The 144,179-nt window shown below is 39.9% G+C and overlaps 1 protein-coding gene and 1 pseudogene across 2 annotated transcripts; one reads left to right on the forward strand and one right to left on the reverse strand.

The window, feature by feature from the left end:
* LOC785078 (tafazzin pseudogene) lies at nucleotides 25,924–26,604 on the reverse strand (annotated as a pseudogene).
* LRIG3 (leucine rich repeats and immunoglobulin like domains 3) lies at nucleotides 52,451–104,460 on the forward strand. Of its 2 annotated transcripts, NM_001205591.1 has the most exons (19): nucleotides 52,489–53,007; nucleotides 58,887–58,958; nucleotides 59,255–59,329; nucleotides 83,801–83,932; nucleotides 84,415–84,558; nucleotides 85,583–85,726; nucleotides 86,027–86,170; nucleotides 86,604–86,747; nucleotides 87,978–88,058; nucleotides 89,085–89,156; nucleotides 91,340–91,411; nucleotides 91,917–92,080; nucleotides 94,605–94,925; nucleotides 96,727–97,008; nucleotides 98,179–98,631; nucleotides 99,605–99,763; nucleotides 101,462–101,605; nucleotides 101,697–101,972; nucleotides 103,181–104,460. In NM_001205591.1, the coding sequence occupies exons 1-19, from the start codon at nucleotides 52,772–52,774 to the stop codon at nucleotides 103,423–103,425; spliced, it is 3,360 nt and encodes a 1,119-aa protein (NP_001192520.1). In that variant the 5' UTR covers nucleotides 52,489–52,771; the 3' UTR covers nucleotides 103,426–104,460. The 2 variants fall into 2 exon arrangements, with proteins under 2 accessions (XP_059742191.1, NP_001192520.1); XM_059886208.1 differs by lacking the exons at nucleotides 101,697–101,972; nucleotides 103,181–104,460 and having other exon boundaries at nucleotides 52,451–53,007; nucleotides 101,402–101,549.
* The last annotated feature ends 39,719 nt before the right edge of the window (nucleotides 104,461–144,179 follow it).

A 144,179-nucleotide genomic window follows, 5' to 3' on the forward strand; every position in this document is an offset into this window, starting at 1 on the left:
GCAATCACCATCTGCAGTGATTTCAGAACCCCCAAAAATAAAGTCTCTCACTGTTTCAATTGTTTCCCCATTTATTTGCCATGAAGTGATAGGACCAGGTGCCATGATTTTCGTTTTCTGAATGTTGAGCTTTAACCCAACTTTTTCACTCTCCTCTTTCACTTACAGCAAGAGGCTCTTTAGTTCTTCTTTGCTTTCTGCCATAAGGGTGGTGTCATCTGCATATCTGAGGTGATTGATATTTCTCCCAGCAATCTTGATTCTAGCTTGTGCTTCATCTAGCCCAGCATTTCTCATGAAGGACTCTGCATATAAGTTAAATAAGCAGGGTGACAATACACAGCCTTGATGTACTCCTTTCCCGATTTGGAACCAGTCTGTTGTTCCATGTCCAGTTATAACTGTTGCTTCCTGACCTACATACAGATTTCTCAAGAGGCAGGTCAGGTGGTCTGGTATTTCGATCTCTTTAAGAATTTTCCACAGTTTGTTGTGCTCCACACAGTCAAAGGCTTTGGCATAGTCAATAAAGCAGAAGTAAATGTCTTCCTGGAACTCTTGCTTTTTCGATGATCCAGTGGATGTTGGCAATTTGATCTGGTTCCTCTGCCTTTTCTAAATCCAGCTTGAACATCTGGAAGTTCACGGTTCAGGTACTGTAGAAGCCTGGCTTGGAGAATTTAGAGCATTCCTTTGCTAGCATGTGAGATGAATGCCACTGTGCGGTAGTCTGAGCATCCTTTGGCATTGTCTTCTTTTGGGGATTGGAATGAAAACTGATCTTTTCCAGTTCTGTGGCCACTGCTGAGTTTTCCAATTTTATGGCATACTGAGTACAACACTTTAACAGCATTATCATTTTAGGGTTTGAAATACCACTAATTCATTTGTCTAACTCCACACTGTTTTAATTACAATTTACTCTTTTTATATGTTTTCATATGGATAAGGCAAGTACCTCTCTTGTTTTCTCCTTTAAAAAATGCCTATTCTGAGATATATTGTCTTTTATATAAGATTTAGTTTGTTAATCTGCATGAAAAATAATTTTGAAATTATAATATCAATACTATTTAGATACTAATTTGGGGAGAATTCACAATTTTTTTTATGATTTAGTCTTCTTATCCATGATCATTGTCTCTTTGTTTATTTAGCTCTACTTTGCTAAGCCTTTTAAAATTCACTTTAATTAACTGATTTAACTGTATTCATTTAATTTCCATTTTAATACATGATAATCTGATTGATACCTAGTAGGCTATTTACTACCACTACCCCATTACTGGAGACTTCCTAGGTGACATTAGTGTTAAAGAACCAATGAAGGAATTGGAAGAGACCCGGGTTCAATCCCTAGGTCAGGAAGATCCCCTGGAGGAGGGCATGGCAACCCACTCCAGTATTCTTGCCTGGAGAATCCCACAGACAGAGGAGCCTTGAGGGCTATAATTCATAAGCTGCAAAGAGACAGATATGACTGAAGAGACTTAGCACACACACACCCCATTACCACTCCTTTTCAAAAATTTTCTACCTCCTTTTTTTTTTTTTGCCTTTGTACTAAATAATACTCAGCATACTCTTATCTAGTTCTAGTAGAAATCACACTTTATCTTCCTAATTATGAAAAGGTACATATATTTCAAGCAGATGTGAAAAAAAAATAGGGACACTGAGCATAGTACATTCTAGCAAAAAGAAAAATCTGCAGAAACAGAAAAACAGGAAGCCACATCCTCATAGTTGATGATCAAACTATACTCTTAGGAGAAAATGTTGAGGAATGGCAGGTAATGACAGGAGGTCAATCTAGAAATACAAGAGTGAGTTAGCTCATGGAAACCTCCCATATTCCAGGATTACAATATAGGCTTTGACTCTACTGTATTTACTTGACTGTGTGATGCACAGATGTGAATCTAGAGTTCCCTCAATAGCATCAAATTACCATATTACATGTATACTTTTTTGTTGAAGTGTAGCTGATTTACAATGTTGTACTGCTCTGTGCTATAAAGCAAAGTGACTCAGTTTTATACTTAACATGCATTATTTTCTATATTCTTTTCCACTACTGTTTACCCCAGGAGATTGGATTATAGTTCGCAGTGCTGCACAGGAGGACCTCATTGTTTATCCATTCTAAATGTAATTCTGTGCATCCACCAACCCCCAATTCCCTGTCCATCGCTTTTCCTCCCCCCTCCCCTTTGGCAACCACAAATCTGCTCTCTGCGTCTGTGGGTCTGTTTCTGTTTTGAAGACAGGTTAATTTGTGCCATATTTTAGATTCCACTTGTAAGTGATAGCATACGGTATTTGTCTTTCTCTTTCTGACTCACTGCACTCAGTATGATAATCTCTAACTGCATCCATGTTGCTGCAAATGTCATTATTTTTTCCTTTTGTATGGTTGAGTAGTATTTCATTGTATATATATGTACTAAATCTTCTTTATCCATTCATCTGTTGATGGACATTTAGGTTGTTTCCATGTTTTGACTACTGTGAAGTGTTGCTATGAACATGGTGGTGCACTTACCTTCTTGAATTATAGTTTTGTCTGGGTGTATGCCCAGGAGTGGCATTGCTGGATCATACGGCAATTCTATTTTTAGTTTTCTGTGGAACTGTCATACTTTTTTCCACAGTGGCTACACCAAGTTCCGTTCCCACCAACAGCGTAGGAAGGTTCCCTTTTCTCCACATCCTCTCTAGCATTTGTTACTTGTAGATGTTCTAATGATGGTCTTTCCGACCGGTCTAATGTGGTAACTCATGGCAGTTTTGTCAAATCACAAAGAATTGATGCTTTTGAACTGGGGTGTTGGAGAAGACTCTTGAGAGTCCTTTGGACTGCAAGGAGATCCAACCAGTCCATCCTAAAGGAAATCAGTCCTAAATATTCGTTGGAAGGACCGATGTTGAAGCTGAAACTCCAATACTTTGGCCACTTGATGCGAAGAACTGACTCATTGGAAAAGACCCTGATGCTGGGAAAGATTGAAGGCGGGAGAAGAAGGGAACAACAGAGGATGAGATGGTCAGATGGCATCACTAACTCAATGGACATGAGTCTGAGTAAGCTCTGGGAGTTGGTGATGGACAGGGAAGCCTGGTGTGCTGCAGTCCATGCGGTCGTAGAGAATCGAACATGGATGAATGACTGAACTGAACTGAACATGTGTTTAGGTGTGATTTCAAATACAAAGATTGCTAGCAGAGCTGTAGGATGTGTGCTCACTGCCATGCTAATCATATTCTTGGTGAAGAAATCTATCTTAGGAAGGATGTGTAAAGTCAGTCAATGAGCATCATCAAAGAACATAGTCAGGTGGATAGGTTTTTCACTTCTTTGAGGAAATTAAAGAAATAACTGCTCTCAGTTCAGTTCAGTCGCTCAGCCATGTCCGACTCTTTGCAATCCCACGGACCACAGCACACCAGGCCTCCCTGTCCATTAGCAAGGCCCAGAGTTTACCCAAACTCATATCCATTGAGTTGGTGATGCCATCCAACCATCTCATCTTCTGTTGTCCCCTTTTCCTCCTGCCCTCAATCTTTCCCAGCATCAGGGTCTTTTCAAATGAGTCAGTTCTTCACATCAGGTGGCCAAAGTATTAAGAGTTTCAGCTTCAACATTAGTCCTTCCAGTGAACATCCAGGACTGATCTCCTTTAGGATGGACTGGTTGGACCTCCTTGCAGTCCAAGGGACTCTCAAGAGTCTTCTCCAACACCACCGTTCAAAAGCATCAATTTTTTGGTGCTCAGCTTTCTTTATAGTCCAACTCTAACATCCATACATGACTACTGGAAAAACCATAGCCTTGACTGCACAGACCTTTTTTGGCAAAGTAATGTCTCTGCTTTTTAAATATGCTGTCTAGGTTGGTCATAATTTTCCTTCCAAAGAGTAAGTGCCTTTTAATTTCATGGCTGCAGTCACCATCTGCAGTGATTTTGGTGTCCCCAAAAATAAAGTCTGCCACTGTTTCCATTGTTTCCCCATCTATTTGCCATGAAGTGATGGGACCAGATGCCATGATCTTAGTTTTCTGAATGTTGAGCTTTAAGCCAACTTTTTCACTCTCCTCTTTCACTTATACCAAGAGGCTCTTTAGTTCTTTTCACTTTCTGCCATAAAAGTGGTGTCATCTGCATATCTGAGGTTATTGATATTTCTCCTAGCAATCTTGATTCCAACTTGTGCTTCCTCCAGCCCAGCGTTTCTCATGATGTACTCTGCATGTAAGTTAAACAAGCAGGGTGACAGTATTGCCTTGACGCACTCCTTTCCCAATTTGGAAACAGTCTGTTGTTCCATGTCCAGTTCTAACTGTTGCTTCCTGACCTGCATACAGATTTATCAGGAGGCAGGTCAGGTGGTCTGGTATTCCCATCTCTTTCAGAATTTTCCACAGTTTGTTGTGATTCACACAGTTCAAGGCTTTGGCATAGTCAATAAAGCAGAAATAGATATTTTTCTGGAACTCTTTTGCTTTTCCAATAATCCAGCAGATGTTGGCAATTTGATCTCTGGTTCCTCTGCCTTTTCTAAAACCAGATTGAACATCTAGGAGTTCATAGTTCACATATTGCTGAAGCCTGGCTGGAAGAATTTTGAGCATTACTTTACTAGCATGTGAGATGAGTGCAATTGTGCAGTAGTTTGAGCATTCCTTGGCACTGCCTTTCTTTGGGATTGAAATGAAAACTGACCGTTTCCAGTCCTGTGGCCACTGCTGAGTTTTCCAAAATTGCTGACATACTGAGTGCAGCACTTTCACAGCATCATCTTTTAGGATTCAAAATAGCTCAACTGGAATTCCATCACCTCCACTAGCTGTGTTTGTTGTGATGCTTCCTAAGGCCCACTTGACTTTATATTCCAGGATGTCTGGCTCTTGGTGAGTGACCACACCATCGTGATTATCTGGGTCATGAAGATCTTTTTTTGTATAGTTCTTCTGTGTTCTTGCCACCTCTTCTTAATATCTTCTGCTTCTGTTAGGAAATTCTTTGTGGAAATTAAAGAAATAACTGCTCTATTGATCAGCCAATTTAAACAGTGCAGAAAAAGCCAATCGGTTTTTTTAAAGGGGAAGGATGAATAATAGGAAGATTAGCTCACAGAGGAGGGGTTTCTGAGAATCAAGGGTCAGTCAGAAATGCCTCTTGCTTTTCCTCCTTCCTTTACCCAATGAGTCCGTGCTCAGTCATTCAGTTGTGTCTGACTCTATGTGACCCTATGGACGGTAGCCCCCCAGGCTCCTCTGTCCATAGGATTCTCCAGGCAAGAATATTGGAGTGGGTTACCATTTCCTCCTGCAGAGGATCTTTCCAACCCAGGATCAAACTCGTGTCTCCTGTGGCTCCTGTGTTGCAGGGGGAGTCTTTACCCTGGAGCCACCTGGAAAGCCCCTCCTTCACCTCTCCTTTAGTAGTTTCTTCCTCCTGCGTCTAGCCTTCCTCTTCTCTCCTACCATTGCTATCTGCCCTAAGCCATTCAAGCAAAGACTCTTTACTTCCCTCCTCTAGAGAACAAATTCCTGGCCCATGGCTACAAGGGCTGTATTCTCTGCCACAAGATAAGAAGCGGGCATTTGGTCATCAGAGGGACAGATCCTATTGAACTATTCTGTTCTCTGCTGCTCTGGAGCCCTGTAGGAGCTCATCTTGGACCAAATGCCCCCTTTCAAGAACTCCAACAGATGATTTTGGCCAGGGAGGCTTTTAGCATTTCTGGAATCAAAATAAGAAACTCAGCAAAAATGGCCTGGTAGAAATTCTTGAGCAGAAACATTGTCAAGAGGGAAAAAAAAAAAAGCTGAAACCTAAGACACTGTCTTCCCTAATGCAGGACATCTGGTTACCTTATCCTAACGTAGTCAGTACATGAGAAAAATATAAAATGCAACACATGGATGGCCAAGTTCACTCTGCCATACGAAGCTTAAGCCTGGAATTTCCTGTATTTGTATTTCAATTGTAATTCATTTTCTGGATTGATTCCCTCATTCCGAAAAGAGGTTAAGGAGAGGGTTATGGGGGGAGGAGAGAGGGAGGATAGAAAGGAGAGAGAAAGAAAAAGTGGGCAGGAGACAGGAGAAAAAGAGAAAGTATTCAAAAGATTTGTGAAGCTGACATTTAAATGATCATTCTCACCCATGGGTGGGGGCGGGGGGTGGGGGGTGGCGGGAAGTCCTTAGCTTGAGGAAGGGGTATTTTAAGCAGACATTTAAGAAATCGCAGCATTCAAAGGAGGTGAGAGGCTTATATGTGTTTTAATTATAGGAAACATCATAAAACACTTAAGTGAATATACTCATAAATAAGACTATTAAGTCACCATCCATCAAGCTTATCTTTAGAGTCTTTTTCCCGTCAAATGCTAGAAGAAAAGTTTCAGTGGTTCTTTACTTACGCATATAGAAATAAGATGTAATTAGGATCCAAGATTAAGAAAAAGGATTTGTATTTTTTTTTGCAGGGCAAGAATAGAGACACAGACAAAGAGAACAGATGTGTACACAGGGCAGCGTGGGGAGAAAGGGAGGGTGGGATGGAGTTAGAGAGTAGCCTTGACATGTATATACCAACACGTGTAAACTAGACGGCTACTGGGAAGCTGCTGTATAGCACAGCCTGGTGCTCTGTGATGACCTAGAAGGATGGGATGCAAGGGGGCAGTAGGAGGGAGGTACAAGAGGGAGGGAATATATATATATATATATATATATATATATATGTATATAGCTGATTCACATTGTTGAATAGCAGAAACTAAGACAACATTGTAAAGCAATTATACTCAAATAAAAAAGAATAAGAATTAATCCAAGAAAAAAGGATTTGACTAAAATTACCACAAAAGGTACCCAGGTCACACTGCACAGACCATAGGAGCAAAGTTCTAGCTCTCAAATTCCTTCTGTTCAAAGTTATAAGAAACTGAATAGGTTAAGATCTGCGTAACTGTCTTCAGGCATGGGAAACAGGACACTCACTCTTCCCGTGTGGTTTCTCCTGTGCGGCCTTACCAAACTGTCCAAGTGTGCATGCCCGCTGTTGCTCAGTCACGTCCAACTCTTTGCAGCCCTATGGACTGGAGCCTGCCAGGCTTCTCTAGCCATGGGATTTTCCAGGCAAGAGTACTGAAGGGGGTTGCTGTGTCCACCCCAGGATATCTTCCCAAGCCAGGTAAAAACCCACGTCTCTTACACCTCCTTCACTGGCAGGGGGGTTCTTTACCACTAGTGCCATCTGGGAAGCCCCAGCTGTCCAAAACCACTCTCCAATTCCAGGCAGAGAGAGCCCTTCCATATGGCAACTGAATCAAAATTTTGGAACAAAATTTCACAATCCGTAGGGGTCCAATTTTAAAAACAGTAGTAAAAAGTCTTAGCAAAAAGGAATAACATCTCAATCCTAATCACTTTTGTACAGAATGTTATTTTTAATGTTCTGAAGTAGACGGGTATGTCTGTGAAACTGCTGGGTTTGCCTGACTGCACTTGGGAGCAGGCATTTTCCTGCATGTTCATGGCCTGAGTTTGCCACCCGGTCTTCCTCTTCATTCATGTCCTGGGTACAATCAGGGCTGCGCTACAGCTTGCTCATCTCAGCTCCCGAGGGCTGACTGTGCACCTCTCTCCCCAGCTCTACACACAGGAGCCTTGGGGAGCTTGCAATTGGCCATGGTGGGAATACTGACGCCATGGACATGGGCAAACTATAAAAAAAATCACAGCCTCCTCCAGAGGGCCAACTGTTAAACATTTACCACACAGCTGAGTATAAAATATAGTATCCATATCGTCAGTGTGCAGACACACTTTAGAGACATCGTTAAAAAGTGTTTGATTTTGCTATTTTCTATGTTGATTATAAATATTCTGACTTTGGAAGTATTTACCAAAGCAATCCACAAGTTTATTTGAACATGGTTCATTATAAACCATCAAAACCATTCTGGAAAATCATTAATAAAGAGCTTGATTCCCTGTTATTTTGAAAAACAATGAACTTTCAACTTGGGATTGGTCCCAGGCCAGAATCTAATTGAAGTGACATGTGTGCTTATTCAAGACACATCTGACCCATCAAAAAGCCCATTTGCCTCTCAGCATAATCCACTGAAGGTGTCATGGAAGACCCCCAAAAGTTATCTTACCTTGGACCTTAAAGGGTTAGTTAGAATTGGCAAAAATTCCGGAAGAAAGGAGCTAGTTTGGAGTTTGGGTTATTTGCTCCTCCCTCTTCGGTCAGCAAGGATAACAGAATGAGCCAGACCACACTGGTGGGAACCACCTCTGTGTCAAGCTCAGTGACACTCCTTTTCAGATGAGGGCAAATCTGTCAAGAGGGCCTCCCAGAAGGAATTGTGTACTTGCAAAACCACAACCCCTGGACTTGAGTCTGTTTCTATTAGAGAATTCTTTCCCAGACATTATGTCACTCTATTTTTCTTTTAACGTTGTTTATGAACAGGTCTGCAACTAGAGTACAGGAAATGTGTTGATTACACTTATCACAATGAAACTGTTTTTCCAAACACTTTACAATTTTTGTGCCAGTAAAATAACTTGGAACATCTTGGGCAAATAGACACTTTATTCATTAGATTGTATATGTATTCATTTATGATGAGGTAATTTTCTATTTCAAATATTCAGATCTCATAACGAAACTATCTCTCCTTTGGGATTGAAGCAGTGATTTTATCTAGTTATGAAATACAGAAACAAAAATGTATCAATTTTTCAAAGAAATGATTAAATACTGTGAGACATTTACAAGTTTTCTTTGTTTTTTGCCAAGCTGGAAAAATGTAGAACCAAGCATTTCCTGAACTTTCAAATGAATAGCAGCACAATATATTTACAAACGGTATATTAGCATACAGAATCAATGGTTGTATAAGACATGAAGGATGACTCTCCCCTCAAAATCAAAGAACTACAGAAATTAGAAACTAGTTTTAAAAATTGTGTCTTATTATCTAACAGAACAGAAGCCAAATGGTAAGGTTAAATGATTTGTTGGGGGTCATACATGTGGTAGGTAGCTGCAGCCTTGGCACTAAACCAGGCATTCTCATTTCCAAGGCCATTTCCAGGCACCCTAGTCTTCCCAAGTTATGCATTCAGAGTTCCAAGAAAGCATTTGCAACATTACAGTTGTCCCTCCACTTTTCTAGTTTTCTAGGTGTCTTCTTTTTTAAAATTATATACTGTAATGAAGCACCTTTATAAGACATATGTGAAATACAGAATTAACTCTTCTAGGTTAATCATGTTTCATCCCAAGGTTGAAAGGTTAGGTATTATATTCCTGGAGATATGTTCTAAGTTCAATATAAGTCAATCTATGTCAGTAATAATTATAACTCACAGTTAGAGAAATTAAGGCAAAAAAAGGTTATTTAAAATATCCAAACCACAGAGTTATAGTTAAGAGTCAGGTCACTGCTTTCTTTCAAATTAGATTGCTTTCTAATTAACTACACATCAATTTAATTTTCAGTAACACAGAGGAAAACCACAAGAGCAACCCAGTGGCTTCAATTACCCAGAGCAAACACTCACAGATGCCTCTTTGGGGCTGCAGTGTTGGGAAAAGTCCCCAGTATAATGAAGATGTCACATTCTGAATTCAGCCACCATGTAGGAAAACAGGATGGAGGTCAGTATTTGGAAAGCTGATACTTTCTGTTCTTTGAGCTCTAGCCAGATCTCATATTTGTCTTGTATATGTGACTTTTCTTTTGTTCACTTACTAGTTTTTGACTTTTAGAGTTGAAAGGGGTTTTAAAGATCTTGTCTAATACAGGGATTTTTTTAGCATTGCCAACAATCATCTAGCTTTTGCTTAAATGCTTCCACTTGGAGGGAACACACGGAGTCCACTATTAAAAATCTTATAAAAGCCCTATTGCAAGGCAATGAGAAGGGTTGTATCACTTCTGTGGTGTGGTGGTGGTGGTATACTTGAGCCAAATTCATACATTGGTCTAATCATTGAAAAAAAAATCGAATAAACCCAAAATGAAGGACATTCTAAAAATACCTGGTCACTGGTTTTTAAAAGTGTCAAAGTCATGAAAGACAAGGAAAGCCAAGAATCTATTACATTGGCGGAGAAATGATGACTAAATGCAGTGTAGTACAGTGGACTGAACACTGGAACAAAATAATTTATTAGTGGAAAAACTGGGGAAACCAAAATGTTAATTTCTTAGTTTTGAAAAATATACCATGGTTCTATAAAATGTTTATGCTAGATATTACATTACATAAGATGTTGACATTATAGGAAGCTGGGTGAAGGGTGTATAGAAAGCCTCTGTGCTAGCTTCACAAAACTTCTCTAAGAGTAAAACCATTTTAGAACAAATTTAAGTAAAAAATATCCTACAAAGATATCATTTCCATTTTGTGATGAAGAAACTGATTAAGATATAAGAATGAAAGAGTAAATTCTTAACTTGAGCCTGTTCCTTATTATTTTGTGTGCCTTAATCAACCTTTGTTGAAAGGTTCCATAAGAATAAGCACTCAGAGGCTTGTTTTGAACTCAGTCTCTGCCACTCACAAACCTAGACAAACTTCCTCAGCTATAAAAGGTCATCAGGATTGGCACAGCTTTCATGCTCAATAACTGCTAACCACCTACTGAATACCTTCTAAAGGCACAAAAGTCAACTTAGCTAATATTCAAGCAATTTCTTTAACAGGAGCCCTCAAACCTTGCTGAGCAACAAAATTACTTGGAGAACTTTTGGAAAACATAAATTCCCAGGCCCAATTGCATTTTTATAAATCTCCCCAGGTGATTCAAACATGCAGCCAACTGGGAGCCACTGCTCTTTAGCATTAGAGGCTAATGCTAGAGCATTAGAGGGGGGAGTTCTTTATACAGTGTTCCTTAAAAGTCGAGAATTTAAACCTAAGCTTCTGAATAAAGAACCAATAGATTCTTTATAAAAGGTAACATTATACATAGTTCTACCTTCCCTGAGGGAGCATTGGAAAAGGAGCATTTGTGTGTTATTTAAGGCTAGATATTACTAAAAGAACATAATCTCCTAGCTAGCCCTAAATGCAATTACATATTTATGTGTTCTCACTGTAATCACTGGTTTTTCCAGTAGTCATGTATGGATGTGAGAGTTGGGCCATAATGAAGGCTGAGCACCAAATTGATGCTTTCAAACTGTGGTGTTGGAGAAGACTCTTGAGAGTCCCTTGGACTGCAAGGAGATCAAACTAGTTAATCCTAAAGGAAATCAATCCTGAATATTCATTGGAAGGACTGATGCTAAAGCTGAAACTCCAATACTTTGGCCACCTGATGCAAAGAACTAACTCACTGGAAATGACCCTGATGCTGGGAAAGAATGAAGGCGGGAGGAGAAGGGGATGACAGAGGATGAGAGGATTGGATGGCATTACAGACTCCATGGACATGAGTCTGAGAAAGCTCCTGGAGATGGTGAAGAACAGGGAAGCCTGATGTGCTGGAGTCCATGGGGTCGCAAAGAGTCGAACATGACTGAGCAACTGAACAAAATTGTAATCACTTTATATTTAATCCTCTTGCTTTCATCTGTCCCTTTGCCAGAGCCAGGAACATGCCCTTTTTGTTTAGCTTGAGTCTGCTCATTCAATTACTCAGCTGTCATTTTTCAGAAAATAGTCATGACAAATTTGGGCCAGTGGACCTGCCTGGGACACAGGACAGTCAGAAAACACTGAGAAAAGACAAAGAATAAAGAGAGGACTTGAATAATAATTTACATTTTCACCTAGGGTCAAGCCTATTGGTTAATGAAGACAAAATATAGTTAAAATATACCCAAATATGTGTACATGTTCATGTGTGTGTGTATATATACACACACAAGTATACATAGCTCCATTGTGTCCGACTCTGTGTGACCCTTTGGACTATAGCCCACCAGGTTCCTCTGTCCATGGGATTTTTCAGGCAAGGATATTGGAGTGAGTTGCCATTTCCTTCTCTAGGGGATCTTCCCAACCCAGAGAACCTGCATCTCCTGCATTGGAAGGCAGATTCTTTACCACTGAGCCACCTGGGAAGCCCCATGCAAATGTCTATATAAAACATAGATAAAGTCAAGCACATGGTTTTCTCTTGGAGTCCAGGGAAAGATAGATAAATAGCAAGATTGAAAAAAAAATTAAGATAATCTACTAGGGGCAAGACAAGAGCAGCATGGTGAATAAATAAGATTTAGGTTTGGAGATAAAATTGACTAGGGCAGGATTAAAGATAGAAGTGAAGCACTGAACAAGAAAATAGCAGAGAGCAGGTGGGTGACCAAAAGAAGCTACGGTATTTCAGCTACTGAGTCACAGGACCACCACTAAAGATCTACTCAGTTCTATGGTACTGCCTTCTGCTTTGAGAATAAAGACGTTTGCAGAGAACTCACCCTGCTTTATTTCACAATGTATCTTGAAATTCCCATATTCATGCTGAATGCTATTTTAGAACAGAATTTGACTTGATTTTTTATTTGTCATACAAAGAATGATGATTAAAAACAACATTAAGCCTCTGTACATGCTTTGCAATCTTTGGCCTAATTTCTCTTCTTGCTGTGGCCCCCTATTTAGCTGATCTAAAAACACAGCTTATTCAGAATCAATGGGCAATCCGCAAGTGGATTAGCTCCAGGGGTTGCATACAAGGATAACGCCATGGCTTATTAATGAGCAAAGGCCAGGCTTGAGTTAGAGAATGGTTTCCCCACTGCTTAGCCCCCTGCCTTCTCTCATCACATCATAAAAGCTTCTAAAACTTAGACACTCCCATTAATTAACTTTTAAAGAAGATTTGGAGTTTATTTGTAGATGTGGGTTTTTCTTTAATTGACTTGTACTCATTATAATTTAGAAAAGTGTGACCTTAAAAGATCTTCCTAGCAACAATTCTACTTCTAGAAATCTATCCAAGAAATGGATCAGAAATGCTAAGACCTATGGAAAAATAACATCATCATAGCATTATTTATAATATCAAAAATCTGCAAACAATCTAAATGGCTCAATAAAGAAATAATTACATACATAAGATATAGGCATAAAATGATGTCTTGTGACTAAATTATAATTAACATGGAATTAACACGGAGAATCCTTATGGTAATAAGGCTGTGGGAAAAGGAAAACGTTACATTGTTTCTAAAGAATGATCTAAATCAAATATAAATTAGCATGTATATGAAGCAGCAGAGAGTGATAGTTAAATATTCAGACTCTGGTCTTAAACTGTTTGAATTTGTATTCAAACACGGCACCACTTTACCCTATGTAGACTATGGCTTTATATACATTCTATGTGTTTTAATTTTTTTTCATTTGATCCTCACAAAGATATTATGGGGTGGGAAGATTAGTCTTCAGATTACAGGGGACTGAAATACAGAGAGGTTAAGTAGCTTGCCTAAGAGCATGCAGAGTGGAAGATCCCCTGGAGAAAGAAATGGCACTCAACTCCAGTATTCTTGCCTGAAAATCCCATGGACAGAGGAGCCTGATGGGCTACAGTCCATAGGATCACAGAGCCGGACATGACTGAGCATCTGAGCACATGCACACACACACACACACACACACACACACACACACACACAGGTCCTTTATATAAATTTCCTCATTTAATAGACTCAATACATAAACTATAAATTTACTGGTGCCCAATCCTCAATAAATGTTCAGTTCAGTTCAGTTCAGTCGCTCAGTTGTGTTTGACTCTTTGCGACCCCATGAACTGCAGCACGCCAGGCCTCAGTGTCCAACACCAACTCCCGGAGTTCACTCAAACTCACATCCAACGAGTCGGTGATGCCATCCAGCCATCTCATCCTCTGTCGTCCCCTTCTCCTCCTGCCCCCAATCCCTCCTAGCATCAGAGTCTTTTCCAATGAGTTAACTCTTCACATGAGGTGGCCAAAGTACTGGAGTTTCAGCTTTAGCATCATTCCTTCCAAAGAAATCCCAGGGCTGATCTCCTTTAGAATGGACTGATTGGATCTCCTTGCAGTCCAAGGGACTCTCAAGAGTCTTCTCCCACACCACAGTTCAAAAGCATCAATTCTTCAGTGCTAAGCTTTCTTCACAGTCCAACTCTCACATCCATACATGACTACTGGGAAAACCATAGCCTTGACTAGATGGACCTTTGTTGGAAAAGTAATGTCTCTGCTTTTCAATATGCTATCTAGGTTGGTCATAACCTTTCTTCCAAGGAGTATGTGTCTTTTAATTTCATGGCTTCAATCACCATCTGCAGTGATTTTGGAGTCCAAAAAAATAAAGTCTGACACTGTTTCCACTGTTTCCCCATCTATTTCCCATGAAGTGATGGGACCAGATGCCATGATCTTCGTTTTCTGAATGTTGAGCTTTAAGCCAACTTTTTCACTCTCCTCTTTCACTTTCATCAAGAGGCTCTTTAGTTCCTCTTCCTTATTGTTATAATTATTTTTATTTTTAATATTATCATTATTTATTATTAATAATAATTTTTTTTAATCTGGGAGAAAGGAAAACCCAAATTTTTATAGTTGTTATCTCTATTTACACTGTAGGTTTAATAAGAGGCTGTTTCTATTTATATTTTTCTGTTTTTCATAAATTGGGGAAGAGACGTATGCAGGGCTTTTAAAATTTAAAAATAAATGAAATCACCTGACGTTAGATATGAAAAAAATATCGCTATGACAATTTTCAAACCTTGAAATGCCAAAGTGTATGTGTTATAGTGATTCCCACTGCAAATAAGGAACACATGTCACACTCTGAATTTCTAGCACACTAGTGTTATTTTCAAGTTACTGACTGCAGTTTCTTAGAATAAGAAGGGTTTCCCCAACTGCCAAGCTATAATTTAAGCCTCTTTCTGCCCACATAATTGTTAAAGTGAGACCAACCCACTCCTAATTGATGCACTTTATTTATGTCTTGTCTTTGAAGGAATACCCTTAAATATAACATAGTCACCAATGGGGATTGGTTTGTTTTGTTTAGTGGTACTCTGGCTCTACTGTCAAAAAATATCATTCTAATTAAAGAAAAAAATCCATGGAAGAGAAAAGAACTTCCAGTTCTGAAATCAAATGGCATTAACCCAAACTAAATAAGTAGGACCACTGCCACAGAAAAGAGTTGAAAAACTACCATGGAATTTAGCTACCAATAATGACACATCTTAATTTGTTTTACATGCTGCCCCCCTCAAGAGTGTAAATAAGATTTGATAAGACCTATAAGCTTTCTAAATCTCTGATTTATTTGTCCCTTCAGTCCAACCACCCAAAACTTTCTGAAGAGCTCAGATTTCCACTCTGGGAATCCCATGTCATGTTTAATTCAATTGACACACGCAGAACTGCCTTTTCTCAGAAAAGCTCAAAGGCTCAATTTCAAAAGAAATTTTTCATATGTTTTATATTTAAATCTATAAAACTAGAACCAACCAAATGCAGGGGCAAATAACATATCAATTCTACGACAGGTTTGTTTCCATTTTTATTTTTTTATTACTCATGTACTACTCAAGACATGGCACATTGTAACATGCAAATGTGAAAGCTGAAGAAGTCCCTCAAACCAATTCTCTTGACAAAGGGGATAATTACAAAATAAACCAATTATAGCTGGTTTATAAGACCACAGTGGAGACCAAAGAAAACAATATTTTATTTATTTGGCAACCTGATTCTGTCACATTTACAGGTAGCAAAGCTTTCAAACAGATCCAGATTGCTCAACTGCAGGAATAAGAGGATAAGCCTACTGCTTGAGGGCAAATGCAATAAAGTACAGATATACTGTTAAAGAAAAAGAAGTGAAAGAAGGAAAAGGCAACCCCATGTTTAATAACATGAGCATGCGTGCTAAGTCACTTCAGTCGTGTCCGACTCTTTGTGACCCTATAGGCCATAGCCCCCAGGTTCCTCTGTCCAGGGGATTTTCCAGGCAAGGAAACTGCAATAGGTTGCCTCCTCCAGGTGATCTTCCCACCCAGGGATTGAACCCGAGTCTCCTGTATTGCAGGCAGATTCTTTACCTGATGAACCATCAGGGAAGCCCATGTGTTTTGTAACAAAAAGTTCGAAATGTATGCTGCAGGATGTAGCACGAGAATTCAAGGCAGGAAGCCTCAGTTATAGCTCATGCTCGGTCACCACACGTTATTGAACAAGTTACTTCATTCATTCAGATCTTAGTTTTTCCCTTCATTCTGGAAATGATGGTTTGATGCAAAATATGCAAAATATATAATGCATGCTTAATTGTTTTCTCATTTGCTGCCTCATGAACCGAAACAAAAAACAGTTAGGTGAATTTTTACTGAATTTAGTGGACATCATGGGGTTATCTGACTTAACATATAAGGTCAGTTGATAATGAATCTGCATGCAATGCAGGAGACCCAGGTTCAATCCTTGGGTCTAGAAGATCCCCTGGAGAAGGGATAAGCTACCCACTCCAGTATTCTTGCCTGGAAAATCCCATGGACAAAGGAGCTTAGCAGGCTACAGTCCATGGGGCCCCAAAAGAGTTGGACACGACTGAGCAACTAAACCACCACCACCATAAGTTCCATGGAATGTTCATGTTGAAATCTAATGGCATTTCAAAGAGTCTCCATTGCCAAAGGATGGAGAGGAAATAAATGGTGATTTCAAAGTCAAAAGGGCAGAGGATCCACATTTCAGGAGCTGATTAGTAATGGAACTGCTCTTCCTTGGGTAACTCTAATAGCTAGCACAAGGTTGAGGAGTGGTCAGGATTTACTAATCTGAAGATTGCCAGTCCAGTTGTAATGTGGATTTAGGTTGGCACGGACTGAGAGAGGGCGAAAATTACTGCTTTAAGGTGTGTTTGCAAAGCACTTCACAGGGGGTTCTCAAAGCAGTAGGTATTCCCATCCATTCCATGGCAACTTCACTCCCACTTGATCCCCTGAGAATTTCTCTAGGACCTACTTTATCCATTGTCTCCATATCGAAGTGTTTTCAACCATTCTTTCCTCTCTGGCTCATTTTCAATATTTTTTTTTAATGTGGACCTTTTTTTTAAGTCTTTATTAAGTTTGTTACAAAATTACTTCTGTCTTCTACAGTTGTTTTTCTTTGGGTCTAGAGGCATGTGGAATCTTATTTCTCTAACCGGGGACTGAATCCACATTCCCCGCACTGGAAGGTGAAATCTTAACCACTGGACCATCAGGGAAGTCCCTCTGGCTCATTTTCTACATTCTAAAAACATGCTGTGCATCTTTCCCCCAGTATAAAGACTCGGTACCTTGTACTACCAACATTTTAAGAGAATGGTCTGGCTTTGCTGTTTTAACTCTGTCCTGCGTATTCATTACTCAAAACACAGCAACAGCACTCTTGATCCTATACCCTGACCAAAGTACCAATGACGCTCCCACAGCCAAATCAGTGGCCCCCATCTCACTCCTTGTCCTGATCCCCTCTGCAACGTTAGATGTTGTCTAACCTATTCTTTCTGGGATATTGTACCCATAGCCAGGGTTTTCACCACCATCTCCACACTAGTCTTTATCGCTGGCCCCAAACTCATCCATGAACTCCAATCAGATCTACCTGCTGACTGGCTGTTTCTCCTCAGATGTACCATAGACATTTGGGACTCAAAACCTACATCCATGAATTTTTGCTAAATCTACTAATCCTCTTCATTCAAGTAATCAGCTGGTGACACCACCATTCATTCAGTCACTCAGACCAAGAGTTACCTAGAAGTTATCCTCATTTCCTCTCTTCATCACTTTTATAAGTCAGATTTATAGTTAAATACTTTTCACTTTCAGCATCTGAGTCCATTCCCAATGCCTTCAATAATTCACAGAAGATATGTACAACAGTACTAGCCTCTAAAACAGACTCCATGTCCCCAGTTGCAGCTGCTCCATTCCTCTCATCTTAGTCTCTCAAGGTTCTGTCCTTGGCTCTGTTTCTCTCTGGGATCATTTTCTGGACTATTTTAGACACTTTCAGAATTGTAGTCATTATGCATTCATTGGTGGGCCCCCTATCATAATCTCTAGCTACTTCTAATCTCTGTTCAGGGCTTCCTGGTAGCTCAGTTGGTAAAGAATCCACCTGCAATGCAGGAGACTCTAGTTCAATTCCTGGGTCGGGAAGATCCTCTGGAGAAGGGATAGGCTACCCAGTCCAGTATTTTTAGGCTAACCTTGTGGCTCAGCTGGTAAAGAATCTGCCTGCAAGGTGGAAGACCTGGGTTCGATCCCTGGGTTGGGAAGATGCCCTGGAGAAGAGAAAGGGTACCCACTCCAGTATTCTGGCCTAGAGAATTCCATGGACTATATAGTCCATGGGGTCGCAAAGAGTTGGACATGACTGAGAAACTTCCACTTTCACTTCACTTTTTCCATCTCTGTTCAAACACCATTATATAGTTACTATTTGTCTGGTGGATAGTCAGCATATAATAAATGTACAAAAACTCAGCAAATTTTCCTTCTCCAAAATCTCCTCCTCCTCCTGCATCAGTACTCATGGTAACTGCAACACTACAATGTCTAAACTGAACTCAGTTATCTTCCTCTCAGCCTGCTCCTTTTCTTTACATTGAGGAAAGCATTTCACTCTTCAGAAAAACTAGAAATCATGATCTTCAGTTCCTCCTTCTTCATCTTCAGCCACTGGTCAAGAAACCCCATGGATGACAAGACTTGAATGTCTCTTTCAAATATGCTCTTATTTTTCTGTTCTGGTTTTCTATTTATTCATTATTTTCTATTATGACAACAATTTACATTATCTACAACTCATAATTAGAGAAAAATCCCACCAACTTGATGGACTCATCTGTTAGCATTTAGTGTATTTCTGGGTAGTTTATAATACAGCCATAATTATAAGGTACATACAATGTACACTCTATATTAGGCCAATTAGTATTTTCATTTTTCTTTGGGTTGCTATATAGACTTTAAATTATCATCTTAAATGGCTGCAATAATTAATCTAGTGCACTTTCCCACATTTATTTCACAAATTCCCCAAAACAAACTCTGTGGAGACATCTTTATAGTGATGCCCTTGCTGAACCTCGATAGCCACTTGAAAACTTGACAGATACTCATAAGGAAATGTCTAAAAAAGCAGGTGGAGCTTTCAAAAAATGATTTCTTCAGCTTATCTAAATTACAACAGGCAGAATTTATTTATTTATTTTTTGCATTTGTTTCAATGATGTATTGCTTTTTATTGGAAGTATAACTGATTTACAGTGTTGTGTTAGTTTCAGGTGTACAGCCAAGTGATTCAGTTGCCTGAATCACATTATTCAGATTACTTTTCATTATAGATTATTACAAGATACTGAATATAGCTCTCTGTATTATACATAAGGGGGCTTTCCAGGTGGTTCAGTGGTAAAGAATCCTCCTGCCAATGAAGGAGATGCAGGAGATATGGGTTCAATCACTGGAATAGGAAGATTCCCTGGAGAAGGAAATGGCCACTCACTCCAGTATTCTTGCCTGAAAAAATCCCTTGGACAGAGGAGCCTGGCAGGTTACAGTCCATGGGGCCACATACAGTCAGACACGACTGAACACACATGTACTTATTATATGATAAATCTTTGTTGCTTATGTATTTTATGTGTAGTTTGTATCTGTTAATCCCATACTCCTAATTTATTCCTCCCTCCCTTTCCCCTTTGGTAACCATAATTTAGTTTTTTATGTCTATGAGTCTGCTATGCACATAGATTCATCTGTATTATTTTTGGATTCCACATGTAAGTGGTATCATATAATATTCGTCTTATTTTGACTTACTTAACTTGGTGTGATAATCTCTAGGTCCATCCATGTTGCTTCAAATGGCAATGGTTCATTCTTCTTATGGCTGAGTAATATTCCACTGGGGCTTCCCAGGAGGTGATAGTGGTAAAGAACCTGTCTGCCAATGAAGGAGACATAAGAGAGGCAGGTTCAATCCCTGGGTTGGAAAGATCCCCTGGAGGAGGGCATGGCAACCCACTTTAGTATTCTTGCCTGGAGAATGCCATGGATAGAGGAGACTGGCGGGCTGTAGTCCATAGGATCACAAAGGGTCAGACATGATTGAAGTGACTTAGCACACACAATATTCCACTGTGTGTATATGTGTGTGTGTGCATAGGGATGTACGCTTGCACACTCATGTATATCACATATTCTTAATGGGCACTTGGGTTGTTTCCATGTCTTGACTATTGTAAATAGTGCTGCAATGAACATTGGGATGCATATGCTTTTTTAATTAGAGCTTTCTTCTTTTCTAGATATATGCCCAGAAATAAGATTGCTAGATCATATGATATTGGGTTGACCAGAAACTTCATCTGGGTTTTTCTGTTACATATTATGGAAAAACTAGAATGAACTTATTGGCCAACACAAATAGTTCTATTTTTAGTTATTTTAAGGAACCCCATACTGTTTTCCATAGTGACTGCATCAATATACATTCTCACCAGCAGTGTACAAGGGCTCCTTTTTCTCCATACCCGCTCTAGCATTTATTATTTGTAGACATTTTTATGACAGATAACAGGCAGTATTTCTTATCAGACCTTTCATATTTACCACTAGTCACCCAAAGGGCATAGTATTGTTAGTAGATCCTCAAATCAAACTGATCAAGAATGTTAGTACTGAGTGAACACTTAGTCCTGGTCTCACACCAGGAGTCATTTAGTCTCCCCTTACCCCAAACCACAGGGTTTCCTTATGGCTCAGCTGGTAAGGAATCCACCTGCAATGTGGAAGACCTGGGTTCGACCCCTGGGTTGGGAAGATCCCCTGGAGAAGCGAAAGGCTACCCACTCCAGTATTCTTATCTGGAGAATTCCATGGACTATACAGTCCATAGGGTCACAAATAGCTGGACACGACTGAGTGACTTTCACTTTCACTACCCCAAACCACAATAATGGGTTTAAAACACGGGCTCTGAAATCAGAGACCTAAGTTCAAAACCTAATTCGTTTATTTACTTAGCGTGTGACTTCAATCCAATTCATTTTGCTTTCCTTGGCCTCAGCTTCCTCTTCATAACATGGTGATAACAACAATAATTACTACACAGTGTTGTCAAGAGGATCAAGAATCAACAGATGGCATAAGATGTGTGAAGTTCTTAGTCAAGTGTCTTGTGTACCACAAGTACTGAAAAGTACTGGCCATTATAATCATTTCCCAATCTTGTAGAGGAAAGTTTACACTCTACCATATGTGTTCTTGTTGCTGTGGAATTAATAGGCCTGAGCCTAGCCCTCATTTTTCACTTTATTTAATAACATACACTTAAGTTTTCCTGCCGGTCATATTCCTTCATCCTTCATCACTGAGACATCCAACAGCCTGAGCAAACAGAGATTCCAATTCCATCATGGCTTATCATACCTCGCAACACCCATCAGAGAGAGCTGTGGGCACTGTAACCACTTGATTCACTGTGATGATGAAGCATATCCTACAAAACTAACATTGAGATTGGCTCCTCTCTACACAACTTTCAAAAAGCAAAACATCCATTCAGATCATTTATTATTTTAAGACGTTACAAGAAGTTACTTTGGATTTTACCAGACTGAAAAGTGTTATTGATTGGTATGATTGAAGGCATCCATGCTTTTAACCTATGTAAACAGTGCTTTATTTCTACTAGTTGTAAAGAAAGTTGTGAAATACTATTATTACATTTTTCTAATGAATGAGTTTCTGGTCAAGAACACCTCTGATGTTCCCTGTGTATTTATCTGATCTTTTCCTTTTTCATCGTTTACTTAAATTGGTATGTGAAAACCTACTAAAAAAGAGCAAGTGAATAAAAACAAATTATAGTTAGAAGTGACCAACCTACCTCCCCAGCCCAGCTCTCCAAATCACAAAGACTAGCTACATCTGGAAAATCTAACTTTTATGTAAAATATACCAAAACCATTTGAAATTAGGCACTATATACATATTACTTTGCTGATTAGTAACTTCTTATTGAAACATTACAAACATAACAATTAACAGACCACCCACTCGATCAGTTTAAGAAAATTTACTAGAAAAAGTATTCAGGGTTTCATTTATAAAAAGACAAGTTTTCATTTTCTTTCTCTTTATTTTCTTTCAAACTGTTTCTGAAGTTAATTTCTTACAGTAGCTGTATATAGCCCCAAGCATTAAACAATCAAATTCAAAAGCCAAGTAAAATTGAAATAGTATCTCTATAAAATATAGTTAATAATTTAAAGGCAATATTTCACATTTCACCTTGAAGGTTGTGTATTCTTCTCCCAAGGCAACGCATATATTTAAAATCCTCAAGTAATCCCCATTCATGTAGTTAAGATATGACTTTATTGTTCTTAGTATTGTATGAGGGAAAAAACGTTTTGAGTCATTTATTAAAGGTTAAATGTACCCCAATAAAAAAATAAACCAGGAAATTTCAACTATTATCAGTGCAATTTCAGTTGTAGAGGCAGTTGATGTAAATCATTCACTCCAGAGACGGTCACCCTTCTTGGGCAAGGGCTCTCACTTTCCTTTCTTTCACCCACTCTACTTATTATAACTGAACTTCCCACAGGAAAGAGAAGTTCAGAATTTCAGTGCATGTAAGCCAAGCTATTAAAAAAAAAGGATTTGTCTTCAATTATTTAAAAATATTCATTCATTTATCAATATTTGGCTATGCTGGGTCTTCGCTGAAGCATATGAGATCTTCAGCTGCAGGATATGAACTCTTATATGCAACTTGTGGGGACTATTAATAGTTCCCTGAGCAGGCATAGAACCCAGGCCCCCTGCTTTGGGAGCACAGAGTCTTAGCCACTAGACCACCAAAGAAGTTCCCCATGTAAGCCCAGGTTTTACCCATTTATCTCTTGCAGATGGCTAGGAGTGAGCTGCGTATGTTCAACATTTTTTCTTAAAGGATTCACTCCAAAGCACAGGAGTATGAGATATATTTTGTGAAATCATAACTACTCTTATCAATGGATTTGCCCTTTCCAAAGGAACTGAAAGAAAAGTAAAGGTATCAAAGTATTTAATATGAGCTAAAACAAATCCACTGTATCATGCAGCAGTTTTTCAGTGTTGGAGGAAAAGCATAACAAGAGGAAAGCAACAAATGGTTCCACTTGTAAAAACATTACTATAAACAGGTCAGCATAATATTAGGAAAATTATCTTACCAGCTATTTCTTTAAAAGACACAAATTTTCCTAATTATGTTTTATATCATTGTACTTTTGTTGTTTGTCATTTACCAAGCTTTTATCATGTTCAGTTCAGTTCAGTTCAACCGCTCAGTCATGTCTGATGCTTTGCGACCCCATGGACTGCTGCACGCCAGGCCTCCCTGTCCATCACCAACTTCTGGAGTTTACTCAAACTCCTGTCCACTGAGTCGGTGATGCCATCCAACCATCTCATCCTCTGTTGTCCTCTTCTCCTCCTGCCTTCAATCTTTCCCAGCATCAGGGTCTTTTCAAATAAGTCAGTTCTTCACACCAGGTGGCCAAAGTATTGGAACTTCAGCATCAGTTCTTCCAATGAATATTCAGGACTGATTTCCTTGAGGTTGGACTAGATGGATCTCCTTGCAATCCAAGGGACTCTCAAGAGTCTTCTCCAACACCACAGTTCAAAAGCATCAATTGTTTAGCGCTCAGCTTTCATTATAGTCCAACTCTCATATCCATACATGACTACTGGAAAAACCATAGCTTTGACTAGACAGACCTTTTTTGGCAAAGTAATGTCTCTGCTTTTTAATACTCTGCCTAGGTTGGTCATACCATTTCTTCCAAGGAGCAACGTCTATTAATTTCATGTTTGCAGTCACCATCTGCAGTGATTTGGGAGCCCCCAAAAATAAAAGTCTGTCACTGTTTCCACTGTTTCCCCAATCTATTTGCCATGAAGTGATGGGGCCAGATGCCATGATTTTAGTTTTCTGAATGTTGAGTTTTAAGTCAACTTTTTCATTCTCCTCTTTCACTTTCATCAAGAGGTTCTTTAGTTCTTCACTTTCTGCCACAAGGGTGGTATCATCTGCATATCTGAGGTTATTGATATTTCTCCCCACAATCTTGATTCCAGCTTGTGCTTCTTCCAGCCCAGCATTTCTCATGATGTACTCTGCATATAAGTTAAATAAGCTGGGTGACAATATACAGCCTTGCTGTACTCCTTTCCTGATTTGGAACCAGTCTGTTGTTCCATGTCCATTTCTAACTGGTGCTTCCTGAACTGCATACAGATTTATCAAGAGGTAGGTCAGGTGGTCTGGTATTCCCATCTCTCTAAGAATTTTCCACAGTTTATTGTAATCCACACAGTCAAAGGCTTTGGCATAGTCAATAAACCAGAAGTAGATGTTTTTTCTGAAATTCTCTTGCTTTCTCTATGATCTAACAAATGTTGGCAATTTGATCTCTGGTTCCTCTGGCTTTTCTAAATCCAGATTGAACATCTGGAAGTTCACAGCTTGGCTTGGAGAATTTTGAGCATTACTTTGCTAGCGTGTGAGATGAGTACAATTGTGCGGTAGTTTGATCATTCTTTGGCATTGCTTTTCTTTGGGTTTGGAATGAAAACTGACCTTCTCTAGTCCTGTGGCCACTGCTGAGTTTTCCAAATTTGCTGGCATATTGAGGGCAGCACTTTCACAGCATCATCTTTTAGGATTTGAAATAGCTCAACTGGAATTTTATTACCTCCACTAGCTTTTATCATAGTAATGCTTCCTAGCTGCTGCTGCTGCTAAGTCACTTCAGTCGTGTCCGATTCTGTGCGACCCCATAGATGGCAGCCCACCAGGCTCCCCTGTCCCTGGGATTCTCCAGGCAAGAACACTGGAGTGGGTTGCCATTTCCTTCTCCAATGCATGAAAGTGAGAAGTGAAAGTGAAGTCGCTCAGTTGTGTCCGACTCTTAGCGACCCCATGGACTGCAGCCTACCCATTTGATTTTGCATTCCAGGATGTCTGGTTCTAGGTGAATGATCACACCATTTTGATTATCTGGGTCGTGAAGATCTTTTTCATATAGTTCTTCTGTGTATTCTTACCACCTCTTCTTAATATCGTCTGCTTCTGTTAGGTCCATACCATTTCTGTCCTTTATTGTGCCCGTCTTTGCATGAAATGTTCCCTTATATCTCTAATTTTCCTGAAGAGATCTCTAGTCTTTCCCATTCTATTGTTTTCCTCTATTTCTTTGCATTGATCACCGAGGCTTTCTTATCTCTCTTTGCTTTTCTTTGGAACTCTTATCATGTGCCATGTGATAAAGTGAAAAATGAAAAGAAAGTGTTAGTTGCTCAGTCATGTCTGACTCTTTGTGACCCTGTGGACTGTAGTAGCCCACCAGGCTCCTCTGTCCATGGAATTCTTCAGGCAATAATACTGGAGTGGGTAGCCATTCCATTTTCTGAGGGATATTCCCAATCCAGGGATTGAACCTGGGTCTCCTGCATTGCAGGCAGATTGTTTAACATCTGAGCCACCAGTAAGCACATTAAAAAGCAGTAAGCACATTAAGTCCCACAAAAACTATATGAAATAGTATCATTACACTCATTTTACATACTTTTAAAAACATGAAATACACTGCCAGAGATCATTCAGGGTTTGAACACACACAATTAACCACCATGGTGAGTTGATCTCATTTTTCCCTACCTTTTCATGTTAAAAGTAGCTACTATATATATGGTGCTAAGTGTTTGGTTATTATTCATCAAATAATATTATGACCTATTCTTTCATCATTTTGTGTCAAAATAAATGCTGTCCAACTTCCCTTTGGAATTTTTTTTTTTTTTTTTATGAGCTTCTCCAAAATGAAATCCATTCCCTTCTGGTAGACACCATCTCCTCGGCACACGGGCACACACTTGCCCAAGCTGAAGAAGTGTGGGTGCAGCTCCTTGGTGAAGCAGATGTCTGCAGCTGTGGGGGTCCAACGCATCAACTTCAGGTTCCAGATATGACGGAGTTTCAGGATCCCCCAGAGATGAGGGTCATCCATGCACGACTGGTGATTGGAGACCATGATGAGGGGTGTGGCTGGGCCTCGGTTCTCAATGAGATCGTACAGCACCTCCTTGTTGTGGACGGTGAGGTGGTTCATGCACTTGGTCCAGAAGCAGCTGTAGGTGCCCACCAGGCCCATGACGACGCTGCTGGCCAGGGTCCAGGTGAGCGGCGGCACCGCGGGGAACGGCCATTTCACGTGGAGGGGCATCTCCCCCGCGACCCAGCTTCCACCACAGCCCCAGCGGCCCGGCGCTCCCCTTGCCCTGTGGCAAGCCTATAGGGGCCGCTCTAGGTCTACGTCCTCAACCGCTCGGGAGCCGAGTCACTAAACAGGCCCACGGACGGGCGCCACAGCCCGGCGCGACAGGGCACTCGACCAAGATCACCTCGAAGGTCGGGCCTGAACCGGGCCCGGCCCCGGCCTCGCTCTCGTGCCACCCACCAGCCGTCCCAGAACCAAGAAACCCTGGAATTTTTTAAATTAAGCTTTGCTTTTCCTGTTTTGTGTTTGTTCCAGTAAACATTTCGTTTAGGCTCTTCTGGGGGCAAAATTACTTGTTAGATCACTCAAAAGTTCTTTGATAGGTTTTTTCCTCATTTCTTAAGCATCTTCAACAAGCATTCAGAAAATATACTATAAAAGATGCAAACAACATCATCAACAACAAAAGTTTGCTAGGCTTATCCATACTTTCCAAGCTTCCCACCTCTATATCTGTATCTCAAAAACCTTTTTTTAAATTATGTATTTATTTTTGGCTGTGCTGAATCTTCATTGCTGCATGTAGGCTTTCTCTAGTTGTGGCAAGTGGAGGCTACTCTCCAGTTGCAATGTGCAGGCTTCTCATTACAGCTTCTCTTGTTGCAGAGCACAAGCTTTAGGCACATGGGATTCAGTAGTTGTGGCACACAGGCTTAGCTGCCCCAGGGCATGTGGAATCGTCCCAGATCAAGGACCGAACCAGCACCCCTTGCACTTCAAAGTGAATTCTTAACTAGACTGAACTTACTTTTCTCTCTTGAATTATATGCCAAGCCTCCTTATACATGGAGTACTCTAATAATCTCTTAATTAGTCTGCCTAATATGTCTTGAGGACAGTGAAAAAGTTGGCTTAAAACTCAACATTCAGAAAACAAAGATCATGGCATCTGGTCCCATCAGTTCATGGCAAATAGATGGGGAAACAGTGGAAACCGTGACAGATTTTATTTTTGGGGGCTCCAAAATCACTGCAGATGGTGAGTGCAGCTATGAAATTAAAAGACACTTGCTCCTTGGAAGAAAAGGTATGGCCAACCTAGACAGAATATTAAAAAGCAGAGACATTACTTTGCCAAAAAAGGTCCATCTAGTCAAAGCTATGGTTTTTCCAGTAGTCATGTATGGATATGAAAGTTGGAGTATAAACAAAGCTGAGTGCTGAAGAATTGATGCTTTTGAACTGCCGTGTTGGAGAAGACTCTTGAGAGTCCCTTGGACTGCAAGAAGATCCAACCAGTCCATCCTAAAGGAAATCAGTCCTGAATATTCTTTGGAAGGACTGAAGCTGAAGCTGAAACTCCAATACTTTGGCCACCTGATGCGAAGAGCTTACTCATCAGAAAAGACTCTGATGCTGGGAAAGATTGAAGGCAGGAGGAGAAGGGGACCACAGAAGATGAGATGGTTGGATGGCATCATCAACTCAATGGACATGAGTTTGAATAAGCTCTGAGAATTGGTGATGGCCAGGGAGGCCTGGTGTGCTGCAGTCCGAGGGGTTGCAAAGAGTCAGACATGACTTAGTGACTGAACTGAATTAAACTAAACTGAGTATGTCTTTATGCACCTCTGGTTAGTCCTGAATATCTCTATCAGGGTAATTGTTCTAAAAAATTAGTTAAGTTCATACGACTCAACAGAAAAACAAAGTCTGATTTTTAAATAGTGAGAGGAGCTTAAGAGACATTTTTCCAAAGAAGACATGAGTAGATTGCCAATAGGCACATGAAAAGATGTCAGCATCACTAATTATTAGGGAAATGCAAACCAAAACCACAGTGAGATATCACCTACACCTGTTAGAATGGCTTTATCAAAAATGAAAGAAACAATAAGTGTTAACTAGGATGTGGAGAAAAGGGAACCCTCATACACTCTTGGTGGGAATATAAATTAGTGTAGCTACTATAGAAAATAGTACAGAGATTCCTCAAAAAATTAAGAACAGAACTATCATATTATCCAGAAATCCCACTTCTGGGTATTTATCCAAAGAATACAAAAATGCTAATACAAAAAGATATATGCATCCCCATGTTCATTTAGGCATTATACATAACAGCAAGATATGTAAACAACCTCAGTGTCTATCAATGGATGAATGAATAAAGAAGAGGTGGAAGATATACACAGTGGACTACTACCTAGCCATGACAAAATGAAATCCTGCCACTTCTGACGACATGGATGGAACTTGAGGTTATTAGGCTAAATGAAATAAGTCAGATGGAGAAAGGCAAATACTTTATGCTTTCACTCATATGTGGAATATAAAAAAAAAATTGTCAGTGAACAAACCAAACAAAAACAAACATGTAGGTACAAAGAACAGAGTAGTGCTAACCAGAGAGGAAGGTACAGAGGGGAGAGTGAAATGGATAAAAAGGATGAACTGTATGGTGAGGGGTGGAAACTAAATTTGGGGGAGGTGAGCATACTGTAGGGTATATAGAAGTAGAAATACAGTGTTGTACACGTGAAACTTACATTATAAACCAATGTTGTGCTGTGCTGTGCTTAGTCACTCAGTCGTGTCCAACTCTTTGTGACCCCATGGACTATAGCCTGCCAGGCTCCTCTGTCCATGGGGATTCTCCAGGCAAAAATACTGGAGTGGGTTACCATGTCCCACTCCAGGGATAAACCAATGTTACCTCAACATAAAATAATTTTTTTAAAACATCAACTTGATCACACTCTGCAGCTGAATTGATATTTCATTCAGTTCAGCTCAGTCACTCAGTCTTGTCCAACTCTTTGCGACCCCATGGACTGTAGCATGCCAGGCTTCCCTCCCTGTCCATCACCAACTCCCGGAGTTCACTCAAACTCATGTCCATCGAGTCAGTGATGTCATCCAACCATCTCATCCTCTGTCATCCCCTTCTCCTCTTGTCTTCAATCTTTCCCAGCATCAGGGTCTTTTCCAACGAGTCAGTTCTTCATATCATGTGGCCAAAGTATTAGAGTTTCAGCTTCACCATCAGTCCTTCCAAAGAATATTCAGGACTGATTTCCTTTAGGATGGACTGGTTGGATCTCCTTGCAGTCCAAGGGACTCTCAAGAGTCTTCTCCAACACCACAGTTTAAAAGTATCAATTCTTTGGTGCTCAGCTTTCTTTATAGTCCAACATAATAAAATAATAATATTTTATTAGAAAACATATTTAGTGTTTAAATAATAAAATGAGAGATATCCTAAAGAATCTACCAGCTGGATTGAAGAAGAGAAAAGCACCAGTAACTTAAAAGCCTTTGTACGACCTTCCTAGATTATTACATTCTGTCCCTCCCTCAAGAAGGGAACATAGTCCTGCATTTTGTATTGAGCATTCTATGGCTATTCAATTTACTTTTGCCACCTAGAATGACATTCTAAAAGAAAAAAAAAAATGTGTGTGTGTGTGTGTGTGTGTTGCCTCTTTCATTCCTCAGTGACCTGCTCCTTTTTCTCAGCACGATGTTTTGAGATGCATCTGTTTCTGCCTTTTCTGCCTTCTGTTCATCTGTATTCTCTGTTATATTTCTTTGAATCAATTTAAAAATGTGTCTCCATGTTATTGGTGATACACATCTGAGAGGACTCTAACATTTTCTTATCATGAATATCCTATTATGAACATTTTTGCAGAGGCCTCTGGTGTACACATGCTGGAGTACCTCTACAGTAACATATGTGGGAGTGGACGGGGCATGGATTTCTCTGATAGATAATTCCAAAAGATTTACAAAAATGTACACCCCCATGTGTTTTATCTTTTCTGTGCATCAAGAATGTGAAATCTATGGCTCCATGGGACAAATCAAGTCTGCTACTTTTTCTTTCTTTTTTTTTTTTTTGGTAAATAAAGCTTGACTGGAACACAGCCACCAACTGGTTACATACTGTGTGCAACTGCTTTTGTGAAACAATGGCAGAGTCGAGTCCTTACAAGAGACCTCCTGGCCTGTGCAGTTTGAAATATTTACTATCCACCCTGTACAGAAAAAGTTTGCCAACCACTATTCTATATCCCTGTAAATATTTGGTATTTTCTGACTTTTAAAATCTTTGCCAATTTGATGCATATGAAATATCTCGCTGTAGTTTAACACGTACATATATCAAATTGAACGAAATTACTAATGATGTTTATCATCTTTTCATATGCTTATGAGTATTTCTTATTTCCTCTTCTGTGAAATGTTATTCATGCCTTTTGCCAACTTTCTAATAACTTTTGTTGAGTTTTCCCTCTGCCTTTTTTGAGCCATAAGAGTTCTTTATACACACTTGCTGCTGTTGTTTAGTTGCTAAGTCGTGTCGACTCTTTTGCAACACCATGGACTATAGATCTCTAGGCTCCTCTGTCCATGGGACTTCCCAGGCCAAAATACTGGAGTGGGTTGCCATTGCCTTCTCCAGGGGGTCTTCCCAACCCAGGCATTGAACCTGAGTCTTATGCATTAGCAGGTGGATTCTTTACCACTGAGACACCAGCAAAGCCCTTATACATACTAGTTAGTAATAATATTTAGTGACATAATGTTGGAAACATTTTGTCCCAGTCTTCAACTTATCTTTTACCCTTTTTATTTAAGATTATCTTTTGCTAGACAGAAGTACTTAATTTCAATTGATATTAAATATCTTAAGAGATGCTTCCATATTCAAACATCAGAATATAAAGATACTCTGTTACAATGTCTTCTCAAAGTAGTTGTTTAAATACTGCATTTCATTTAATCCACCTGGAATTAATTTTTGTGTATGAGATAGGGCTCCAATTTTATTTTTTCCACAGAGATTATCACTTTTCCCAGCATCATTTATTACATTGTTTTTTTTTTCCATTAATTTACAATGCCTGTTCTTCTAAAACTTGAATTTCAAACAGACAAGGATTTGTCCAGTTTCTTTCCTTGTTCCAACTGGTCTAATTGTCTTTTTCTGTGAAAATACACCGTGTCAACATCTGTTTGAACAAGTAACACCACACTGATCATCTCAGATCTTCCATATATATTTCAGAATTAGTTTATTCAAGTCCATAAAAATGGAAGTTAGAATTACCTTGAATTTTTAGATAAAATCTGAGACAATTCACTTTTTTACAATATGGGACCTGTTGCTAGGCACTTAGTTACTCAGTCATGACCGACTCTGTGACTTGCCAGGCTACTCTGTCCATAGAATTCTCCAGGCAAGAATACTGGAGTGGTTGCCATTCCCTGCACCAGGGGATATTTCTGACTGATATCCTCTGTGTCTTCTGCATTGGCAGGTGGATTCTTTACCACTGAACCACCTGGGAAGCCCAATATAGGACCTGAGAACATAGTATGTATGTTTCTGCTTGCATACGTGCTGAGTTGCTTCAGCTGCGTCTGACTCTCTGCTACCCTATGGACCGTAGCTCTCCAGACTCCTCTGTCCAAGGGATTTTCTAGGCAAGAATACGGGTGTGGGTTGCCATGCCCTCCTCCAGGGGATCTTCCCGACTCACAATATAACTTGTGTCTTTTAATGTCTCCTGAATTGGCAGGCGGTTCTTTACCACTAGCACCACCTAGAAAGCCTTTGATAAGTTGCTTTCTTCGTGTCTGACTCTGCAACCCTACGGACTGTAGCCTGCAAGGCTCCTCTCTGTCCAAGGGATTCTCCATTGAGAATGGAGTGGAGTGGATTGCCATTTCCTTCTCTTTAGGTCTTATTTAATATCTTACAACAAAATCTTATAATTTTGTCCATAAAAGGTATGCATATTTTGACAGGTTTTTTGATGGTAGAGATTAGTTATTATTGCTGATTTGGGAGATACTAGAAAAAATGTATTTTTCTATTTTATTTTAATTACATTTCATGATTGTTACAGGTAAATGGATATAGATTTGTGTTTTTATTCTGATATTAAACAAACTTGCAAGATTCACTGATTTAATACTGGTTATAGGCAATGATCGGAGAAGGCAATGGCACCCACTCCAGTACTCTTGCCTGGAAAATCCCATGGATGGAGGAGCCTGGTGGGCTGCAGTTCATGGGGTCGCTGAGAGTCGGACATGACTGAGCGACTTCACTTTCACTTTTCACTCTTATGCTTTGGAGAAGGAAATGGCAACCCACTCCAGTGTTCTTGCCTGGAGAATCCCAGGGACAGGGGAGCCTGGTGGGCTGCCGTCTACGGGGTCGCACAGAGTCGGACACAACTGAAGCGACTTAGCAGTAGCAGCAGCAGCATAGGCAATGATATTGGGCATCTTGGGCTTGTTCTGGGTTATTAAAAAAAAAAAAAAAAAACGCTTCTTACATTTCACATTGAGTATGATATTTACTGTACATTTCTACATATGACCTTTTTCAGGTTCAGCTCAGTTCAGTTCAGTCGCTCAGTAGTGTCCGACTCTTTGCGACCCCATGAATTGCCGCATGCCAGTCCTCCCTGTCCATCACCAACTCCCGGATTTCACTCAAACTCATGTCCATCGAGACGGTGATGCCATCCAGCCATTTCATCCTCTGTTGTCCCCTTTTCCTCCTGCCCCCATCAGGGTTTTTTCCAATGACTCAACTCTTCGCATGAGGTGGCCAAAGTATTAGAGTTTCAGCTTTAGCATCAGTCTTTCCAATGAACACCCAGGACTGATCTCCTTTAGAATGGACTGGTAGGACCTCCTTGCAATCCAAGGGATTCTCAAGAGTCTTCTCCAACACCACAGTTCAAAAGCATCAATTCCTCGGCACTCAGCTTTCTTCACAGTCCAACTCTCACATCCATACATGACCACTGGAAAAACCATAGCCTTGACTAGACAGACATTTGTTGGCAAAGAAATGTCTCTGCTTTTTAATATACTATCTAGGTTGGTCATAACTTTCCTTCCAAGGAGTAAGTGCCTTTTAATTTCATGGCTGCAATCACCATCTGCAGTGATTTTGGAGCCCAAAAAAATAAAGTCTAACACTGTTTCCACTGTTTCCCCATCTATTTCCCATGAAGTGATGGGATCAGATGCCATGATCTTAGTTTTCCGAATGTTGAGCTTTAATCCAACTTTTTCACTCTCCTCTTTCACTTTTATCAATAGGCTTTTGAGTTCCTCTTCACTTTCTGCCATAAGAGTGGTGTCATCTGCATAGTTGATATTTCTCCTGGCAATCTTGATTCCAGCTTGTGCTTCCTCCAGCCCAGCGTTTCTCATGATGTACTCTGCATATAATTTAAATAAGCAGGGGGACAATATACAGCCTTGATGTACTCCTTTTCCTATTTGGAACCAGTCTGTTGTTCCATGTCCAGTTCTAACTTGTGCTTCCTGACTTGCATATAGTTTTCTCAAGAGGCAGGTCAGGTGGTGTGGTATTCCCATCTCTTTCAGAATTTTCCACAGTTTATTGCAATTCACACAGTCAAAGGCTTTAGCATAGTCAATAAAGCAGAAATAGATGTTTTTCTGGAACTCTCTTGCTTTTTCAATGACCCAGCAGATGTTGGCAATTTGATCTCTGGTTCTTCTGCCTTTTCTAAAACCAGCTTGAACATCTGGAAGTTCACAGTTCACGTATTGCTGAAGCCTGGCTTGGAGAATTTTGAGCATTACTTTACTAGCATGTAAGATGAGTGCAATTGTGCAGTAGTTTGAGCATTCTTTGGCATTGCCTTTCTTTGGGATTGGAATGAAAACTGACCATTTCCAGTCCTGTGGTCACTGCTGAGTTTTCCAAATTTGCTGGCATATTCAGTGCAGCACTTTCACAGCATCATCTCTCAGGATTTGAAATAGCTCCACTGGAATTCTATCACCTCCACTAGCTTTGTTCATAGTGATGCTTTCTAAGGCCCACTTGACTTCACATTCCAGAATGTCTGGCTCTAGGTCAGTGATCACACCATCGTGATTATCTTCATCATGAACATCTTTTTTGTACAGTTCTTCTGTGTATTCTTGCCACCTCTTCTTAATATCTTCTGCTTCTATTAGGTCCATACCATTTCTGTCCTTTATTGTGCCCATCTTTGCATGAAATGTTCCCTTGGTATCTCTAATTTTCTTGAAGAGATCTCTTTCCCATTCTGTGGTTTTCGTCTATTTGTTTGCATTGATCGCTGAGGAAGGCTTTCTTATCTCTCCTTGCTCTTCTTTGGAACTCTGTATTCAGATGCTTATATCTTTCCTTTTCTCCTTTGCTTTTCACTTCTCTTCTTTTCACAGATATTTTTAAGCCCTCCCCAGACAGCCATTTTGCTTTTTTGCATTTCTTTTCCATGGGGATGGTCTTGATCCCTGTCTCCTGTACAGTGTCATAAACCTCAGTCCATAGTTCATCAGGCACTCTATCAGATCTAGTCCCTTAAATCTATCTCTCACTTCCACTGTATAGTCATAAGGGATTTGATTTAGGTTATACCTGAATGGTCTAGTGGTTTTCCCTACTTTCTTCAATTTAAGTCTGACTTTGGCAATAAGAAGTTCATGATCTGAGCCACAGTCAGCTCCTGGTCTTGTTTTTGCTGACTGTATAGAGCTTCTCCATCTTTGGCTGCAAAGAATATAATCAATCTGATTTCGGTGTTGACCATCTGGTGATGCCCATGTGTAGAGTCTTCTCTTGTGTTGTTGGAAAGTTCAATTTTATTCCAAGCTTGCTAAGACCTTTTATCATGAATGAATGCTAAATTCTGTACTGTTTTCAGTAATGTAATTAAAAACTTTTTCTCCTTTAATGTGTTAATATAGTGAATTACATTAATTTCTACTATTAAACCAACTTTGTATTATTGGATAGACAATCTAGCTCACTAATTTTGAACCTACTTCTGATGAAAGTATTTAAGGAGATAAAACTCATTTCAAAATTTAGTTTCTAACAAAACTTTTGTTAGAAACATTTTTATCACTTATTTCTAAATACTTATAATTTTAATTATGAGATTTTTACATCTATTAGTTCTTTGAAAATGTGTTTTTAAGTATCTTACATGTTTTAAGAGCTTGAAACTTAGATTCAAACTTGTTATCGATTTGTAACATCACTGGATTGTGTTTAAGAAATATAAGCTATATGATATTAATCTTTTGACACGAGAATATCCTTATGCTTTAGAATGTAGTCAGTTTTCATAATGCTCTTGTGTGCTTAAAAAAATTCAGTTATAGAGTAAAATGTTCTCTGATACTGTTATATAGTATAAAAGTTATTAATTGTTCAGTTCAGATCTTCTATATTTCTCCTGATCTATCAATTACTGAGAAATGTATAAGGCTTCCCAGGTGCTGCAGTAGTAAAGAATCTGCCTGCCAATGCAGGAGACTCAGAAACACAGGTGCAACCCCTGGGTCAGAAAGATCCCCTAGAGGAGGAAACGGCAACCCACCCCAGCATTCTGTTATGGAAAATTCCAAGGACAGAGGAGTCTGGCAGGTTACAAAGAGTGGGACACAACTGAGCACTGAGCCCTGAGCACTGAGAAATCTATTATAAGATCTCCTAATATTAATACAATTTCAGACTACATCATTAGGTGCATTTAAAACAAAACTGTTGTATCTTAAGGATGACTTAAAGTCTTCAACCCTAGCAATGCCTCTTGACTTCCAGTTTACTTTTTATGATAATAAAATAACAATATCAACTTTGTTTACCACTGAATTGATAAACACTTTATGTTCTCGGACTTTGTCTTTACACAAACGTTTTATATCCTGAGTAGAAAATAGCTAATCTTTTTTCTGTTTTAAAATTCAATCTGACATTTGTTTTGGGGGAGCTTACTTATATTGATCATGATTACTAATGTATTTGGATTTTTCTTTATTTTTCTTATATACTTTCCACTTTTTCTACTTTTCCTATTTCTTTTTTTAATCAAGGAAATGGGTATTATTAAAACTTTAAAAATATGAAAGGAAATTTTTAAAAATTTGCATAGGCACAATACACTCACTGCAGAAAAAAAGAAAACACAGATAAGGAACAAGAATTTTAAAATGCAACCAAACGTTCCATATTCATTACTTTCAAGTATATCTGTCCACACTTTTATTATTTTTCATGTGTTCACTTAGATTGACTACAATGAAATTTGTACACACACACACACACACACACACAGCGTTGAAGTTTTTTGAGGAGGAAAATTATACTATTAAACAATATTTAAGGAGATTTCCTTAACAGTATAGGATAGATTGGAAGAAAGAGATTAGCATCATAAAATGCAAAATAAAGAGGCTGTTGTAGTTTTCTAAGCATAAGAGAAAAGGATGGTTAAAGTATATTTGAGCACTCAGCACCTACTTATCCTTGATAAACACGTCACTAAAATAAAAGCCAAAAAAGTCACACTTAGTTTGAAAACAAATCTTCATATCCTACCATTATTAATATTAGACATTGTCTTAAGTCATAATTCAAGCATAGTTTAAAGTCACTGAAACTTAGCTCTTTAATGATATCATAAATCTCAGCTGTGTGAAACAGAAATCAGCCTATTTTTGCAACATCTTGACAAGTGATTGGAAGATGAATTAATCAAAGCTCTGTTCATCTGCATGTCATCCAAATAAATTGGAGAGATAGTTTCACTGAATCAACCAGTTGTTTAAATGTTACATAAATATATCCTTAGTTTTACAGTTAAGAACTGGCAGTATTTTTTTTTTTTGAAGGTTGCCAAATCTGGGGCTGTTAAAGACTGTCCCATCCCAAGAACTTTCCACTTGCAGCTGTCAAAGATCTTTTTTTCTTAATTAAGCCAAAATAGCTGGATGTCTGAGCTGCTTACTGATTGCAAATTAAGTGTCTTTGGAAACCATTTTACGTCTTCCAGGCCTGGAGGCCAATCCATGGTGCTCTGAAGATTTATGTACTCTCTGGTAGGGAAAACAGAAGGAGGGGGTGTCACAAGGCAAAAGGGCCCTGTGCAGGGAGGTAGGGATTCCTGGGTGGGACTTACCACAGGAAGAAATGCATCCACTGGGGAATCTGTGGTGTCGTGCATGGTTTCTATAAACTGTCAGGCCATCCTTGTTTACACACTATGAGGACATTCTAGAAAGCATCCAATATACTTACTTTGTAAACTTCACATCTTAGTCCTGATCACCCACACTGATCTTTCCTGTGCTCAACAGCCTCATTCTTCCAGCTCAGAGTTCTGTATAGTTCTCTGAGAATAGTCACATACTACTTTTCAGACTTGATACCCAGCATCATTTTCACCTTCCCACTTAATAAGTTTCTTCATTGTCCTTGTATTCACTTTAATACACATACATACATTCTTTTTGAGAATATAAATGTTCTAGGTGCTAGGCACTTGGTTAGATTCAGTGTGTTAAATCATTCAGAAATGATTTGTGCATTCTCCAAACTCAAGAATACATGCACTCAGAACACAGACGGCAAAACCATTACCCACGCTGACTCTTGAGCCTTCAATCATCCTGGATAACCATCGCTCCCCAGACAACTCCAACCCAGGAGTCTTTATTTCTACAATGACTCAAATAAATAGTCCTTCTGAAAACGTGGCCAAGTAGGACCCAGACAGATAGTTGTCTTGAGCAAAGGCTTGCTTCTGTTCAAAGTCACACCACGTCTGACGTGGGCATACAGGTGAAGGACAACAGATACAAAGAATGACTTCACTTTCTCTGTGCTAAATACAGCTGCTCATATTTAGTTGCTGGGTGTTGCTTTCCTTTTCCCATTTTAAGAAACTCTTTCTTCAATGAAAATTCAATAGTGAATCACTGAGACCCCACAAGGAGAGAACTGTGCTCCGTGGAGGACACCTGTGAAGAGGGCCACCAGGGCAGTTCCCACAGAGTGGGTCTGCTGGGCACACAGCCATCCCCCCCAGGCCGGCTCTGACCCAGGTTACAGTAATGCTAAAGATCTGCTTTAATCCAACCAAAATAAGAGCAGTCAGTCTTAAAGCTTTTAAAGAAAAAAAATTAATAAAAATAAAAAATCTAGTTCTACCTTTGACCCAGGCTATTTTTCTTCAAATATTTAAAGTTCAAAGGCACTGTGTGCTTATACTTTTACTTCAAACCAGAAAGTCACTCTTACTGTATTTGATCACCTTCTTATTTTAATTTGCACACTTGAGTAATAATAAAGCATATGCTGGACTTTAGCCTAATATATCATGTGTATAATAGTATCGGAACCTTTTTTCTTACTTATTAACTAGGAAATACATAAAATACTGACCTTGTGGGTAAATGACTTTCACATTCATTTTTAATCATTATTATGTTGCCAAAGAGTTGCAAGAGTAAGGTTTTAACATGGCTCCTGGGAGAATTATACCAGTCTTTATGGAACACATTGCTCACAGCTGTGGTGAAATATCCATCACTAAAAATCACAGCACTTTTTTCCACGTCAATGACATCACTGGTATAATTTAACCGTACTTCACATGTGGGAAGCAGTTGTCTACCAGTGTGAACTTAACCTCAAACTGATTCTAAGGACATGGGAGAATTATAACATCATTTTAAAATTTAATTTGCATTCACCATTAATGTCACTTTCCAAATATTTTGGATAAGACTCACAAAGGCCATACTCCTCTCCCTGTGATGGCAGATAATAACTTCAAGATAATTCTTAGAGTATTATCAGAAAGACACCTTTCATAAGATCACTGTACCACCCAAGACTCCTCTGCTTTTCAATTACTCTTGTTCTAAAGATTTTTTTGTCCCATAAAGACTTTCTGTTTAGAAATGTGACAGTGAGGCTATTAGACTCTAAAACCTAAACCAGTATCCTCTAAGAATCTTGATGAGAAATCTGAAATCGTGCCAGGAAGAACACCAAGTAGATTTTTATAGGGTATTTGGGTTCTCAGTGACATAGAAGAAGAAGAGAAACAAATGAAAAATGCCCATTATTAAGTCTCTGTTATCTTATCTCTGATATTGACTTGTTTCATGATAAACTAAATGTCATTCTATATCCTTCCATTGGGCAACATTAATTTTCAGATTATTTTACAGGATAAAATAAGTCCCAAATTGCTTTTTAGCTAATAGGAACTACCCTTCTCCTTGATTTCTTTCATCTAAACAGGAGAAAAGAAATGTGTTCCAATGGGAGGATAAGATCAAGGAGGCAGAGGGGAAGAGCACTCAACTGCATGGAACACATTCTTCTCAAGGGAAATATTTGCAACCAGAAACACAAAGTTTCTAATAGTATATATATCTATATCTATATATACGTGTATATATATATAATATGTGTGTATATATATATGTATATATGTATGTACATATATATATATATACTGTGTGTATATATATATACACATATACACTATGTCATTTCAAAGAAGAAAAATAGGTCCAGTAAGGACTAGAGTTACCTGAGGGCAGAGAGGGGAGGGAAGCTATTTTGAAGCTGTGGTAAGAAAAGTTTCTCTGGGAGGGGAAATTGGAGTGGAGACCTTATTGAGGAGAGAACAAGCCAGTGGGTAATCAGGAAAGCATGTTCCAGGTCTAGTGAACAGCAGCTGAAACCATCCTCGGGTGAGAATAACCTTGGTGTGTTCCAGAAATGAAAGGAAGGGAAGGAAGCAAGAATGGTGTTGCCAGAGGGAGAGTGGCACAAGGTCAGCAGAGTGGTGGGAGAGGAGGTTGGAGAAGAAAGCAGATTCTGTGGCACCTCATGGACCACAGTGAAAACTCTGGATTTCATTCCAAGTGTGAGAAAACCCATGAGAGGATTTTGAGCAAGAGAGGAGAGGAATTTTGTTTATGTTTTTAAAATGAAGATTTGAGCTGCTTTGTGGAGAACTCATTATAGGAATGCAAGAGTGGCATCAGAGATGAGTAGGAAGCTCTTCCATGAATCCAGGTGAGAGAGGATGATGGCTGGAATAGGCGAGTGGGAGTGGAGGCACTGAGACTAGGGAGAAGCACACACATCCTGAAAACACAGCTGACGGGACTTCCTGATGCGGGAGGTAGGCTGTAGCTGTCAGAGAAAGTCTAGGAGGAGTCAGCGGCTAGGGGGCAGGTTGTGCTACCAGCTAAGATGGGTGTTCCGGGATCACCATCACTCTGTCTAGGGCCTCAAAGACTCAAGGAGCTCCCATCATGGGGAAGAAGCCAACACACACACACACACAAGTCACATATCCTCTGACAAGTTTTGCGATAGAAACACACTCAGAAATTTCCTGATCTCTGGATTTTCCGTAACTTTCATTTAAGCACTTCTTGATTTGTCATTAGCATGGGCAACTGAATAGTGTGGCCTGTTGGGATATCTGGTATTCCAGTCCTGGCTAATCATACAAATTTGTATAGCAGCGTATTCTTTATTATTCTCTATCATCTAAATATCTATTGCTTGGCACTACAGAATGTATTCTCCTTATCCATGTAACATATGGAAAAGTATACCTCTTTTTCCCAAATTTTCATACTAGTCCAAGGCAAATTTGATCACTCAGAATAGAATCATATTGTCTGTACTCCTTAAGATACTTGGTGGGAATTTGCTGTATGATGCAGAGAGCTCAAACCTGGTGCTCCATGACTACCTGGAGGGGTGGGATATGGTGGGAGGGAGGTTCAAGAAGGAGTTGATGTACGGCAAAACCAATACAATATTGTAAAGTAATTAACCTCCAATTAAAATAAATAAATTTATATTTAAAAAAAAGGAGGGAACATATGTATGTTTATGGCTGATTCATACTGATCTATGGCAGAAACCAACACAATATTGTGAAGAAATTATCCTCCGATTTAAAAAAGAAAAAGATTCGTCTACATTTGACAGAGGAGAGTAGGAAGAGAGAACAGAACCCATCTGTAGAACTTCTGATTAAATACGTTGAAAGTGAAAGTGAAAGCCTCTCAGTCCTGTTTGACTCTCTGTGACCCCATGGACTAGATGTAGCCTACCAGGCTCCTCTGTCCATGGAGTTCTCCAGGCAAGAATACTATAATGGGTAGCTGTTCCCTTCTCCAAGGGATCTTCCCAACCCAGGGATTGAACCCAGGTTTCCTGCACTGCAGTTGGATTCTTTACTGTCTGAGCCACCAGGGAAGCCCAATAAGTTGGGAAAGGTCCAAACAGTCCTTATGTTAATAAGCCTCCCCTCTATCTGATGCTAGAGTTACACTGATCACCCTTGGAAAAAAACACTATTATCTATTAACTGTTTCGTTGAACCCTATGCCTTCTATATGGTAGACAGATGAATCACATTCAATATAAAGTTTTAGAGCTAATGAAAATAAAAGATGATATCTTAAAGATTCTATGACCCAAACCTCCTTTTATTCATTTAAATACCAGAATTTCAAGAAGCTGAATGCCCTTAAGACGTACACATATAAAACACATCTGAGTTCCCAAACATAGATTATATTAGGATATTTCATTCATTTTTAATGGAGTCAAGCATGCTACATTTGAGTGATTTTATAAAAACTGATTTTTTTTAATTATTATTATTTTTTTTTTTGCCTAGGGGAAAACTTTTAGAAGGAGCTTTTGTGACTACAATCAGTATGTTCATATTATGCATAATTGTGTTTCTAACATTTTCATTTTGGATCACAATAAGTCAAGTATAATAACTAACAAGATGGAGAATTCTACCTTCCCCTTGAGACATTTAGCACAGTACTCTCACTAACACTATAGGAAAAGATCCAAAGTAACAAGGAAAAAGATACACTGCATTTTATTGTTCTCTTCACATGCATAGGACTTTCAATGAATAATCACACACTTCAATGAAAATGGTCATCAACTTCTAATGCTACAGAATCCTTTTGAAACAGACCCATTAGTACTTAATCTCATTTTCTATGTTTCCATTAACTTCCTATGTGTACTTTTATTAGATGAAATAAAAGTTTTGTCCAAAATTCCCTTGGTAAGATATATCTTGGCTTTTAAAAATTTTACCACTACACTAAATAATTTAATGTTCTAGGACAAACTACTCAGATAAACTTTAGTTTTAATAACATATTTAAGAAATATTTGAAAAACTCAACATACTTCTAAATAAATTATTTTTGTGTACCATCTCATAAAATTATGCATGAGACCCCTTAAATCATTAAAAAAATTAATTCACAACTTTTAACACTGGGTATCTTGTATCTCTAGTATTTTCTCTTACAGTATTAGAAAATTTAGATTTTTATCAGAACGTCAGTAAGTTCATTTTCATGCTACTATATTATTTATAATAAAATCATTTGTCATGGTGATAGATGGCTTAATAAGTATAAATTAAGATAGTAAAAGTTACTACCTTATAACTTGATTTGGGTCTTTGAGTGTGAGAAAATCACTAACTCAGTCAGCAGTGAAAGGGCTTGGGCAGAGTTCCCTAAAGAAAGGAAGACTGAGTTATCCTGGAGCAATGGATTTTAAAGGATAGCCCTTTTTCAAAAGGCTGTCTGGAAAACTAGAATTCAAAACCAGCCAATTTGAGACACTTAAAAAATTTTTTCCTTATCCTGTACAAGAGTTGTTAGAAGAGCATAATAATTAGCATTAGCTAATAAACCAAAAACTAGAGAGAATTCTGCTACCACATGTAGCAGAACAATTGTATCTCAACAATTAAACCGTAATCTCTAGTACCAACATTTTATTTCTCTGGCTTTCTTGGATCACATGTATTGCATTCATGATTCCCCTAATTTGTACAGCACTAGACAAAATTGTCGGAGAAGGCAATGGCACCCCACTCCAGTACTCTTGCCTGGAAAATCCCATGGATGGAGGAGCCTGGTGGGCTGCAGTCCATGGGGTCGATAAGAGTCAGACACAACTGAGTAGCTTCACTTTCACTTTTCACTTTCATGCATTGGAGAAGGCAATGGCAACCCACTCCAGTGTTCTTGCCTGGAGAATCCCAGGGACGGGGGAGCCTGGTGGGCTGCGGTCTATGAGGTTGCACAGAGTCGGACATGACTGAAGTGACTTAGCAGCAGCAGACAAAATTGTAAAGAAAGCCTGTTTCCCTTTATACATCTTTTTACTAACCACACATAGTCTCCCACAAGCCATATATAGTTTTAGAGAACACCGACCCTAAATGCCAATGCCACTTTATGCAATATACCTGGAAGTAGGGATGTATTGACATTACAGAAGAGAACTTTAGGGAAACAGCCACGCCTGCGTACATACAGTTAATCTCTAACATTGAGATCTCAGGCATCACACTGACAACCACGCAGGGATATCAATCTTTACAAATCAGAACCTTAAGTGACTAATTCACACATCTGTATAAAGACTGATCTATACATCCGAAACTTGGATCAATGAAGAAAGGAAGGAAAAAGGAATGAAAGAAAGGAGAGGGAGTGACTGCAATTGATCAACTTCAAGAATTGCTTGGCAGGTTTCCCTGCTTGTCTTGAGCACTAAGGAAGACCCTTGCTTCTTCTGATGCCAATGAAAAGCAGTGTGTGTGCATGCTCAGTCGTGCCCGACTCTTTGCAACCCCATGGATTGTAGCCTGCCAGGCTCCTCTGTCCATGGAATTCTCCAGGCGAGAATATTGGAGTGGGTTGTCATTTCCTTCTCCAGGGGATCTTCCCAACCCAGGGACTGAACCTACATCTCCTGCACTAGCAGGCAGATTCTTTACCACTGAGCCACCTGGGAAGCCCTGAAAAGCAGTGTGCACGGTGGTTAAGAGGGTGCACTGTGAAGTCGGATTGACTGGGTTCAAATCCCCCTCTACCACAGGCAAATTCCATCTCCATACCTCAATTTCCTTATCTGGTAACATAGAGATGATGCCTTACATGATAGTTGTAGGAAATAACTGAGTTAATACGTATGAAATATTTAGACAATAGTAAGAATGGTGAGAGCTTGACAAATACTGAACATCCCCATCTGTGGAACTGCAAGCACCTCTTACTTCCACTCCACCATACAAGGCAAATAAACAGAAAGAGGACGTTTCTGATCCTCATGAGGGTTCTAGAGGATGAGTAGTACTTGGGAGAAAGAATTAAGAAGAACTGCAACTAGAAGACCTAACTAGACATTTCTCCAAAGAAGACATATAGATGGCCAAGATATATACATGAAAAGATGCTCAACATCACTAATTATTAGAGAAATACAAATCAAAACTACAATGAGGTATCACCTCACACTGGTCAGAATGGCTATCATCAGAAACCCTGGAGAGCATGTGGAGAAAAGTGAACCCTCCTGCACTGTTGGTGGGAATGTAAATTGGTACTGCCACCATGGAGACGAGTATCGAGGGTCCTTTAAAAAAAAAAAATAGAGCTACCATATGATCCAGCAATCCTACCTCTGAGCATATATCCAGAGAAAACTGCAATGCTGATTACAATATCCAAGACATGGAAGCAACCTAAATGTCCATCAACAGATGAATGGATAAAGAAGATGTGGTATGTATATATAATGGAACATTACTCAGCCATTAAAAAGAATGAAATAATGCCATTTGCACAACATGGATGGACCTGGACATTATCATACTAAGTGAAGTAAGACAGAGAAAAACAAACATCATATGATATCACTTACATGCAGAATCCACCCAAAGTGATACAAATGAACTTATTTACAAAACAGAAACAGACTCACAGACTTAGAGAATGAATTTATGGTTAACACGGGAGAAGCAGGGGGCAGGGAAAGATTGGGTGTTTGGGTTGACGTATACACACTGCTGGGAGAAGGCAATGGCACCCCACTCCAGTACTCTTGCCTGAAAACTCCCATGGATGGAGGAGCCTGGTGGGCTGCAGTCCATGGGGTAGCTGCCAGTTGGACACGACTGAGCGACTTCACTTTCACTTTTCACTTTCATGCATTGGAGAAGGAAAGGGCAACCTACTCCAGTGTTCTTGCCTGGAGAATCCCAGGGACGGCAGAGCCTGGTGGGCTGCCATCTATGGGGTCGCACAGAGTCGGACACGAATGAAGTGACTTAGCATACACACTGCTATATTTAAAATAGATAACAAGGACCTACTATATAACACAGGGAACTCTGCTCAATATTCTATAATAACCCAAATGGGAAAATAATTTGAAAAATAATAGATTCAAGTATATGCATAATTGAATCACTTAGCTGTACACCTGAAACTAATACAACATTGTCAATTAACTACATTCCAATATAAAATTGTATAAAAATTAAATTTAAAAAACTGCAATTATTTAACCTGCAGAGAAAAAAAGCTAAAGAATATTTCTGGCCATCATTTCTGTTTTTCCTAGAAGAAGCATAAAAGCTCAAATGGCAGCAAAAGAGCAGGAGGAATTCATTTAACTGGGCTCTAAAGAGGAATGCTCAGACTGAAAAAGTTGTTCAAGTCTGAAATCACTGCTGTGGGAGTGGAGGAGGCTGCCTGCTGAAGACATGGTTGTGCCCCGGGCAAGTAGATAAGCAAGGTGCCCTTGAAAGCTTCTTCACGCTCTATGTCAGTATTTCCCTGGAAATTTTTTTGTATGTGTGTTTAAACATAACAGAAACATGTAAAGCTCTGGGCTAAAAACTTGAGATTTTAGCAGGAAAGTATTCTTCCTGCCTTCAGCATAACAGAAGTACATGTCACGTTGAAACAAACCCCATATAGCCAAAAATCGTTCTCATTCTCTAGCTGAAAATACTTAGACAGAATGATACTGTGAATTTTGTCATTTGATAGTGATCCTCAGATTTAGGAACAGAAGCAAAATTTTCAGTGCAAGGGACCTGATTGTGAGATTATTCACGACAAAGTGACCTTAACAATTTGATAATCAGGTCTGCATAAATATCCAACGTGTAAGAGAATGAAACAATAAATAAAAGCAATAAGAACCTCATTTATGAGCCCTTTCCTGGTTTGGAAATTCAAATTAATTCTTAGAAGAGTATGTAGGCCAACTGTTCATCTAAGTGGGAGAAAAATATTCTGCAGAAAAGTTCCTGGGAGAAGGAAGTATTTTTAGTATATATGCCTAATCATTCTTTTTGACCTCACGGCATAAACCATAACAAATTTAGTTATTAACTTTGAGATGGCATAAAATTCCTGTTAAGAAATCTCAGGATCTGTATAGTATGATGTTTTAATGCACAGATTAAAGGTCTGATATGAAAGCTATAAAATGCTTTTTTTTTTTCCATCTTAGCATTCATTCTTTTCCTGTTACTTTAGGACAAATACTTGAGGTTTATTTAATTTCAACATTCCATCAGTCAATAATCCCAGCAGGAGAACGTTTCTGTGGTTAACTCACTTTATCTCCCTGAATAATGAAAAGAAAACAGCAATTTGAGAGTTAAGTAATAGGAACTAGAATCTACCAGGGACTTTATAGTGTAGCACATGTCATTCTTCACCCTGTTTTACAGGTAAAGAAAATGAAGTATAGAGTTGTTCAGTCAACCAAGATTATAGGGTTTCTGACCTCAGTGTCAGACTGTGGACCACCTTGTGTCCTCAGTAACAAATTCCCAAGCATTTGGATTTCTGCACTTCTGACAGGGTGGGTTATTACCTATGTGTTGAGATTCTCAGGGAATTCTTATTGTTATCAGCTAGAGAAAAACATGGAACATGTTTGGAAGAAGAATAGAAAATATCCTGAGGTCCTTAAATGAGTGGAGAAACTTAAAGAGCAGAAAGGTCTGAGCTGGGGAAGGACACTCACCATTGAAGAAAATCTGAGGGTCACAGCTGCCCTGAGCCTTCACCCATCCCCCACCCCCATTCCAGGGCTCACAGCTCCCAGTAGATCTAACACCCACTGAGGTGATTTCCAGGGAACCCCAGCTTCATCCATCACAGGAGTTTTCCTCAGAGCATATATTATTCCTAGAGGGTGACTTGAGAAATAAGTAAAATAAAAGCCAGCATATGTTTAATTTATAGTTGAGTGAACATGCAGATAACACTGTTTGTTTTCAATTCAAGCAACATCATACAGTTGGCCAACTGAGAGAAACAGATGGGTGGCTATCTTCATTTTTCTAAATATTTTCTAAAGAGTCCAGACATGTTCCTTGGAGGGGTTATGCAAAGTAAGATTTTATTCTCCTGCTCTTTAAGCGCAGCATGGCATTTTTTTGTGAGAAAAGAGGGTTATCTATTTCTTCTAAAATGCCTTAATGAATGGGAAAAGATATGGTTTAGGTTACAGAGTACAGCAACATTTGCTTCTTGGCATCATTATCTGGGGATTTTTGTGCTTTTCTTCCTCCTCTGCCTTATCTCTTTTCCCTTTTCACAGTTCACACTTACACAAACTGTGTCATTCATTGTAATGATAAAGCATGTTTAGCTTTCATTCTTGTCCTTGGATGTTAAAACTGACAGCTTAGCACCTCTATTACTTTTTATCGGTGAGTCATTGCCCTTGCCAGCACTCAAGATAAGAAAGTCTCACACTTGCCAGAGGGAGAGAAAAAAACAACAGAAAAACTGAAAAGAGCACTGGGGCTGAGTTGTGCTAACCACAGAATGGACGGTAGGAGGCTGTTTTGAAAATGGATGGGCCTTGCCATTCTCCAGGACAAAGTTATAAATGAGAAACTGTCTGGTGTGATTTAGGTCATTTCCAATGGAGAGTCAATTTTCAACTGCCCAGTTAACCAGTATAAACCTCTAAGGAGTAGAGAAATTCAACACTTGAGTGTTTTAATCCAAATGTTAAAAGACCTACATTCAAAATGAATCTGATCACCTCAGAGTAAATCCTTATTTATGAAAGATTAGACACAGGAGCTGAGAATTGCCATTTGATACTACAATACTCTGTGTGTGTGTGTGTGTGTGTGTGTGTACAGAATAACAACACCACGAGAGGGTCAGAGAATTCAGTGACACATAAAGGGTGTTTTGGGATCATTGTTATTCACTGATAAATTTTGGGAAATTATACAAAATTTTATGTTTCTTTTTTCCCTCCAATACAGACCATTTTTCTTGGCGCTGTGCCTTCATCCCTATTGTTCAGATATCAATACTAAAGGAAGCTACACAGGGCTGTGAGAGACCTCAAAAACAATCTATGCTCAGGGAGACAAGCCATGGAGGTTCTGCCTTGTACTTTGTGAAGGGTTTGGGAAGCTGGTGAAAACATTACATTGATTTAAAGGAGTGGTGGGTTCAGACATGTTCAATGGGGTATAAAAGATTTTCACAAATGCTGGTCGGGGTCCTTGGCTAAGAGGAGACTCTGCCTTGGGCCCGCTGGTGTAATAAACTGCACTCCACTAAAAAAAAAAAAATAAAGTTCCTACATAGGACTAGTTCCTCTTTCTATTGACTGCATTGCTCAGGATATACTGGGATGGTGTTCCTGCTCAGTTGCTAAGCTGTATCTGACTCTTGTGATCCCATGGACTCTGTTCCGTGGGACTCCTCTGTGGTTCCTCTGTCCATGGGATTTCCCAGGTGAGAATACTGGAGCGGGTTGCCATTTCCTTCTCTAGGGAACCTTCCTGACCCTATGATCAAATCCAGGTCTCCTACATTGCAGGCAGATTCTTTACCCCTGAGCCACCTGGGAAGCCCATTGAGATGCAGAATAACCTTATTTAATGTGAAACACATCCATTCCATATCATCATAGTCCACTTTCTCAAAAACCATGTGAGGTTCTGAATAAGCACAAATCACACCCATAAAACACCCCCTGCTAATTGATTCCCAATTTAAAATTTAAAGTGGAACAAGAACTTAAAGATGCTTGCAAAGCAATCTGTGTGAAGAAATCTAGATTTCCAATTTCTCCCCAATTTTTACAATTGTCTCATGCAAATCTAATCTGATAGCACTGGGTATTAGTTATTATCTGTAAAGAAGCTTTCCCAAGCTTCAAATTCATTATCATAGAAATGAAGTTACTTTCTGGTTGCACTTGTATGTGGTTGATGCAATATTTAATTTAACTGAGTAATTATAGATATGAACAAGTCTGGAATTACAATGAGTAGGAGAAAACATGCAAATAGAGTACTGGGGAGGGGCTGGTAGCCACTGGATTTCCGCTTGTCTTGGGCATTAGTCCATAAATCTTAGAGGAGGGCAGAGAATGACAGCTGATGCAGTAAACTGATGAATGGGAATCAAGTAATAAGAGAGTGTTTATTGTATTCCCAACTTACAGATGAAGAAACCGAGGTACTGAAAATTTAAGTAACTTAATCAACAGCACATACTTGGTAAACCCTTAAAGGATATACAGGAAGCATGGTTATATGGAAATAATTCTAAGCATTAGTTAGGAAGTACTAGAGTAGAAATGGCCAGTTACATTCCAGTGAATACTAGATGTTCTGGGAATGCATTAGAGGGATAGCCAAAACAGGACTCATGGAAACCATCTCCAAAATAAGGATGCTTAAGTTGAAGGGCCAACCAATCAGACAGAACAGGGGCAGAGAGTGATCTGGACAGAGGGACCAGTATGTGAAGGAAGGCCAAAGGCAAAGAGCACAGCACGGAAGAGAACTGCAAGTAGGTCCTAGAGTAAAAGAGAGATGAGCAAATTAAATGAGTTAAAGAGGCAAGCAGAGGCCAAGCACACACGAATACTCCATAAGTCACTCTAGGGAATTTAAACTTTACTTTGAGGACAATGGGAGCCTGAGACAGGAACCAGGAAGTAGAGTTACAGGAGCAGATTTGAGCTTTTGTGATATCACTTGACTGCACTGTGGAGAAAGGACTGGAATGCCAGATGGGAAAAAGTCTGTGGCAGTCAACCATGCAAGAGCTGATGAGGGGCTGAGTTTGCATAATGTCTATGGAGATAGGAGATGTATTTAGCTGCTAGTTTCATTAGGACTTGCTAATTGGTTGATTGCAGGGGTGGTGGTGAGAATGAGGAAATCTAAAGGGCAGTAGTCATCTGAATGGAGGCAGGTATCCTTCCTTGAGATAGTAAATTCAGGAGGAAAAGGAATAAGCTTCAAGGGTGGTGAAATTCAATTCTAGAAATGTTGTTATATTTGAATATCCAATTTGAGACACCTTATGAGTGGTTGACTATATGGGTCTGGAGTTTAGGAGAAAGATCTGGGCTACAAATATGGATGTGGTAAATATCAGCATGTGGATGTAACTGGAATTCCACAAAAGAAGATGAAATAATATAAGGAGTAGAGAACGCAGAAGGAAAACGAGCCAACCCACCCCCAAGAGGTAGCTATCTATCACAGGCATGACATATCAATGAGCAAGCCACCATACTGGTGGCACCATGCCTACACCTAATGGCATGTGTATAATGGCATCTTTCTTCTTTTTAAAATTTCAATTCAATTCACTAAGCCTGATTTCCCATATATAAAATAGACGAGAGCGACTGAGCTGGAAAATCTATACCATAACTGGGATATGCCTTGACCACACCCAAGTAGGCAAAATAATCACTCAAGACTGAAGTGCCTTTATTATAAATATTTTCTAATTGAACTCATCAAAAAAAAAAAAAAGTGGTGGGCTGGATGTCAATGGTAGCTGGAAAGAAGAGAATGGGATGTCACATCTAAACTGGTGGCTTTCAACTTCCGAGATGAATCTTTCCCCACCCTCATGAATCTGAGTGTTCATTCTGGTAATTGGCTACAGTGGAAATCAATGAGTGTGAGTTGCAGTTAAACTCACCTCTCCCAGCGGCTTCCACTCCTCAGTAATGAGCAGTTTAAGCAGCCCCAAGGGATTCTTTGGCAGATGACACTCATGAAACAGTGTGTGGAGGTGAACAGTTTTGGGGTTTTTTTTTTTCATTCTTTAGCTTTTGATTGTATCAAACAGCAGGTGGGATATTATTTCCCTGACAAGGGGATCAGTCTGATGCCCGCCTCCCTGCACTGAAAATGTGGAGTCAACCACTGCATTGCCAGGGAAGTCCACATGGTAAACTCTCTGATGATTTGGTGGTACTTTATTATTTTTTGACCATGGCCACACAGCTTGCAGGATCTTAGTTCCCTGACTTGGGATCAAACCTGTGCCCCCTGCAGTGGAAGCCCACTGTGTCATAACCACTGGACTGCCAGGGAATTCCTTAAAGTTTAAAGTAAGTTTTCAGTTTTTGCTACAAAGAAGTTAGTTACTTTCCATGGCTGTATCTCCTCACCCAGAGGAGGAGGGCATTCCCATTTGGTCTCTGAGGTCTCCATCATTTCCTGCGGCCGCAGTCACCTGCAAGGGTGAGTCAAAGGACAGACTTCAATGGTAAGTCCTGTAGGCCTGAATCGTCCCCCAGCAGAGGGAAAAGGCAAGTACTACTTCTAGCCTGGGAGCATTCTCAATCATAATTTGTCATCACTCAAGGCACAGGTGAACCATGGTGCATATATTAATTTTTCCTCCAAGGTCCCTTGATTTCATTTAGCTTTAAAACATTATGGTGACTACTTTTATTTATTTTTTTACTTATTGCATGCAATCTATGATTGCCACTGCGGTATACGAGGTCATTTCCCACACTTTCCGCCCAGCTCTATCCAATGCACTAAGGCTGGCTATTTGTATGTAACTCAGTATACCGTTTCTAATACCATGACTTTTACATTTTATAATTAGTTTTACTATTGGAGCTGACATATGGGGGAAAACCCAACCAGTGTTTAAGATTAAAAAAAAAAAAAACTGTATTTTTATTTAAACCATTGTTTCCTGTGTGAATGGTAAGATAATTTATACTTCTTTTTAAAATTTGGAATGCAAAGTCTCCTAATAATAGAACTTAACTTTGCTCCCCTGAAGTGCCCCGAAATAACTCCTACTCCGAAAGCTGGCCTAAAATGTGCTCATTTGTTTGCTCACTCCTTTTTTCTCTTCAACTCCATTTGATATATGTTTCCCAGGACGTAGTGGAGACTTGGGGCCCGAGAAGCTGGAAAATATAACTCCGAATTTCCTACAATCTCAGCTCCCCTTTCTCCCGCGCTCCGGCCGGGGGCGGGAACCTTGTTATTGTCACGTGGCCGCGAGGGCTACAGGCCGGGCTGGCCAATGGGAGCGCGCGGGTCTGGGCAGCACCGCCCCTCGGCTCCGGCGCACGGGGACTTGGCGCTCAGCTGCAAGGAGAAGGCGAAAAAGTTTCTTTTGCCGGCAAGAAGGGCCTCGGTGCGCGGACGCTGCTCCCACTGCAACTCTGCCACAGCTGGCCGTTGTTTTCGTTTTCCTTGTGGCTGCCCGGGAGCACGAAAGAGCTCTGCTGCCTGGACTAAGAAAAAAGGGGCTTACCTGCGAGCGCGAGGGGGGGGGCGCGCGCCGGCGGCCCCGAGCGCCGGCATCCACTACCGGCTGGAAGTTGGTGCCGGGCCCAGAGTGTCTGCCGCCTGCGGAGACCCGGGCCGAGCTAGAAGCTGCGGGACCACGATGGGCGCGCCAAGGGTCCGCGCGCTCGCGGCGGCGCTGGGGCTGCTGCTGTGCGAGGTGCTGGGGCACGCGGGCCCGGCCGAGGGCGGCGGCCTCGAGGCGCTGGGGCCGCCTTCTGGGGTCGGCGCTGAGCACCAGTGTCCGACTCCGTGCCGCTGCTTCGGGGACCTCCTGGACTGCAGTCGCCAGCGACTGGCGCACCTTCCCGAGCCGCTTCCGTCCTGGATCGCTCGGCTGTAAGTGTTCTTCCAACGGGCGGAGGGGGAACCGCTTGAGTTTCGGGACTGCAGGCTAGGGGCCAGGATGCTAGGCGCGCAGCAGCTTTTTCCGGGGCACCTCCTCTTGGCCCAGGCCTCGAGCGGCGCCCCTTGGGGATGAAAAAGGAGCTGACCGGGCCTCAGTCTCTCTCCATCCCCTGGCGCTTGGCGGACCGCGCAGGTGGGCCCTGGCCTGCCCCACCCGGCCGCACTTGGGCGACGGGATGGAGCCACTGACAACTCCCGGGGGCAGAATCCGCGTCCTGTGCGGAGCTCGCCTAGGGGGCTCAGATGCGCGCCTTGCCAGTCCGGGGCGGGAGAGCTGACACCCTTCGGCCACCCTGAGTTCTCTGTTTTCACTTTACTAGTATGATCCCGCGGCGCAACTATAGTTTCTAACAGGTTCAAGTCACCTTTTGCGTTCCCAACACTATAGTAATCGAGCGCGCTCTTTCGTTTGGGAAGCCCTTTCAACAATTAGGTCCCTTAACCAAGCAATGGTAGACATCATTTTGTTGTTGTTTACCCTCGCTTAATTTCGCATTAGTAAATTCCATAAATTCCCCTCTTCGACCAAACTGTAGCACATCCCCATTCCGGTGAGAAGTTGGCAAGAGTGAGCAGTAGATATGGAAGGGAAGGAACTAGAGTTTTTTCAGAACCGAAGGCGTGATTTCTGTGGCTTCTCAGCGCGACCAGGCGGTTTAGGAGAGAGCGCTGGGTGCTGTTATGCAAGTTTTTGGATGCTAGGTATGAAGTCTGAAAAACTTGAAATCACTGCCAACTGCGTGAAAGAACAAGGAAGAAAATGTCGTTTAGTTGGAAAGGCTAATTTTTTCCAAATGTCGTCGTCTTGTTCTCTCCGAGCCCTCGTTTTGTTAAAATTGGAGGGCTGGTGCAAAATGTTAACAGTCACAACTTGTATTTCTTTCTTTCCTTTTAAGTAGCTATCCTGTTGAAAAAAAGCAAAAGTGCAGTCCATCGTTAATACTCAGATTTGGGCCTAACAGAGTAGTAGTGGAGATTTGAAACTCTTGAAACTTATAGTCAACTATCCTAACATTCCAAATAGTAGTGGTAGAAAGTTTGGACAGGTTGTTTAAAAAACTGTGTTTTTAAATCTCTATGCTCACCAAAGTCTTTTTTTGTGGAATATAGAATTGTCAACTGTGGGAAAGTGTATGCTTTGTGTTGATGTGCCTTAATTTTTAAAAAAGTTAAAGAGTTTTAGATTGATATGTAATCTCTTATCATGGGATGTCTTGTTTAGTAGTTTTTATTACAATTGAAGAAGGAGATAAGGACTTTAACCTAAAACAGGGAGACTTTCAATTAGTTGTGGCTAATTCTGTTCAATTGCCTCTTGTGGAGGTCATGCTGCCTTATTCATGCGCTGTGAATGGCTCTATTGACAACATGTGGAACTGAACATTTGAATGACTGGAGGTGAACACTTATAAATAATAGAGGGTTGAGAAAGAATGAACATAGTGCTTCCTGGGGTGTGTTTAGAATGGCTCAGATCATTCACGTGCTCTAACTTTCAGTAGTTTCTCCGAGTTAAGTGGCCTGTTGGATCATGCCGGTGTGCAATATATTTTTGTGTGAATGTCTTTTTAAAAAACTGGACGTCTTCAAAAAAAAAAAAAAAACAAAACTGTAGTGCTCTTGATTAGAAGTTGAGTTAAACCAAAAGGGGTTTGATACCTGTTTAAACATTGTCTTAAAAGGAGTTGACCTAATTAGGATTTTGTTTTCCAGATAATTTGGTGGCACACTAAAAACAAATTACAGTTTATTTGGTTAGCACAATCTTTAATTACATTTCCGCCAGCAGTAAATTGTCTCAATACAAGTCCACATTCCTTAAATGTATGTGAAAATAAGTTCCACTTGTGCAAATAAGCGCTAGGTCTGTTGTCAGAAGCCCCACCGTGATCACTCACTGGACAGCTCTGTCGTTCTTGTACATGTGTGACTTTTAACCAACTTTGTAGTTGTCACCAAACCATGTGGTCCAGGTTTCTTTATTGTAAATGTTTCTTTTGTTTGTGCCTAAAGCTCTAGAGGTCTCCTCTCTCCACCTTTGAAATGAGCAGCAAAATGCATAGAATTGAGCTTTAACTTCTCTGTTATTTGGTGTTTGGAACAGGAGGCATAAGATAGCTGCTGCTTAAATTTTAATTAATTAGAAAAGCTTTTCGGTAGACTGGCCCCGAGTTTAGAAATACGTAGCAAAATGCATGTTGTTCTTCCCCATATCTTAACTTCCTTTTCCTCAGGTAATTAAGAAAGTCAAAGTTTGCCTTAGGAATAGTTCATGAGAGCATTCTTCAGAAAAAGTTTGGTGCATACCTTTTGTTTCATTTGTTGAATTGGCAAGTTAAAAATTGATTCTCTTTAATACACATTTGTGTATGTATTTTTTCCACTTTATTCAGTTGTGATTTAGGGCCATAAAAATCCCACGGGTGAAAAGTTGAATTGTTTGAGCTGTAAAATAATAATATCACAGTTGTCTTTAAAAAAAAAAGGAACTTCTAATACTTTAATGAAAGTGGCTCTTAAAACGGTCACTATTTGAAGCGATCCTTACAACTGTCTTTAAAGGCAGACTTGAGTTTACATCTAGACTGTGTGCTTGCAAGGAGTTCTGAACCCAAAGAGGAAGGCTAGTTAGAATATGTTTACTTAGCCAAAGGGGGGGAAAGTTGCCCAGTTGTCAATAAGAGCTTCAAGTAGTTTTAAAACCTCACTGGAATTTCAGAATTATTTGTCTTATCACAATAGAAAGGTTTGGGTTAGCTGAGCTCAGGCCAAAAAAAAAAAAAAGTCTGGAAGGTACTTTCTGCTGGTGTGACTTCTTTAGTGTCTGCCTGTTATAAATCCTCTGGTCCGTACTAGAACTGGGGCTGGGGTTGGGGGGTAATAGTCCTTCTGGTTTTCACAGCTGTTTTTCTGTATTTTCCAGACGAAAACTTGAACATAGCAGGCTGATTTATGAGTCACTTTGGATCAGTGTCTTAAAACAGCTACAGCCTGGCTTTTTGTTTTTCAGCTTTCCAGATTTCTGCTGAATTAGCAGCTCTACAGGCCCCAGTGGGATTGATTAAGAAGCTGTGCCGGGGATTTGCATTTTAAAATTTGACTTGGAAGTCAGATTTCCAAATGCTAAAAGGAAGAAAATGAGAGCTGGGACCAAATGTTGTAAATGAATTATTTTCATATATATTTACCCGCTTGCTAATATGCAAGAAGAGAGACTTCTCTCTCCTGTGTAGAGTTTGGTTTTCAGGTGTTTGGCCAGCTGAGTTTTGGGTAAATAGTTAACACCTCTCTGCCTCACCACCTTTCCCATTTATTAACCTCATTACAAAAAGTTTTTTTAGAAAAGGTTTCTTAGGGAGGATGTTCATTACTGGAACTCTAAAAACAAAGAATCTGCCTGCCTTACTGACTGTAATGGGATTTCAGAAAACATTGACATTGTATAAGTTGAATCTGTTTTTAGTGGTATTTTTAGTGATCTAGCCATAAAAAACAATACAAGGGAAGATTTACAAAATGTGACATCCTTGGATCATTTCTGAAACATAAACTGTATGAAACCTAAATTTAAGTGCATTAAAAGTTTCAAGACTTCAAGTATTTAGCAATAAGAGTCACTTCAGGGGTGTTTCTTTTTCTCTCCCACATATACTGTGGTTTTAATAGTACGCAAAACTCAGGAATGGAAGTGTGTTGCAGTAACTGAACTATTTCAGGCTGCCTACTCCTGCTTATGGATCAGAAATGAAGGGTCCCCAGCATGTGCCCTGTTCTCTGAAGGCAGTTTCTCTTTTTAAAGGTCTTTTGTTGGAGATTTCATTCCACTGCTGGTAGGGAGGAGGAAAAAAGTTGAAGCACTCCGTCTTTTTTAACTTTTATTTTTCTCACAGCGTGGCCCTGAGAAAAATGAAAGAGTGGAATTTTTGGTTTTTTCTCATTAGAAAGGAAATCACCTGTGTGAGCTGGAAATGCCAGATGGGTGCCCTCTTTCCTCTGAACAATAGGGATGCAGCCCAGTAGGCTGAGTGCAACGTTCTTTAGTTAAGTGAGTCCAAATGAGGCTTTCTGTTGATTCAGGCTACCTCCCAGGTGAAGGCCTCTTTTCCTTGGTTGTTTTTTTAAAGCCCGTGGGAAATCTGTGACTGTCTGTGGTGCTAAAAGCACACAGGTTTTTGTCTGAATCTGAACGTGAGTCGTTGGACTCACGGTTTCCTTGATGAACTCCAGATGGACTCGAGCTGGGCCGTGAGGGAAAGTGTCTGGCTCCAGCGTGGGGAGCATGCACGGCAGTGGTTGTAATTGCTGGACTTTTATAGTTTAAAGACTGTGCCAGGTTTTTGTTTTTTTTCCCTTCATGTTATAACTCTACCAGAACAAATCTACTCATGTCTGTTGCTGTCTGGTAGGTCTTTGGGCAAACATGTTTCAAATAAAACCTTTGCAAAAAAAAAAATTTTTACTTTTTTTTTCCTTTTAGGTGAAATAGATCCAGGTTTATTCTCAAAACCAAAAATGCAAAGACTGAAAAAGGATCTCTGATTTCTAATTGTTACTTAATGGATGTACACAGAGTAACACTGGACTTCTCTGAATGTGATTTCTCTGCATTTTTTTTTTTTTTTTTGGCAGGGGGCAGGCAGGGGGAGTGGCATATAGCACATGGTTCCTGTTCTTCTCCAGTCAAGCTTGGTTATCTCTAACTTGGGTTATTTTAAAATCTTCACTTTTAAACACTGAAGAAATTAATCTGGTAGGATTGGGTACACATTTTTCAGTGGGAGAGCTTTCGCCCGTCCTGTCTGTCAGGCTGGTCTTCAGTAGATGTTCAGCCATGTCATTTTCTTTAGACCAGTTTGAAGGCACATAGTCAGTATAACCAAGTATTTTGCCAGATTTTGTTTCACATTTTGACTCTTGAGTGCTGAGCTGATGGCCTGTCCTAGAACACTGAACATGTAGGAGTTTGGTTTTGCTTTCTTTTAAATACTGATGTCCTGTAGAAATGTTACTAAGTTATAAGGAATCTCTGAGTTAGAAGCAGTTTTATTTTAACGATTGAAAAGACACCTGATCACGGGTTCTGAACAGTCTGCTTAACTGTGTTAGGTGGTTGATGTGCTTTAAATTACACACTATATTAAGATATTGAGATTTGGGGAAATCAGGAAAGCAAAGGTTGGGTTGTTTCCTATCCTTGCAGTACACACGCACACACACGCGCACACACAGAAGTTGGGTTGTTTCCTGCCCTCTCAACACACACACACACACCCCCCCCAGTACTTTAAATAATTTGGTGCCTTAATCCAGGGAAACAAATATGTATGAAAAGCAATTTCTACTTTCTTTGACAGTAATAAGGACTTTGATACTTAGTTTTACCATAATAAAAAGGTTTCTTTAGACATTTGAGTTTCAGCAACCTGCCTAATTAGCCACTTTTCATAAGCTATGACTTCATCATATCAAGTTGGAAGTGAGGAGATGGCAGGGGGTGGGGAGGGTGAGGCAAAACAACCAGTTCACAAAGATCTGTTCACCCTGGGCCACAAACCATCTCCTAAAACATTTGCGGGCTTGGAGCATTTGAATCTGCCAGCCTCCTAAACTAATTTTGTCCTCAAGAGTTTGTATTTTGGATTTTGCCCTCTAGTTTATGGACAGGACGGACCAATTATTTCTCATGTTGTAGCTGGTGTTGAGAGAGAGTTCGTAAATCCACTCTGTCTTGCACATCATTAAGCACTGTTAGTGATTTTTGGAAACTACTTACAATTTTATTTTTGTTTTTGTTTTTTGTTTTCCCACAGGGACTTAAGTCACAACAGATTGTCTTTCATCAAGGCAAGTTCCTTGAGCCACCTTCACAGCCTTCGAGAAGTGTGAGTTCAGCTCTTTCCTGTTTGAGATTTGAATCAAATATATTATCCATCACAGTATTTGATTGTAAAGAGCATTTGGGTTACAATAATTGTTGGGTTGACCAAAAAGTTCATTCAGGTTTTTCCATACCATCTTATGGAAAAACTGGAGTGAACTTTTTGGCCAACCTAATATTTAAAACCTTTAACTTGGGAGAGGGATCTTGAAATGAATTTATAACGTTTTCACCTTTACGGAATACAGATTGTAAATTAATCAGCTTTTCTCTCTCTCTCTCTCTCTTTGGCATTTATAGGAAACTGAACAACAATGAATTGGAGACCATTCCAAATTTAGGACCAGTTACAGCAAATATTACACTTCTCTCCTTGTAAGTGGATGTTAGAAGGATTTCACATGTATGTTTGCATGGACCATGGGGAGCAGTTTCATATGGGCTAGACTACAGATCTTACAAGTACAATATGCTTCCTTTAAACTGGTTAACTTGCTTCCTAGCCTCTCTCTTCTTCTCTCCTAAATTTTGAGTATCATTGTAGCAAGGATGCTTTATACATTGCCATCCTTTGCTCCTGTGACCTCCAAGATTCAGAGAAGCCACCTTCACACGACAGAGAAGATTTGATTATGGTAGACTAGGACTTAAATTCTGGTATCACTCAATGGTTGGCATGGGATCTATGGATCCAGTGTTACATAGTTCCATGGAGAATAAGCTATTTGGGGAGGAGAAATGGAGTTGAAAAGAAAGCATTGGGCTATCCTCTTTTAAGTGTGGCACCTGCAGTGGAAATCTAGTTGAGAAACATCAAACTATTCACTTAATATGGTTAAAATTCAATAGATGATTGAAGTTAGAAATATCATTGCATGTCCTTTTACATATCTGAATTTTCAAATAAGATTAAAATTGTGTTACATTTTTCTGTATTATTAGGTCAGATGATATGTTTATATTTACACATTGGAGATGTTTTAGAATAATTTTGACTTTCAGCCTTTAAAGTCATTTTGAAGGAGCATGGTTTGATTTCTAAAATGAAGTAGTTTACCACATCCATCTTGATTAATTTAAAAATACATTTAAGCCCCCGAAGTTAAAAATGTTTTTCTCCTTTAAACAACTTAAGGGAAAAAAACCACCATTGTTAGTTGCATCTGGGAAAGGTGTTGGGAGGGTTGAAATTATACAGTAAATTTCAGGAAAGCTGTTCAATTAATTAAAGTGATCACTACCCAATTGCTTACATCTGGTGATTTATAGAGGTTTGTTTTTACTGAGAGCCCAGGTCAGCTAAGTCACGGGTGCAGCCGCTGTGTCTGCTTTCCTCTGTTTGAATAAGAACTGAGTGACATTTGATACTGATGTGGTTTTTCCAAAGATCAGAAACAGAAAGGAATAAAAGAAAAAGTTGGTATTTGACAAATAAACACCGAATTTAAAGAAAGATTTTTATGCTAGTGTTCATACCTGTTTTGTCTTTCCCAGTTGTTTAAAATGTTGGAGTCTGAATGGAGCACTGCTTTTGGTATCTTTAATATCTCGCTGTTCTCATTTGACCAAGGGAGCCTATTTAAATCCCAGGGAATGACACTTCCTCGCCCCGCTGTCCTTGCCCTGTGTATTGGCAGATCCTGTCAGCATGTTGAAAGGGTCTTGAGGGTCGTTGCATGCTTCATGGTTGAGAGGGTCTGCAGTGGGGTTTTAGAATCTGGGTGGGTTGAGGAGAAAACAGTATTCTTTTGCACATGGTATAGAGTTGAAAGCGAAAGAACTTGTAAGGAAATTAGAAAGTTCTATCAGAAGTAAGTAACCTGGTGGTTTTACATTTTAAAGCTATAATTTTGTAATTAGAAAATTGAAATGACATCTGGAAAATTAGAAACCTTCAATATTTGCGCTCTTCATGTTTTTGTTTGCCTTTCACCTTAGTGAATGCTGAGTAATCTTTCCTGAATTTGAATAATCTCACTTTCTTTTCCCTTAATTTGTTGTAGTGCATCTAACCAGGGATTGCTTTGTTCCTCTAATAAAATGGTAGATCCTGTTTACTACCTAGATTACATAGACTCTGTAAAGAGTAATTTACCTCATGGGCCTGCTAATTCAATGTGCATAGTAAAAATTGTTTTTATACCTATGAAGTGTCTTGAAAAATTTACTTTCTTGGCTGTTCTCTATAAATGTTTTGTTTTCTTCTCTAGGCTTTTTTTTTTGGATTTTGTAATACACGGTCATTGTTTCTAAAGCACTGTTAATTTCTGTCTGGTGTAGGGTAGACTGTTTTAGTTTATATAGATGCACTTGAAAAATAACCAGAGCTGAAAGGCAGTACTTAAATAGGTTTCTGAAATTTCAAAAAAAAAAAAAATTGTTAAACTATATAACGTGGCGCAGATTAGAAATTTGCTATGGCACCACCATTAAATCCCATATTTTTTCGGTAGGTCCCCAGACTGACTTCTATTGAGATTTTTAAAAAACATTTTGTGAGGGAAAACATTTTTCTGGGTAATTTGTGCAAGTTAAATAATTTGAAGATGTGTTAAAAAAAAAAACAAACTCATTTGTAGTCTTGAGCATAAGATTTTTTAAAATTTTCATTTATTTATTTTTTGGCTTCACTCGGTCTCGTTGCTGCACATGGGCTTTGTCTAATTGCAGTGAGCAGGGATGACACTCTAGTTGTGGTGCTCAGGCTTCTCCTAGTTGTGGTGCTCAGGCTTCTCCTTGTGGTGGCTTCGAGCTCTAGAGTGTTCAGACTTCAGTAGTTGTGGCACGTGGCTTTAGTCGCCCTGTGGCACATGGGATCTTCGCTGACCAGGAATTGAACCCATGTCTCCTGCATTGGCAGGCAGATTCTTAACCGCTGTACCACCAGGGGACCCTGAGCCTGAGGTTTAATGTCAGTGCCCATACACTTGCTGCTCTGTGTGATGGGGGCTCCTCCTGGCTGGAGAGGTTGGACTCAGGGAAGACTGTGCCTGGTAAGACCCTCCTCTTCTCTCAGCCGCAAGAGCCAGCAGCTAATATTGGGTCAACTGTCACCTCTTGGCCAGAGATTATTTCAGTTGGGGACCAGTTCTGATAATGTCAAGGAAGCCTGCTAGAATGCCAGCATCTTGGGATGATGGGTGGATGAGCATTGAGCTTCCCCTCTAGCAAAACTCATCTCTGACCATATTAGGGAACTTTCAGGATGTGAGAAGCCTGAATAGGCTTGCTTTCCTCTGAATCCCACAAAGCACTAGTTCAAAAGTCTGACATGCTAGGAGCAAAATGTGGTTTGTGTTTTGTGTTTACTTTTCCTCATTTCCTAGCCACACATGGCAGGATGGTATATTTTAAGGGAAGAAATGGAATAATTTTTGGAATGAGCATATTCTGTACTAAAACTGTTGACCTGGCATAAGCAAGGTGATTTTATCAGATGTAATCGTTCTTCTGGCTTCTTGTCATGTGGCATAAGCTGCCCAAGCACTGGACATTTTTGTTTTTCTATTTTGGAGGGGTGCAGACATGTGAGATCTTACTAGTTCGCCTATCAGAGATCAAACCCATGCCCCTTGCACTGGACGTTGCGGCAGTCTTAACCACTGGGCTGCCAGGGAAGTTGCACATTGGACATTTTTGAAACCTGTGGCCTGAGTTAGGGCAGATTTGAATCTGTAAGTTATGTAGCATTACTGTTGAACCAAAGAGGCCTTATTGGTCATTCAGTAGAGCTAGTTGGGTCTTATCTTGACTGATGGTTTATATGATACTGTCCAAAATGCAGATGCTTTGCCTGGTATCTTAAGACCTGAAAAGATTTAAGTCAAGGAATGTCAAAGATGTACCTAGATTAATGCTTTTTGGTGGGGCCCAAGTAGATCCATTTTAAGACATCTACCTTGCTGAGACTCTGCTATTACATAGATCTTTCTAAATTACTGATAGAGTCAGCTTATCATGACCAAACAAGCCTTTTCTCATTATCATCTCAAAAGTGGATCATTTCTCTGAAGTCCATCCTTTTCTTCATAACCTGTCATTTTTCCAGAGATGACAGTATCATCCTTCTAGGGAGGTTATCATAAATATTGATCACTTTGCCAGTGGGACCTCAACATGTGTGATCTATGGATGATGGACTGCCATTGAAGAGATTTAAAGAAGAGTGAGATGATCAGTTTTGCCATTGGAAAATATCACTCAGACTCTAGTGTGGAGAATGGCAATGGCCAGGAGAGGGGCTTAAAGGAGCCAGATGATGAAGAAGCCACTACAGCTGCCCTGGAGCGATGGTGGCGCCGTTCTCCTGCAGTGCAGCTGCCATCAGTTCAGCAGAACAGTGATTAGAAGCAAAACTCAAGTTGAATGGCTTGCAGTTAATTGCCAGCTCTTCTCTTTGCCAGTTTGCAACCTCGGGCAGGGTACAGTCCGTACTTCCTACTCTGTAAAATGAGGGAAATAATAGTGCCCACCTCGTTGGATTGTTGTGAAGACTGGGGGAGAGAATACAGTGAAACCTGACTGCCATAGACTGAGTGCTCGGTGGAAACGAGCCACCATTAATTCAGCCAGAATTTATGGAAGAAACAAATGGTGCCAGCTTCTGTTTAGTGTGCCTGGGACACAAGTGAACAAAGCAGAAAAACTTCCTCTTATCATGAAGCTTCCATCCAAGTGGAGGGATGAGAGAAAATTAGTAAACAAACTTTAAAAGATAACTTCAGTTCTTCGATAATGGCTGTGAAGAAAAAGAAAGGGCAGAGGGATAGAGAGTCAGCTGCCCTTTAGGGTGGTCGGGAAGGCTGATTTTTGAAGATTTCCAAGACCTGCTCTGTGCTTGGTACTGTTCGAAGATGGAGGTTCAATACTGAACAAATCAGAAGTTGTGCCATCTTGGGGCTGACCTTCTCAGGGAAAAAGGAAGGAAATAAAATAAGTGGAAGATGTGATCAGAAGATGCTAAGTGCCAGGGAGAGAGGATGTAAAGGAGTGTGTGTGGTAGATGAGGAGGAGGATTTACAGTTTTAAATGTGATTGAAGGGAGCAGCTCACTGGGAAGGTAACACTTGATTCAGAGCCTGCAGGTGAGGGAGGGAGCCATGAAAAGTGTCCTGAGTGGTATGTGGGGGAAGGAAGGGGTCCTGTCCTTAAGCCTCCCCTGTCCTGTTCCAGTCCCTTCTTGCCTTGTATATTCACCTGTGATGTAGCCATAAAATGATTTTGTCTTATTTTCCTCCTCTATCATGACACCTCTGGGTTTGACTCATTTTCCCTAGCACTTAATGCAGGTTTTATGGCTCAGAGGTTAAAGCGTCTGCCTCTAATGTGGGAGACCTGGGTTCGATCCCTGGGTTGGGAAGATCCCCTGAAGAAGGAAATAGTAACCCACTCCAGTTTTCTTGCCTGGAGAATCCCATGGACGGAGAAGTCCACGGGGTTGCAAAGAGTCGGACACGACTGAGCAACTTCACTTCATGGCATACATACATACATACATGCACGCATGCGTGCTCAGTCACTTCAGTCGTGTCCTACTCTTTGCGACCCTATGGATTGGAGCCTGCCAGGCTCCTGTCCATGGGAATTCTTCAGGCAAGAACACTGGAGTGGGTTCCCATGCCTTCCTCCAGAGGATCTTCCCAACCTAGGGATGGAATCTGCTTCTCTTATGTTTTCTGCATAGGCAGGCAGGTTCTTTACCACTAGTGCCACCTGGGAATCCCCTATGGCATACAATCAGTGTTTAATTAATATGTGAATTGAATTAAGGAGTATTTGTGGAACAGCTCCTATACTTAGTATTATTCAAACAAATCTGCTATAGACTTAGTCCATAGCAAAGGCTAAAAATTTACAGTGGAGAAAAAGCATACCTGTATCTTACTGGTGTTCAGTTATGCATGCTTGGCAATGAATAAAATACATGATAACAACCACAATAATAATGATTAAAGGAAAGAAAAACACAAGAGAAGTAATTTAAGTAGCCAAAGGATTCAACTCACCAATCTTATGTGGTGATCACATGTCATGGAGTATATGTGAAATGAAAGTGTGCAGTAGATAAAATCTCCCTTTCTGTTTGTCTTTCAAAGTTTGTCTGTCTCAGCCCACGGAGGCTGACTTTGGTCTTCAGAAATAGAGGTGTTTTCTAGCCCAATGGGCCTGAAATGCATGTGAATGAACTATTTCATCAGGTCCTGAACTAAAAATTCAGAATACAAAACCATAAAACACAAAATGGATCTGTCCAAACACCACAGGGAAAACTGGCCCTACAAGAATTATTGAGAGAGACAGGATACATGTCTGCATAAAAATACGTTTGTTAGTGTTTCAAGGGTTCAAGGGCTTCCCCAATGGCTCAGTGGTAAAGAATCCACCTGCAGTGTAGGAGACACAGGAGAAGAGAGTTTGGTCCCTAGGTTAGGATGATCCCCTGGAGTAGGAAATGGCAACCCATTCCAATATTCTTGCCTGGAAAATTCCATGGACAGAGGAGCCTTGTAGGCTACAGTGCTTGGGGTCACAAAGAGTTGAATACAACTGAGCACATGGTGGTGATGCTAGAACCTGCCTGCCAATGCAGGAGATGTAAGAGACACAGGTTCAATATCTGGGTCAGGAAGATCCCCTGGAGAAGGCCATGGCAACCTACTCCAGTATTCTTGCCTGGAGAATCCAGTATTCTTGAATAAATAAAATGGACAAGGGAGCCTGACAGGCTACAGTCCATAAGGTCACAAAGAGTTGGATGTGACCAAAGGGAGTTGGCACACGCATGCACGAGCATACGGTGTTTTTCGATTGGGTTGGATCACTAGGATAAGGATTCATGGATATATCAATGATAGATGATTCCCCCCCACCCCAGGCTTCAGAACCTGATGCTGCCTGAGATGTGGTACTATCTCATCACATGTCCTCCTGCATGGGAGATGCTTTGGGATACAAGAAGTTATGAGAGTCCCGCCTTCCCTCAGTGGTCCGGTCAGATTTATATGCTACAGACAATAATCCGGGCTAATAGGGAGTCTTAGCAATTCGTGTGGCATGAACAGTTGTTCTTGTAGACTTGGGAGAAGGGTGATGACCTTTCTTTCTTCAGATGTGAAACTCCCACCAGTGCAGTCTGTGTGGTTCTCCCTTGGCGTTTGTCACCCGTCTCACTCCAGGGTAGGACTCATGTCTGCTCCCTCAGCAGCCCAGTCCATTCTCTGCCACATAGGAGGTTCTGATTAAACATCTCAGTGGACGAGACATCTCGGGCCCTTGTGCGGAAGTAGAGATCTGAGCAAGGAATGGGGCCCCCAGGTTTCCTTTGACTCACGCTAATGACCCACCTGACCTGAAGCAGAGCTAATGAACTCTGCTTTATCGGGAGGAGCAGTGTAGATGTCTGCCAGTCCACCTCGTGTGGTTCCGGTGAAGGATCAAGTGTCAGGTTGTACATGAAAGGACTCAGGACAGCGTGAGGAGCCGCAGCTGCTGCTGATACAGTCAGAGTGCACTAGGGAGCAGGGAGGGGGCCCGTGCGCCGTGGAGTCTAAAACAGGAGAGTCACAGGAGGAAGGAAGAATTTAGAAACATTATCCTGGAGGCAATAGATGAGGGAGGGAGAGAGAGCTTGGCATTTGGGATGAGTGGTCAAGGAAAACTTTTGCTCTCTTCAAATGGTTAAAAACAATCAGTGAGCACTCAAATAAGGGCCTCCCTAGTGGCTCAGTTGGTAAAGAATTTTCCTGCAATGCAGTAGATCCAGGTCTGATCCCTGGGTTGGGAAGATCCCCTGGAGGAGGAAATGGCAACTACTCTAGTATTCTTGCCTGGGAAATCCCATGGACAGAGAAGCCTAGCAGGCTATAGTTAATGGGGTCACAAGAGTTGGACATGACTTAATGACTAATCCAAGACCACCACTCAACTACAATTAATAAATGAACAACATTCCCAGCCTGAAGGTTTACATAACTGTAAGATGGGTTCAGAGCACTCCGATGTGCTGCATTGTTGCTTAGCGGGTCAGTCGTGTCTGACTCTTTGTGACCCCATGGGCTGTAGCCTACCAGGATCCTCTGTCCATGGGATTTTCTAGGCAAGAATACTGGAGGGGGTTGCCATTTCCTTCTCTAGGGGATCTTCCTGACCCAGGGATAAAACCTGTGTCTCCTGCATTAGCAGGTGAATTCTTTACCTCTGAGCTTCTGAGGAAGCTCTGTTCTTAATGCTGGAGAACAAAGGAAAACTTGGCTTCTGCTGTCCAGGGGCTTTGAATAAATGTAATGGGCAGACACAATAAAGAATAAAGACATCTCCAAGGAGGAGATGCCCTGGATGATAGAAGCAGAGGAAGGCTGTCCTTTCAATGTGTAGAGTGAAAGGGTGAGTGAGGTCTGGACCTGAAAGGAGATTGGGTACTTTGACAGGGATCAGCTCAAGTGTTTTACAGGTTTGGAGAGTAGTTGACTTTTTTTTAAAGCAGGGGAATGAAATCATTGCAGTTCAATTTAGCACAGATTCTGCTTCTCTACTGTTTTTCAAGTAGTCATTAAGCAGTGTTCATATTCAGAGTCAAGGGCCATAGTCAACTCAATAACAAAGCTTTGATGATTAACAGTTATGATTTGCCAAATGCCTATTATCCATCCACCTTTAGGGCTGTCTGTCCCCTGAGCCCTGCCGTGTGCTAGGGCCACACTTCTAGTTTTCCACAAAAGGAAATTGACGTGGAGTGGGAATCATGTGAGCCTTGACTTCTGTATGCTAAAAGGAGTAGAGTTGAACTAATGACTAGAAGTCAAATAATGCAGTATGACGTTATCTGTGTATGGAATCCAGAACTGTATCAAGTGGGAATTCTGTCCATGAGCGTGCATTTTTTGTTATATTCCCAAAATCAGATTAATGAAAAATCAGTTTGGGAGACTTAAGAGACTATTGCCTGGTTTCTTGGCACAGAGTTTATTTAAATAATTCATCACATTCAGTTTATAACTCTTAAAGTATATTGATATTTTAATAGCCCACAGCTCAGAAACAAAGCTGCATGTGGGAAAGACAAGCATTTGTATATGATTTCAAGTGATGGTGTAGCTACGTAATTTTATAACCATGAGGTAAAAGCTTAAAGGTAAAAACGGGTTTTTTTTGGTTTGTTTAATCAAAATCTGTATAAGTTAGTATTTGAAACGAGGTCATCATATAAATTAAGGGAAATTTCGGAGAAGCTTCAGCCAAAATTAGAACTTAAATTTCTGGGGAATCAGGCTTCTAATAAAGTGGACACAAACTATATCCCATCTTTACCCACATGTGGGTGTAGATAAGCCTAAGGAATTTGCACCTTAACTGGAAAATTCATCCCCAAATGTATGCTCTCCATATGAGAATAAAAAGGACTAGTGTCTTCATATGTGAAGGACATTGCATTCAAGGACCACCACCTTCACCAGTACAAACAAACCAGACATTATTGTGTTTCATGGCAATGAGCTCCCTAAGCCCAAGTCCTACAAAACAAACACATAAGCATCTTAATATGATAAGTTGTAATCTTTTATTAGGTTTTAAAATGTTTATATGATATTTTGCACACAAGAGAGCTTACTGTACACAGAGCCATATGTGTAATACTCTTACGTTTATCCTCACTTTTAGTCATAAACTGATCCCCAGAATACACGTTTGCTAGGTTTTTGAATTTCGATTTACAGTGGTTGTGTTTGAAACATAAATATGTGATCATGTTGTGGCTCTTTAAACCCTTTAGGAATTTCCCATTGTTCTTAGGTCATGAGCAAAAATCCTTCTCAAGATAAGCAATGCTCTGCGTGACCTGAGTCTTCTTTTCCCACTGAGCCTTCTCTAGAATCATTCCTCACTTCTAGGAATGTCCTAGCTTGTTCCTGCCTCAAATCCCTTTACCTGGAATATTCACCCTCCCCCAGCTTTTGCTAAGTCCACCTTCCACATTGTTATGTCTTCTCTGTTTATAGTATCTACCTTGTTATATATTCAGTCTCTTTTTTTTTTTCTGTTGTATATTTGTGATTCTTTCATATCCATTTCCCCCATCAGAGTGAAACCTTATAAAGCTGAGATCTTGTCTTTCTTCATCCCAGTTGTTACTCTGCTGTGGAGCTCAGCGCCTGGCATATGGTAAACAGTCCACGTTTGTTGAATGAATGACTGAATCAGTTTCCCAGTCTAAATTAACATATAGTTAATTGCAAAAGAAACTAGTCAGTTAACCTTTTTGTTCTTATCTCTCTGCACACACTTAAAATTGTTTTTATTAACAGAACTTATTTCCAAAGTGACAACATTCTTAGACTTGACTTGGTGGCCCATTGGGCACCTTTCTTCAATGGTAGTTTAGGAGCCCATAAAATTGACCTGCTAGCCCTCAAACTTGATTTTCCAGTATAGCTTGCTGCAAGAGCTCCTGTATTACCAGTGTTTATCCTGAATCTATACCATTTTCTCATCCTTTTCCTCAATTTTACATTAGCCTTTTGTTGGCTGCTTTGAAGTATCAAATGCAACTCCTGCCAGAGATCTCTCTCTGCTGAATGAGGCTTGTGCTGCCAAGACAGACAAAACAAAAAGTTACAACCAGTTGCTTTGCATGTTTGGGGAGGCAAGACTGAACATGTGTCTGTATCCTGGCCTCATTACTTTTCCTCCTTCTCTTCCTTCTTTCACAATCTGTGCTGTCTTCCATAGTCAAGAGGTTCAGGCTCTCATTGTTTGTTAGAGAGACCAGAACAATGACACAGGGCTCTAACCAGCACCTCCCTTTCTCTCTCTCTCTGCAAGTTGCTTAAGTACTAAATTTAAGACATGAAAAAAAGGGCAGTTATAAATATTAGCACCTCCTTTCTAGCACTTCCAAGCAACTGCCTTGCTTCTCCTTCCCTCTCCAGAAACCTTTAGCTGATAGAGTAGTCTCTAGAGTGAGATTGAAGGCATTGTAAAATGAAGGTAATATTCATGGCAAGTACCATCTAGCACAGGATAAGCCTGGTATACATTCTTGGACTGTCAGGTTTACTGTGGGTAAGCAATTTTAAATGGTTTTATAACAAAATGAACATACAGAGTTAGAATAAAAATGAGCATAACTTTTTTAGAAAAAGTAAGATGCTTTTGTAGTTCATCACTGATGGCCGTGATGTCCTGCTCAAGGTCCTGACCTGGGAGGGAGGGCAGTACTCTTTAAAGACAAATGCATGTTTACAGAATCAGGACATTCGGCAGTTCACCATATAAGTCCCTCTTTTCTTTTATTCTCCTCCTATCTATCTATCTTGCTTTCACTTCATCACCGTCCATATGTAAACATCAGTAAAAAGGTGAGGGAAATGCTTTGCTAGATTATATAATCCGTCAGAACCCGTGTCTTGTTAGTCTTGAGTGTTTGCATGCAGTCCTTGTAACTTTGAATTAGAAGAGACATTTCTCCCTGTGGAGACATCTCTGGAAGAGAGATTATCCAGCCTCCTCTTCAGCACTTTCAGGGACAAAAGCCCACTCCTGCATGAGGAGCCATTCCATTTGGAATAGTTTTAATTGTTGGGAATCTTTATTTGTTAAGCTGGGCTCTTTCTCTCAACAGCTTCTGCCTCTTCTCCTAGTTCTGTGCACTGGGGAGAACAACTCCAGTCTATTTTCTACATTCAAGCACTTAGAAGTCTTAACTTGTCAGGGCTGCTTAAAGCTTTCTCTTCTAGCACGAGTTCTAATTCCCATTTTCTGGATGACATGGGGTCTAAACCAGTGCGGTCCAGGAGCACTTTCTGTGATAATGGAAACATGTGTGGTCCACCATGGTGTGGCCTGCATGTGTCCCTGCTGCACACATGGAGACTGCACGTGTGAAATGTGGCTGGTGTGACTGAGGAATGGAATTTTAAATTTTATGTGAAGAGCCACACATGGCCCGTGGCTATTACAGTGGCTAGTGCAGATCTAGACTCTGAACGTCTTCCCCTTACACTCATCCTCTCGTATGACACTAAAACCCAGTGCTCGGAGCAAAATACCTGAGGTGTGGTCTAATGCAGAATATGGTGGACCATATCTCTTGACCAGAATATGGGATGATAATGAAGTGTAAGATTAAATTAGCTTTCTAAGGACTGTGATGTATTGTTGACGCATACTGAGTTGTGGTCAGCCAAGATCCCCAAGTCTGTTGTCATTCTCCTAAGAACTGCCTCCAAGTAGGCCTTTATAAATGCTTGATTAAAAATTCGAAACACTGCCTTTCCCCAGCTTAATTTCACTAGTTGCTTCTAGACTATCATTTTAGTCTGTTGAAGGGCTTGGGATCATGACACTTGCAGTCCTGCTGTGTGTGCACTTGATTATTCACATCTCTATCTGTATTCATACAAACACGGACAGCAGACTTAGCAGCAGCCACTTAGCATCTTCCCCAAAGGTCTGTGCCAGTCTGTGACTGAAGACTCAGCGTGTGAACTCGCTTGCCTGTAGGATCATCACCACCACGTGTACTTTCTCTTGTTCACAAGGACAAGTTAAGTACTTTATTAAACCAAAACATTCTGTGATGTTCCTTCCTAGTCCATTGGTCTGTGGACCGTATCAGAAAAAATAAAATGACTTTCATTTAGCCTGATATGTTCATACAGGATGAATCCTCTGTATGATAGCTCTTTACTAATTTGACGTTCAGAATAATGATGCCATGTTTTCTGGTTCATAGTATCATCTTAAGGTAAAATTTACATAGGCTAATATTTTTGTTAGAATATCTAATTTGTATATCTAAGAGAAAAGCTGGTTTTATTCAATGATCAGATGACTATTGAAAACATCCTATAAGGCCTGGTGGACTGAGCACTTTTGCTTCACTCTGCTGTAAACAAGAACCCCCTTAAAATGAAAATAAAGGAAGCACACAGACAGGAATAAAGACAAACAGGAGGAGAGAGAGTCCAAACAAAAGATGCCACAACAATTTTTCAAGCAAGAACACCAATTGTAAATGGCTTAGTGAGAGTGGATCCCAAAATAAACGCTTTTCTTGCTGCAAAAATGCTTCTGTGAATGCTTCAAGAATTCAAAGCTGGTCAAGAAAGGGGTGCAGGATAGGACTGAAAATGGGGGATTGGTGAAATGGACCTCCAGATTCCCCCTCCAGAACTTAAAGCCAAGTGACCGCCCTTCCTTTAATGGAGGCAGAAAACTGGAAGTTTACTTTCTAGAGAGTTGAAAAAACTTCTTGGGGATATGCGGCACAGGCCCAGCTGAGGCTAGGGGTGAGGCTTGAGGATAGCATCTTCTGCAATCAGGGAAGTTAAGTCCAGTCTGAATATGAGGGTGACAGTCCTCCTCTTAGCTTACGTTTCTGTTCACCTTCCTAGAGACTAGCCTTCAGGCTTATTACACCAGCCTTGAGGCTGGATGGCTTGAGCCATCAGACAGATGTGTATGGATCCATTGTGAAACAGACCCTGCTCAGCCAGCTTTTGGGGGCTGCTTTTCACTAAATATGAGCAGATAGCCAGTGACCACTGGCTTTTTTTTTTAATATTAATTTTTATTGGAGTATAGTTGCTTTACAATGTGGTGTTAGTTTCCACTGCGCAGCACAGTGAATCAGCTATATGTATATATATCCCCTCCCTTTATGGATATCCTTCCCATTTAGGTTATCACAGAACATTGAGTAGAGTTCCCTGAGGTATGTAGTAGGTTCTCATTAGTTATCTACTTTATACATAGTAATCATTGATAGAATTCCTATAAGTCGAGTCAGAGTCTGAAATACATGGGAACAGGGAACCAGGGACAATGGAGGGAGATGGGAACTTCGAAACAACCTGTATCTCTAGAAAGAAGAGAGAACATATATATCCACTAAACAAGAAAAGTGTGGTAAATAATAATAAATATTTCAGAAAAGAAGAACGGGACTCTTAAATGTAATAGCAGACTGAAACTGAGGAGGAAATGGAAATTATTTTTTAAAAAGTAAGTATAACAGACACTTTAAAAAGATAATAGAAATGTTGGAAGGAGGTTGAAAAACTCTCTAAAAGAAGAACCAAAAGACAAAAAGATGGAAAACGGGAGAGGAAAAAATAAGAAACTTAGAGGATGAACTAGGAAATCTATAGAATTCACAAAGAGACATCTATGGAAATAGAAAAGAGGAAATTATCAAAGAGACAAAAAAATTTCCCAGAGCTAAAGAACATACATTTCTAACTTGAGAGACCATACTGAGTGCCTTCAAATGAAAATTTTAAAATGACATATACTGAGGGAATCTTACTGTGCAATTTTAGAATATCACGATTAAGGAGAAGCTCTGAGAGGAGGAAAATTAAAATGCAAAGCAGGTCACCTGTAAGGATCAGCAGTGGTCCTCCCAGTGTGAACCTCACAGCATCAGTGTCACCTGGGAACTTGGTAGAAATGCAGATTCTCAGGTCACCCTCAGACCTACTAACACAGAAACACTGAGTGTGGGGCTCAACAATCAGTACCTCAGCAGGCCTCTGCCCCACTTCTGATGCCTGCTGCAGTTTAAGAACACTGCTGTTGAGAAGCTGTGTTTCTTCTGCTCCCCAGACTTAACATCCTTGAGTGTTGTGACAGAGTAAAACAGTCTTCAGAATCCTAAGGAACAGGATTTCTCGTCTCAGCTCTGTCCACAGCCAGCTGTCAATAAAGACATTACCAAGTATGAAAAAAGAACATGTCTCTGCACTTGATTTTTTAGAAAGCTAGTGAAGGATATACTTCAGGAAAATAAGAATAAACCAAGAAAGACTGGGCAACCAGGCAGTGGGACTCTGACAGGAAAGAAGTCCCCTGCCAAAGTGAGACCAGGTTCTGTAAGAGGCTACGGTTTTATAGGACGGTTGTGTGAAGCCTCTGCAGTGAATCTGGTCATTTGCAGAATTTGTCATCCCAGTCCACAACTCCTTAGAGCTGGAAGAGGACTTTTCCTTCCATTTCCTCCCACTGACAGTGAGAAGATCAGTTCACTCCGTATGGTAGATCAAGACACACAAGTGGGAACAGAATCAGAATCTCCTTGCTGGGGAACTGTGCTATGATCTGCTGCTTCAAAGAGACCCTACTTTTGGCAGGTTGACTGACATGTGGAATCCCAGTGTATGTTCACTTTTTCTGGCTGGAAGCTGTAGTGATGATACTGCTTTCTGATGTACATACGCATCTTGAACCACAGTTTAGGTACATCCTTACTGGCCAATCTAAAGCTTGATCTAGAGTTTTTAAGACTAATCAAGATTTATTTGGTCACTTCATGGTCATGAACCCATTTATTTAATTCTTGAGTTTTGAGAACCAAAGATGAATCAGAGATTTTCTTCTATCACAAGTAAACCACAAGCTTGTGGGAAGACTTAAAGTCACAGATTAGTCACAGCAGTGGTCTGACCTGTGAAAATGACTGTGGAAGACCCTGCCTCAAAAGAGAGGTAGGGAAAAAAATTTTAATTTATTAGAGTTAATTTTTATCGTATATAATTCAGTTATTTCAAATTCAAACAATTGTTCAGTAAGTATCTTGTTTAGGATCCTGGTGTCTTCTAGGACCTGTCCTTAAATTTTGTTTACATGAAAGGACTGAATAGAATGTATATTTGGGGGATCAAAAAAAGGATTGTTTTGTGTGTGGCACAAGGGCATTTTCTACCTATATTCTTTTACCTATATTCTTTTTTCAATCTTGTAAAAGTGAAAGTGTTAGTTGCTTAGTCTTGTCCAACTCTTGTGACCCCATGAACTATAGCCTGCCAGGCTCCTCTGTCCATGGAATTCTCCAGGCAAGAATACTGGAGTGGGGTTGCCATTTCCTCTTCCAGGGGATCTTCCCAACCCAGGGACTGAACCCGGATCTCCTGCATTGCAGGCAGATTCTTTACTGTTGGAGCCACCCGGGCCCTCATTATTGGAGGATCTCTGTATTAAAACTTTGTGGGCATCTTTATCGTGTTCTTGATCCCAAAGATAATTATATTTTTCTATTGAACTGGCGTTTAGCTGAAAGAATGGATTCTGTGCTCCTTACAGATCACTAATGCTTCATCAGGAATCTGTCTCCTTGCAGAAGCTTCCTCAATTGGCTTTATCCTTTGATGCTACAGGACCCAGTGGACCAGTCTAAACATGTGTTCTTTTAATGAAACTTATTAATTATATTTTTAGAAAAAAGATGAGCAGAGACAGTTTATTTTTATCTGCACGGGAGAGGTTCTTTGCTAAAAGAAGCCTAATATAACGGGGTTAGTTATTCCAGCCAAGGTAGTTTTCAAGGAAGCTTTTTTTTTTTTTGGTGGGGATGGGGAGAAAAGAGAGGTTATTTTTGGAAATACAAACGACCTTTAATGTATTTGCAAATGTAATGTTTTCTTTTACAACTTGTAATACCTTTATAAATGGTGTTAAACTGGTGACTTACAAGTTATATATAGCAATCAGCATTTCCTTGGGGCCTGGCCGATTGTCCCAGTTCGTACAGTTAATGTGCTTGTTCCCTGGTTGTATGGAATGACCATGGACTCAGGAATTTGTTGGCTGCAATAACTGAACTAGACTTCATGGATGTGGTCAAAGTAATGTATTCTAAGAAAAGAGGGCATTGCAGCATGTTTAAAAAAAATGGTTTCAGATTAAATTTCACTGCACATATCCTCTCTAAAAGGAAAATGCCACATGTGCATACCTTCTCTAAACAGCCAAACTTGCATGACTTTACACAACAAACTGCAGAACCTTCAGCTGCCTTTATGTTGTCTAACAGGCAGGAGACAGTTGAGACCATTGACAGATATCTCTTATTCACCAAGAAGCTACAGTTTAGTTGGTTTCAGGATTAATTGGTTTCAGGCATTCCAGTGTGATAAAACTTGATATTCTGGTTCCTCACGAAGAGTCTTCCACTCTGGGACTCTGCTCTCCAACTTTGGAAAAAAACTAACGCAGTTTATGTCCACTTAAGACTGCATGAGGGCTTCCCAGGTGGCTCAGTGCTAAAGAATCTGCCTGCCAACATGGGAGACACAGGTTCAATCCCTGGGTTGGGAAGATCCCCTGGAGAAGGAAATGGTAACCCCCTCCAGTATTCTTGCCTGGAAAATCCCATGGACAGAGGAGCCTGGTGGGCTACAATCCATGGAGTCTGAAAAGAATCAGACACAACTGAGTGACTAACAGTTTTCACACCTTTACATTCTTTGCAGGGTTCAGAGTATGAGAACAAACAGACACATTTCTCACACATGAGAATTACACATTTTGCCATGTTCCTAGGGATTGCAGACATGGAAATGCCATAACTGGGCTATTCTGGTCAGTGGCATCTTACATCTGAGCAAGAGGGGGCCCTAGTCTGCTTTCGAAGGGGACCCCTTGAGGACTCTCGTATACACAAGACAACACACGGGGCAGTGAGTCACGTGGAGGGGAACTGGGTCCCAGTGTCCAGAGGCTGCAGAACTTGAAACCTGAGCCCATATATCAGTGGAGGAGAAAGCACAGCCTGAGCCCTGCAAACCAGAGGAAGAATGGGGCTATCCCTCACAAAATGGGTGTCCAGGCAGACCACACTGTTCCCCCCATCCCTCCTCTGCACCTCCTCCTGCCTGTCCCCAAGCCCATCTTTCTCCCCACTGCTGCCAGAGTAGCCTCTCCAACATGTCCGTCAGCTGTTGTCAGCCACCATGTGAAGTCCTCTGTCCTCGCCCCTCTGCATGAGTGATCTTGAGATAAAGGCCAAATGACTAACGTGGTTTACAGGGTCCCACTTGACCTACTCTCGTCTCCTCCCAGCTCCTCACTCTTGTGCTTCCTGTTTCTCCCGTCTCCACTCAGGACCTCCCACCATCAAGGCTTTCTTCCATTTCTTGAAGGGGAAAACGCTTTGCCTTGCTCTCACTTCCTTTTTTTAATATTCCCTTTTGTTTATATTTTATTTTAAATTAATTTTTATTGGAGTATGCAGTGTTGAGTTGGTTTCTACTGTACAGCAAAGTGAATCAGCTGTACGTATACGTATAGTCCCTCCCCTTTGGATTTCCTTCCCATTTAGGTCACCACAGAGCATTGAGTAGGGTTCCCTGTGCTATACAGTAGATTATCATGAGTCATCTGTTTTATACATAGTACTGTAAATATGTCAACCCAGTCTCCCAATTTGTTCCACCTCCCCTTCCCCTTTGGTATCCATGTTTGTTCTCTGTGTCTGTGACTCTGTTTTTGTTTTGCAAATAAAATCATCTATACCATTTTGCTAGATTCCGCCCACATGCATTAATAGACGATATTTATTTTTCTCCTTCTGACTTATTTCACTCTGTTGACAGTCTCTAGGTCCCTTGCTTCTGCTCAGAGCACTGCTGCTGCTGCTAAGTCGCTTCAGTCGTGTCCGACTCTGTGCAACCCCATAGACGGCAGCCCACCAGGCTCCTCTGTCCCTGAGATTCTCAGGCAAGAATACTGCAGTGGGTTGCCATTTCCTTCTCCAATGCATGAAAGTGAAAAGTGAAAGTGAAGTCGCTTTCTGGGACCCCATGGACTGCAGCCTACCAGGCTCCTCCATCCATGGGATTTTCCAGGCAAGAGTACTGGCCTCCCCTTTGCCAGGGGAAGTTTGCTGGTGCCCACACCCCTCCCGCCGCTTTTTAGGAGTCTGCCCTTTCGTCTTCACGTGTCCCTGTGGTGGCTGCTTCCTCTTGCCTGCCTGTTCCCCCAACTAGAATTGCAGTGCTGTGAGGTCAGGGATGACATCCCTCTTGTTCTCTGCCAGGCCATCAGCACACTCAGAGCAAATACCACCATATAAAAGTGGTAAGTTGGGTTTGGTTCTGCTTAAAGGTATTTGGCAAAGTAGGCTGAAAAATGAAGTTAGCGACAGAGTGAGACCATCATTGTTGGACCTGAGAAGCCAAGGCTGAAATACCTGGGCCTCCTGTTTTTCCCATGGCCTCTGAGCAGCCTAAGGCCACCATCTGCATTCCAACTGACCCAGCCCCCAAGTCTGTATTTGTCCACAAGGGACTGATTATACTTGACCTCAGCAGTGATGTGACCAAGGAACGCCTTGTACTATCAACAAGCATAAATAACCAAAATATTCGTGGACCTTAAGATGGATTTGCACAAGGCTGAGATGCCTTCCATTGCTAAGAGTACAGGTTTTTGTTCAATGGAAGGATGGCATTTCCTCATTAACTTAAGTAATGGAAAAAGATACACAGTTTTGTTATTTGTTAAAAGATTGCACATCTTCTGCCAAAAATATTATTTAGCTGCAGTGCTTTTAATGTGTTCATTAATTTTGGCATTTATCCATATTTGGAGAAAAATTGAAACTTAGAGTTGAATTGAATCTTTGTCTCCTACAAGTGGTTATTTGTGACCCCACTCTGTTATGAAATACATTTATTTTGAGGATTTTAAGTGATTAAAAAGATTTTTTAAACTCATTTTTTTTAATGTAGTTGTCTTTTTTAAAAACCCTTCTTGTTTGGTAGAGAACAAGTTTGTTTGTTTTTTTAAACTGGTACATATCAGGTGGTTATTTGCCAGTTAATCCGAGAGCTAATATGAAACTGGTATTTGGATTTAATTCAGTTCCATTAGAACAGAGTTAAAATTTTGTGATACAGGGCCCATTATCCTGGCAGTTGTGAGGGATTTTTGTACTGGGACATAGCGCTGACAAAGACGCACTGTACAGGCTCCATTTATAACTGAGCACTTTCACACTGCAATTTAGGAGGTGTGCAGCTCAGGAAATTGCCGGCTTTGGCCCGAGCACACTTTAACTGCAAGGAAAATTTTATTCGTCACTCAAGTAATTGGCAGTTTTAATACCTTGTTCATAATTACCTTATAAACAAACGAATACACAAACCAAAGATTGTGTGGCCTGTTATCTAACTTGTAGCCTTCTTTGAGCAACGTGATAGACACCTGTGGGTCTCCCTCTCCCTCCCACCAATTACTAGTTTGCTCCATTTATTGCGAACCTATGGCTATTTCTTCTTGTTGTTAAATAGAAGCATAGCTCTGCTAGCTAGGCCCAAACAACCTGGGGACCAAAACCAGCTGCAGAGGTTGATGGGAGGCAGTGCCTACAGACCAGACAGGGAGGGAAGGAGATGAGAGGGGGTACTTCAGGCTTACTATGCTGTTTGGTGGAGGGGACATCCTGGTAATGCAAACATTTGGGCTAAATGCATTTAAGAGAACATTTTTGTCCCCCGAAATGTGGTTTTTTTTTAAACCCACACACCCTGACCCTGTGGCCCTGTGGCTTGTCTGTTGGACTGAATCCATCTCCGGGACGTAGAAACTGACTAATTGTCTCACTTGCCTTACCCTGTACCTCACAGCTAGATCAAGGGGTTTACATGATGATGAATCCAGATGCGGGAAATGGTCAGAATCAGAGGTCGTGGCTGACTTAACTCTAAACAAAGTCTGTTAAGACTTTATGGGAATCTCAGGAGCTTGATAATTGTAACTTATACATGGGACTGCTAATCCCCCCGCCTTTTGCTTAACCTTACTATTTTCACAGAGTTCAGCTATTAGGATATAAATCACCCATGCCTGTTGCCTTATGTAGGATTATTTTTTAAATGGCATTAGATTTTTAGATGACTTGGGTTAAAAAAGACAATTCCCTGACAGTCCTTAGAGGTAACACATCGAAGTTTTTCAACACTGTTTTGAGAATTTTGTTAGTGCTTTGTTATTGGAATAGATTTAAAATGTATGGCCTGTTTTCTCCCCTACTGGGAAAAGCAGCACCTGACATTTGTAGGTAATTGGGAAGCTGGCCTTCTACTCTGTTGGGTGCCAAACACATGCAAACTCCTGGGTTCCTCTTAATCCACCTGGGGTGAGACCCCATTTCTAGGGCCTCCTTAGTGTTGGCATTGGAGAAGGAAATGGCAGCCCACTCCAGTATTCTTGCCTGGAGAATCCCATGGACAGAGGAGGCTGGCAGGCTACAGTCCATGGGGTCACAAAGAGTCGGACACAACTGAGTGACTGGGCACACAGTGTTGGCGTGATGATGGCTCAGTGAGGGAGGCTGGCAGGCTACAGTCCGTGGGGTCACAAAGAGTCGGACACAACTGAGTGACTGGGCACACAGTGTTGGCATGATGATGGCTCAGTGAGCTGGTGTGCACCCCCAGAGGAGTTTGGAATCAGTAGTTCAGCATTTTTGCAAGTGTGAGAAGTTGCAGGCCCTTCTGGAGGTGCATCTTCATGTAAGCACTTTCATACCAAACTATGTTTGTATTCAATGAAACAGCCTTCAGGGAGTGCTACGGGACCAATAGGGAGTTACTCTGCGAGGTGGGAGAGCTTAGACTTCATAGGTTAAAAGCTATAGTTCCTAATTTAAACACCAGAGAGATGTTGTTATGATTAAATGGCATAATATATGAAAAATGTCTAGCATAGGTCTTGGCTTTTAATATGTCCTCAGTGTTACTAGATTCCTTATATATTCTAAAATGGGCTTCCTGCCCTGCCTGCGAACACAGATGTAAGAGACACAGATTCGATCCCTGGGTTGGGAAGATCCCCTGAAGGGGAGGGCATGGCAACCCACTGCAGTATTATTGCATGGACAATCCCATGGACAGAGGACCCTGGTGGGCTGCAGTCCATAGGGTCTCAAAGAGTCGGACAGGACTGAAGTGACTTGGCACGCACACATGCACATTCCAAAACTGAGGGGTAGAGACACAGTTTCAAAGGAGCTCACAGTATGGCAGAAGAGACCAACAGCATAAAAAGTGCTGTGTCAGATGCAGCAGAGGATTTTGTGGAAATACACGAGAGGTGCTCCTGTGGTGAGAGGCACATGAATCATAATAATGCAAAAGAACTTAACAATTTACAGACCCAGAAACGTTTTAATGCATCTTTTGTTACCTGAACATTATTGAATGGAGTGTTTCAGTATTAACAAATCTCTGGCCTCGGGCATTAGTATTTGCAAGAATCCTCTGGTCAGAAATATATTAATGAACTCAAAGCACTCTACAAATGTGGCTATTGGTAACAAAGATACACATACAATCTCATGTCTAAATGTTCCTCTTAAGTGAGGTTTACCTAAGACTATGTGTAGAGGTACGCAGATGACACCACCCTTATGGCAGAAAGCAAAGAGGAACGAAAGAGCTTGATGAAGGTGAAAGAGGAGAGTGAAAAAGCTGGCTTAAAACTCAGCATTCAGAAAACTAAGATCATGGCATCCAGTCCCATCACTTCATGGCAAATACATGGGAAACAATGGAAACAGTGAGAAACTTTATTTTTAGGGGCTCCAAAATCACTGCAGATGGTGATTTAATTTTAGACTACAGCCTGAAATTAAAAGAAGCTTGCTCTTTGGAAAAAAAAGCTGTGACCAATCTAGACAGCATGTTAAAAACCAGAGACATTACTTTGCCAACAAAGGTCCATCTAGTCAAATCTGTGGTTTTTCCAGTAGTCATGTATGGATGTGAGAGTTAGACTGTAAAGAAAGCTTGAGCACCAAAGAATTGATGCTTTTGAACTGTGGTGTTGGAGAAGACTCTTGAGAGTCCCTTGGACTACAGGGAGATCCAACCAGTCCATCCTAAAGGAAATCAGTCCTGAATATTCATTGGAAGGACTGATGCTGAAGCTGAAACTCCAATACTTTGGCCACCTGATGCAAAGAACTGACTCATTTGAAATAGAACTGCCTTATGATCCAGCAATCCCACTGCTGGGCATACACACTGAGGAAACCAGAAGGGAAAGAGACACGTGTACCCCAATGTTCATCGCAGCACTGTTTATAATAGCCAGGACATGGAAGCAACCTAGATGTCCATCAGCAGATGAATGGATAAGAAAGCAGTGGTACATATACACAATGGAGTATTACTCAGCCATTAAAAAGAATACATTTGAATCAATTCTAATGAGGTGGATGAAACTGGAGCCTATTATACAGAGTGAAGTAAGCCAGAAGGAAAAACACCAATACAGTATACTAACACATATATATGGAATTTAGAAAGATGGTAACAATAACCCTGTGTACGAGACAGCAAAAGAGACAGTGATGTATAGAACAGTCTTATGGACTCTGTGGGAGAGGGAGAGGGTGGGAAGATTTGGGAGAATGGCATTGAAACATGTAAAATATCATGTATGAAACGAGATGCCAGTCCAGGTTCAATGCACAATACTGGATGCTTGGGGCTAGTGCACTGGGACGACCCAGAGGGATGGTATGGGGAGGGAGGAGGGAGGAGGGTTCAGGATGGGGAACACATGTATACCTGTGGTGGATTCATTTTGATATTTGGCAAAACTAATACAATTATGTAAAGTTTAAAAATAAAATTAAAAAAAAAAAAAGATCCTGATGCTGGGAAAGATTGAAGGCAGGAGGAGAAGGGGATGACAGAGGATGAGATGGTTGGATGGCATCACCAACTCAATGGATGTGAATTTGAGTAAACTCCGGGAGTTGGTGATGGACAGGGAGGCCTGGCGTGCTGCAGTCCATGGGGTCACAAAGAGTCGGACGTGACTGTGCGACTGAACTGAACTGAACTGAATGCCTAGAAATGGCAGCACGTGACTTATGACATACGAAGTTCCACTTAGAGCCTTCAGATTGTTTCGTTGTCCTTGGGCTGTGAAGAAAAGACCCTTCTGTTTAGGTACACTCTGCCATCATCCAAGCCTCTCTCCCTTGACATTTTATTTTCTCTTGCCTAGTAGATAATCTAAGAAGCCCAAGCTGCCTGGTCTGATATGACAGTTAAGATGGTTTTGCACATCAGTTTGGTTCCTGTTTTCTAGCAAGATTGTCATTTAATGTTGAATCTCCCCCTTGAAAACTGTTGTATTGATGACCGTTTGATAGCTTTGACTTGGCCTTTGTCTTGTTTATGTTTGTTTTTTCATTTGTGGTCTAGTGTAGTGATCTTCAGGAGAACTTTCCACGATAGTGGGGATGTTCTGTATGCGTAGTGATCCATTTGACTGATGGCAGGCAAATGTGGCTATTCAGGACCTGACGTGGCTACTGTGACTATGGAACTGAACTTTAACATTTAATTTTAATTTTAATGTAAAGAGCTATAGTAGCTGTGTGGCTTCCATATTGGACACCATGATCTGGTGTTTAAGACAGTGTCAAGCTTTTTTAAAATCTCCTTGTTCCCAGGGATTGTTTAGACTGGCGTGCTCTTAAATAATACTTTTGTAATATTCAAAACCTTGGAGTATATCCACTGGTTTTGAAGAATACAGCAATGCTTTGAAACTTGTTGTTTCTTAAAGAAAAAGAGATTTGTCCATGATGGCTTTTAAAAAGCCCAATCTAATGAGTATTCTAAGTTCATTTGCCCCTATAGTATGTATACTTTTCAGGGACAGAAGTAGAAATGGATTAATAGGGAACTAACCAGTGTCCAGAATGCCAACTTCGTGCTAGTCATTTCACATCTCATTTCATAAAAATGATAAGGAAGAAAGACCATTAACAAAATAACAGAAAGGAAAAAATCAGTTTAAATGCATTGCATTCAGATACCCACAGCTGTTAAACACACCCAGATTTATATAGGAATGTTTTTCATATTTCTAACTTTATGGTCTATTATTTAGTGAAACATTGAAGTGACTAAAGAGTTGCTGTTTTAAAAGTGCTCTTTAGAGCAATCAGTTTTCCATATTTGTGAAGAACAAGTTAGAAATAGTATTTTTCACCTTTCAGATTGTTGTACCATTCATCCTGTTATCTGTGCCATTCTTTAAATCCAGAGCTGGAAACAAAATTGTGGAAATACTACCTGAACATCTGAGACAATTTCAGTCCCTTGAAACTTTGGACCTGAGTGGCAATAATATTTCAGAACTTAAAACTGCACTTCCACCCCTACAACTCAAGTATCTGTAAGTCAAGTTGTTTTTAACAAAATTTTCACCTGTGATGAAAATATTGTGCTACATTATAAAAGAAACAACTTTTATGATAGAGACCAGATAGAGACTTTTTTTTTAACCACTGTCTTCATTTACTTTTTACACTTTTGGATTGCAAAAAATGAGATCTCTTTTGACTACCTAGAGGAACCAAGTGCTTCTTTAAAAAATTAATCGAAAGTAAGCCACTGGTGTGTTTTATTAATAAATGAATTTCACAAAAATTAGATAAGCGTCTCTAACAGATGTTTGTAATCTTCAAATGTTTTATTCACTCTTTCCCTAGAAATATGTGAATCATAGTTGATATTGGCCTTCAGCACCTAAAGAGTTAATTATTTTAATGTCCATTGTAACAAATAATGGCTCAGCCCTCTGAACAAGTGTTTCTGTACAGAGTATGCATGCACTTTAACTTCCCAAAGAGAAACTCAGCTTCAGACTTTGAACAGGTATATCAACAGCAATCGAGTCACATCCATGGAACCTGGGTATTTTGACAATTTGGCTAGCACACTCCTGGTGTTGAAGCTGAACAGGAACCGAATCTCAGCTCTTCCACCCAAGATGTTTAAACTGCCCCAACTGCAACACCTGTAAGTAAAATGTTCTCTTAGATATGGTGTCCTCACCTCCTCGAAACCCTTGGCATCTCCCCCCTAAAATCCACCACGTGGCAGAAGGAGTTTAGAAGCAAGGATGTAGCTACCTTTTCTCTGAGAGCTGGAGGTGTAGAATCTGAATCAGAAAGAGCCTTAGAAGTCACCCAATGCATTCTTCTGCCTGAGAAGGAAGGTTGGGTGTTCCTAAGAGTGGAGGATGTAGTCACTGAACAACCTCCGTATAGAGACATCATGATGGCAGTGAAGATGTGACTGTCCACGGAGCTGCAGATGGCGAGGATAATACCAGCAACTGACTGCAGGGGCCCTGGTAGCTTAAGGAGCTACAAAGAACTGTCTCATTAGTAACGGTGGAGCCTTCTGAACAGGCTCCTACAATATAGTGGTTTTCAGCCTTGGCTGCACATTACAGACACTTGGGGAGCTTATAAAAATCCCAGTGCCCAGACCACACCCTACACCAATTACATTAGAACCTCTGGGAGTAGGATCCAGGCTTCAATAATTTTTTAAAACTCCCCAGGTATTTCCAGGGTGCCAACAAGATTAAGAATGACTGCCTCAAAGAGAAAGCATTAAACACAGGGCAAATCGTGACAGAGGGAAATCAACTTTTGTAAGCGGTTGAACAGGATAAGCTTGACGATCCTGCTCCTGAATAGACCTCATGTTTTAACATGATATTCAGTACTCCCATTCTGGATAACGTTAAAAACCGATATTAATATGTTTAGTTCTACACTGAATGGACAACAGTTTAGAAACTTCAAGTGCAGTCTGGTGTCCGTGTTTTATCATTCTGAAAATGCATCCCATGTGTCGGAAGGAAATTTGTTCACTGCTAATAAATCAAAATTCTTCTCAATAAAAATGTTTAGAAATTTAAAGTATCTTCTGTAATTTAATGCAGGCTAGTTTAACTGTATTGTCGTATGTCACATTTTATTACTGCCTCCAGAATTTGTCGTATAAGCTAACTGTTTAACATCCAATGCAGTGAACTCAACCGAAACAAGATTAAAAACATAGATGGGCTCACTTTCCAAGGGCTTGGTGCTCTGAAGTCTCTGAAAATGCAAAGAAACGGAGTGACAAGACTTATGGATGGAGCTTTCTGGGGGCTGAGCAACATGGAAATCTTGTAAGTGTGGGTGGTCAGTTCCTGCTCAGGCAGTGTGATCCTGAAATGCTCAGTAAGCTTTCAGCAGCTTTTCTTTGAAATCCTGTGTTACAGCCTCATCATTGATAATTTTATAATATTTAGTTTTGTTTCATGTGTTGTGACTGGGAATGTAGAAGCATAGTATTTTGTCGTGATATCTCTGTATAACAAAAGCTACACACCCCACTAGGCATATGTAATAGGTCGTAATCATGTCCCCTTTGAAGAGTCTCGATAATAAACTTAGGATCTTGCTTTTGACTGTCGTTGTCAATATAGGCAGCTGGACCATAACAACCTAACAGAGATTACCAAAGGCTGGCTTTACGGCTTGCTGATGCTGCAGGAACTTCATCTCAGTCAGAATGCCATCAGCAGGATCAGCCCTGATGCCTGGGAGTTCTGCCAGAAACTCAGTGAGCTGTGAGTAGCCTGCTATTCTCCTCAGGTTTGAGAGCAGGAATCATGCCAGAGCATGAGCTTCTTACCACTGATCTGTGAAATTTTCATAACAGAGTTTCCAAGGTGACAGCTTTTTTCTTTTTTGTTCACATGCAACCTAGGCATAGTTTTCTTGTGAGAAGTTGAAGCTAGCTTCAACTTCAGCAACTGCTGTTTCAGTTCTGTGGCACAGGGGCTAAAGCAATGGTGGTGATTTTCAAATAAAAAGATTTTAACTACTAGGATTAGAAATAATGTTTATCTGAGTATTATTAAGAAGGAGGAGTTTTAAAATAAGGATTATTGTGGTAATATATATTACCTGTTTTGTTTTTTTCTACAAATCACTGCTTTGAATTAGAAAATAAAAGCTATTGTTGATTTTTTGTTGTTGTTGTTCGTTTTCTCTTTACAGGGACCTAACATACAATCACTTATCGAGGTTGGATGATTCAAGCTTCCTGGGCCTAAGCTTGCTAAATACATTGCACATTGGGAATAACAGAGTCAACTACATTGCTGATTGTGCCTTCCGGGGGCTTTCCAGCTTGAAGACTTTGTAAGTTACACATTTTGCAAGTTACACATTTTGCTCTCTGTGCATGAAGCTGATTGGTTCCTAAGCATACCTACTTTTCTCCAAGCAGATTTCCTTTGTTGTGAAGGAAATGTGTACAGCCTCAGAAGAAGTGTCTTAATCTTTCCCAGATCAGTTTGATTAAAATCAGTCATTTCATCCATATGTGCTTCTTAGAGGGATTAGAAGAAACAGTGATCAGATTGGTGAGGTGATTACAGTTAGCCTTCTCAGGATCTCCAGGAAGTTGGTAACTGCTCAAGAGGCAAACAATTTTAAATCCACTAATTTTTTCTTCGTAAAAATGCAGATTAAAAATTACCCAGAGCACGAAAGATATACAAAGGGCAGCAAAGGAAGATGCCTGTTTGTGAGACCAGTTCTATCCAGACTTGATCTCTGTCCCAAGAGAAGGAAGAGAGAGTGGGATTAATTGACCTTTGACAAACCTCTCAAATATTCATTTGAATGTTGTGCAATGGGCTCTGGGTTTTTGCACTGTCAGAAACTTTTGCTCTGTACACTATTTGAAGCATTACATAATTGAAAAGTATGTTGTATGCTTTGGCAACCTGCTCCTTGTGTGGTGGGAACGGTGGTTTTAAAGTTCACCGTATTTTTCAGGCTATTCAAGTCTTTCAGAATTTAGTCATCTTGATAGAGGAGTTCATAGGACCAGAGTCAACTATCCTAATTTCAGGCAAAAGTGTAAAATGTTGTTGAGGGAGGAGGTCAGAAGTATGTTGAGGAGAAAAAGAGTTTTCTATTGTTTTGAAAGGGACAGAGATGATATGGGGAGTTATGAGGGATTTATTAGAAATTACATGATCTTTGCTTTCTAAGCATGTCTCTAATAGGGAATGCTTCCTTGGTGGCACAGTGGTTTAGAATCCACCTGCCGATGCAGGAGACACTGGTTTGATCCCTTATCCGGGCAGATTTCACATGCCACAGAGCAACTAAACCCATGAGCCACAACAACTGGGCCCTTACTCTAGAGCCCAAGGGCCACAACTGCTGAAGCCCACACACCCTAGAGAAAGCCCAGACACAGCAGTGAAGACCTACCCAGTGCAACTGTAAATTAATTAATTACATAAATAAAAAACCCAATCTCATCTGGGCCACTTTGATTTAAAAAAAAAAAAAAAAAGGCCTGTATCTTTTGTTACATATCTGGTACCAGTTTCAGTATCTTTCCTTTTTAACTAGAGATCTGAAGAATAATGAAATTTCTTGGACCATTGAGGACATGAATGGTGCTTTCTCTGGGCTTGACAAACTGAAGCGCCTGTGAGTATGATTTGCTTCATAATTTGTGTCACTCTTTGACCCAAACATTTTGTTTTTTGTTTTTGGCCATGCTACATGGCTTGAGGGATCTTAGTTCTCCAACCAGGAATTGAACCCGGGGTCACAGCATTTGAAGCCCTGAGTCCAACCACTGGACCACCAGGGTGTTCCCTAAACATTTTATCTTAATCAGACTCAGTTCCACATACAAGTTGACATCTTTAAAGAGTTGTGAAAAAAGGTGCTTAATCTGGTTGATACCTTTTATCATTTCCCCAAATGACTGCTGTTATACAGGAAGTATATTAATTAGGTTTTCTTCCTTGATTATAGTGCTTTTACTCTGAAACTGGGTTATTGCAGCTGATTTTAATATCCAGATAAGAATTTTCAATTGTCTTGAGAGCTTAGACTCTTGGGATTACTGTTGTGTAAAGGTTAGTGCACTTACTAACTTCAGAATTTGAAATGTCACAGGAATGTTTAAACGAGGTGATCCAGTGACCATTGATCATTGGTGGGTTATCAGTGGATTCCAAGCAGTACAGGATAAAAACATGTTTCTATTTGGCCACAAAATGGCCTTGCAGATGGGCAAATTCTGTGTTTTAAATGAGTAACTTTCAAATTGACATCCATTTAGTTCTAAACTTCTGTGAGTAATGAAGGTATCCATGGAGTGGGTGGGTAAGGAGACAGTCAGTCTCCACTGTTACCTGCTTTATTTATGAGTGTTCTGAGACATTTTACTTGGAATAGGTTTCTGCCTCTTTAAAAAAAATCACTGGTTTACCCATCAGAGTAATTTTTGAATACCTATTTTTGCTGGGTTCTCTTGTCAAGTGCTTTGCAACCATGCTGAACTGAAGTCAGTATCATGGATATGTTTTTTAAGGATGTATTTTTTAATTGAAGAAAATAGAATATTCACAAATGGTTTAAAGAGCAGTTCTTTTCATGAGAATTGCACTCCAAAATGGCTTTTTACTAACTGTTATATTATAACTTTTTTTTTTTTTTTTAAAGAATACTCCAGGGAAACCGGATTCGATCCATTACCAAAAAAGCCTTCACTGGTTTGGATGCATTAGAACATCTGTGAGTAGCAGGAGTTTAGTTACCTTAAAAGACAGTCTGCAATGGTTATCCTCTTATTTGTCATGGAAGATAACACAAACTAGAATGTAATTTTGTTGGTATCCTCTCATATAAAATGTACACATCTATCCATCCTTTGTCTACCTACCTACCTACTTGTCTGTCTATACCTGTATGAAAGTGTGAGTGCACAGATACATGTTTCTTTTGCATTTAAGGGTGTTTCTTTCCATCATTTTGGGGTTTTCTTTAGTTATGTTTCTCAAGCAGTGGCATATTTAATTTTTTTAAAAAAACTACTATTTCTTACGTACCCACTGCACATCAAGCATTATGTCAGGTATTTATATTTTTCAATCCTCACGAGAAAACTATTTAACAGCTATTGTTATTTCAATTTTTAAGTTAAGACATGGAGGTTCTAAGAGTTCCTTCCTTAAATTGAAGAGTTAAGAGGGTTACTTGCAAGATCAATAAAGACGATTCCCAGCCCCCCAACCCCAGTTCCTGCGAGTGACTGGAGAGTTGTAACACTACTTGGAGAACTTTTGTTTGTTGTTGCTGTTGTTTAATTATAAAAAGCATGCAGCCTGTTTTTCCTTCTTTTATTCTTTCTCATTCTCTTTTGCTACTGACCTCTCAGTTAGCAGCTGGCAGGAGCTGGGCTCAAACCAGGGCAGCCTCTCCCATCACAGCAGCTGTCTCCTTCACAACCTCAGCCTGCCCGGGAGCTGGAGGCACACATTTCTGAAATGACAGTTAGGGACACAGATGTTTTCAGGTATGAAGAGCGGAAGCTAGCCAGCTTCAGTGGGAGTCAACACCTGCAGGAGCACAGAGCGCCAGCTTCTGATAACCATGGGTGAATGTATGTATTGATATGTACAGTGGGAGTCTGGAGCAGTATACAGTGTGTCCAGCCTGACTTGTAATGTTTATAGCCGAAGGTTTTATTATCTATTAACCTGGACAGTAGAAGTTATTTAAAATACACAATTGGTTTGTACCGTCACTGGTGCTGTGTGCATAGTTATTATCTGCACCACTTTCTTGTCATCTTCCCCTTGAGTCCTGGGTTGCAGAAAGCTCTGGACGGCCAGCCATGGCAGCAGTACCGCAGTCCGGGTTACAGTGGGGTGACTGTGCAGAGCAAAATTTGGAAGGGCGGGCCAGTATTGCTGGGCTTCCTGAAACAAGTTATTTTCAAAGGGAAACTAGCCAAAAGGGTTTGTCATCTGAGCCTTGCACTTTTGGGAAAGTGAAATTAGTGGATCCGTGGAGCATTAACTTCTCCTTCAGTTTCCTAAACCTTCATAACTCTCCCAGCGTCTTTCTTTGCCCACGTTTGGGACCTTGATTCTGTCTTCTCTTGCCCCTCATCTCATTCAGAATCCCCTTTGTCCACTCTGAATCCTGTAAAAGAAAACAGAGTAGTACAGGCGGTGAGGACTTTAATTCAGACTGCTTGTTAGCACCAGTGGGAAAAAAAATCAGCCCAGAATATTCTCTCATTTTATGAACGTCCTGCCTGAAGTGGTTGTTGGTTTGTTTGTTTGTTCTAGTAAGTACCTCTTGTCTGAACACCTACCTGTCTCCCCATTAGTAAGTTGTATGTATCAGGAGAGGCTAGTGACTAAGAACATCCGTTTTGAAATTGAAAATAATTGAGTTCAAATCTTATCTGCCCCTTTCATGCCGAGCCAAGGTGGTTATACCATCTTCTTTTTTGTGTTGCTGTGAGGAATAAAATGTAATAATGTGTAAACAAAAATCACTTAACGTGGTTGCATGTCATAGAAGATATTCTATACGTGATGGTTTTTTAAAAGCATAATTATGAGGAATTTTAAATGTGTATTTAAGTTTCTAAAGTTTACTAATTTGAATAATGAGAAATACAAGAAAATAACACGGCAGAACAGGTTAGGCCCTTAAGAGTCAAAAAATCTGTATATGGTGATATAAAATCTCTCTCACCATAACGGAATCTGCCTCTGAATCAGATATCCTTGTTCTTGAACACAAGCCTCCTGATGAGTCCTCGGATCACCCTATCTGTGCATTTCAGCACATAGAGTATTTTGGGGGTGGGTTGGGGGTAGGCAGCATGGGCCCAGCCTGTGCCTGCAGGCACACAGCGACTGTAATTTCCTCTCATGTATTTGATTTGGTGGCTTTTTCAGAGACCTGAGTGACAACGCAATCATGTCATTACAAGGCAATGCTTTTTCACAAATGAAGAAGCTTCAACAACTGTAAGCATTTCTTTTCTTTCCAAGAGTTTTCACGTAAAGCATTGAGGGGCCGACTGTCAAGGGATGGGGCATCCTGGATTATGTATCTGTAGAAAGCATGTGGCACGTTCATCACATTACTTAACTTTTATTACCAGAAAGCAGGAGGAGTGGGGTTTTTGTTCCATTTGTTGCAAAGAGGAGTTTCTTTTTCTCAGATACGCGATTTAAATTTGTGAGACCCAGTATAGCGCAATGCCTCATCATCGTAACCAGTTGTCAGTACTGAAATATTTTCAGCGTTGCTATACTTGTCTCCCATCAATAAGAACAGCACCACCACCACCAACAAAATAGTGCTAGTTCCCTGCCTTGCATTTTAAGATGCATTATAGAATATTTATTCCATGGGATGTGTGTATTTGGTTTCTCCATTCAATGCTTTGTTAATATTTACTTGAATTTAGTTTACTTGTAGAAATCTGCATTTCATACAAAACAGATTGAATGTAATTACTCTCCTCAGGCACTTAAATACATCAAGCCTTTTGTGCGATTGCCAACTGAAATGGCTCCCACAGTGGGTGGCGGAAAACAACTTTCAGAGCTTCGTAAATGCCAGTTGTGCCCATCCTCAGCTGTTGAAGGGAAGAAGTATTTTTGCTGTTAGTCCAGATGGCTTTGTGTGTGGTGAGTGGAACTGTGGTCTTTGCCTTTTATTCATTTTTCTTTTTTTTCCTCCCATTTGTCCAAAGAAAGGATTTGCATAAATTTATATACCCTAAATGAGCTCTTATTTCTGCTGAGGTAGATGAGAATGGATCTGTAGTTTGCTGATGATTGCAGTTTTTATTTTTTTTCTGTAATTTCTTCCTCTTTGTGTTGGCATCAGGGTGGTCTGTTGTTATCTTAAGAGAATTGGAGGATAGCAGCAACCCTGCTACGTAATTGCAGGTCCCTAAATCTCAGTCTTCTAATCTGTGAAATGGGAATACTGCTGTCTGCCCTCCCCAGATCCAGGGGTTATTGAGAGGTTCTCTTGAGTTCAGTGAAGAGACTGACTTGAATCTTGTGCAGATGTTTACAGGGAATAGAAAGAGACAATTATTAGCTAGTGATTTATAGACTACTAAAAATTTTATTGTCATTGTTCAGCCTCTAAGTCGAGTCCAACTCTTTGCAACCCCATGGACTGCAGTATATCAGGCTCCTCTGTCCTCACCTGTCTCCCAGAGATTGCTCAGATTCATGTCCATTGAGTCACTGTTACTATCTAAAATTTTACTGTTGGTGAGTAAAACATTACAAGTAACAGAAGGTTTGAGTTTATTATAAATAAATTTAAGGTCCATTGTTTTATTACACATCTAAGCCTCTTAGCATAGATGTCTGCTTACCCAATTTCAGAGAGCTAGTTAGCAGATCTGGCTCAGATACCCAGGTTTCCATCTCTCTGGTGCAGTCTCCTATTTACTGCATTCAGTTCAGTTCAGTTCAGTCGCTCAGTCGTGTCCAACTCTTTGCGACCCCATGAATTGCAGCACCCCCGGCCTCCCTGTCCATCACCAACTCCTGGAATTCACTCAGACTCAGGTCCATCGAGTCAGTGATGCCATCCAGCCATCTCATCCTCTGTCGTCCCCTTCTCCTCCTGCCTCTAATCCCTCCCAGCATCAGAGTCTTTTCCAATGAGTCAACTCATTTGCCTTTAAATTTTATTTAAAACTGCTTTGCCTACAATTGTTTAGTTAACTACAAGAAAAACATTTTTTTTTTGCATTGCTTCATTAAGTGGTGCCAACAGTTTCTGCAAATAAAATATCTGATATAGCTTTTGGATCTAAATAAGCATTTGGCATTCGTTTGTAAGGGCCTAAGCTATTCCTTTTCCGTGGTCTTTATTTCTGAGTTCTCTAGTCTCAAGATACAATTCTCTGTTACTTTGAGAAATACATAGGTGTAGGTGTGTGTTTTTGTGTGTGTCACATCCATGGATTTTTCACTCCCTCCATTGTGAATCTGAACCTTGATTTACCAGATGAGAATTCTAGAACAGTCCTACAGAAAGAGAAACCATCCTGGTTACAACATGCAGGTGTGGCATTGGAAATTAGCTGCATTGGAGTTGTCAAAGGGTTCTCCATACCCTGTTCATACACACACATACACACACGCGCACACACATGCGTGCATCATTTTTTCAGTGCACCCAAATAATATATTTGGTTGATTTAAGATGCCTCCTTCTGGGTGTGGACCATCTCTGAGAAACTGAAGTTCAGAAAGGTAACTTTTCCAAAAAGTAACAGAACTAAATATAACTGTTTGTAATGACAGAGCTGCTTATCTGTAATTCTAATGTAGCTCTGACAGTGCAGTGCAGCGGCCTGATGGACTGTCCACCCTAAACTCCAGGCTGGAACCAGGGGCCCACAGAGAGCTTGAGGGATGCTTTGTCTTTCACTGCAGGTTTGTTTTCTCCTGCTCTACCTAAAAATGACTGCTCTTTGGGTTTCCTCGTGGCTCAGATGGTAAAGAATTTGCCAGCAATGCAGGAGACCCAGGCTCTATCCCTGGGTCAGGAAGATCCCCTGGAGAAAGGACTGGCTGCCCACTTCAGTATTCTTTCCTGGAGAATTCCATGAACAGAGGAGCCTGGCGGGCTGCAGTCCATGGAGTCTCAAAGAGTTGGACACGACTGAGTGACTAACACTTAATAAGAGTTCTAGTTTTGGTAAATGGAATGTTTATTGCTGTCTTTAGTGATACGGATTATCATAATTGAAATTAGATTTCTTATTTTTTTGCTTCTTATTTGTGGAGAACATGGGGGAAAATGCAGTTCCTGATAGTGGCATTTAAAGGTGATCCATGAGCCTGAACGTGTCTTAACCAATTTCTTCTTGTATTTCTGCAAGAAAAAAAAAAAGAAGACAGGAGGTCTGGAGTAAACTGTATTCCAAAATATCAGTCTCCTCTCAGTTAGTGATGTGTAAATAGGTCTCAGTCTCTATTTGGAATGAATGAATGACTTTATACACTCTCTCCCAGCCTGTTGTTTCAACACTGGGACTGCTAGTCCATCTGTGAAACATACACAAAGTGTAAAACCTAAGCCACTGTTTGTTTTGAGTTTCTTGGTGTTCCAATCTGAGTAGCATTTGGACTCTCAAGCTTTAAAGCTGTTTTGTTTCTTCCTCTCCATTTTGAACAGATGATTTTCCTAAACCCCAGATCACGGTTCAGCCAGAAACGCAGTCGGCGATAAAAGGTTCCAATTTGAGTTTTATCTGCTCGGCTGCCAGCAGCAGTGACTCCCCAATGACTTTCGCTTGGAAAAAAGACAATGAACTACTGCACGATGCTGAAATGGAAAATTATGCACACCTCCGGGCCCAAGGTGGCGAGGTGATGGAGTACACCACCATTCTTCGACTCCGTAATGTGGAATTTACCAGTGAAGGGAAATACCAGTGTGTCATCTCCAATCACTTCGGTTCATCCTACTCTGTCAAAGCCAAGCTCACAGTAAATAGTATGTGATCTGACTTTTCCTCTTGCATTTAAAGATACGTTTTTATGAAACAGAAAGTACCTGGTCTCTTCTCTTTCTCTTATTGCCAACCCTGTCCTCTGCTCTCAGAGTCCTCCACCTAAACCCTGCCTTTCCCTACCTCTCAACTCCACATTATTAATATTCTTGGTATGTGTGCCTGAGCTAGCTGTTCTTGTATTGAAGACCCCATGCTTATAACCCAGATAAACCAGACACTTTTTGTTCTTTGAGAGTTCATGGTGTGCTTGATCTGATGAGGAAGACCATGAAGAACAGAGTTAAAGGATATCACCTTTTTCTAAAATTCAGATATAGTTGATTTATAGTATTGTGTTAGTTTCAGGTATGCAATAAAGTGATTCAGTTATATGTATATTTTTTCAAATTATTTTCCATTATAGGTTATTACACGATATTGAATATAGTTCCCTGTGTTTTATGGGAAATCCTAGATGCTTATCTGTTTTATGCTGTTGGTATCTGTTAATCCCATTCTCCTAGTTTATCTCTCATCCCCTTTCCCCTTTGGTAACCATAAGTTTGTTTTCTGTGTTTGTGAGTCTGTTTGTTTTATATACGTGGATTAATTTGTGTTATTTGTTTAGGTTCCAGATATAGGTGATATAGTCTTTGTCTGTCTGACTGGCTTCACTAGTATGAGAATTTCTAGGTCCCCGCCCATGTTGCTGCAAATGACATTATTTCATTCTTTTTTAATGACTCCTAGTCCGTTGTATGTATATACCACATCTTCTTAAATCATCTGCTGAAGGGTACTTGGCTTGTTTCTATGTCTTTGTTATTGTAAATAGCACTGCTGTGAACATTGGAGTACATGTATCTTTTAGAATTCGAATTTTCGTCTTTTCTAGACATGTGCCCAAGGAGTGGAATTTCTGGGTCGTCATAAGGTCACCGTGTTTTTAGTTTTTTAAGAAACCTCCATACTGTTTTCTGTAGTGACTGCACCAGTTTACATTCCCATCAACAGAACACACCACCTTTAGCTTAGAGATCTCGGTTTGAGTCCTGCCTCTCCTGCTGTCAGCTGTGGGACTCTCAGCAAGTTGCTTAACCTCTCTGTATCTCCATTTCTACATCTTTCAAATAGGAATAATAGTACCTACCTTACAGAGGTATACTTGTGAAATAAACTGATTTGTGTAAAGGACTCAGCAGAATGCCTGGAATAGAGTAAGTGCTCAGTAGATGCAGTAAGCAATTAGCTGCTGCTGATGAGATGTCTCAGCCTGTGCTTTGTGTGGCAAGTAGACAGTTTTGAAGTTTATCATTTCATTGTTTTTATTGTCCATAGTAGAAGATATGGCTCATTGATGTGTTCATTCCACAAATAACTGCTGAGGCCTGACACACAGAACAGAAAATTGTAGGGTAAAATGCATGTCTAAAGTCATAGAATGTTAGAGCCAGGATGAACTTTAAAAAAAAATAAAAGAGTGGCTAGGGGACAGACAGATGAACTGATTTGCCTAAGGTCTCATAGATAATTATTAAGGAAACTAAGTGGCTGGAAAATAGCAGAAAGACCATCAGTGTGAAGCTCAGGTGACCTGTTTCATCCTGACTCGGTCATTTCTGTACCTGTGTAACCTTGAGGAGCTTCTTGATCACTCCATCTCTTGCAGTTGGAAACAACCCCTGTCTCACTATGTCAGGGACATTTGCAAGTATCCCAAAAAAGCGGGGGCTGAGGGGGGGATGAAAATGAACCCCCTAACTCCAGAATGCTAATGCCCCCATGTTGTATTTCTTATTTCAGTGCTTCCTTCGTTCACCAAAACCCCCATGGACCTCACCATCCGTGCCGGGGCCATGGCCCGCTTGGAGTGTGCTGCGCTGGGACACCCAGCCCCTCAGATAGCCTGGCAGAAAGACGGGGGCACGGACTTCCCGGCCGCAAGGGAGAGACGCATGCACGTGATGCCTGAGGATGATGTGTTCTTCATTGTGGATGTGAAGATAGAGGACATCGGGGTGTACAGCTGCACCGCCCAAAACAGTGCCGGCAGCATTTCCGCAAATGCAACTCTGACTGTCCTCGGTGAGTGGATGCTTTCAGATTCTGTGATGCATATTAGTCCTTAGGATACCAGCTCACCCAAAGGCCCTAAGAAGTGCCAGAACTCGGAACGGGGAGGGCTGATCTGTAGGACAGTGCCCTTTCCTGGAGGCGACACTGGCTTCTCAGAAGCTTTCAGGTCGGGGAATACATCACACCTTCAGACCTGTGGGCAGTGAGATGAATCTGCCCCCTCCCTTCTGAGGAGGGAGAAGAGTAATGCTTTGATGCTCTCCCTTTTTTCTGGAATTACCTTTCTCTACTCTTTCCATTAAACAATCTGTACTTAAAGTCTTAACAGTTTAAAGAATATAAAAAAAAAATATATCTGAATAAATTCAGAGGGGCCTCTTTTCCTCAGCCTCCCATACCACTCTGGAAATGAGTTCATCCTTTATCATTTACTTTGTTGTTCTTCAGTCACTCAGTTGTGTCCAGCTCTTTGCAACCCCATGGGCTGCAGCACGTCAGTCTTCCCTGTCCTTCCCCATCTCCTGGAGTTTGCTCAAACTCATGTCCATTGAGTTGATGATGCCATCCAACCATCTCATCTTCTGTCTTCCCCATGTCTTCATGCTCTCAATCTTTCCCAGCATCAGGATCATTTACCTAAATAGATGCCTTCTAAAAATGTGAGCATGTTAATCATATATGTATATCTTTGAAAGAGTAAATCAGGGTAAACCTTATGAACACCAAATAATAAAAGTAAATTATTTTCAGAATTTTAATACAGGTGGGGACATCTAGCACTAGAAAGTTTCCCTTTAAAAATTTAAACATTCTGATGTTTTTCATCCATCAGCACACCCTTGTGCTTAATATTATTTTTATGCATTTTCTATTTCTAAAATATGTCTAAAATGTTTTGCTTTGCCTGACTTCCATCATTCCCCAACCTTGCCAAGAATGAGGGAGACTAAGTGAGAAACAGTAAATATTATCCTTAACTGGTGTTATAAGGAGATGACAGCCAAGTGATGAAATGAAAGCCCAGATGTCATCCATGTTCAAGGTTTTAAAGAGGCATGGGCGTGAAGCTGTGGGAGAATCCAGTTTCAGCTCCCCTTTGAATAAATCGAAGCACGAGGTCTTATGCTGTGTAAACCCTAACTTCATGTCAGAGATTAAAAGCCTAACTTGTCATTTCAGAGACACCGTCATTCTTGCGGCCCCTGTTAGATCGAACTGTAACCAAGGGGGAAACGGCCGTCCTGCAGTGCATTGCAGGGGGGAGCCCTCCCCCCAGACTGAACTGGACCAAGGATGACAGCCCCTTGGTGGTCACCGAAAGACACTTCTTCGCAGCAGGCAACCAGCTGCTAATCATTGTGGACTCTGACATCAGCGATGCCGGGAAGTACACGTGTGAAATGTCTAACACCCTGGGCACCGAGAGAGGCCACGTGCGCCTCAGCGTGATCCCCACCCCAACCTGCGACTCCCCTCAGATGACGGCCTCGTCCCTGGACGACGACGGCTGGGCCACCGTGGGCATCGTGATCATCGCGGTGGTTTGCTGCGTGGTGGGCACGTCACTCGTGTGGGTGGTCATCATCTACCACACACGGCGGAGGAACGAAGACTGCAGCATCACCAACACAGGTGTGTCCACAGAAGCCTGGCATGGGGCGCAGGAGTCGTGTGTGTGTTTGTCCCGCCGAGATTTGCTTCTGAGTGTGTCTGTCGCAGTCTGAGGCCACGTCACAAGGGTGACTCATTTGTTTCAAGCTGGGCAACTATGGTTAGCTAAGAATAACACCCCAGCCCAGAATAAAGCTGATGGCTAAAGATGAGTGCTTTTTGTCAGAACCTCATCAGAACAGCATGTGGGCTGTGAAAGCCCATGCAGAGCTTCGGGTAGCGCACACCCTCAGATGCTGGTGGAGGGCCAGAAACAGCCTTCAGTCATGAGGCTTACCCTCGGCCACTGTCTTGGCCCTTGCCAGCACGTGTGCATGTGTGTGTGTGCAGGCATCTAGGATAAAGGGACTTTGATTGTATAGGCAAACTCCTGTATCACTGAATAATACAAAGTCAGGAATATGGCAGAAATCAAGCTTAGATAGTATCTAAAATACTGTCTCATGAAAATTATCTTTTATCTTTGTAAGCATTTGTTGTCTTTGAAAGTTGGGAGGAGTGGGACTTCCCTGGTGGTCGAGAGGTTAAGAGTCCATCTTCCAGTGCAGGGGGCTCAGGTTCGATTTCTGGTCAGGGAACTGAGATCCCCACATGGTGCAGGGCCACTAAGCCCATGTGCCACAACTAGGGAAGCTTGGACAATGCACCGAAGAGCCTGTGCACTGCAGCGAAAACCCAGTGCAGACAAAAATTTAAAAAAATAAAATAGAAGTAAATTTGAGAGGAGGATCCCACAGGCCACAAAGCAGAAAATCAGCTGAGGTGCCCCAGAGCAGCAGAGCCCTGGTGTGCTGTCCATCAAGACAGTTTTGCAAGGGTAGATTGATTTGATTTAAACAGAAAACAAAACAAAAGCTTATATACCATTCATCAGAGGAGCCTGTGTGGCAGTTGTGACCATTCTTGGTTCATAGAACACTGTTGTTGATTACAGATGAGACCAACTTGCCAGCTGATATCCCGAGTTATTTGTCATCTCAGGGAACATTAGCGGACAGACAGGACGGGTACATCTCCTCAGAAAATGGAAGCCACCACCAGTTCGTCACTTCTTCTGGAGGCGGATTTTTCTTACCACAGCACGATAGTAATGGTACGTGTTTAAAACGGAACATGGGCTATTGGCATTTTGAAATAACCCTTTGGAAAGTTCAAATACAATGTTAATTTCCACAGGGAATTGATAGACTCATATATTTAGGACCTGGCCCAAAATCACTAGCAAAGCTGATATTAAATAGTTCTTTTTTTTTTTTTAAATTTTTTAAATTTTATTTTATTTTTAAACTTTACATAATTGTATTAGTTTTGACAAATATCAAAATCTAAGCCTTTCTTTTAAATACTAGAAAAATCTTTGTTTCTAGCAATAAAAGAAGACAAGTAGCTTAGGTAAAATTTAATTCCTCCATGCCATGTAGTATTTCCTTTATGTTGTAAATGTTCTTTGGCCCTGAATGTTCTTCTTACTTCAGTGACACTAACTGGTGTCATGCATGGTCTCAAAAGTCAAATGATTTAAAATCATTCTGTTAGAGACTTATAATTCTGACTCTCACTTTAAGAACTGTATACAAGAATTATAATGGAGGGTGCATAATATAAGAGCATCAGCTTGGTTCAAGGCCCACTTCTGACACTTACTCCCTGTGTATCCTTGGGCAATTATAATTCTTCCCTATTAGGTTGTTGTGAACACTAGATAAAATGATAGTATATGGTGCTTGGCACATATTAAGTGCTTAGTAGAAGCTATTGACATTTTAGCATCTTTTCTCACAAGTGTTGATTGAGTATATGCTCTGTGGTGGACTCCATAGTTCGGAGGGAAGAATGTTTCCAGTTTTACAGTTTAGTCAGCAGTGAGACAAAAAATTCAACAAATAATTGCAAAGAGCTTGACAAGGCAGTGATCGAGAGCATAGAGATAGAAGAGAAGATTGAAGCATAAAAGCAGTTGTTCTGATTAGACTCATTTGCTTGCAAAGAGCAGAAGCCCAAGCTCACTTGAATAGAGCCAGGTTTACTGAAAAGGGATTTTAAAAAGTAAAGGGACAGAACTGGCGCATGATAGTGCCATGTCTGCTGGGTGCTGGGGCTGGAGGTCAGGCCTCTCTCAGAATAGAGACAGCCAGTGGTATGAAATCACATTCTACACATTTGCTTCTCGCTGAGACCACTCCCCACAAGGACTGCCCAGTTCCTGCTGCCCGGGTACATGGTCCATTGTGGCATCTCTCACCCTCATGATGTCTCTTGTCCTTCAGCTGCTGGGTCCCCTGCTAACCAGAATATCATTTCTGGGTTGCTTAGCGCAGAAAACTCATGATAGGTTTCTGTTTGTTTTTTTTCTTTTTGGCTGACTTCATCTTTGAGCCGGGCATTAAGAGGTCATTGGTTAAGTGCCAGTACCTCATCCTGGTCATCAGTGACTTTGTGGAGGAAGCAGGCGGTGCTGGTTTGGTGGCTCAAACCATCGCTGCTTCAGCCACAGTGTCCATGCATAGATCGGTTTCTCTTGGAAACCAGGGGGTGGGGTCACCGATGAGGTTAACACATCCAGTTCAATGGTTCATCAAGTTCTCTTCTAGTAAGATATCATAAACTTATTTAATCACTAATCTATAGGCATCATTAAATTTTGAAAAAACCCTTCTGTAAATTTCTGCAGTATTTCCTTTGTATAATATTCTGTCTGAACTTTTCATCTATAAATATGGAAACTCAAAAGTGAAGAGATGGCTGAATGGTAATTGAACTTACGGTTCAGTGATTAAGACGTGTTTTAAAGGGACATGCCACATTGACAACAGCAGTGAAGCTGATGTGGAAGCTGCCACAGACCCGTTCCTTTGTCCCTTTTTGGGACCCTCAGGCCCTGTGTATTTGAAGGGGAGCGTGTATGGCTCAGATCCTTTTGAAGCCTATCATACAGGTATGTAGTTTTCATTTCTTGAGTTCTGTTTCCTGGAGAGACCTCTAGAAGCATTAACTCTGTCTCCCGATATTGTCCCCGTTTTTAAAAGGTTGTGGTCCTGACCTGAGATCAGCTTTAATGGACCACTATGAGCCCAGTTACATAAAGAAGAAGGAATGCTACCCATGTCCTCATCCTTCAGAGGAATCCTGCGAGCAGAGCGTCAGTGATACAGGATGGCCTTCTCATGCGAAGAAGTTACTCAGCTCTTCTTATTCTCAACATGAAGGACCTGGAATGAACAACTTATGTCTGAACAAGTCTTCTGCAGATTTTAGTCCAAGTCCAGAGCCACCATCAGTTACTTTGAGTAATTCTTTCATGGGTAAGTTTATTAAATTATTAGATACCTTGACTCCAGACCCACATTGCAAGTTGCACGGGGGAGAGCCATGAGAGTTTTGAATGCCAGACGTGAAGAATAGTTTCTGGTGTGTATATGTATCTTTTTTAATGGTGCTGTTGTGACATCCTATTAATTAGTATCCTTGTTTCTAAAAGCAGAGGCAGACATGGGGATTTTACTTGATTAGGTATTTAATCCAACACTAAGCCTTAGGAACTTTCTGGGCAACTCTGTGTGTGGCATCGCCTTGAAGACAAGAGTTTTGGAAGTGACTGAGGATCGCAGTTTGTCAGTCATGTGGAAAACGTGGTTTTGGGCTACAGCAGCCTCTGGGGTGGAGTTGTGTGCACGGCATGACTGCGGTTTGGGATGTCTGCTGGCTTATAACTAAACCCACAGTCAGAGTGCAGACGGCGTCCTACCTGGCAACAGCCACTCGTCAGCCAGGCTGGGCTGCCTCCTACAGAGGAGGCTGTTGGAATCCTAAAGCCCACAGGGGTGGCCGTGGACACTGGCTGACACCGAGATTCATTTCTGAAGTTTTTAGTCTAGTGCATGAGGACGATTGAGTGGAAGAACTGAGATCATCTTTTTGCTGCATGGAAATGTGGAAAAATGAACCACAACTTCTAAAAAAAAAATTAGAATTTTTAAGGATTTTACCCAACTTTAAGAAATGTCATGTTTTCTCATGGTATCATTATTTATATTCCTTTTTTAAAAAATGAATAATTTTTATAGGGCCTAGGAGAGAATTTGAGTCAATAGAATTATTATTTGCTACTGAGGAAGAAAGGGCAAGACATACGGGTTATTTTGAGAGAAGCTTTCTGTGCTGAGGCACAGTTTACTTGTAAATGGTGGAGAATGGTGGGCTTTTAGTGAATACAGGATCTGGAACTTCTATCGGGGAACTTGCTGCTGATAATATTACTATAGGTCCTGAAAGTGGAAGAGAAGGGCTGCTTGTATTCAGTGGATGTATGTGTCAGAGGGGTGCACACGCCTTCAGCCCCACTCTATAAGGTCTGTGTCCATAGCACAAGAATATAGCCATCTACCTGAATCCCATAACATGGACTTGAAAGTTCCACCCATATTTACAGGGAAAGATGCCCCTTCATTTGAAATGCATTCTGTTGATTGCTCCAAAAGGGCCCTGTGCTCAAGGGGTTTCTTTTTTTCAGGAACATTTGGAAAGCCTCTGAGGAGACCTCACCTGGATGCCTTTTCAAGCTCTGGGCAGTCATCGGATTGTCAGCCAAGAGCCTTTCACTTGAAAGCTCGTTCTTCCCCGAACTTGGACTATGAGTCAGAGGAAGATGGGAAAGAAAGGACAGATTTTCAGCAAGAAAATCACACATGTACCCATAAACAGACCTTAGAAAGCCACAGGACTTCAAATTTTCAGTCTTTTGACTTGGACACATAAACTAATGAGACCAAGGACAAGTTCTAACATACTACCTCAAGTGGACTTTTATTTAAAAGAGAGAGAGAAGCCTATGTTTTTAAATGGAACTATGAATTTTAAAAGGATAAAATGTCTTATTTATACAGATAGACAAAAATTACAAAAAGGCATAAAAATTTTATACTGGGAGTATCTTTCATATAGGAATACCTTTACTATTTTATAACTTTGCTTTATGCAGAAAATATCTTAATGTAAATTAATGGTATAAATCCATGACTATTTTATGTATTTTTATAATGCCAGATTCCTTTTTATCGAAAATGAGTACTAAAGCATTTTAAACAATAACTGTCTTGTACATTTTTTGAATAGAGGTCACTCCATTTTATTTTGCATGTTCTTAATAAAATGTCTCATTTTGATCCCAAACCCCATCTATCCAATAACAATCTTCATTGTTTTCAGCGCATTTTAGGCATAATTAGTTCATATTATCATGTCTCACATTGGTGGAAATTACATTCAGCACATTAAAATATGAGCAAATGATCATTCTGCATACCTCCTGGGGTTGTTGTATTATAGACTCAAATCAAATTAGTGTATGTGAAAGCCCATTGTAAAATGAGAGGGAGCTACGAAGGTTTGAGGTATATGTATTGATTTCTTAACTCTACAAACAAAAAGATGTGTGGTTGCAGTCCAGTGTTATATAGTACAACCACCGTTGCTTAAATCACTGCTCAAGCCATGTTTCCTTAATTATCATAATACTTTATGTGGTCTAATGCTTTGTGCGTTTCCAGATAGTTTCACATACCCCATCCCTTTAATTATAACAAGACGGTGGTTTATTGCCCATTTCTATAGTTAAAATGTCTGTAGCAGATGTGGGGTTTCATCGTCTGTTCCAGGTTGTAATGGGATGCTGGTGGAATTCTTTCCTGTTCTTATTGATTTTCTGCTGGACAAGCAGTTCTTACAGAAAAGGCACTCTTCAGCTATCCAGCAACACTGTTTAAGAATTAAAATACTTTTCTAATTTGGTCATCATGGCTCTATTTGTTAAAAACTCAGTATAGGATCTGTTACTTAAACATATACAATTATTATAAATACTTGTTTTAAGCAGTGTTTAGGTGAAAATGTTGCTATGTGACTGTCATATATACACACACATACAGAAAATTACACATTTCCAAAATTAAATAACGTAGTTTGAAGGAATTGAAACAAGCATTAAGTTTAATAATTTAGATGATCCAACTGTTTTTCCCCTTAGCAAATCTTAAGATTGGCATTGAAGAAGTTAATATAGTACATTAAACTTTATTTTTTTATTTTATTTTTTTTATTTTATTTAACTTTACAATATTGTATTAGTTTTGCCATATATCAAAATGAATCTGCCCATCCTGAACCCTCCTCCTTCCTCCCTCCCCATACCATCCCTCTGGGTCCTGTTGAAGGTGTGACTTTGTCATTGTCAGTTCTTTGAACTACATTTAAAAACACATATAAGAAAAGCAGATTCATCTCACAGGATATGTTGGGGGTGAAGTTTCCCTCTTTAGTGAGTTTTGTGTTTTGTTTTTTGTGAGCCAGAAGCCTAGAACCCAGACTGCAATAATATCTTCTCTCCTTTAATTTAGATAACAGAGTCCAAGACAGGAAGTTGATCCTTCCTGGGACAACCAGTGACTAAGAGCAGAAAGTGATTTCGTATGCTTTGGCTTTATCATATGGCCAAATTTTCAAAATCTTGTTAATTTGTCTTCATTATTACCAGATGTGATCCAAGCAGCGATAAGGGGTCTCCTCAAGGATTATGAACTTCTTTTAAAGGATTTAATTTTTCCGGACTTAAATGCAAAGGTTAAATCATTCACACTTGAAATTCAACAATTAGATTCACTCTCCATTCACATTTTTTTTTTTTTTTTACTCTTCTTTCATGCTGCTAACTTAGGGATTATATATAATCTTAGTGGTCTGGAGAAACAGCAGAAGCTTAATTTCTCTTTGACATTTGCAAAAAATATATATATATATATAATTTTGAGACTCCAGATTGAGTTAACAAAGTGAATCTAGCAGGTATTAAGATATCGTAAGAAAACACAGACTTCATTAGAGGATATATATAAATATCAAGTCACTTGGCTTATTTATGAGAGCGAATGCTTAAAATTTTCAGTTTAATCTTTCTGTGCTTTCTGATATAAGACTAATTCTTTTATAACACATCTCTGTAGATACTCTCACAACTTTAGTATATTTTACCTCAATTCCACCTTTGACACAAAATGAAAGGGCAGTTACTGGGTATAATCTTACCTGTTTTTTTAAGATATTGAGGGATAAATATTCCTTAATTGTGGTAGGCAACATTTTATAAATACTAAATTCCTGTGGAGCATCACCATCTATTGTCACAGTGTTCCTACAGAAAGAAACCAAAAGTTACTTCTCAGAATAAAGCCAATGGTAGGTACCCTTTGAAAAACTTGATAGAAAAAAGAGTGATTTGGTATTTGTACACACTTGAGGGGTTCTAGTCCTTTTGATTTAATGTGATAGGAGGTACTTTATAACCAACATTACAACAATAGATGAATTATCCTGGTATTTTTCAAAGAGAATGAGAACCAAATGTCATTGCAAAATGCCTGCTCTGTCTCCTGCTCTTGGAATATGCAGTGGATGAAGCACCCCAGGCTTCCCTGTCCTACAGTATCTCCCAGTTTGCTCAAATTCATGTCCATTGAGTCGGTGATGCTATCTAACCATCATTCTCTGCCGCCCCCTTCTCCTTTGCCTTCAATTTTTTCCCAGCATCAGGGTCTTTTCCAATGAGCTGTCTTTTCACGTAAGGTGGTCAAAGTATTGGAGCTTCAGCTTCAGCATCAGTCCTTCCAATGGATATTCAGGGTTGATTTCCTTTAGGTTAGACTTGTTTGATCTTGCAGTGCAATGGACTCAGAAGAGTCTTCTCCAGTACCACAATTAAGCATCAATTCTTCAGCGCTCAGCCTTTATGGTCCAACTCTCACATCCATACATGACTACTGGAAAAACCACAACAGCAAAGTGATGTCTCTGCTTTTTAATAACACTGTCTAAGTTTGTCACTAGGGTTTTCCTGGTAGCTCAGTCTGTAAAGAATTTGCCTGCAATACAGGAGACCTGGTTTCAATCCCTGGATCAGGAAGATCCCCTTGAGAAGAAAATGACAACCCACTCTAGTATTCTTGCCTGGAAAATGCTATGGAAAGAGGAGCCTGGCAGGCTACAGTCCATGGGGTCACAAGAGTTGGACTTGACTTAGCAACTAAACCACCACCGAGTTTGTCATAACTTTCCTTCCAAGGAGCAAGCGTCTTTTAGTTTCATGGCTGCAGTCACTGTCAGCAGTGATTTTGGGAGCCCAAGAAAATAAAATCTATCACTGCTTCCACTTTTTCCCCCTTCCCCTTGCCATGAAGTAATGAAACCAGATGACATGATCTTAGTTTTTTTAATGTTTTAAATTTTTTGGAATGTATACATCTTATCAAATACATTCTTACTATTGCAAAAATTGCAAATTCTGTTTCCCATTTCTGTTCTATTTAGTATCAAGGATCTGAATTCTATATCCTGAATTTCATATCTTTCCATGCAATGATGTATGATACCTGTGAACACAGAAATTACAACTAATATTCATATGTAACTTTTTACTAGGATTTTTTAATTAAAGAATTTTGAGAATACATTTTAAAGTGTAATGTATACAATTTCATTATTGGATTTCTTCTCCAATTATTTTTCTCTTCTGTCTTTATTGGGCTTCGTGGTTGATTCTGGCTTTTAAAAAATAAGTTTACCTTTTCTCTTAAAGCATGTTTGAATATAACACCTACTGCTTTCATGAGAGTATTGTCATTGATTTGGTGGTGGTTTTATAGTATCTCTGCATATGGCTTTCCCTCCATTCATATCTTCTATCTGTATTTTTATACAAATAATAGTACAGAGTAAAACAACATATAATAGATTTATGTATCCATATTTTCTAATGTATCATTTACAGCTCCATCTTCTTAAAAAATGTTTTTAATTGAAGTATAGTTAATTTTTTATTGGAGAAGGAAATGGCAACCCACTCCAGTGTTCTTGCCTGGAGAATCCCAGGGATGGGGGAGCCTGGTGGGAGGCCGTCTTTGGGATCGCACAGAGTCAGACACGACTGAAGCAACTTAGCAGCAGCATAGTTAATTTACAACAGTGTGTTAGTTTCAAGTGTATAGCAGGTGATTTATTCATACATATGTTTATTTCATATTATTTTCCCATATATTCTTTTCCCATTATTATAAAATATTGAGTATAGTTTCCTGTGCTATATCATAGTTCCTTGTTGGTTATCTATAGTAGTGTGTATATGTTAATCCCAAATTCCTAATTTATTCCTCCTCACCCCTGCATATAGCTTTATTTGGACCTATCTACAACTCAAAGAGTTGAAATTTGGTAACAATGCAGTATTAACTGTCAAACTTTTTTTTAACATCTTTAGCTGTATATTTTGCACAGGTGATATAAAATGATAAAAATGATCCTCGTCCTAATTACCAGTGGGACAGGAAGCAGATTCATAAATACATCCTTACAATTCAGTGTGTTAAATGCTATTGAATGCTGTGGGTTAGCAGGACACCTGGCACAGGCACTGACTGTTTAATTCTAGCTGAGCTACTGCAACACGTTACATGCAGTCTCAGCGCCACAGAACAAGCTGATTACCGGGTTTTTCCACCTGTGTCCCAGAACAACTGCAGATCCCATACTCTTTGTTCTTGTTTAATCATCAGTCATCATTCCTGTTGTCTCACACCTGAATTTTCTCAAGGCTGTGTATATCTTCCCTCTTATCCCATTGCCACAGCCAAGTTCAGACCCTTATCTGTCTCTTGCAGCAGTGTCCTCTTGTCCCTTGTCTCTCTCTTAGCCAATTCATTGTTTCACTGTTATCAGAAGTATTTTTCTAAAATAGATCTGAAAGCGTCACTTTACTGTTTATAAACCTCTGATGGCTAAACTTTCAATCCTAGTCACAATGTATAAGACCTTTTACACATTGATCCCAGCCCACCTTTCAAACCGTGACTCCTCCCCACTCCCAATTTTTGTACAGTACATACCTGTGACTAGCCCCCATGCCCCTCTGTGGCTTTATTTTGACATCTGTACAGCTCAGATTTGGAATTTGGTAACAGTACAATTTAGACAATTATCAGTTGTCCTTGTGCATATTTTATCTTTTTAGACAATTACCAGTTGTCCTTGTGCATATTTTATCTTTTTAGACAATTATCAGTTGTCCTTGTGCATATTTTATCTTTGGTTCAGCAATTTTAAGTGGCTACTACACTAGGCTCTGTCTTAGATGCTTGAGCTGTATGTAACCATTAAAACAAACTCTTCTCCCAAGAAGCTCCTAGACAGATGGCAAAATTACCACCTTGAAATGTTTTCTCTCTTATCTGGCAGAATCCAGCTCCTTTCCCAAACCAAGAATTTCCTTTCATCCCAAGCATAGCAACTTATTCCCTTAGGACTTTCTATGAACCATCCTGAGAAAAACCACAGGGATGCTGTTAATTACAGAGCCAGCTGTGATGTCATTGTATGGGAAATACTAAGAACAGCTAACTTGTCTGTCAATAGGACATTTTCTAGGAAGAAAGGAAAGATCAGTGGATATTTTTCAAAAAAAATCACCAGGTATTTTGGTCTATCACTCAGCAGGAAAATCAACTTACATTCAATCTACTAAAGGTCTACTGAACAGCTGTATTTTCACAATAAAAGATGATGTTGTTGTTCAGTCACTAAGTCATGTGCTATTCTTTGCGATCCCATAGACTGCAGCACATCAGGCTTCCCTCTGTCCTTCACTATCTCCTGGAGTTTGCTCAAATTCATGTCCATTGAGTCAGTGATGCCATCCAACCATCTCATCCTCTGTCATCCTCTTCTTTTGCCGTCAAGCTTTCCCAGCATTAGGGTCTTTTCCAGTGAGTCACGTCTTCACATCAGGTGGCCAAAGTATAAGAGCCAGATATTAATATAATAAAGATACTAATATAATCAGTTTATTAGTGGATGTTGCAGAGTCTGACACCACTTAGCAACTAAACAACAATTAGTGATTGTGATTTGCCTTTCTTATGACACAACTGATCACTACCCAAAAAGCAGTAAAAATTAAAAGTGCTGTTGCCCACACAGCATAGTTCCTTTAAGTAGCCTTATAATTCACTTGTATTTCATGGATGCTAATATCTAAGAAACTTGACTCTGATTGTAGTAACAGCAGTATAGGAAAATAAAAACCATTAATCTGCAAAATCTCCTTGTGATCAAAAGTTAGAATTTTCTCCATAATATTTAAACTTTATATATTTATACCTTTACAACTTTATAATTGACATTTTTTATTATCTGAAAACAACAACTAGACCTCCACTGATATTCCTCATTAAAATGTAATTATTAAAACAGCTGAAACAATTGTTTTCAGATTTTATACATCAGGCATCACAGGGCAGTGATACCCAAGAAAAGGGAAACAAATGAGATGAGCCCTTGATACCAGGTGACCCCCATGTACCAAGTCGTAGCACAGGGAAGAGGAAAAAACTATCTTGAGTCAAGGAGGCAGAGCTGGGAGTCTGAGAAGGCCAGGGCCACTAGGGCACGACAAAAGAGAGAACTGCACAGATAGGCAATCCCAGAGATCTGTGGAGGGTCCCCCTTGAGTATTTGGTTGAATACCAATCATAGGCAATCCCAGAGATCTGTGGAGGGTCCGCCTTGAGTATTTGGTTGAATACCAATCAGAATCTGTATGTGAGGCAACCACCTATTACCAGGGAAAGAAGAACCATCCGAAAGGATTAAAAGGAACAATTCCTGAAGCTCCCACAGGGGCAGTAGTTGTCCCCACTGACCAGAGTGGAAAATCTCATGGTTCAATGGGCAGCAGGTTGAGTACTAAGGACATTGCATCAGGAGTGGGACACAATTAACCCTAGGCTGAAGACTGCTTTTGTTCAACCTAAAAATGCTTCAAGAGCAAGCCTTGAAAGGATCAACCTATTTCCAAGGAACTTTTGTGTCTTTTAAAACAAAGCTCAAGAATATTTACAGGAATTCAGAAATATATCCAGCACTGAACATGGTCAAATTCATGCTATTTGATATACAATAAAATCTTACCAGGCATACGAAGAAGCAGGAAAATATGACTCATTATAAGGTGGGAAATCCATGGCTTGAAGCATATCTAGAAATGACACATAATCATAATAGATAGGATGTTTCCTATCCCATCTATAAACAATATCTTACATTGCTATAGAAAAATGGACCCTTTTTACCAACTTAATGGTAATGGATACAAAAGAAGGAGGGGTTTTTTTTTCCCTTATGAGAGGTCAGAAGTTTACCAGAGGAGGGCATATTTGAGCTGAGTCTAGAGGGGTAGGTGTGTGTATGTGTTCAGTCATGTCCAGATGTTTGCGATCCTGTGGACTTTAGCCCACTCTGCTCCTCTGACCATGGAATTTTCCAGGCAAGAATAAATGGAGTAGGTTAGAACTGGCAAAAGAGGGAAGGAAATTCAAGGCTCTGGACACTAACCAATATCAAAAAGAGGTGAAGGTATAAGGTTATTCAGGGACCAGTGAGAGGCCTCATGTTAAAGAGAATGTGATTTATGTGGGGGCCTAATGAGAGGTAGCTGAAAAGAGAAGTTGCCACCCCTCCATCTTGATCTGTTCATTCTCAACCTATAGTTACATGAGTCCTATTATAAAACAATATTCATCTTTCTTAACCTCACCTCTAGGTAGTCCCCTCTCCTATTTTCCCTCAAACTTCTCAAAATCAGAATTCCTGTTTGACTTGGGAGATAGGAATTTGCTTATATTTAATTGAATTTGCCTTTGCCGAGATCACCAATACCCCAACTTCCAAATTTGATATCTTCTTTACAGTCCTTATTGACCAGACCAATGCATTGTTGTATGCTTCTTCCTTTCTGAATCACTACATTCTTCTAGTTCTACATGTGTTTTGCTGATCAGTTTTTCTTGGTCTCTTTCACTGAATCTTCTCTCTTGACCAACTCCTTAAAAATCAGTGCTGGGCCATATGGTAATTTTATTCCTAGTCTTTTAAGAAATCTCCATATTATTTTCCATAGTAACTGTACCAATAGACATACCCACCAACAGTGCAAGAGGGTTCCCTTTTCTCCACACCCGCTCCAGCATTTATTATTTGTAGATTTTGTGATGATAGCCATTCTGACCAGTGCAAGGTGATACCTCACTGTAGTTTTGATTTGCATTTCTCTAATAATAAGTGACGTTGAGCATCTTACTCTCTCCTCGTCACTCTTCACAGAACTTTGTACTGCATGGGCTAAGTGTCTAGGAGATTCAAAATAAAAAAAAAGGCTCCTGTTTAAAAGGAAATTTGTATGTATGGATGAGTCCCTTTGCTGTCCACCTAAAACTATCACAACATTGTCAATCAGATATATTCCAATATAAAATTTAAAGTGTGTTTTTTTTTAAAGGAAAAAAAAATAGCTACTCAGGCTTAACCTGATTGCAGGACCTAATGTCAATCTGTCTAGACTACACCAACTACATTTTTTATTTGCTTGGTGTATGTTGTCCATTTGAAGGCAAAAGGAGAAGAGGGCAGCAGAGGATGAGATTGTTAGATAGCATCACCAACTCAGTGGATATGAATTTGAGCAAACCTTGGGAGACAGGGAAGGACAGGGAAGCCTGGTGTGCTGCACTTCAGGGGTTCACAAAGAGGCAGACGCGACTAAGCAACTGAACAGAACACAAAGCACGGTTAACCAAGATACAGGCTGTGGGAAGTTTGGAGAGAGAAGGTAATGAGTTTTCTTTTATACTATTTGGTGGAACTTAACCAGAAAAACAAGTGAAAACTTCAAGAGGCTGTTCGAAAGACCATATAGCTCAGGAGAGTGAAGTTCAGTTCAGTCACTCAGTCATGTCCAACTCTTTGCGACCCCATGGACTGCAGCCTGCTTGGCCTCCCAGTACATCACCAATTCCCAGAGTTTACTCAAACTCATGTCCATTGAGTCGGTGATGCCATCCAAGCATCTTATCCTCTGTCGTCCCCTTCTCCTCCTGCCCTCAATCTTTCCCAGTATCAGGGTCTTTTCCAATTAGTCAGTTTTTCACATCAAGTGCCAAAGTATTGGAGTTTCAGCTTCAGCATCAGTCGTTCCAATGAATATTCAGACTGATTTCCTTTAGGATGGACTGTTGGATCTCCTTGCAGTCCAAGGGACTCTCAAGAGTCTTCTCCAACAACATAGTTCAAAAGCATCAATTCTTTGGTGCTCAGCTTTCTTTATAGTCCAACTCTCACATCCATACATGACCACTGGAAAAACCATAGCTTTGACTACAAGGACCTTTGTTGGCAAAGTAATACTGTCTAGGTTGGTCATAACGTTTTTTCCAAGGAGCAAGCATCTTTTAATTTCATGGCTGCAATCACCATCTGCAGTGATTTTGGAGCCCCAAAAAATAGTCTGTCACTGTTTCCACTGTTTCCCCATCAATTTCACAGGAAGTGATGGGACCAAATGCCATGATAGTAGTATTCTGAATGTTGAGTTTTGAGCCAACTTTTTCACTCTCCTCTTTCACTTTCATCAAGAGGCTCTTTAGTTTCTCTTTACTTTCTGCCATAAGGGTGGTGTCATCTGCATATCTGAGGTTATTGATATTTCTCCCAGCAATCTTGATTCCAGCTTGTGCTTCTTCCAGCCCAGCATTTCTCATGATGTACTCTGCATAGAAGTTAAATAAGCAGGGTGACAATATACAGCCTTGACGTACTCCTTTCCCGACTTGGAACCAGTCTGTTGTTCCATGTCCAGTTCTAACTGTTGCTTCCTGACCTGCATACAAATTTCTCAAGAGGCAGGTCTGGTGGTCTGGTATTCCCATCTCTTTCAGAATTCTCCACAGTTTGTTGTGATCCACACAGTAAAAGGCTTTGGCATCGTCAATAAAACAGAAGTAGATGTTTTTCTGGAACCCTCTTGCTTTTTCGATGATCCAACAGATGTTGGCAATTTGATCTCTGGTTCCTCTGCCTTTTCTAAATCCAGCTTGAACATTTGGAATTTCACTGTTCACATACTGTTGAAGCCTGGCTTGGAGAATTTTGAGCATTACTTTACTAGCATGTGAGATGAGTGCAATTGTGCGGTAGTTTGAGCATTCTTTGGCATTGCCTTTCTTTGGGATTGGAATGAAAACACATTTTCCAGTCCTGTGGCCCCTGCTGAGTTTTCCAACCTTTCTGGCATATTGAGTGCAGCACTTTCACAGCATCATCTGTTAGGATTTGAAATAGCTGAACTGAAATTCCATCACCTCCACTAGCTTTGTTTGTAGTGATGCTTCCTAAGGCCCACTTGACTTCACATTCCAGGATGTCTGGTTCTAGGTGAGTGGTCATACCATCGTGATTATCTGGGTCATGAAGATCTTTTTTGTGTAGTTCTTCTGTGTATTCTTGCCACCTCTTCTTAATATCTTCTGCTTGTTAAGGCCATAGCATTTCTGTCCTTTATTGTGCCCATCTTTGCATGAAATTTTCCCTCGGTATCTCTGATTTTCTTGAAGAGATCTCTAGTATTTCCCATTCTGTTCTTTTCCTCTATTTCTTTGCACTGATCACTGAGGAAGGCTTTCTTATCTCTCCTTGCTATTCTTTAGAACTCTGCATTCAAAAGGGTATATCTTTCCTTTTCTCCTTTGCTTTTCACTTCTCTTCTTTTTTCAGCTATTTGTAAGGCCTCCTCAGACAACCATTTTGCTTTTTTTCATTTCTTTTTCTTGGGGATCATCTTGATCCATGTCTCCTGTACAATGTCACGAACCTCCATCCATAGTTCTTCAGGCACTCTGTCTACCAGATCTAATCCCTTGAATCTATTTCTCACTTCTACTGTATAATCATAAGGATTTGATTTAGGTCATACCTGAATGGTTAATGGTTTTCCCTACTTTCTTCAATTTAAGTCTGAATTTTGCAATAAGGAGTTCATGATCTGAGCCACAGTCAGCTCCCGGTCTTGTTTTTGCTGACTCTGTAGAGCTTCTCGATCTTTGGTTGCAAAGAATATAATCAATCTGAAAAATGCTCCTAATTTAGAAGTGTGAATCATTATCACATGAGTTAGTCCCAGCCCTGAGAGGTGATGAGACCAAGAAAGCTAGTAGGGTGAGTAGATAAGACAGCCAAAATTATAGGGAACAAATTAATGAAGTGGAATTAGCAATGAAGCCTGGGAAGAGTTTTCAGAAAGATGAAAGAAAAATAAAGGAGAAAGAGGAGAACTAAAATGCATTAATTGCCAATATTCATTCATTTATTTAACAAGCATGTATTGACTAATTTTGTATGTCAAGCATTATTCTACTTGCAGGGAATATGAGGACAAACAAAATGAAAGTCGCTGCCCTCATTGAACTTAATGTGATGGACAGACAATAAGCAAAATAAGTTAAATATACAGTAGGTTACATAGTGAAAATACTAAAAAGAAAAATGAAGCAAATGTATTTAGCAGAATCAAGGATGGGGGCTAATATTTGTCATGGGGTGAGAATGAGAAGTCATTTCAGTCATGTCCAACTTTTTGCAACCCTATAGACTGTAGCCAGACAGGCTCCTCTGTCCATGGTATTTTCCAGGCAAGAATATTTGAGTGGATTGCCATGCCCTCCTCCAGGGGTCTTCCCAACCCAGGGATCTAATCTGCATATCTTACTTTTCCTGCATTGGCAGGCAGTTTCTTTACCATTAGCACCACCTGGGAAGCCCTTATATTGGGTGGCCGAAGAAAATTTACTATCATTTGAGTTGTCTTAAAAAGTGAGGGATCCAACCATGTTGATATCTTGGGTCAGAGCAGACCACTCAGTGCAGAAAGACTGAAAGTACAAAGGTGTTGAGGCAGGAGACTTTGAGGTGATGAGTAGGGATAGAGGGGCAAGGGAGAAAAGAGTAGGAGATGATGCTGGAGAGGTAACACATGGCTCAGATCACAGGGCCATTTCAAGGACTTTGGTCTTTTCTCAGTGGAGCAGGCAGAGACCTCAAAGAGCTTTGATCAGAGGAAAGCCTTCTGTGTTAACAGATTGCTCTCATGGCTGTGTTGATAATTGACTAAAGAGGGCATGTTGGAAGTAAACAGACTAATGATGTGACCATTTTATTAATCCAGACAAGATGTGATAGTCCTTTGGACTAAAGTTGTAGTGTAAAGGAAGTAAGGATAATATTGTTTATATATTGTGAATTTGGAGTCAACAGAATTACTGGTGGGTTGGATGTGACATGTGAGAGGAAAAAGGGGAAACAAAGATGACCATAAGGACTTTGGTCAAAACAACTGAGGGATGGAGTTTTCTTTTCTCAGCTGGGGAAGACTGTGGGAAGATCAGGCTAGAAACTATCAGCTGGGGCTTGTGTAGATCCATGAACTCTGAGTGACTAAGTGGAAATGTCAGGTTGGTAGTTGAAAATGAGTCTTGGACGAATTTACAAATTCAGAAGTCATTAACCTAGAGATAGCATTTAAAGGTTTTGGACCAAATCAATTCACGTAAGGAGTAAGCATAGACAGAGAGGAGGTCCAAGGCTGAGCTCTGGATTTCTCCAATAATGCGGTCTGGGAGATAAGAAGAATCCATATATGCCAATTAAGAAGAAACCAATAGTTAAGTAGGAGGAAAAGAGACAAAGACAGTGTCTTTGGAAGCCAAGCCCTCCCACCCCTCCAAAAGGGAGGAATAGCTGACCATGTAAAATCTGCTAACACAGATCAAGAAAGAGCAGGACTGAGAATTTATCATTGGATTTGGTAACATGGGGATCATTTGTAACCTTGACAGTAACTGTTCTGGTGGAGTCATATGTGTGAAAACTCGATTAGAGTAGATTCAAGAGAGAATGGAAAGAAAGAATTTAGACATAGAAAGCATAAATTATTATTCCAGGGTGTCCTTCTGTAACAGGAAGATAAATAGGGCAACTACTTCAAGAGAAAAGCCAGGAAGAGAGTTTTATTTGTTTGATTTTGTTTTATAAGATGGTTGATGTTGTCCCAGTATATTTTATGCTAATGAGAATTAAAAATTGCTAGTGGAGAATTAAAAATTGCTAATGCACAAAAGAGAGAGGGCGATAGAAAGAATCTCAGGATCAGAGTTCACTGGACCAGTGGGCAGCCTTAACAATGATCATGGGTGACAGTTCCAGGCTGGTATCAGGAGGGAAGGTGGACCATGTGGACACTGATACTGGAAGGTGGGTACATGGTGGTGGAAGATAGTGGGAGTTCTCTTTTGATATCTTCTAACTTCTCAGTGAACAAGGAGTTGGCTGAGATTGAAATAAAGGAGGTGTTAGAGACCAATTTGATCTCAGACAATACATGTATACCAACACAACACTTTTTAAGAACCTGAAGCGATGGCTTATAAACTGGATTCCGCTTGACCACATTTTAAAGCTTCATGAATGAGAGGGTATGCTAACTCTTTAAAGATGTAATTGTTGTATAATTAAATTACTATTTTGTGACCAGTTTAGTACATATTGGTAAATGTGGTCAAATTATTATTTTTATTTTTTAAATTATGAAAGTATGATAATACATTTACAGGAGACTTGGAAAATACAAAGCAAAGTTACATATAGTTCCACTATATATTAAAATTATTTTTTATTTAGGTAAATTGAGATTTTTAGTTGGAGTTTCAGTATCAAACTCTCAAAAAAAAATTTTTTTTTCAAACTCTCAAAAATTAATAGAATGAGTAGACAGGAAATTAGAAAGATATAGTAGACCTGAAAAGCAGTATGAACAATGTGGTTCCATAATCAAATTATGTTTCCATAATCAAATCTCAACAACTTTCTGAGGGAAAATTTGGAAAGAAATGTATGGATGAAACCTACCTAATGTTTTAGTATTCACATTCAATTTATTTTCAGGGAGGCCATATTTTTGGGTAAAAAATACTGATATGTTGGCCAGATTCACTGTTGAATGAGTTATAAGTGTGTGAAAGGGGTAAGAATAAGAGAGAAACTTTCTGTACAAATAAATTAGATTTAACCTCATCAGTGACTTGTACTTATTTGTGGAACAAGCAATAAGACTATTACAGAAATAAAACAAGTATTCATAATTAAATGGGACATGTCAGTTTAGTGAAGTCCTAAATTCAGGAGTCAGACATCCCTTATCTAATTACCTAAGATGGAAATTAACATTTCCAAGCCTCAGTTTCCCTATATGTCATCTGGTGATAACACCTACTTTCTAGAGTTTCTGTGAAGGCTATAAATAATGCAAAAGAATGTGGTTCCAAGCACCTGGTTAAATAAAAATATCTACTATTATTATTCATTTTACTCTTACTATTATTGAACAACATTGAGCAGATAGGAAACCTGGCTTCATTTCTGCCAGTGAAAATCTTGGACAAATTCTCTGTTGTGGAAAGAAAGAAAAAACACCTGCTCCTATACTTATCTCACTCTGAAATTGTAGATGTAAATGAAAAACCCTATGTTTGAGACAGAGATTTGGGTTCTCCATTTGACCTGAAACTATACATTCCCTGGTGGCTCAGATGGTAAAAAACCTACCTGCAATGCAGGAGACCTGGGTTTGATCCCTGTGTTGGGAAGGTACCCTGGAGAAGGAAATGGCAACCCACTCCAGTATTCTTTCCTGGAGGATTCCATGGACAGAGAAGCCTGGTGGGCTACATAAAATCATGGGGTCGCAGAGTCGGACATAACTGAGCAACTAACACTTTATACTGAGTGTTTCTGGGAACTATCGTTTATTTCCTCACTTTTAAAATATGGTTTTTAAAATACTTAAGGGTTCAGGATGGGGAACACGTGTATACCTGTGGCGGATGCATGTTGATATATGGCAAAACCAATACAATATTGTAAAGTTAAAAAATAAAATATAAAAAACAAACAAAAATAAATAAAAAAATTAAATGTGTAAAGTATTTATCACAGAGATGTTGTGGAGATCAGGGAAATGACATATTTGAAAGCACTCAGACTATGGTGCCCTATATAAAGGGTGAGTGTAAAGGCCCAGGACCCACTGCCGAAAATGGATTCCATGTTCTTATTATGTTTAAACTGATATACTTTTAAAATTTTTTTGGTATGTGGGATCTTAGTTCCCTGACCAGGAATTGAACCTGTGCCCCCTTCTGTGGTCGCACAGGGTCTTAACCCCTGGACCAGAAGGGAAGTCCCTGAGCTAATATTTTTTTGAATGATTTTGAGGCAGATCCTTTCATTGCTCTTAGGGTCAGTTAAGGCATCCACTGGAGAACAGGACCCAGGGTTGGATGTGAAAAGCTTTTTTCAACTGTAATGGACTAAGTAATGTTAGTCCAATGGACTAACCATTGTGTGCTCTCTAGAAGGCTTTAGTCTCATTTCAACATGAAGAAAGAAAAATGAGGAAAAGATCTCTATACTTTTATTGTAAGCTTTATAGAATTTATACAGGAATGCAGAGAGTGGAGTGAGCTCCAGATAATTTAACAAAGATTCACTGAGTACTTTGTGAATAGAAATGTGTTGTCACATTCTGTTGGCAAAGGAAAGGTGGATTTTTAAAGAGATAATGATGAATAGCTCAGTTGGTAAAGAATCCGCCTGCAATGCTGGAGACCCCGTTTTGATTCCTGGGTCAGGAAGATCTACTAGAGAAGGGATAGGGTACCCACTCCAGTATTCTTGAGCTTCCCTTGTTGCTCAGCTGGTAAAGAATCCGCCCACAAGGCAGGAGACCTGGGTTCGATCCCTGGGTCGGGAAAATCCTCTGGAGATGGGAAAGTCTACCCACTCCAGTATTTTGGCCATGGAGAATTCCATGGACTACAGTCCATGGGGTCGCAAAGAGTCAGACATGACTGAGTGATTTCACTTTCAGTGATGAATAAGACAAAGGGACAGATTCCTGCCCATCTCCACCACTGCCTCAGTGTGATCCGTGACAATGGCAGAGCCAGTGTCTGGAAGCCTAAGGGAGAAGAGATTGATTCTGACTGGTAACCATCTGGCAGGATTTTCCAGTGACGGTCACACTGGAGGTGAGTCTTGAAGAATAAAAGGATTTATTTTCCTAAAAGTAAATTAATTACAAGGATTTTGAAAAGAAAAAGTTTACAAAGAATAAAAAATAAAAGAGGTGATACTACTCCCCAGAGAACTAATTGTTACCATTTAGGTGTAAATCTTGCATCTGTCTTCTGGGTATGCTGCTGCTAATTCACTTCAGTTGTGTCCGACTCTGTGCGACCCCATAGATGGCAGCCCACCAGGCTCCCCCATCCTTGGGATTCTCCAGGCAAGAACACTGGAGTGGGTTGCCATTTCCTTCTCCAATGCATGAAACTGAAAAGTGAAAGTGAAGTCGTTCAGTTGTGTCCGACTCTTAGCGACCCCCTGGACTGCAGCCTGCCAGGATCCTCCGTCCATGGGATTTTCCAGGCAAGAGTACTGGAGTAGGGTGCCATTGCTTCTGGGTATATGCAGACATATTTCCAAAGTGCCCATTTTAACATTATGCACACAAATTCTTTCACTATGTATCAACTTAGATACTACATATCTCTCACTATGTATTGCAATCTGATTTTAAATCAGATCTATCTTCTTAGCTATATGACATCTCTGTCACTTCTGGAATCGTACTTCACCTCCATGCTCTAAGAAAGAGATTATTTGTAATTACCATTACTTTGTTTCTCTGATGGCTCAAATAGTAAAGAATCTGCCTGCAATGCAAGAGACTTGGGTTCAATCCCTGGGTCAGGAAGATCCCTTGGAGAAGGGAATGGCTACCCACTCCAGTATTCTTACCTGGAAAATTCCATGGACAGAAGAGCCTAGCTGGCTATAGTCGATGGGGTCCCAAAGAGTCGGTTCTCCATTTGACCTGAAACTAGACTTTGAGTGTTTGGGGGAACTAGTTTTCATTTCCTCACTTTTTAAATGTTGTTTTTAAAATTAGTATTTATCACAGGAATGTTGTGGAGATTAGGGAAATGACATATCCGGAAACACTCAGACTATGGTGCCCTATATAAAGGTTGAGTATAAGGGCTCAGGACCCCACAGTTTAAAATGGATTTCATGTTCTTATTGTATTTGAGCTGGTTTTTTTTTTTTTTTTTTTTTTTTTGGACTGAGCCACTTTCACTTTTCACCATTACTTTGCAAACAGAAATCACATAGTAGCCATATCATGCTGTGACCCAGATGACCTATGATTTGGGCACATAGTGACCCAAGTACATGGTGACCATCGCGTAAGCAGTGAGCAAGGCATGCTAGTCACTCTGTGACTCAAGTACATGGAGACAGAAGCCCTCAATAACCAAGGCCAGTGAGCCCCATCCACATAGATACCTGCATGAGAAAGCAAGCCTACTGTGGCCAAAATATGGCACAACCAAAGCACACTGGTGCCATTACAAGGACATACTATGTCAGAGGAGCTCTGTGCCAATACGCTAGGACCAAGTCCTATGGGGACCAAAAGCACTGTAGCCCAAGCCCAGGGTGACCAAACAAATGCATTCTGACTAAAGATATGACAGGTCTAATGAGTCTGTAACTGAAGCAAGTTGCAATCAAAGTACACGGTACCCAAGGAGCACTGTGACCCAGGATACTGTGAACAAAGTGTGCCCAGTGTAACCCAGGCACATGGGGATCAAATGACACTGTAACCCCAATTTGCTGTGGCCCAAAAGTTCTGTGACTCAGGACCACTGTGCTCCCAGCCTGCCACCTGTGCTGTGCTTAGTCACTCAGTCTTGTCCGACTCTTTGTGACCCCATGGACTGTAGCCCACCAGACTCCTCTCTCCATGGGATTATCCTGGCAAGAATACTGGAGTGGGTTGCCATGCCCTTCTTTAGGGGATCTTCCCAACCCAGGAATCGAACCTAGGTCTCCCACATTGCAGGCAGATTCTTAATCAATTGAGCCAACAGGGAAGCCCCAGAAGGTGTTTGACTGGCAAAACCCAGGATTGAACCAGGGACCTTTAGGTCTTCAGTCTAACAGTCTCCCAACTGAGCTATTTTGGTTCCACCCAGCCTGCCACCAGGACCCCATTGACCAGCCAGTAGTTCCCTGGGAGCAGCAGAAAGAGGCCCCTTCTGTAAAGTTACTCTCAGCTGTGGCTGCCACCCAGCTAGAGGCCCAGGTAAACCTAAGTAGCTTCTTTCTTCCATCATAGAGCTGTTGAGTCTCCACACTCATGCCATACCTATCTCCTTTCATCCCCACCCCCTGAAATGCATCTCCTGCAGAAGTTTCAAGATGGCAGTGTATGTGTGGATATGCGCTAGGTCACTTCAGTCCTTTCCGACTCTTTGTGACCCTATGGACCATAGCCCACCAGGCTCATCTGTCCATGGGATTCTCCAGGCAAGAATACTGGAGTGGCTTGCCATGCCTTTCTCCAGGGGATCTTCCTGACCCAGGGATTGAACCCCTGTCTCTTACATCTCCTGCTTTGGCAGGCGGGTTCTTTACCACTCTCACCACCTGGAAAGGTGTATGCTATGCTGCTAAGTCACTTCAGTCGTGTCCGACTCTGTGTGACCCCATAGACGGTAGCCCACCAGGCTCCCCTGTCCCTGGGATTCTCCAGGCAAGAACATCGGAGTGGGTTGCCACTTCCTTCTCCAGGAAAGGTGTATAAATCATTGCAAACTCACATACCAACAAAGTCCAGACACATAACCTAAATGTGTGCTTGAGCCAGATAAGATACATTAGGCTGTGGGAAGGACTCTGGTGTCCATCAAGGATGCAAGCAGCTAAAGCCTTGTTGACCAAGACAGTCTGGGGACTGCACTATTTGGGGGCTCTTATACAAACAGTGTGCGCCCAAGAAACAAGTGTTGCAATGAATAGAATGCCATAGGCATTCTCACCACGATCCCCTTTGTCTGATTTCTCCAGCTGCTCTCAACTTGGACCCAACCTCAGACCAGGTGTTTCTAAATGAGTAATATAGATTTATGTTTCTAATCCAGGAAGAGTGGAATCTAAGTATAAAAAAGAGCTATTAAAACTAACTACTCTTTTTTTTTTTGTAAATGAAGTCTGTCAGAGGAAAACATTTTGAAGGAATTTCTTGGTTTCTTTATCCTCACCCCTCAGGGAAAAATGAAGCCCACCTTTTAGGACCAGGTGTTCTTTTCAGTGAAGTGATAGCATGGCAGGAAGAGGCTAAGCTCCATCAACTGTTTACAAAGTTATAAAAGTTTATACTGGCTTGGTTAATGCCTATAGTTTTAAACATGTCATGTAAAAATAAAACAGAGAAACACAGTGGCTATGTTCAATTTTGTTTGCAAACCTCTCATGTCCACAGGAAATTCAGGACTTGGGTAATCTGAAGTGGACCCAGGCTCCCCCAGACCCTCACTCCACCTCCTTCCTACAGATTTGCTAATATAAATCAATTAGGGGCTGACACAGCAATTGGCTGCCTGACAAATGTTTCATAATAATGCAACTCAAGAGAATGTGGAATTTCTGAGGTGCTGGTTATAATGCTTTCAATATAGCTGTAAATTCTATGCCATGTCAGCACAGGTGGAAAGCTGAGTCATAAATAAAATGTTTCCCCAATTCCTAAAGAGCTCCCTCAATGATTAACCAAAGTAAGTTGTGATTTAATTGAACCACTTAAACTTTCAGGGGGTAAAAACCATTCCTTCGTCAAATTCAGAGCAAAAAAGGGCGGGGGAGAGGGAGAGGAGAATGTGTGTGGAGAATAGAGGGAGAAAGAAAGGAAAAGAGCACTGCCAGCCAAGTACTAAAATGAGCAAGGCTGCTCCAGCTGAAGCAATCAGAGGACTCATTATTTGAAAAATAGTAAAAGAAAAGACCATGGCTAGACATATGCTTATTTCCATGGGAATAATTAAAGGAGGCACACCATTTCTCCCCCTCTGTGGACCACAGCATATCATGCATTCTGTGACTAAAATTTTCCACTGTGTTTTAATGGCTAATGATAAACACACGCATGATTCATGTGGTCATACCTGACCCTTCGTCCACTTGGAGAGGCCTCATGGATTTAAGCCAATCAACTTATCTGAATGGAGGATAGAGGGAGAATGGTAGTTCTCACCTATTTTCTCCGTGAACCTCCCCAAGGGTAGATACTTCTTTTAGTATTTGCCCTTATAACTCTGAGTTCATAGGGGCTTATCAGGTGGCTCAGTGGTAAAGAATCTGCCTGCCAGTGCAGGAGACCCAGGAGACGCTGGTTCGATCCCTGGGTCGGGAAGATCCCCTGGAGGAGGACATGGCAACCCACTCCAGTATTTATTCTCGCCTGAAAAATCCCATGTATAGAGGAGCCTGGCAGGCTATAATCCACAGGGTCACAAAGAGTCAGACAGGACTAAGCAAGACGCAAGTTGAGTGCATAGTAGACACAAAAATACTACAAGGAATAATTAATAAAATGAAAGGAGTGTCCTCAAAGATGCATTATTTCAGGACACACAAGATAAGTAGGGCAGTGTTAGCAAGTTTAGTTGAACACCTAAACTGAATATACCCCAAGCATGACTTTTTTAAACTGCTTGAGTCTCATTATTCTGTCAGATTTTATCTTAATTCTTTATAGTTTTAGATGTCATTATGTCCAAGTATATTTTGATTATTTATGAGAAGAATAAAACACTTTTAGAGATATAAGTATCAAAACATATTACTATCTGAATTGACGTTAATGCATACTCTTATTTTCAGAGATGCCTAAGTAGAGCAAAATAACTCTATAGCCAAGATAGTAATTGGTTTTTTTTAATGGTCTTCCATTTCATATTTTATGTAGGTTCCCTGCCAAACTTATCTATCTGCTAGATGTGTGTTTGTGGAATTCTGAGTATGCTCTTAGGATACTTCTATTACTGATACTAAATATTACAAGTATACCACTAAATTCCTCTCTGATGTAATAGCTATAAAGATATTACAGAGCTGAAGATAATATAGTCTCAGTTCAGTTCAGTTCAGTCGCTCAGTCGTGTCTGACTCTTTGCGATGCCATGAATTGCAGCACTCCAGGCCTCCCTGTCCATCACCAACTCCGGGAGTTAACCCAAGCTCATGTCTGTCGAATCAGTGATGCCATCCAGCCATCTCCTCCTCTGTTGTCCCCTTCTCCTCCTGCCCCCAATCCCTCCCAGCATCAGAGTCTTTTCCAATGAGTCAACTCTTCGCATGAGGTGGTCAAAGTATTGGATTTTCAGCTTCAACATCAGTCCTTCCAACGAACACCCAGGACTGGTCTCCTTTAGGATGGACTGGTTGAACCTCCTTGCAGTCCAAGGGACTCTCAAGAGTCTTCTCCAACACCACAGTTCAAAAGCATCAGTTCTTCGGTGCTCAGCTTTCTTCACAGTCCAACTCTCACATCCATACATGACCACTGGAAAAACCATAGCCTTGACTAGATGGACCTTTGTTGGCAAAGTAATGTCTCTGCTTTTGAATATGCTATCTAGGTTGGTCATAACTTTCCTTTCAATGAGTAAACGTCTTTTAATTTCATGGCTACAGTAACCATCTGCAGTGATTTTGGAGCCCCCCAAAATAAAGTCTGACACTGTTTCCACTGTTTCCCCATCTATTTCCCATGAAGTGATGAGATCAGATGCCATGATCTTAGTTTTCTGAATGCTGAGCTTTAAGCCAACTTTTTCATAGTCTACTGTCTGTGAAATGATTAATACTTTTCATATTTGTATTTCACAGTCATACTTACTTTTCCATTCATGGGACTAACTGTGACTTTAATTCAGGATATCAGTAATTCCCAGTGTATCTAAATTTCTTAAGTATTTATAAATTCCTTAACTCTTTACTTGCACTTCAAGGATCCTAATTCACCAAGTATTTTTATTACCAATGTCAGACAAAACCAAATCCCTACCCATTTGAGTGATTAAGGAGTTAAGAATAATTATCTATTTGTTAATATATTTTAATATTTCCTTATTATGGATATTATCTATATAATCCCATGAAATATAAGGAAGGAAGAGTAAATCTTCCACCTATCTATTTCAACACTCTTATTTTTTCCTCATCATGTATTACACTCAGCAATATTTACATCCAACTGTACTATGCTTTTCCTAGTCCCTAGGTCTTAGCACATTCTATATTCCCTTTTTTAGAATATAAGTCCTCTGTCTGTTCTGTTGACTCCGGATAATTCTTAAGGTCTCAGTTTCAAGACCCCCTTCCCCAGGAAGCTTTTATGGACAGAACACGTCCTCCCATTCTCCTAAATGATCATTTTAACTTCTTTTGTCCACAAGACTCCTGATCTCCTGTTCTCAACTCAGCTAGCTTTACTGAGAAAATAGAAGCAAACAGAATTGTCACAAACTCCACCACTACATCTATCTGCATCAATGTCCAAACAACTAGCCATCTCTCTCTTTTTAGTTGACCTGTCATTTTTTCAGCCAAAGCCTTTATCCTTCTGTACTATTTCCAGTTTTTGCCTGAACCAGACCAGTGCACTGTCTTGTCCTCCACCTGAAGCAACCTAAGCATATACCACCCAAGATCTAGGTGTATGCTGCTGCCATTGCTGTGGCAGGAAAAAGAGCCCATTCTGGGCATGGTTTGCAGGCTTCAGAGTTGCTGTGAGCTTAACCCATTGACATCTTCTTTACTGTTTTGCTAGGTAACAGTAAAGATGTCACCTCCTACACATACCTCTCACCTCCTACCCTGGGTCTCCCCTAAAGGAAGACAACTTTGACAGATGGGAGGTTTGAACTGTTGAATAAATCCTTGTCTCTCTGAGAACTTACTAACATCTGTGATATGGCATCTCTGAAGATCTCCCTTAAGACTGAGCAATCAGTCTGTCACAAGCTGTAGTCAGATCAATATGATTCTCTTATATTTGCTTCCCTTCCTTTCCCACCACCCTCCCTTTTCCCTCATTTCTGCTTCCTGTGACTTCACCCTCCCAATGAAATGTTACCAGTGAAGCTTTGTTTGTCTTGGGAACCCATGAAGACACCTTTTTGTTGTGCACTAGATACTCCTTTGCCTTCTCAAGGCAACTGACCCAGAAATTTTCCCTCTGGCATCAACTCAGGTGAGTTCATTCATCTTAACTCTATTGTAATTTGACTTGAAGAAGTTTTATATTTGATGTAATCAAATACACCACTGGCTTCTTTCCTAGCTTTTGTTTTACTGTAAATTATCCTAAGTCATCTTTATACCAAAGGTATAGAAATTCCACCTATATTTTCTTCTGATTATTTCAGGGGTTCACTTTTTATATGTAAAGTGTTGGTACATCTGGAATTTATTTTGATATAAGAAAAGGACCTAATTTTTTTCAGATGATTTAACAGTGTTCCAAGATCGTGTATAAAACCCTTCATTCCCCTTCTACTCATACAAAGTCTTTCTTTTATTGTATACTAAATTCTTATGTCTACTCGTATCCGTTTCTAGATTTTTAACCTCCCTTAATTTTGGAAAGGTGTATTTCACAGAGCCATTTTATGGGGGTTTTAGTGTTGTAATTTGGAAAGAACATGGACTTTGGACTTCTAGACAGTTCTTTGGTCCTCTTGTTTTTTTTTTTTTTTTTTGGAAAAAGGAGAAAGCATAATGTTTGCTCAACCTATAGCTAAAGTTGTAAAAAAAAAAAAAAAAAAAGTTGAAAGTGTTAGTTGCTAAGTCATGTCCAATTCTTTGTGACCCCATAGTCTATTATCCTGCCAGGCTCTTCTGTCCATGGAATTGTCCAGGAAAGAATACTGGAATAGGTAGCTATTCCTTCCTTCAGGGGATTTTCCTCACCCAGGAATTGAAACTGAGTCTCCGGCATTGCAGGCAGATTCTCTGCTGTCTGAGCCACTAGGGATGCATCAAAAACAAATTTTAAAAATATATTTAGTTAACCAAAAAGCACTCTGTAGATATTTTTCAGTTACCATAGTATGTGATAGTCATTAAATCATCATCATTTAATGGTAGAAAATGAGTTTCTTACGAAAATTAACTTCAATAAAAGATAAATTATTTTTGTCAATTTACATTTAGTTTACAGTACTACTTCTCAACCAGGTCGACAGTTTCATTCATTGTGAGAAAAGAAGACCTTTTTAACACACAGGGGCAGGTCTTCCCTTCTGTCTTTTCACCAGCTTTCCTCATTACCTTATTTTCATGATAGTTTTCTTTGAAAAGTCAGGTGTATACTTTTCTTCTAAATATGAAAGCAAGTGTGGGTATTTCCCCCCAAAATAGATATTGATGCCAGAAGATCACTGACAGCCCTGAGAGGTGTCTGTACAGACTCCCCCTCCTTGTGAGCTGGAGACCCATGGTCTTACCCATGTGCTCAGAGCCCCACAGTTTACTCAACTATCTGCAACCCACTCTTTATAGCATGCAGAATTAAGGATTCCTTGTGCTCCCATGAGTCTCATCACACAGAAAGGCAGTCATCTGATGAGAAATATGTCAAACATCCTGATGCTCATCCTCACCTTACCTATCCCAAATTTTGGCCATAGAGCCTGAAACTGCACTGCTTATTGGGGATTGACAGCTCTTTTCTGGTTGTGCAAAGAACCTTTGGAAAAATCCTCAAACCCAAGTGCCATCTCAGGCACTATGACCAAAAATGTTTATAATGTATTTGTGTTGTTACCTTTAGTGATATGTAAATTCTTCCCCATCTCACCTGAAACCTCTCTTACACAGAGAAGTATGCTCTCCCCTAGATTAGACTCACTTATGTTCTAGGTATCTGTTTTCCCAGGGTAAGATCTTGAACACAGTTTTGTGACCTCAGCCCAGAGCCCTTCCTAGAGTCGTTACCCAATATACATGTGTTGGTTGAAATAAAAGTCAGAATGTGGGGAACTTATTAAAAAATATAGGAGAACAAATTCTTCAAGCACAAAAATAAAAAAATTTTATCTCCCTCATAGTTTTGGCATGAAGAATTCATTAAAAGATATAGTTATTATTATTCTAAGTTTGCCACAGTCATGACCCAAATCATCTTCTTGTGCTTGCCTCCCATTATTCTGGAAGAACTTCTTTGCTTTAAATTGATGTATAGTTAATTTCCAACGTTGTGTTAATTTTACATGTACAGTAAAGTGATTCTTTTACATATATATTCTTTCACAGATGCTTTCCATTATAAGTTATTATAAGATATTGAGTATAATTCCCTGTACTATATAGTAAGTCCTTGTCGGATATCTATTCTGTATATAGCAGTGTGTATATGTCTATCTCAAACTCCTAATTTATCTTTCCCCCTGCTATCCCCTTTGGTAACCATAAGATTGCTTTCTCTGTCTCCAAGTCTACTTCTGACTTTTAAATAAATTCATTTGTGTCACTTTTTTAGATTCCACATCTAAGGGATATCATATGATATTTGCCTTTCTCTGTCTGATTTTCTTCACTTAATATAATTTCTAGGTCCATCCAGGTTGCTGAAAATTCCATTATTTCATTCTTTTTTGTGGCTGAATGATATTCTGTTATTTATATGCACCACATCTCCTTTATCCATTCATCTGTCAGTGAACATTTAGCTTGTTTCCATGTCTTGGCTGTTGTCAATAGTGTTGCTATCAGCATTGGGGTGCATGTATCTTTTCAAATTATGGTCTTCTCCAGATATATTCCCAGGAGTGGACTTGCTTGATCATGTGGTAACCCTCTTTTTAGTTTTTTAAGGAACCTGCATACTGTTCTCCATAGTGGCTACACCAATTTACATTCCCACCAGCAGTGCAGGATGGTTCCTTTTTCTCCACACCTTCACCAGCATTTTTTTTTAATTTTATTTTATTTTTAAACTTTACAATATTGTATTAGTTTTGCCAAATATCAAAATGAATCCACCACAGGTATACCTCTGTTCCCCATCCTGAACCCTCCTCCCTCCTCCCTCCTCCCTCCCCATACCCTCCCTCTGGGTCGTCCCAGTGCACCAGCCCCAAGCATCCAGTATCGTGCATCGAACCTGGACTGGCGACTCGTTTCATACATGATATTATACATGTTTCAATGCCATTCTCCCAAATCTCCCCACCCTCTCCCTCTCCCACTGAGTCCATAAGACTGATCTATACATCAGTGTCTCTTTTGCTGTCTTGTACAGGGTTATTGTTACCATCTTTCTATATTCCATATATATGCGTTAGTATACTGTATTGGTGTTTTTCTTTCTGGCTTACTTCACTCTGTATAATAGGTTCCAGTTTCATCCATCTCATTAGAACTGATTCAAATGTATTCTTTTTAATGGCTGAGTAATACTCCATTGTGTATATGTACCATAGCTTTCTTATCCATTCATCTGCTGATGGGCATCTAGGTTGCTTCCATGTCCTGGCTATTATAAACAGTGCTGCAATGAACTGTTCTCCATAGTGGCTACACCAATTTACATTCCCACCAGCAGTGCAGGATGGTTCCTTTTTCTCCACACCTTCACCAGCATTTGTTTTTTATGGACTTTTTAATGACAGTCATTCTGATTGAAGTGATGTGAAAACTCATGTAGTTTTGATTTATTCTGCAACAACTTTTACACTCTCTTCAGCATAACTCTCACGAAGAGTTGTGTGACCCTATCGCTGACTCTCTGTACAGGCTCCCTTTTTCTCCTCCATGTAGCAATTGTTGCCAAGTTTTAAAGATCTATCTCAAAATAGATTTCTTCTGAGAAGTCATATTTTCTTCCTATACAGTTGTTCATATCCATAGCTTTTTATTACTCGTTTGAACGTAATTTACTGAATTGTATTATCAATTACCTTTTACAAGTTTATATCCTATCTGTATGCGCATGCTAAGTCCCCTTAGTCATCGCCAATACTTTGCAACACTACGGACGGTAGGCCAGGCTCCTCTGTCCATGGGATTCTGGATTGGGTTTCTATGTCCTCCTCCAGGGTATCTTCCTGATCCAGGGGCTAAACCCATGTCTCCTGCATTGGCAGGTAGCTTCTTTACCACTGAGTCACCTGGGAAGTCCCTCATATTATTCCTGGGCCTTTTAAAAATCATCTTTTAAAACTATACCAGTTCTTCAGTTAATAGTAAATAAATATTTGCTTAATTAAATTGCCTTCCTGGCACACATAGTATGTCTAAGAGTCTTAATAGGCAGCCTAAAATCTCTCTGGAAACTGCCCTTCACTTTACATTCATTTCTCCTTTCTCTTCTTCCTGTTATAGCCCCACTGTGCCCAGGGGCTGCTCAACAAATGTTAATGGCCATGATCTTTTCAATCAGCAATTTGTAAAGTGGGTGATTATTGTCTATAAGCAACAGGGGAGATGCTATTTTCTATTCATGCTAATAAAAGACTTGACTTATGAAGACAGTATCTACAAACAGTGAATGACAAAACTAACCCCCTTAGCTCTTCCAGAGCAAATAGGATCCAGAGTTAGGAGGAAGACTGACACCTCTTGTTCAGGAGATGCTTGCTGGTCTGTCTCATCGTTACCTCCTGTTTCACTCTTGCCTGTGTCAAAAAATAAACTGTAAATAAAAGTGTGCTTTATGCAAAATGGTATTGCCAGCCTTTTGTAGCACTAGACATCTGATATCAGAAAAGTGTTTGATTTGTCTTGTTTACTGCTGGTTCACAGGTTGGCCAGCAGACATATTTTAACCCATGCCCATTTAAACAGCAAGTCATAAAGATGGAAGAAGAGCTTTGTGAAAGCACAGTGAAGATAGTTTATTTTAAATAACTAAAGAAAAACATGAGTGATTCCATTAAATGTGTCTGGTGAAATACGACTTCTTTCGATAAAATTATAGCTCTGTAGTTTTAAATCAAAAATGAAAGCTTTAAGTTTTATGTCACATGTGACCTACATAAAAAATAACTTCTCCTAAAATGTCATTGTCAACAGCCAAGAAGACACTGACTTTTATGTGGTAATTTTTTTTTTCAATATGGAGAAGGGCCCATTGGGGATAGTTTATCATCCAGCCTTGACTTCAATACCTGTGAAAATGAAGGTCACTCAGTCGTGTCTGACTCTTTGCGACCCCATGGACTATACAGTCCATGGACTTCTCCAGGCCAGAATACTGAAGTGGTTAGCTGTTCCTTTCTCCAGGGCATCTTCCCAACCTAAGGATCGAACCCAAATCTCCCACATTGCAGGCGGATTCTTTACCAGCTGAGCTGCAATGCCTGTAGTGGCAAGAATTTCACTATTCCTTGAGGCAGATACAACAATATAATATGGCAATAGCTGTCCTACCTTTGTTATAGTGCTGTTGAACAGATCCAATGTTAAAATGTAGATGAAATGGTGTGTGTATTTTGAAATGTGTGTAGTACTCCTACAAGACATAATGAATACAATGACAGCCATGTCTAGCTAGAATTCTAAAGAAATTGGTTAATCTGTATAACATAGCTTTTAAAATGCCATTTCCCCTTTAAATATTACTATATATATATATACACACATGTATATATATATTGCAAACTGTGATGGAGATTGATATTTCTATAGAATATAATTGCATCTTTGACGTTCACAACAGTTTGCCCCAAAGATAATTTATATTTCTATAAATTGCTCACAATCAGCATTCCAGATAAAGATTCTCATCTATGTATGTTTTATAAATTACACAGCTGTATTGTTCACATGCAACACAAAATATTTGCTGCATTCTCGATGTATTGATAGTATGAATGGTGGCACAAAGTCCATACCCTCCAGTCTCAAAATGAGCTGATTTTAAAGCAATATGGAATAAGGAAATTGGGAAATTTTTAAAAGGAGCTTTTAGGCCCAAAGTTGCAAAAGATATACAGGTAAGATTCTCAGAGGTACAGGGAACATAGAATATTAAAGGTGAAAGGACAAGGAAAGGAATTGTAGGCAAGGAACAGGTAGGTAAGAAAACAGCACGGGCCAAGGCACAGAGAATAGGAATGTTTTATAATTGTCACTTACTCTGCTTTTTTGTTTGGGGATTTACTTGTTATACTACTAATGAAGAGACAGTGTGGAATTCTCAAATACATTTTAGATTGTCTATTTCTCTTTCCATTTCTACTGGTTTGCTACATTTATTTTGAGCTCAGTTATTAGATGCTTCAACCTTTAGGGTTTCTTATTGCTTCTTGATAAATTAACATCTTTATCATTAAGAAATTACCTTGTTTTTCTTTGATACTGTACTTGTCTGAAATTTTGTCTAATATAAATCAGCACATTCTAGCTTTTGTTTAGTGTTAACAGTGTGTTTTTTCTCATGCTTTTACTTTTAACCAATTTTGTCTTTATACGTTGAGTTTCTTGTAAGTGGCATACAGTTGGGTCTTGCTTTCTAATTAAATCCTACCTCTGCCTTTTAGATACTTAAACCATTAACATTGAATGTGAATATTGATATGGTTGGGTTTAAATCTGCCATCTTTTTATTTGTTTTCTAGTTGTCACATCTGTTTCCTTTTTGTTCATTTTCATGATTCCATTTTATCTCTGCCATTGGTTTAATAGCTATAACTCTTTGTTATATTACTTCAGTGGTTGCTTTGGAGTTTATAATATATATTTTTGACTTATAATATTCTCCCTTCAAATAACAGTACATCACTTCACATGGAGTATACAACAGTGTTTCCATTTCACCCCTCCCAGCCACTGTGTTATTAATTTGCTTTACTGTTACATATGGGTTTCCCTGGTGGCTCAGACGGTAAAGAATCTGCCTCCAATGAGGGAGACATGGGTTAGATCCCTGGCTTGGGAGGATCCCCTGAAGGAGGGCATGGCAACCCATTCCAGTATTCTTGCCTGGAGAATCCCCAGGGACAGAGGAGCCTGGCAGGCTACAGTCTGTGGGGTTGCAAAGAGTTGGACAGGACTGAGCAACTAAGCACACACACAGCTACATATATTACAATCCCATGGTACATTGTTATCATTTTTGTTTTAAATAGTTGACTGTCTTTTATAGAGATGTAAATAATAAAAAGAAAAGACTTTACATTTATCTATGTAGTTTCCATTTATGGTGCTATTTATTCCTTTGCGAAGGTCTGGGTTTCCATCTGGTAACATTTTTATTCTGCTTCAAGGACTTCCTGTAACATTTCTAGTTGTGGAGGTCTGTTGGAGGTGATCTCTTTTAGTCTAGGGTTAATTTTTCCCACTACTTAGCCAATAGCCTTCTTGTGCTCTAACCCAAGTCCTTCAATTATGAAATTTCTGCCCTGACTGTGAGAGGCAAACACTATTCCTGAAATCGCGATGGCCACTGTTTCCTCTAATTCTTTCAGGTGGTTCATTTTCCAGACTTAAGTGACTTCCTCACACACATGTACTGATAATTCCACAACTAAATACTCAAAGAGGAATATCTGCAAATTCCCAGGATTCTTTCTCTGGGCAGCTTCCTCCTCTCTGGTATTCTGTCCTATAAACTTCAGTCATCCTGGACACTGAGGGGCCCAGGTGTACCTTCTCATCAGGTCCTCCCTTAGTTTCCCCTTACTGTATTGATTGCTGGAAACCTCCAGGCAGTAAGCAATAGCAGTGGCAGGATTCACCTTACTGTTTTTATTTTATTTTATTTATTATTCATGTATTTGGCTGTACCGGGTCTTAGTTACAGCACACGGGATATTCTCTGGCCAGGGATCAAACCTGGGGCCCCCTGCATTGGGAGCACAGAGTCTTAGCCACTGGGCCACCAGGGAAGTCCCTTCTTTCTAGTTTTCATCTTTCAGGGATCACTTCCTTTTTTTGTCTAAAGTTCAGTATTATGAAAAATATTTCATATGCTTTTTTGGCTTTTGGTTATTCATTTTGATATTTGGCAAAACTAATACAATTATGTAAAGTTTAAAAATAAAATAAAAAAAAAAGGGACTCTGGCCCCTGTTACTCTATTTTGTCTGGAATTTTAAAAAACTAATTTTAAATTGTATTTAATTTTAATTAATTTAAATGTAAATGACTGCATGTGGTTATATTGAATAGCATAGAAGGTACTGATTACAGAGGCATTCAGCTTGTGAAATTTCATTGAACTATACATGTAGGAGAAGCATCTTTTATTTGTGGATTACTGATTCAGAAAGCTGACAGAAGTGTTTGGTTTTTTTTTTTTTTTTTTTAATCATAACAGTTTAGCAAGGAAGACATAACCAAACAATACCCTCATTTTTTACCCCGGAAAAGGTAAAAGGATGAGTGAAAAGTGAAGCTTGTCTACTTAAACTGCATATACTACATTCATATTACAAGATTAAAAATAGTGTCATCTTTAAATCCCAGTGAAGTTAAACCGAGTTATAAGAGAGCTACAGGATATAATAACTTTACTTAATACCTTACAGCTGTTTCATATTTGAGCTATTTTAATTCCAGCCTTTTAAAACATTTGTAAAATTATACTCAACCCTAGCTAGCTCAATTTGACTCTTTGCATATGACAGATATCTGAAGAGACAATGGGCAATAATATATGGAAGGCCTAAAGTGAATAAAATGGGTTAAGGTTTTATTTTTCATGTAACTTTATATTTACCTACAACCCTTGAATTATTTTTAGTGCAAATTGAATATTTATTTTATTTTAAAGTATTTTAAAATTTAATTTTATTTTGGCTATACCCAAGACATGCGAGGTCTTAGTTCCCCTACCAGAGATTGAATTCATGTCCCCAGAATTAGGAACGTGGAGTCTTAACCACTGGACCACCAGGGAAGTCCCTGAATACTTATTTTAAATGAAGTAACAAATCTTAATAAAATACTGAATTTTATAAAAGCTGAACAATACCACAAACATAAGAAAATCCAGAAAAACAAATGACAGAAAAAGTTTGCTGGTGAACTGCCTACACCACCTTTATATACCCTGAGTTTTTAGCTATCTCTTTATAGTAAAAATCTTTTTTATAATCTGTCCATAGAGAGATAAGAAAGACAACTCAGTCGGCTAGAAATTTGTGGGATTTTTAAAAATTATTAATAGTTTAGAAATTTTTTGTTTACTTCCAACTCATTACAATGTCAATAAATCTTTAGACTCTTGTCAAATTTGTGATAAGCTTTATCTATCAATAATTTCCTTCATCTGTGAGCTATAAGAAACACAATATTTCAGGTTTCTTGTACAATGGCAAATTTTATCTTTTTCCCAGCTTGACTGAGACATAATTGACATACAACACCGTGTAAGTTTCGATGTACAACATGATGACTTTCTGTATATATATATTGTAAAATATGGGCTTCCCATGTGGCGCTAGTGGTAAAGAACCTGCATGCTGATGCAGGAGACCTAAGAGATACGGGTTTTATCCCTGGGTCAGGAAGATCCCCTGGAGAAACAAATGGCAATCCACTCCAGTATTCTTGCCTGGAGAATCCCATGGACAGAGGAGCTTGGTGAGTTTCAGTCCATAGGCTCGCACAGAGTTGGACACAACTGAAGTGATTTAGCATGAAAATTGTAAAATGATTACCACAATAAGGTTAGTTAGCACATTCCTCACCTCACATGGGCTTCACTGATAGCTCAGTTGGTAAAGAATCCACCTGCAATGATTCCTGGGGATAGGCTACCCACTCCAGTGTTCTTGGCTTCCCTGGTGGCTCAGCTAGTAAAGAATCTGCCTGCAACATGGGAGACCTGGGTTTGATCCCTGGGTTGGGAAGATCCCCTGGAGAAGGGAAAGGCTACCCACTCCAGTATTCTGGCCTGGAGAATTTCATGGACTATGTAGTCCATGGGGTTGCAAAGAATCGGACACTACTGAGCAACTTTCACTTTCTTATACCTATTGACTAGTGTACGTTTTCTTTAGAAAAATGTCTATTCAGATCCTTCCCTCACTTTTTAAAAGTTTTATTTTTTAATTGGAGGAAAATTGCTTTACAATGCTGTGTTGTTTTCTGCCATACAACATGTGTATCTTTGCTCACTTTTTAATTGGAATTTGTCGTTTGTTTGTTTTTTGTAATTGAGATGTATGAGTTTCTATCCATTTTAGAGAAGTTGATATACATGGAGATAAAAGAGTTTTGTCTACTTTGATTTCCTGAATAAATAGATGTTATTTCACCATTGTTATTATTTTTAATTAGGAAAATGAGAGGATTGAATGGAAACTCTGTTAACTGGTAACTAAATTTTCCCTTCCAACACTGACTCATCCGACATATTATGCTTTATTCATGATAAAAGTTTTGCATATTATAATAAATTCTTATTAACCTAATTCTTATCAATGATTCATTTCTTTTTGTTGATCTTGAATGGGTTATGAATATTGCAGAGTGGCTCTCTGCTCAGACAGAACTGGCTTTGTAGGCTGACTGCCACTTAAGAACTGTGTGGCCTTGGCTACCTGGTTGCTGTTGTTCAGTCGGTAAGTCATGTCCAACTCTTTGCAACCCCATGGACTGCAGCCTGCCAGGCTTCTCTGTCCATGGGATTCTCCAGGCAAGAATACTGGTGTGGGTTGCCATTTCCTTCTCCAGAGGATCTTTCCAATCCAGGGATTGAACCCACATCTCCTGCATTGCCCAGGCAGATTCTTCACCACTGAGCCACCAGGGAAGCCCTTGGTTACATTACTTACTCTAAAAAAAACCTCAGTTCCTTTTTCTGCAATATAATATGATAATAACAACAGTAGGATTATTATCAAGTTTAAATGAATTTATGTATTTAATTTTAAGTAGAAATTAAGAATGTAATGTTGTAACTGTTGTTCTTTTTGCCCAAATCAGACTAAGGTATTCCTAGTTTATCCTTAGATAAACTCAGTACTTAAGGGGAATGATTCCAAGAAAAGGAATATTTATATATAAGAATATAACATATTTCTTTAACTTGCATTTGCTTTGTGCTTCAAAATCTCCTTGGTGTCAGTGTCCATTTTTCCCCTTGAAGCAAAAAGCAACTATATAAAAGATTAAACAGACAAAATACAGCAATATAAATAAAGAGATCCAAATTTTCATGTTGTTTGGGAATTTCATCTTTATTTTATGAGCTTTACACCTAGTGGCATGAACAATTTGACGCTAACAAAATTAAAAGTGCCTTTAGGACTATCACAATTATATACTAGAAGAGAATTTGCCAGAAAACATTTTATTATGAAATGGGGTTGCACTGAAAAAATACTTGTTTCAGCTACAAATTGGAAAATAGCTTCTATTAGTTCTCTGAGGAACCTTGAATTATGTAGACCAGGTGATGAATCAAAGGAATTTAAGGTACTAGATTTACTAAATTAAGTTTAAGGTAGTACTTTGAGATAATGCATAAAACACTGTACTCACTAAGTATTTATAAGACAAAATAATCATATTATTCTTCTAGAAACCATCATGAGTTTAGACCATTACCTGGAAGAAAAAATTAATTATTTAAAACATATATACACATAATATGAATTGAAATCTGCAACTGTGTTAAAATTTTGTAGAAACTAGAAATTTTGATACACTTGATGTTTGCATTTAAATGCTTATCTTTTGTTGTGTTTTTTTTTTTTTTTTGAATCCTCAAATAAAGTAACTTAGAGACATCTTAAAAAATCCAGATAGACATATTTCCTTACTTCTAAAGCAAGAGTTTCCCTTGTGGCATGAATGTTCTAGAAGCTTCTGGCAGATGAAAGGATCCAAATGGGACCTGGAACAAACACAATGCTGTAGTTCTGAGGAGCTTGATTTAGAAATGATCTCCCTTCTTTAAAAAGCAGTGATGTAGCCAAAGCAGCAGAGGTCTCAAAACTGTGGGAGAGAAAATGGAAACAGAAGCTTAGTTTTTCTTACCTCTCCCCCTGCTGGCCTTGGTACTGGAAGCAGAATGGTGTTATAGTATATAGGAGACTTTCAGCTGGATGTCATAGCTGCCTGGAACAGGAACTCAAAATGATTTAAACAAGGAACATTTATTATCTCACAAAACAAGAAGTCCTGAGGGAGAACAGCTCCTAAATTGGTTAATTTAACGATTCAAATACATCTTCCAGGAGCCAGGCCCTTTCCACGTTTCCAGACACAACACCTAGCAGAAGAAAGAGCATTCCTTTAAAAGGGCGGAGAGCTTTTCCCAAAGTCCCAAAGCTGTCTTCCCTTCACATCTCACTGGCAATTATTGGTCATATGCCCCCTTTCCTAAACCAGTTACTAGAAAGAGGAATGGGATTGTTCTCTTTGCCTTAAGCCAAGGTAGACTATCTTCCTCTGGAAGAGGCTGTGAAAGAAAGTGTTAGCCACTCAGACATGTCTGACTCTTTGTGACCCCATGGACTGTAGCTGCCAGTCTCCTCTGTCCATGGGATTCTCCAGGCAATAATACTGGAGTGAGTTGCCATTTCCTTCTCCAGGGGATCTTCCTGACCCAGGGATCGAACCCGAGTCTCCTGCTTGGTAGGCACATTCTTTGCTATCTGAGCCACCAGGGAAGAAGAGGCTAGTGATAAATATTTTAGGCTGTGTGGGCCATACAATTTCTTTTGCACTACTCACCTTTGCTGCTATAGTGAAAAAGTAGCCATATATGATACATAAACAAATGGGCATGGCTGTGTTCCAACAAATCTTCATTTGTAAAAACAGATAGCAGTACAGATCCATCTCATGGGCCATAGTTTGCTGACCCCTGCCTTACAGCAATTGGCGTCTACTACTGACAGTGTCTGAAACACAGGAGAAATCCATTTGGGTACAAACAACTCTCCTTTGTCCTTTCTCTCTCGAGTCATACCCAAGAACTTAGAGATCTTCTGTGAACTTTGAGCTTGTTTTCCAGCCTTTTTTTTTTTTTTCCTTGTCTTTTTTCACTAGCAGGAAGCACTGGAGAATTCTAATATTCATATGCCTATATTTCTTTCCCAAGACTTTTATAAGAAAGTATAATTGAGAGTTCTTTTAAGGGAAGGCTTTCTGCTCAAAATAATGTATAAGCCCACCAATTGTATCCATTTGGGTGAACAATCAAATACCATTTTTCAAATTAAGAGTAATATCATTTACTCAGAGCTTAATATATATATAGATAGATAGATAGATAGATAGATAGATATAGATATATAAATTTAATTTAATGGATGTTTTCTTGAAATTCCTGATTCAAGATTATTAACTGAGCATGTGTTTATCTCCCCACTTCCTCTCCCCATCTTGATATATATTAAAATAATATAATGGCATAAAATATTATAAATTCTCACCAATGAAAAGAATGGAGAGGCTCTTCAGCAGATAAAGAAATTAATAAATTTCTGAAAAGTGAATTTGAAAAACATTTACTGATTAAACATAGAAAAAGAAGCTAGAAATAACTAAACACGAAGAAAAGGGGCTGTAGTCAAGAAGGGTACCTATGTTGCCAGCACAACCTTAGAGAGACTTTGCAGGTAGGCTTTGAGGGGTGGTGGGTACAATGAAGTCCAGAAACATTAAGAAGGGTTGAGAAAAAGGAGACAAAATAAAGATGTATGCAGAGTCTTAACCCTTCTTGATTCTCTTGAATCATCTCTGTGTTCATCATGACTATGCATTTATCCCAGGCAAAATATTGGAGGAGTCAATCTCCAAAAAAGAAGCCTTCCCTGGACTGTTCACCATAAAGCAGAACTTTTTCACTGAAACTCTACCCAGTACACAAAGTTCTATTATCTTGTTCATTCCTCCTCTCAATTCAACAAGTATCTGTTGAGGGCTTAGTGGAAAAGGAAACAAATTGTAATTATGTAATTTACAATATTAATAGGATTACAAAATATATGAAAAAGTTATAACATGAAAGAGTAAAACCAACATTTTTTAAATAATCCAAAATAAATGTGCTTTGACTAGGTTCTCCGCACAAGGCTTGGAAACAAGGTGTTGGCCAGGTTAAGTTCTTGCCTGGAAGCTCTTGAGAAAAATCTATTTCCAATTTTATTCTTGTTGGCAGAATTCAGTTCCTTGTGGTTGAAAGACTGAAATCCTGATGGGATAGTTCCCAGAATCTAGAGGCCACCTGCTTTTTTTTGCCAAGTGACCCCCTTCATCTTCAGGCTAGCAATGGTGCATTGAATCATTTTTATGCTTCCAATCTCTGATTTTCTTTTCTGTGACTTGCAAAAACCAAAATCAAAACAAAAAAAAGAAAAGACAAAATCAACTTTTCTGTTATTAAAAGATACATGTAACTAATTCAAGCTCCTACTTAATCCCCCTATCTTAACTTCAACTGTGCCATAAACTTAAGCTCATTAATGAGAGTAAAACTCTTAAGATTCACAGACCCTACGATTGTGCAGAGCATGTTGATCAGGGTGGCAGAAAACCTTGAGAAACATCTTAGAATTCTTCCTACCACAGACCTACACTAGGCCTATATACAAAATTTCAAAATGTCAAAGTGATTAGAAGATTGTAAGGTAGAAGTATACCATAGAATAAGAAACATAATTATCAGACTTATCATCAGCAATAAAAGCTTTTGGAAGATAATCAAACAATGCTTTCAAATGTCTAAGGGAATATTTTTTTCAAGATCAAATTATTTTTTCTAGTTAAATTATCACTCAGTAATATAGGAAGAATAAAGATATTTTCAAATATGCAAGTCAAAAATTTTTATTTCCCATGTACTCTTTCTGAAGAGTTAAAGGAGACAGAAAATCAAGAAAGAGGATAAGACCAGATTCAAGTAGATCTCACACCAGAGAGTAGTAAAGGGAATGCCCAAGATGGCTGCTTAGCAAGTCTAGATAATTGTGGTCCAGACTGGAGCAAGGAAAAAGTCCTCAATATTATATAATAGAAGCCTCAATTTCTTCCATCCTAAAATGACCATAGTATCATATGAATTATCTACTAATTCATAAGGTCATTGCATGTGTGCTCAGTCACTTCAATCGTGTCCGACTCTTTGGGACCCTATGGACCATAGCCTGCGAAACTCCTCTGTCCATGGGATTTCCTAGTCAAGAGTACTGTAGTGGCTTGCCATTTCCTTCTCCAGGAGATCTTCCTGACCCAGGGATTGAACCCACGTCTTCTCCATTTCCTTCATTGCAGGCAGATTCTTTACCACTGAGCCACCAGGCAGGCCATTACAAAGACTAAGTTAATAAGTGCAAAGGACTTAGAATAGTTTCTTACATTTATAAGTGCTTCATAAGTGTTTGTAAAGTACTTTTAGAAAACCATTAATACTTTAGGAAAATCTTGTCTTTTAGCCCAAGCATCATCACAAAATAATGACAAACTGGGAATTTAAAAAATTCTTTCCTGAAGTCAGGTAGGTTGATACCTCCAGTTCCATTCTTCTTTCTCAAGATCGCTTTGGCTATTCGAGGTTTTTTGTATTTCCATACAAATTGTGAAATTATTTGTTCTAGCTCTGTGAAGAATACTGTTGGTAGCTTGATAGGGATTGCATTGAATCTATAAATTGCTTTGGGTAGTATACTCATTTTCACTATATTGATTCTTCCAATCCATGAACATGGTATATTTCTCCATCTATTAGTGTCCTCTTTGATTTCTTTCACCAGTGTTTTATAGTTTTCTATATATAGGTCTTTAGTTTCTTTAGATAGATATATTCCTAAGTATTTTATTCTTTCCGTTGCAATGGTGAATGGAATTGTTTCCTTAATTTCTCTTTCAGTTTTCTCATTATTAGTGTATAGGAATGCAAGGGATTTCTGTGTGTTGATTTTATATCCTGCAACTTTACTATAGTCATTGATTAGTTCTAGTAATTTTCTGGTGGAGTCTTTATGGTTTTCTATGTAGAGGATCATGTCATCTGCAAATAGTGAGAGTTTTACTTCTTCTTTTCCAATTTGGATTCCTTTTATTTCTTTTTCTGCTCTGATTGCTGTGGCCAAAACCTCCAAAACTATGTTGAATAGTAATGGTGAAAGCAATCTACAGATTCAATGCAATCCCTATCAAGCTACCAACAGTATTCTTCACAGAGCTAGAACAAATAATTTCACAATTTGTATGGAATTACAAAAAACCTCAAATAGCCAAAGTGATCCTGAGAAAGAAGAATGGAACTGGAGGAATCAACCTACCTGACTTCAGGCTCTACTACAAAGCCACAGTTATCAAGACAGTATGGTACTGGCACAAAGACAGAAATATAGATCAATGGAACAAAATAGAAAGCCCAGAGATAAATCCACGCACATATGGACACCTTATCTTTGACAAAGGAGGCAAGAATATACAATGGATTTAAGACAATCTCTTTAACAAGTGGTGCTGGGAAATCTGGTCAACCACTTGTAAAAGAATGAAACTAGAACACTTTCTAACACCATACACAAAAATAAACTCAAAATGGATTAAAGATCTCAACATAAGACCAGAAACTATAAAACTCCTAGAGGAGAACATAGGCAAAACACTCTCTGACATTCATCACAGCAGGATCCTCTATGACCCACCTCCCAGAATATTGGAAATAAAAGCAAAAATAAACAAATGGGACCTAATTAACCTTAAAAGCTTCTGCACATCAAAGGAAACTATTAGCAAGGTGAAAAGACAGCCTTCAGAATGGGAGAAAATAATAGCAAATGAAGCAACTGACAAACAACTAATCTCAAAAATATACAAGCAACTCCTATAGCTCAACTCCAGAAAAATAAATGACCCAATCAAAAAATGGGCCAAAGATCTAAATTGACATTTCTCCAAAGAAGACATACAGATGGCTAACAAACACATGAAAAGATGCTCAACATCACTCATTATCAGAGAAATGCAAATCAAAACCACTATGAGGTACCATTTCACACCAGTCAGAATGGCTGCGATCCAAAAGTCTATAAATAATAAATGCTGGAGAGGGTGTGGAGAAAAAGGAACCCTCTTACACTGTTGGTGGTAATGCAAACTAGTACAGCCACTATGGAGAACAGTGTGGAGATTCCTTAAAAAACTGGAAATAGACCTGCCTTATGATCCAGCAATCCCGCTGCTGGGCATACACACTGAGGAAACCAGAAGGGAAAGAGACATGTGTACCCCAATGTTCATCGCAGCACTGTTTATAATAGCCAGGACATGGAAGCAACCTAGATGTCCATCAGCAGATGAATGGATCAGAAAGCTGTGGTACATATACACAATGGAGTATTACTCAGCCATTAAAAAGAATACATTTGAATCAGTTCTAATGAGGTGGATGAAACTGGAGCCTATTATACAGAGTGAAGTAAGCCAGAAGGAAAAACACCAATACAGTATACTAATGCATATATGTGGAATATAGAAAGATGGTAACAATAACCCTGTGTACGAGACAGCAAAAGAGACAGTGATGTATAGAACAGTCTTATGGACTCTGTGGGAGAGGGAGAGGGTGGGAAGATTTGGGAGAATGGCATTGAAACATGTAAAATATCATGTATGAAACAAGATGCCAGTCCAGGTTCGATGCACGATACTGGATGCTTGGGGCTAGTGCACTGGGACGACCCAGAGGGATGGTATGGGGA

This window comes from Bos taurus, chromosome 5, assembly GCF_002263795.3.
Source record: "Bos taurus isolate L1 Dominette 01449 registration number 42190680 breed Hereford chromosome 5, ARS-UCD2.0, whole genome shotgun sequence".
Classification (NCBI taxonomy): domain Eukaryota; kingdom Metazoa; phylum Chordata; class Mammalia; order Artiodactyla; family Bovidae; genus Bos; species Bos taurus.

What these genes read in the sequence shown, in the direction of transcription:
- LRIG3 (NM_001205591.1), top strand. Translation starts at nt 52,772, where the DNA reads ATGGGCGCGCCAAGGGTCCGCGCGCTCGCGGCGGCGCTGGGGCTGCTG. An exon ending in CCCCTACAACTCAAGTATCT is followed by an intron (nt 83,933 to 84,414) that starts GTAAGTCAAGTT and finishes GACTTTGAACAG; the next exon opens with GTATATCAACAGCAATCGAG. An exon ending in TCCAGATGGCTTTGTGTGTG is followed by an intron (nt 92,081 to 94,604) that starts GTGAGTGGAACT and finishes CATTTTGAACAG; the next exon opens with ATGATTTTCCTAAACCCCAG.